At 42.1% G+C, this 144,179-nt stretch overlaps 6 protein-coding genes across 11 annotated transcripts; 2 read left to right on the top strand and 4 right to left on the bottom strand.

Moving 5' to 3' along the window:
* Positions 1–2,584: 2,584 nt before the first annotated feature.
* bhlha9 (basic helix-loop-helix family, member a9) lies at positions 2,585–3,457 on the bottom strand. Its single transcript, XM_034098507.1, has one exon. The coding sequence runs from the start codon at positions 3,455–3,457 to the stop codon at positions 2,585–2,587; it is 873 nt and encodes a 290-aa protein (XP_033954398.1).
* Positions 3,458–16,124: 12,667 nt separating this feature from the next.
* riox2 (ribosomal oxygenase 2) lies at positions 16,125–33,522 on the bottom strand. The gene is made up of 10 exons (XM_034098216.2): positions 33,435–33,522; positions 28,429–28,872; positions 28,048–28,167; positions 27,641–27,769; positions 27,173–27,276; positions 26,318–26,420; positions 22,919–23,084; positions 21,689–21,777; positions 21,332–21,442; positions 16,125–16,562 (listed from the first exon to the last, which is right to left on the bottom strand). The coding sequence occupies exons 2-10, from the start codon at positions 28,864–28,866 to the stop codon at positions 16,410–16,412; spliced, it is 1,413 nt and encodes a 470-aa protein (XP_033954107.1). The 5' UTR covers positions 28,867–28,872; positions 33,435–33,522; the 3' UTR covers positions 16,125–16,409.
* A 7,111-nt stretch (positions 33,523–40,633) lies between these two features.
* sim2 (SIM bHLH transcription factor 2) lies at positions 40,634–60,234 on the top strand. The gene is made up of 11 exons (XM_034099799.1): positions 40,634–40,823; positions 47,532–47,614; positions 49,668–49,757; positions 49,964–50,072; positions 51,255–51,340; positions 53,894–54,093; positions 54,353–54,459; positions 57,778–57,925; positions 58,474–58,627; positions 58,743–59,034; positions 59,669–60,234. The coding sequence occupies exons 1-11, from the start codon at positions 40,649–40,651 to the stop codon at positions 60,232–60,234; spliced, it is 2,010 nt and encodes a 669-aa protein (XP_033955690.1). The 5' UTR covers positions 40,634–40,648.
* Positions 60,235–64,399: 4,165 nt separating this feature from the next.
* On the bottom strand, positions 64,400–101,654 carry hlcs (holocarboxylase synthetase (biotin-(proprionyl-CoA-carboxylase (ATP-hydrolysing)) ligase)). 3 transcript variants are annotated; one of them, XM_034099137.2, is made up of 11 exons: positions 101,236–101,649; positions 99,909–100,049; positions 98,393–98,555; positions 96,701–97,695; positions 92,920–93,099; positions 84,036–84,316; positions 68,006–68,073; positions 67,685–67,845; positions 67,307–67,421; positions 65,549–65,762; positions 64,400–64,938 (listed from the first exon to the last, which is right to left on the bottom strand). In XM_034099137.2, exons 1-11 carry the CDS (start codon positions 101,467–101,469, stop codon positions 64,767–64,769), a joined length of 2,724 nt encoding a protein of 907 aa, XP_033955028.1. In that variant the 5' UTR covers positions 101,470–101,649; the 3' UTR covers positions 64,400–64,766. The 3 variants fall into 3 exon arrangements, with proteins under 3 accessions (XP_033955028.1, XP_033955029.1, XP_033955030.1); XM_034099138.2 differs by lacking the exon at positions 99,909–100,049 and having other exon boundaries at positions 101,236–101,650; XM_034099139.2 differs by lacking the exons at positions 64,400–64,938; positions 65,549–65,762; positions 67,307–67,421 and having other exon boundaries at positions 67,691–67,845; positions 67,947–68,073; positions 101,236–101,654.
* Positions 101,655–101,744: 90 nt separating this feature from the next.
* tex14 (testis expressed 14, intercellular bridge forming factor) lies at positions 101,745–138,081 on the top strand. Of its 2 annotated transcripts, none has more exons than XM_071205458.1 (25): positions 101,745–101,841; positions 102,272–102,401; positions 103,076–103,230; positions 103,416–103,530; positions 104,492–104,657; positions 113,399–113,544; positions 114,044–114,122; positions 114,316–114,449; positions 115,178–115,267; positions 122,319–122,442; positions 124,303–124,481; positions 124,760–124,911; positions 125,545–125,735; positions 126,500–126,605; positions 126,777–127,480; positions 128,116–128,206; positions 128,295–128,376; positions 131,277–131,410; positions 132,294–132,415; positions 132,529–132,718; positions 136,240–136,374; positions 136,488–136,581; positions 136,688–136,777; positions 137,334–137,429; positions 137,759–138,081. In XM_071205458.1, exons 3-24 carry the CDS (start codon positions 103,104–103,106, stop codon positions 137,377–137,379), a joined length of 3,297 nt encoding a protein of 1,098 aa, XP_071061559.1. In that variant the 5' UTR covers positions 101,745–101,841; positions 102,272–102,401; positions 103,076–103,103; the 3' UTR covers positions 137,380–137,429; positions 137,759–138,081. The 2 variants fall into 2 exon arrangements, with proteins under 2 accessions (XP_071061559.1, XP_033954193.2); XM_034098302.2 differs by having other exon boundaries at positions 103,071–103,230.
* On the bottom strand, positions 137,416–143,851 carry ska2 (spindle and kinetochore associated complex subunit 2). 3 transcript variants are annotated; one of them, XM_034099605.1, is made up of 7 exons: positions 143,770–143,851; positions 142,040–142,132; positions 141,460–141,636; positions 140,499–140,570; positions 139,886–139,928; positions 139,226–139,352; positions 137,416–138,425 (listed from the first exon to the last, which is right to left on the bottom strand). In XM_034099605.1, the coding sequence occupies exons 1-7, from the start codon at positions 143,836–143,838 to the stop codon at positions 138,299–138,301; spliced, it is 708 nt and encodes a 235-aa protein (XP_033955496.1). In that variant the 5' UTR covers positions 143,839–143,851; the 3' UTR covers positions 137,416–138,298. The 3 variants fall into 3 exon arrangements, with proteins under 3 accessions (XP_033955496.1, XP_033955497.1, XP_033955499.1); XM_034099606.1 differs by having other exon boundaries at positions 137,416–138,413; XM_034099608.1 differs by having other exon boundaries at positions 138,336–138,425; positions 139,168–139,352.
* Between the last annotated feature and the right edge of the window lie 328 nt (positions 143,852–144,179).

Genomic DNA, 144,179 nt, shown 5'->3' with positions numbered 1-144,179 from the left:
GTTAAGGTGTTGGATAATGTCATGACTCACAAACTGATTTTGGTAAACAACCAACACATGCACTGTCTTGATACATTTTACTGTATGGCTCCAACTAATTATTATTTTCATTACTGATTTATTTGTCAGTTATTTCCATTTTGTCTATAAAATATCAGAACATTTTAAAGAATCTTGCGCTTTGCCAAGTAAAGATGTCAAGTAAACGGTCCAAAAGCCATGATGTAAGAAAATAGGCATACAATCTTTATATTTTAAGATTTCTAAACCAAGAAGTGTTTGGTATTTTCTATGAATTGAGGAATTGTTTGTTCAACTAATTGTTTGTTCTTTGTTTCACCATCAAACTTTGACATTAAACATATCTTAGGCGACATTCACTACAAATGTAGGTGGTGATAAAACCTCTTATTTTAATGATCACATGTATTTTATTCAACAAATTGGACCTCAATCACAATCTTTATGATAAATACGTTTTAAAACGTATAAATCAAAAAATTATATTTTAGTCAAAGTCATGTAGGCTACAGGGGCCTAAATAATAAAACAAGGTAAAGAAAACACACACACATAAAATGTCATACGTACATGTACAGATCATAATATAATGTACCTATGTATTAGTATCAATGATTTATATAGTTTTTTGTAATCTGTTTCCTTAACTTTGGTTTGAATTGTTAATGCAAAAGAATACTTGGTTATTATTGATAACATTTGTGATGTAATGTTTGTTCTACAGAGCTAAATTAAGAGTTGGTTTGCCTAGTTGTGTACTTTGACTTTATTTAAAAGTTTTTCTACATTATCAGATTTAATTAAAAAAAATGTACGTCTATTTTATCTTAGCAAGTCCCCATTGAAAATCCTGTTTCTTTTCTTTTTCTAAGGAAACAAAGGTCCAGTCTGTTCTTCGCCTGTTGCGGAGTGGGAATCTATTTCTGTTTATTAAACCAGCGACTAGACACGTGTTCTCAGGAGGATTGCGGTACTATCAGACCACTTTCACTCTGGCGTGTCATGAGGACCCAGACACGATAACTGGCACTGCAGTGAGAGATGTGTGTGCCAGAAAGGGGTGGGGGGGCAGAGACATGCCGTCACTGAGCTGTCAGCCTCACTCGTCTCTCACAGGTGAGTCAAGGTTCTCTCGTGATTCACGTCTGTGAAGAACGAAGTCCCATCCCCTCCCCTTCCTATTATTTCACTCCTCCTCTCCATTCATCTCTTTGTCCGGATTCCCTTTCCTTCCTGCCTGCTAATTGTTGTCGTACCACACCATTTATTCCTCCCTGAGCCTGCAGTACTCCTCCCCAGGCTGACGGCGTCTCGGGGGCCCTGCTGGGAGACCTCCAGGAGGTTCAAAACACTCTCACACCCAGTTCCACCTGCGGGCCTGTGGATCCCGACTGGGGATTTCACCGCGCTGATGACGGGGCACACTCTTCCTTCCTGAGCCCACATAAATCTGTCGGTGGGCTCAGACCCACAGTCTAATATTAAAGCTGTTTCCATGACATAGTGCTCAGCAGGGGGAGGGCAGCTGTTGTTGACTAACATGAGCTGGAACAGGAGGGCGGGAGCCGTGGTTTGACTCTTACTGATCTGCCAACAAAACACTGACCTATTATTGGGGATGGTGTTGCTGTTGTTAGAAAGCAAAGGTTTTAACCCAATTAGGCCTATACAAGAGGCAGTGCATGCACTTTCCATACCCCTGCATCAGTTATTCGATTTTTTTTTAAGCTAATATATTACGTAGTCAGTGTTATGTTTTTGCCTGTCGGCCCATGTTTTTATTTCGCTGTGTGTAAATAGCACCTTTATTCTTCTCCCGGTAAAATGGCAAGAATGGACTTGTAAGGACATTTTTCAACAGAGTGAAGGACCTCTGTCATCTCAGACTCTGAGAGAGGCTACTGACCTTAGGCTATAATCAACACACACACACACACACACACACACACACACACACACACACACACACACACACACACACACACACACACACACACACACACACACACACACACACACACACACACACACACACACACACACACATATTTGTAAGGAAAATGTTGTATAAGTGTTGTTGTAAATCAATTACTAGCAAACAGTGTTGCTATAAAAAGAGACAGAACAGGAGTCATATAATTAAAACATTTAATTTTGGAGCTTAGAAAAGTATATACAAACTCTTTACAACTTTACGAACATCCATTCATTTTAAACGTATACAGAGTATAAGTTCTTCAGCCTCTGCAGAAGACTAAACAACAATTAACAATCAAACATCTCTAACATAATTCCGTAGGAGAATTATCTACAGTGACACATTCTTTTACATTTTGAAATGCTAGATCAAAACAATGCATACAACATTCTGCAGTCTCGATTGCCATTGCACTTTTCATACATCTGTTACTCACATTATGACCACTCTGCTCTCAAATAATATTGTCATTGTAATACTGAGCTGATGCAAGAGAAGCAACAGAAAACGTTTCTCCCTGAGGTCATTGGTCAGTCCGCTGTGTCATCAGCAGTGTTCAGGACTCATGGTTCTGTATAAAGCCCGTCATAGGATTTCAGAACCCAGAGGGAGGATGTGCTCCGGCTCCTGCATGTAGCTCACCTGCCAGGGAAGCCCCAGAGCTGGAGAGGGCTCCACAAAAGTGTCCATGTATTTCTGAGTGCAGGAGGCCCACATGCCCGGCTGGTACCCCAAACCCTCGCCCACCTGTGGGTATCGCATAGGGCTGGGCGGATGGTCGTGGGGGCTGCCGCAGTGTCCATATGAGGCATAAAGCTGTCCCTCAGGGGGGTAACAAGGGTAGTGTGGTGACGGGGGACATGATGACGCGGTGTTGTCCATGTACACATGAGGCTCCGCGGGCAGCCGGTGCAGGGGAGGCCCTTGTTGAGGGGGCATCTGGTGAGGGATGGTCGAGTGCCAGGGGACGTAACTCTGAGGCTCCAGGCGAGGAGCCGGGGCCCGGGTCTGCTCATGCCGAGATGCTCCATGCATGGCAGCGGGTCCTGCAGACGACCTGTTGCACTCCCGGTGGGCGCAGGGCTTGCTGGGGGGGTTGGAGCTCAGGAACACTGAGAGAGCGGAGATGCGGTTGATGGCCCTCTGCAGGGTGGCGATCTTTGACAGCCGCTTGCCGCTGAGGTCGTGGTTCAGAGTGACGCGCAGGGCATTGAACGCCTGGTTGTAGTCCATGATGCGTTTCCGCTCACGGACGTTGGCGGCCATCCTTCGAGCTTTTGAGCGAACCGGTCGATTACGCTTCTTGGTCTGACCTTCCTCCAGGTCACTAGGGCTGGCAGAGCTCTCGCTGTCTTCGAAAGATTCCTTGGGACTCCCTTCGTCCTCCCCCTCACCCAGCACGCCAAGCTCCAGCTCTTCTTCAGAGAACTCCGATCCTTCAACACTGCTGCAGCTCATTGTGTCAACAACCAGGGCAGATCTTCCTGCTTGTATCGTAGCGAGGCGTTTGCAGACGACTTGACGCTCTCCCTTGGTGCTCCCTGACTTGTTTTGTGGGGCTGCCGGTATTTGCTTCTGCGCCGACAGCCCAGGTATCCTCCTCCTCTGACTCCTCCGGTGCCTTGTGATTACTTGTACCTTGACAAGACAGGTTGGCCTGCGTTTTGAATGCTCTTGAAGTCACATGGTACAGTCACCTGTGAGGAATGGTGCACTCTCTCTCCCTCTCCAGGTTTATGGGCGCCCTCGAGGCAAATGGCACTGTCACCTCCTCCTCCTACTCTGACTCTCCCTCACATCCCTTACGGGATCATAGCCTACAGAAGAGTGTCAACACTTCACGTCACTTTTAAACATACGCAAAACATACTCATTATTTGGATAGCAATTTACATCACACTTTTAACACGTTGACTGAGGTTTGATTCCACGATTCCTCCTGTACTCCAGTTACCTGTTTGTACTTGAGACTTTCCATGAGAGTTTTCGAAAGTAGTCACCTCATTGAATTTCTGTCATTACAAAGAACTCTATCAGTAAACAATCGTTTATTTTTCCACACAGTACCATGTGTGCTTCTTTTGAACATCATTAGCCATGAAGAGACATTCATCTAAATAGGCGTTACACCAATATTAACTCAGGGGCATTCATGACAAATTGCACATTTATCCAAATCTGTTAGACACGTTTCCCCTTCTCTCAGGTCTGGGAAGAGCGGAACCCTCTTATCTAGCGCAGGTTCGATTTTTCCTAGCAATTAGTTGTCTCTGGCGTGGCGATTGTGCCTCTCTCTGCTCAGGTTTAAGGGCCATGTAATTTAGAGTACCTTCCCTTGGAACACGTCACCATAAATTAGGGCCGAGCAGCACCCGAGGACAAGAGCAGAGAAGGCCCTAGACTTCAAAGAGGGAAACAGCAAGGCCAAATATTTTACAATTAGACCCTGCAATTGCTCCTGGTTAGGCTATCGATCTTTCACAACCTTTGGCTAGTGAAGATGTGGTGGTGATTTTGACGAATGATCTTTGAATGAATATTTTAGAAATGGTTTCATATTGATTATAATAAGCGATGTGTTTAACACTACTGAGTGTCATTCGTGCTCTGACGTGATATTTTAATGGCCTACATGCCAGTGGAAGAACAAACCACTTAGCACTTTTTTAATGACTGCCACTTATTCACTTTTAGACTCTGAGAGGCAATTATCTTTGTGTATTTTGAGTGAAATGTGTGTTATTTGCGAGTGCCAAACAAACACAAATTTCCATTTTATGTAAATGTAATAGACCAGGGGTTCCCAAACTCTTTCAGCATGAGACGCAAAACAGAAATGTTGTGGTCCTACGGGACCCAAGCTCACAACATGTCATGATTTTCCATAATATCTACATTTATAAACAAAGAATACAACACACCATGAATTTAAAATGTGAATGAAAATATTTATTTAATTATAAAAGTGCATCGCAGCAATGGACTGCACAATTAGGTTTAACATAACATTACATTACATGTTGCTTGTTAGACGCTTTTATCCAAAGCGACTTACATACTCAATACTGTGGGCAATCCCCACAGGAGCCATTTGGGGTGAAGGGTCTCAGGGACACAACGACATGCTGACTGCAGTGGGGTTTGAACCTGTGACCCCCTGACCCCAACACCTAGTCTCTATCCACTGCGCCCACACCTAACAACCTTCCCTTAGAGCTTGCCCAGAAAAAATAAGGATCAAAGCAATGACAAAACATGGGAAGTGCAGTCAAGTATATACAGTACATCACAGGTGAAACCACATTTAAATGATCAAAAGTGCAACATTAAGTTTGTCACTATATTAAAAACGATGTACATGTTTTTAACACTTTTAAATGAACAAAGCTGTTGTAAAACACTCTGAGAGACAAAGAAACTCCAACACTTGGCAACTGATTAACTTTACTGACTTATTTAAAATATTTACAATATTTTCTGATCGGACATGCTAGAAGGGGTATTGTATCATATATTGAATTCATGATATAATAACAATGACATCTAAAAATGAATGTCCCGAAACATAAAATATGTTTGTTAAATCATCACCTGTTTTCTGGGACTCCTCTTTTATTGTAGTTTAAGTATCTTTATTAGCACTGATCGCTTTGCATGGCCGTCAGTATAAATCAGTCTAAAATGACATTGAATGATTTGTCGGCATCAGGGCCGGACTTAGACATTTTGGTGCCCTAGGCGAGATTATAATTTGGTGCCCACCCCTTTATATACATAAAGAAGGTTTCAAATGTATTCATTATTGTATGAACATGTTTTAATTGGGGGGAGGATGTCACATCCTTTAGGGGGGTATGCCTCCCCTGCAAATCTTGTTTTAACATTTAAAATGCTTCAATCTGGTGCACTTTGAGCAGAACTACTAGAGACTAGATCTAGGGGGTACAACTCGAAAACACCCATATGAAAAAGATCGGTTTACATTTTAATAACCAAATAAGTATGTGAACATAACCAATAACCCATAGTCAATAACAAATAAATGTAACGTATTTTATTTGTGTTGTTCATTTATATCTTATTCTACCTAGTTAACATTTATTTATTCATGCCTTTTTTTATATCTCCATTTTTAAACGATATATTTGGTTTACTATCCTATAGAATACATTGGAATGATTTCAAGCCTGTTTTTATTTATCCTAATGGAAATATTTGTTTACATACATTGTGACCAAACCGTTTGAGACCTTTACCTCACTGAGCTGTAGTTATCAGCCTCAACAACAATCCGCGGTACCGATGCGCTGTGTGTGTGTGTAGCAATGCTGGTGACCCAATTAAAACGGGATTTTTTTTTATTTGAATTTGGGAAAGGCTGTAATAGACAATAGAGAAATTTGAATCTGAATCCTAAATCATGGGTTGGATATCATTTTCTTAATTTAGGACTAAACTACTAGACACAGAAAATAAACAGATTATTTTGTTTTGTTCACTACTGATGTCATGACATGTCAAACAGCAGTTTTCCTCTGCTTATGGCCAAGTGCAACAGGTCCAGTAACTAAAGGGTAGGCCCTGAGACACTGAACTGTGGGTCGCTGAGAAGCATTGCTTCCTTCCTGCCCTCTTCTTTTTATGGTACGTCTATCAGCTCTGAGACACCAGCTTTACAGCCCAGAGCTGACGCTCTAAAAGCCTATCCCTAACCCTAACTGATCTGAGGTGGGAATGTTCTCCAGCCATTCTACTGATGTGTCCGAGAGATCAGCAAAGATTGGACTTGGATTACTCACCTTTTGCAAAAACATTAAGAGATAATAATAATTGATATATATATATATATATCCTTTATTTAACCAGGTAAAAAAACTCATTGAGATTAAAATCTCTTTTCCAAGAGTGACCTGGCCAAGAAGGGCAGCATGTACAAAGTTACAACATATAAAACACAGACATGAAAGGCAGACAAATACAGCTGTAAAACACAAATAAAATGGCACATTAGCCAGTCAATATGCGAAGTAAAACAAACTATTAAAATCATTCAAAAACTGGCAACATTTAAAACGATTTCAGGATATACGAGCACTCACATCGACCAATGGTGTCGTGTTCTCTGTCCTTTAAGATGGACCTGAATTCCCCCATAGTGACTAAATCTGAGAGTTTCAGCTCCTTCTGTACATTGTTCCAAGCTGTGGGGGCAGCATATCTAAAAGCTGTTTTCCCCAGTTTTGTTCTCACTGTAGGGACCAGCATCTGAATAAAATCTTGGGAGCGCAGGCCATATGGACTTTCTCTTTGACACATATATGTGCAAATGTAGGAGGGAACCAACCCAAGCAGAGATTTATAAATAAAACCCAACCAATGGGAAAGTCTGCGAGCAGACAAAGATGGCCAATTAGCAGCAGCATATAAAGTGCAATGGTGTACTCGATATCCACATCCAGTGATAAATCGTAAGGCACAATGGTACACAGTATCCAAGCTCTTTAGGCATTGGTCAGAGGCATTCATGTATAGCAGGTCACCATAATCTAATACAGGTAAAAACGTTGCAGATATCAGATGTTTCCTTGTCTGAAAAGAGAAACAGGATGTATTCCTGTAAAAGAAACCTAATTTTATTTTTAGCTTTGAAACAACATTTTCCGTGTGTAACTTGAAAGACAAGTTCTGTTCAATAAGAAATCCCAGATATTTGTAAGTAGTGACCCTCTCAATGTCAGTCCCTTGTGCAGTACAAATATTGGGTAGAATAGATGGTAACTTTTTGCCATTCGAAAATATCATCACTTTGGATTTTTCAGCATTTAATACCAACTTTAGTTGATATAAATGGGTTTGTATGACATCAAAGGCAGACTGGAGGAAATCTAGACTTTGCTCTATAGAAGCGGAGGAAGAATAAATAACAGTGTCATCTGCATAAAAATGGTGAGAAGCATTTGCTAAATTATTACATAGATTATTTACATATATGGTAAAAAGAATGGGTTCTAATATGGAACCTTGTGGCACACCCTTTGCTATCGGGAGGAAGGAAGAAAAGGACCCAGAAAATTGGACGCATTGGGTTCTCGCTGATAAATAATTTAAAAACCAACCTACAGTATGTCTAGATAAGCCGATACTGTACCTTCAATCAATCAATCAATCAATCAATCAATCAATCAATCAATCAATCAATCAATCAATCAATCAATCAATCAATCAATCAATCAATCAATGTTTATTTATATAGCCCAATATCACAAATGTTACATTTGTCTCAGTGGTCTTCACAGTTTGTACAGAATATCAGTATGACAATACGACACCCTCTGTCCTTAGACCCTCTGTCCTTAGACCCTCTGTCCTAGACCCTCACATCGTACAAGGAAAAACTTCCGGAGAAAACCCCCAGTTTAAAGGGGAACATGGGAGAAACCTCAGGGAGAGCAACAGAGGAGGGATCCCTCTCCCAGGACGGACAGACGTGCAATAGATGCCGTGTGTAAATTGAAAAGATAATACATTTGCAACATAGGTAGTCACATACATACAGTATTGACGATCACAGTGAAAATGTATTGGCTAAATGTTCTTTGTTGCAGAATTGTTGCATAATACAATATGTTCTATTGTTTTTGAGTTGTTTCTATTACATTTCTATTGCTTATTAAAAAGTGCATATTTTGTTTTTGTTTGAAACTTGAAGACCTACACCCTAAAGCCATTCAGGTTGACCTTGCATTCCACACTCATGTCTTCTACTGTAGATGCAAGTCCCATTTAAACAGTTAAACACTAAACACTAAAATTGGCCATTATTGGTAGAAAGAGAAGTCACTTTCACTTTAAATGGTAGAAATGTTCACACAAACCTGAATAAATGACATATCAACAGTACAAGGTACAAATGTTTCTCACTGACACAATCTAGCCCTAATGACAAAATACAATCTAAAATAAAATACTTGCTTAAAAAAAAACATTGTGTAGATTTTAGACAGAGCTCAAAATCATTTTGTGGCAAAACAAATTGTGCTCACTCAAACAGAGTGCCACTAAAGCCACACGACAATGTGTTAAGCATTACATTCATTTTTTGTCTTTGTTTTTGTTTCAAATCCGGGAATCTGACCCCGCCTCTTGAATAACCCTGCTGATCTTTTGCATACCTTTATAGCTAAAACTGTTTGAAATGTTCAGCCCCTGATGCTCCGAGGAGAGTGTAGGCTTTATCACAGGCCGTGATTTACGGCTTCACAAACATGTCAGATTTACTGCTGCGGTGTAAAGAGCATGAAGACTACAACCTCGGACTCTCCCCGTCCATTCATTTCTGACAGGTGACAAGACACCAGTAATTATCAGCCGCCGGGAATAAATCACTAGATTTTATCACGCAGCTCGCCATGCCCTTGGTGGAATAACCATTTTCAAGCAAAGGGAACCCGTCCACTGCCGCTGAACCTAGGATTTGTAAATCTCCTGCTCAAGCCCCCATAATGACTGGTTGTTAGCCGCTTGTTATTAGAGGTCTGTGTGCCAAACGTTATAGATGTATATTTCCAAAGAGGTAGTTAGGGGTAATAAGTGAGTAAGGTCCAGGTCTGCTAACCTTGGCTTTGCAGTGGTATGTTAATGCATGTTTTTGGTGTCTGCCATGGAATTTTCTCACCTCAATAAAAAGCCTGCAGTCAGAAAAAACAAACGGCTTGTGGTTATCCCTGCCGCTCCACTATGTGTCCCAGCACAATCCCTTAGAAAGTTAATGTCAGTATAAGTGTTATCAAGCACACTACCAATCTGTGGTCATTCATGGCGGTTATTTTATTTGCGATACTCAAATCTCTTTTATTGCAAATAAATAACTGTTGCTTTCTTCGTCAAAAAAGGAATTTTAACTAATGAAATTGAAATATGTGTATTTACAGTGGCAGAAATACCAGTATGACCCCATCCTTTAAATGTATTTGTTAAATAATTGCTACTAATGTTTACTTGCTAAAATATAATGATAATGATTAAAATGCAAAGAGAATTCAATAAATGTAAATGAAGAGAAGAACAACTCCTTAATTCAAATGTTTTCTGAATTAAAAGTCCATATTTATATCAGAAAAAGCACAACAGACATACCCACTATACTTTCAGAGTGTTGTCTTATATTCAATTATTGCAGACACATTAACACGTGAGCAGCATTTTAATGTCACAGCTTTAATTGCTCATTTGAATAATTGTAGTAAAAAGAAAAATATTTGTCTCTAGAACACTGAAACATTGACTTGAATTAAATGTATTATGTCAACAGATTTCACACAACTGTATTAAGTTAGTTGAAAGCAATACTATTACTTTTAAATAGGTCCAACTTAAAGGTCCCGTGTCATGGCCACTTCTACTGATCATGATTCCATTGTTGAGGTCGACTAGGATAGATTGATATTGTGCAATGTTCCAAACTCACATTGGTTTCTCACAGCATCTCTGTATAGTGTGTGTATTCACTCTCTGTCCTAAACGGCTTGTTGGAGCTCCTGACCCCCCCCCAGGTCTTCTCTGTGTGAGAGTGTTACTCCCTACAGGGCGTACGTTGAGGGTGTGTGACTCTGCAGACCGTTTACATGCAGCAACACCTTCATAGCACAGGGGGACGGGTGATAACCGGAAAACCATGACATGGGCCTTTGACAAACAATATGACAAATGATACAGATGAATAAATACAGAGATCACTGATCACTGTATCTTGGTGTCATTCACTGAATTTGCCTTGATCACAATATCATTTTTGTTGTGAGCAACCAACAACTTTACAAGTTGTTCCCCGAAATCAAACTCCTGGAAACATCTCTGCTGCAGAACAAACTTCAGCACGCCTCTATGATTAATGACCGTGGCCGTGACAGATAGTCTGTGAATAAAACTTTCGGTGCCGAGCAGTGCGTGCTCAAATACCTGGGGCACTGTTGCAACCCAACAACTGAGTTTTATAGCTCCGTGCACGCGGGAAGGGATTACAGCAGCCAACGACACGTAATTGCCAGTAATTTCAGACAGAATGATTCACAGCCTGGCTGTTTTGATTTGTTTCTAACCTGTTGGACAGAATCTGATATGTAGACACTCTCTCACTTGTCTCTACGGCACATGTTGACAGATGATAACAGCTCTTACTAAACATGAATACTCCTCAGATCAAACTGACACTTTTTGTGTGTGACAATGTTCAAATGATTGTTAAATGCTTCATGTCTTACTCACACACTGTACAACAAGCAGTAAAGATAAGAGTGTGGACAGATATCTGCTGGGCAGCGCACCAAAGAAAACAGTCACGTGTCAAGTGAGATTTGTAAAGGCCTCAGAAAGCATACAAATACAGAGAATACGTGCTGGTTCGAGGGGAAGAAAGTAAGAGCACTACATTATTTTCATTTTCTGTTACAGCTACTTTCTCTTCATTACCTTCACTGAAAAAACTAAAACGGTTGACTTTAATTAAATGTATAGTTTTATGTCCACAAATTCCACATAACTGTATCAGTTTAGTTGAAAGCAATGCTATTAAAGGTCCCATGTCATGCTTTTCCGGTGATTGCCCGTCACCTTGTGTGTTATGAAGGTTTTTCTGCATGTAAACGGTCTGCTGAGTCAAAACCCTCAAAGTACACCCTGTAGCGAGTACAACTCTAACACAGAGAAGACCTGTCTGTGCTGCCCCAGAACGCCTCATTGGACATTTCTCTTTTTCCATTGTTTTCTTCCGTTCGTTTTCTGTGACGTGTGAACCCCCAGATCAACAACAAATTACCGGATTGGCCCAAATGGACCAATCCGCGGAGCACCTCACACACCAGGACCCCTTGGCTAACTAACAGGGAGTCCCATTGACTTGCATAGAGCTCCCTGAACACTGGTAATAGACGAGTTGGGATGGCGGAGAAATGCTCTCCGCAGACCCATTCTCACAGCCTTTTTCTTACTCAATATCAAGCCACGCTTATTTTTTTTACTTCGGCTGTGAGTGTGTGTGTGCTCAGGATGAGTTTAGCTTGTTCTCGCTGTATCGCCGACCCGGAAACCTGTCCGCAGCGAGCAGCAGCCGCGAGCAGCAACGAGCCTCGCAACGAGCCTCGCAACGTCCCGACCAATCAGAGCACACTGGGCTCATGGGGGGGGGGGGGGTCAGGTGAAGTACAGTGTACCATACTTGAGTATTTCCAGTTGATACTACGTTGTACTTCTACTACAAAAAGCAATTTAAAAAGCAATTTGTATTATTTTGACTCCCCTTCATTCATTTCACAACATTAATTATAGTTACTTTGCAGGTTAATTATAGTAATACAACAATATAAATCATCAGTAATTGTACTTGTATCTTAAGTATCTTTTTTTAAATCTTTGTAACTCCACATCTCACTTAAACACATGATATGCTGATATGTTATGATGCAGTCAACACAGTATTTTGAGTATCAATGCTAAAATGCTCTTACATGTATTTGTTAGTAATGAAAACAGGATAATATAATAACCATAATAATAAAAAACTGTGAAAAAAAGATTCTGCATAACGAGTACATTTACTTTCATACTTGAAGTACATTTGGGTGATAATACTTCTATACTTTATATTATTCTGAAATGGGTCATTGTGCAGAATAAGTACTTTTACTTTGTGTACTTTAAGTATATTTTGATGCTGATACTTTTGCACTTTTACTCAAGTAAAACATTTTAAATCAGGACTTTCACTTGTAGTGGAGTATTTTCAAACCATAGTATTTGTACTTTTACATAAGTAAAGGTTCTGAGTATTTCTTCCAACACTGTGTTTTAGGGTGGATTTAAATACATGGCAGCACAAAAAGTCATTCAAGTCAAATGTACCTAGCTGCAAAATTAAAATGTTTGATAATTAATTAAATCACTGATAAAATATATATTATTCCAAAAATGGCCATTCTGCATAACTAGTTTTTGTACTTCAAGTATATTTTTGATGCTTATACTTTTGGACTGTTTTTATATTTACAAAAAATGCAGTACTTTATTAAAGGTATTTATACAATGCATTTTTTTACTAAGTAAAATATCTAAGTACCTCTTCCACCTCTGCAGATTGATTAATGAGACATTTTTATGTAAAGAAAAACATGTCTAAAGTTTGGGTCACTAAAAATCCTGCACTCTCTAATTTAGCCATTACCAAAACCTCCCTTCTTGGTGATTTATACCTTGTTCCAAAACCATGCAAATCTGTCAGGACTGATGTCATGACATGTCTAACAGTTTCCTCCACAGAGGAATGTCAGAATGCTTCCTCGCCTCCCTATACTCGCATTATGGTATGAATCACTTGTTTTTACAAGATAGTATTAAGAGTAGGACCTGCAGACTGAAGTCATTGCTAAATAGGAGTGAGTTTATTGCAGTGGTATTAAACTCTACAATAAACAATATGATCATGTTGAAGTTAATGTCACCAAAAAGTCTACCCCCTAAAACAACAACGACAGCGGCGTAAATCCATAGTGCATTCCTCTGAGAGGGAGTCAGTCATTACGCTGGGTTATCATTACAGGCTCCATTTGGAGTGTTGGAACATGTGGTCAAGGTTAACTGTCTGTGGGCTAGTTCCCACACAGCCCTCAGCAGTTACCGGCTGCCCTCTGACCGAGCGAGGGAGCATCACACTATACTCGGGAGAGAAATGAGCCCAATCGTTCAGGGACCTCTCTTAAAGGGACGGTGAGAAGTATCGGTCGACAGTTGTCAGTGGTTAGATGGATGAAGAATCGATTGGAAGAACAAATCAGGGTACCGGAGGAAAGAACCTGACCAAAAGAATGCTTGAATATGAGGTTTATCATCTTTTAAATTGACTGCCCATAATATAGCACTTTTACTAGTCTGCGTCCACAATAAACCCATTCATTACAGAGGCAGCCATACAACGCAAGTGGTGTAAGAGTAACTAAGTAGAGTTACTCACGCACTGTACTTAATACAGTTGAGGGACGTTACTTTTTAAGACTCAAAGTTTACTTATCCCAATTACTTAAACCAAAATTAAATATACCTCCTTTTTGAAAGCCTCGTTTTTAGTCTACGGCATCCGACCTGGAAAACTTTGCAGCCAATCGTATTTGTTACAGTGTATCGTGCACCAGGTCCTTATTCAGAATTCTTATCAGAATTCTCTAAGTTTTTATCAACTTTGGTTCTTAAAACAGATGCAGTAATTATCGTAGGTGACTTTAATATTCATGTTGACGATGATAAAAATAGCCTTACTGTTGCATTTAACTCTATATTAGATTCTGTTGGTTTCTGTCAGAGTGTAAATAAACCAACCCACTGTTATAATCACACTCTCGACCTTGTTCTGATTTATGGTATTGAAATTGAGCAACTATTAGTCGAACCGCATAATCCTGCTTTATCCGACCATTTCTTAGTAACTTTTGAAGTACTATTACGAGACTACAAAGCATTAGTCAAAAGCTCCTGCAGCAGAAACCTGTTAGTGCTATAGCCAAATTTAAGGAAGAGATTCCACCAATACTTAACTCGATAGCATGTCTGCATGTAAGGGAGGAAACTTATACAAAATGTACACCACCCCAAATTGATCATGTTGTTGATAGTGCTACAGATGCGCTGCGAATAAAATTAGACTCTGTTGCTCCTTTGAAAAAGAAGAATATAAAACAACATAGATTAGCTCCATGGCATAATGCCGAAACCCGCAAAATAAAGCAAAAGTCGAGACAACTTGAAAGGATATGGCGTTCCACTAAACTTGAAGAATCTCGTTTAATTTGGCATATTACTCTCAATGAATATAAGAAAGCACTGCGTTTAAAGCCGAGAGCAGCCTACTACTCTTCATTAATAGATGAGAATAAGAATAATGCAAGATGTCTTTTCAGCACTGTAGCCAGGCTGACAGAGAGCCACAGCTCCATTGAGCCTTCTATTCCCTTAGCACTCAGTAGCAATGATTTTATGTGCTTTTTTAACGATACAATTGTTACTCTTAGAAACAAAATTAATCAAATTAATAAAGTATAGTGTTATCAACAGCTCCCGGAAATGAGGTTTAGTATGTTGCCTAAGGACACTGAGACATGTCGACTGCAGGGGATCAAACCTCTGACCCCTTTTCTCAGTGCAGTCAGCTGAGGAAATGAAAGGCCTTGTTATAGTGGGCTACTACTATTGACTCATTTATCTCTATGAATACACATAAAGCTTACATCTAATATAATACGATGCAACACAACCCTTACCCTAATCCAATTGTCTTTATTTTGTAAGTGTGGGATTCTTTTATTTCCTCACAGCCACTCAAAACATGCTTTCACACAGTTGTTATTGAGTGTTAAAGTCACGTGTCTGTATCGAGACATTTTCTTAAAAAATACACTGCTGAGGAATGTTGGTAAAACGCGGAAAGAGAGGAGTGTGAATAATGACTCAATACAATTAACAGTGATGCCAACTGCGACACCATTTAACATTTAAGGCCCCAACAAAAACCCAGTTTTTGGACCGTCAACAACTTGTGATCTGGGTTTGAAGACTCAGTCGACCGTAACCCAGATCTACCAACTGGCTGCTCCTGTTAGAGAAGAGACGGTGTTTGGTATCACCTTGGAGGACATGAAAAGTCATTTATCATCGAACAGCCTAATACTTCAGGCTGAAAATGCACGCATCTAAATGTAGGAAAGTCATTAAAAGGTATCTCTTATAGTATTTAACTCTTGTCTGTTGTCTCTATGAGTTTATATTTCAGCTAACCGAGATTAGTTGACGTTTTACATGTCTTTGTTTATGTTACATTTTACCTGCCAAGGGACTAGCGGTGTATACATTTTTGCTAACTGGCATATTCACATTTTGCATTTTTAACACAGATTTTTTTACTCTGTGCCTATCCAATAAACAAATAGAGAATTCAATGAATACATGTTTCTGTTTATGTCAAGGGATGAACAGTTTTCAGTCAGAGATCACAATGTATATATTACACTTGATAGAAAGAGCTGTAGTAGATGCGGATACTTTTTCTAACCCAGGCACACAGTACATTATATTTAGGAATGCTGAACAAGAGTTTGTATCGAGTTACAAGATGTTGTGCAACGGAGGAAAAGAGACTAGAACGGACCTGACATCAAAACGTGTGCTCTCAATTGCAGAAACAAAGATGTACTGAAGATTTGGATCTAAATGGAGCAGCTGTTGAACTAATTGCTTAGTATTGCTATTAGGAATAAAAATGACTTTCCACTCCTGGAGGTGTGACATCTTTATTCAGGACGAGCCATTAATAAGACAAAGAGAAATATTTATTATTTATAAAGATCAACAGATGTGGATTTCATGTGGTTTGCTATAGCACCTCCAGCAGGCTCTCGCTCCACAGAGCCAGCACCAGACTGCACTTCTCCTCCTCTGTGGGCAGCTGCAGCTGATCCACAGTCAGCTGCTCCGCCTTCTGCAGCTGCAGCAGCGCCTGCAGGTGGGACAGGGGGAACTGCAGGCCCTGCACACACACAACACAAGAGTCACACTCATCAAGGACGGTGCATTGCCAGTACAGTACTATAGCTTAAAGACAGGGTGCTGCATCTATGAGCACAGAGTAAGACAGTGTAACCCCCCACCCCACCCCCCTTTACAAATGTCAGAGTCAACTTTATTGTCAATTCCTCTATTTCTGTAGTACAGACTGGGGGGGGTATATAATCCAGGGGGCGGTATTGCGCCTAAAAGCCAGCCGCCTGTAAATAACAAATGAAGAACAAGAACAAAACACAACAAAACGAACACAATACATGAAGAAGAACAGTTAGTAGCTACGGCGAGTTCACACAACACACAGGAGCTAGAAGACCTACCTGCTTCTTTTAAATCATTAGTGTAATAATAATAATAATAATCCTTATATTTATTATAGCGCTTTATCAAAGACTCTCAAAGCGCTTTACAAATACACATTACACATACAGATCATACATACATGTAATGGTCATCTACTGTGGATAATACCCACAGGAGCAAATTCGGGTGAAGTGTCTTGCCCAAGGACACAACGGCCTGACGCAGTGGGGCGGGAGCGGGTTTCAAACTGGAGTTCCCCAACACCCCCTTGATCTGATGATCAAACGCACAGACCACTGCGCCACCCGTCCCTAGTGTGGGAACATTTCGGGTTCCCTGTGGCAGTGGCGTAGCCACCATAGGCCATAGCCGCCCAGGCCCACCCAGTTTACTCATTGGCTCATCCTGAGAAAGCTTTGGTGTCATTTAAAAAAAAAAAAAAATCTTTAATTTTTAATCTTTTTTTATTATTATTATTAAAAAATGTATTCACCCATTGAGAATATCCAAGCATTCAAAGTGAAATTCAAGTAAACAAATATCGAATTTAATTAATGTTGTATCTGTTTTGTCCTCTGAACCGAACTCATTTACGGTAAAAACTGATTGTTGGTTCCGGCGCGCGCCATAGTAACGTGAGAGAGGCAGAGAGCTGCCTGCAAAATAAATGATGGCTCAAAGTTCACTAATGAACTTTGGTTTAAAAAAAAAGAAGAGCCCCCACTGCCCTCATCTAGCAGCGATCTATACGATCATTTTCTGATAACGATGAAATAGCCACGTCTCCCTCTCCCCACGCCTCCCTCTCCCCACGTCTCCCTCTCCCCACGTCTCCCTCTCCCCACGTCTCCCTCTCCCCACGCCTCCCCTCTCCCCACGTCTCCCTCTCCCCACGCCTCCCTCTCCCCACGTCTCCCTCTCCCCATGTCTCCCTCTCCCCACCTCTCCTGCTGCTGGGCTGTCAGAAGAAAGAAAATGTTAACGGAAACTCTGCCGCACTGTTCCCTCGACCCTTGGAAGAGGCGGAGAGGTGGGTGTTTCTCATCTGCTGGTGGACAGTCCGGAGAGATATACACAGGCTTGTTTGTAACGGAATACATGTAACGGCGTTACGTAATCAGAATACAATGTATTCAGCTGGCGTTACATTTGAAAAACGAGTAATCTATTACAGTTACTTTCGTAAACCTGAAGTGAGTACATTTTGGAATACTTATTGGAATTATTGGTGGAAAAGTTTCTTCACAAAATGTAATATTCATTACCGGCAGAACTGTGTGCACACTGCACTGCGCTGCAGCATGTCTGTGAGCGAGAGAGAGATGCAGCGTGTCTGTGAGGCCCCGCCCCCGCACGCAGATGAGAGAGAGAGATCTCTTTTAAAATATATTGAAAGTTAGAGATGGTTAGATAAAATGTGCAAGATAACGTTTATGTAGCATTTCTTTGTTGTCGAAATGATGACATTTATAACGGGATCAAATCAAAGTGAATGGCCTGCTGCTGCTGAATGCATGGGGCAAGTGACTGGAACAAGTTTTTAAAGTTATTACATCGTTTCAGAATAATAATAATAATAATAATAATAATAATACACAATAATGATAATTCATTCTATTTAGGGGCGCCTTTCAAAGCACCCAAGGACACCTTACAATTCTTAACATATTCTAAGGAAAGGTTTTAAGACAGTACAAAGAATGCAGTCCGGGTGATGTTTTTGATGTGGGTGCAGATGAGAGAGCTGTCAGAATGACACCAAGATGTTGTGTTTGAGCTCTTGATAAGCCATGAAAACAGTAACATACGTGTCTCCTGTTCACCAAAACATACCCATCTGTTATGGAAAAAGAAACTTTTCCAAAAGTATTCTAAAAGTAATCTGGCCCACCCTATTTTTTACAGGCCCACCCTAAAGTACATTTCTGCCTACGCTACTGCCCTGTGGATTACAACAATGATGGGGTGCGAGTTGTGGATCGGACGAGGGCAGTGTGTCGGCGTTGTTCGAGTCAGTCTCCGTCCCCAGCGAGAGGGTTTTCTCGACGGCAGGTGACATAGTTACCGCCAACAGATCTGCCCTCACTGCTGACAACGTCAGGGGCGGACTGGGACTACAAATCAACCCGGGCCTCTCGACCGGCCCACTTCGGTACCGCGGGCCCACCGCAAGTAAATACCGCTAGTAAATTGTCGACGGGGGGGGTGCTCGTGACTTACCGCAGAGGTAGACATTAAGGGTAAAATGCCACTGGCCCTCCGGGCCGGTGAACTTGTATTGTCACCGGACCCACCATTGTAACCACTGGCCCGGAGCATTCGTCCAAAGAAAAATCGACTAATAATGAAGAAAATGCACATTTGTTGCAATAGTAATTTATGCACTAACTACATTACTACTTGTACTACAACATTTGAATCATCAGTTCTTCCTCATTTTCCTCAATTGTTCATATTTGGTTTATTATAATAATGATATTGTGGTCATTGTTAAAAAATGTCTGCTATTATTATGAGTATAATTATTTGTATAATGCACTTTCTGCCTTCCTGTCATTAGGAGTTAGACATGTAATGGCTATGTAATTGATTTGATTAGAACCTTCATTCTCCTAAACTGCTGGGACATTCCGCCAATACCTTTATATTGTCTACTCTTCACTTACTTGTCAGCATAGGTCGGCATTGATGTACAGAGCCGACAGAAGACCTTATATTGGCATCATATTGAGAGGTGCAGTGACGCGTCCTAAAACCAGGAAGTAAGCTGCTGGTTCCCTCGACAGAAAGCAATGGGATTTCTCCACAGGGTTTTGTAAAATAGCTGGAAATAAGGTCTGTGGAAAACAAACCTGTTTGATAAATGCACGTTTTGTTCAGCCGGATAATCTCCACATGTCTACCCTACTTTTATAATTTTCTAATCATAAATCTAATGATAGATTATAAAAGGGTTTTAGGACGCGTCACTGCACCACTAGAAGCCAACTCCATCGATCAAGCTGGCTGAAACTTCCTCTCCCTCTTCTTCTCATGCTCCCCGTCACTCTCCTCTAACTCCTCCGGTGACTTTCTTTTATTTGAAGATTGTTTTTTGCCCGGCGCTTGGCCGGTTACCGCTGGTATTAAAAACATGTAGGCGAATGGTTAGGTGGCGCGATAGTCTGTAGTGAAGGAGCGCGCTCCCGCTCACGGGAGCCTGCTGCTCGTGCTGCGCTCCGCAGCAAACAGCTGTTTGCTTTCCACCCAACAACGACAACCGACTCACGGAACGCTATGTTGTAGCGTTGATAAACGAAACAATTTAACTAAATTGCTAGTCAAAATACCAATACCACAGGACATTTTCTTAAAGCAATATTTTTAGTGGCCCGAGCGGGAAGTGGAAAGTACGTTATGCTGGCCCGGGGTGTCTTAATAGTGCTTCCGGGCCATTTAATGTCGAGCCCTGCCGGTTACCGGCCGGCCCACATCGTCTGACCGGGCCACTTCAATACCGGCCCATCGGGATTCGTCCCGATGGCCAGTCCGCCCCTGGACAACGTAGACAAACTCATCTTTTTGAAGAAAAACTTGAAAATAGAGTAAAGCTTGAGTACCTGTATTTAGGCATAATGGCCTCACACAACTTAATTACACATGTAAGACATTGCTCCTAAAGGTACAGATTTTATTTTGTTTTATATTTATCATTGTATTTATTTTATATTTTGACATCAGGAGATGTTATACAGTTCTGTACTACCTTTTATTGAGTGTGATTGAAACACTTTATTATTTATTTTAATATGTTCAAGACATTCTTTTTAGTTGTTCAGCTTATTGAACCTTTGTGTTTGACATCAGCCATTATAAATAATATGGCCATCTGAGTGTGTGTCTTACTGTTTGTGGTTTGTTTTTAACTGTAATACAGTTAATGATTCCAAATGGTAGAGTTCCTTATTTTCATACCAAAACTTGCACTACTGCTAAAAATAAACAGCAAAAAAAATATGCTTTTCCTTGTTGTACCGAACCCGTACCGAACCGTGACCCCCAAACCGAGGTATGAACCGAACCGTGACTTCTGTGAACCGTTACACCCCTAAAATATATACAAAGAAAAATATACATATGCATACATACATGCCTTTACACCTTTAAAAATACACTGAAATGTGTTTTTGTTTTTACATAATATTAGCCTGTATCTAAGATAAGAGTAACCTTAGCAACAGGGATGCAGTCAAAGCGAACATTTAACTACAACAGTGACATTTATTTTAACACTTTTGGAGAGAAAGACTTACATCACAAGATTGCAACGGTAAAAGAGAAGCTGCAAGAAGTGAGCAGTCCCTCTGAAATGTTGTATCACATGAGAAGTACAGAGAGCATGCAGCCATCCTTTAAAGAAGTGAAGGACAGAACAGCTGAGTCACAGCTTACCCTGGAAATGTCCTCTTCCTCTTCTTCATCACCACTTTCACCCATCATGTGGTTCTCCCTCTGGTTCTTCAAAGAATGTAAGACAAAGACTACCATCTCTGAGGCCTCATCCTGAAACACACACACACACACACACACACACACACACACACACACCCCCACACACACACACACACACACACACACACACACACACACACACACACACACACACACACACACACACACACACACACACACACACACACACACACACACACACACACACACACACACACACACACACACACACAGCTGAGCATGTCACTGAATCCAATCTGTGGTGTTATCAGGATGTCAGACTGCTGGTGGACTTACCGTTCTCTCCTGGCTGGGCTCCACTGTTATCACCATGTGGTCTTTGTGCATCAGACATACTGTGTCCCCCAGGGCAGGAATCCTTCCAGCTATGACACACACACACACACACACACACACACACACACACACACACACACACACACACACACACACACACACACACACACACACACACACACACACACACACACACACACACACACACACACACACACACACACACACACACACACACACACACACACACACACACACACACACACACACACACACACACACACACACACACACACACACACACACACACACACACACACACAATTCTATAAAAGTGCACACAGTATACAGTCCACTGTCAGATGAATTACTTCATTGCAATTAATTAATGATTTACAAAATAACACTTTAAAATGTAACGCAAATCGCATAACACATCAGATAATGTTTATTTTATTAAATCAATTGACCTATGTTAGTGTTCCCTGGTATACTCCTAAGATCCACCAAATGTAATCTGGCACTGCCAGGGGCCCTATCCTGCTCATGCTCATGTTCAGTAGTGTCTCTACGGGACATGTCTCCGTGCTTTAATGTTCAAAAAGCTCTTTATTCTTCTCATACTGCCTGTGCTGCAAAATGTGTTTGAGCGCTAGCCAATAGAAGCCTGATTTGTACATACTGATGTCACTATGTTACAGAAGTAAACAAAGCAAAACCATTTCTTTGTATCTTTAATACTTGTGTATGCATGCTTTAGGTAACATCAAGCTGTCTTTGGCTCTTTTCTGCTGTAACAATGTAAGTGTCCCCTCTGTGGGACTAATAAAGGTATTCTGATTCTGAAAGGAGTCCAAGGGAGGCGTTTCAGGCAGAGAGGGGGTGGGGGGGAGTGGGAGAGAAACTGCATCGGGAAGGACATTTGGGATTGTAGCCTTTGCAGACCATTCACATGCAGGAAGAGGGAAACCCCCAAAAAGCATAAGGGCCTCTTTAAGGGTTGTCCAAGAACACTGCTTAAAGTTTGTAATAAAGTTATCTTCTAAATTGTCAATGTTAAGTGTCTTTTCATTATTGTGAAAAGCGCTGTATTAAAAAGGGTTATACATATTATAATAACTGTATGTTGCTGCATGTTAAACCATTGCTTTGATTCAGTATATGATGTAATTAATCTCATGCATTTCTAGAATAAATCCATTGACAACACTAGATTGAACATGAGCTCACATGGTGTCAGCAGGTCCTCCTGGCTGTGGGGGGGCAGTCTGTTGGTGATGAAGTCTCTCTTCATGTGGGTGGAGCGGACCTCCTGCTTCCCCGTTTCTATTTCCTCAGCCAGAGACCTGAGCAGAGAGGCCATCTGCCTGCTGGTGTCCTGTCCGGCCCCGTCACCCTGCAGACAGAAGATATCAATACATCTTCATATGTTGCAGTTTTAGACGGGTCTATCACCATCAGATGGTCTATCACCATCAGAAGGTCCATCACCATCAGAAGGTCTATCGCCATCAGAAGGTCCATCACCATCAGAAGGTCTATCGCCATCAGATGGTCTATCACCATCAGAAGGTCTATCACCATCAGAAGGTCCATCACCATCAGAAGGTCCATCGCCATCAGATGGTCTATCACCATCAGAAGGTCTATCGCCATCAGATGGTCTATCGCCATCAGATGGTCTATCGCCATCAGAAGGTCCATCACCATCAGAAGGTCTATCGCCATCAGATGGTCTATCGCCATCAGATGGTCTATCGCCATCAGAAGGTCTATCGCCATCAGAAGGTCCATCACCATCAGAAGGTCTATCGCCATCAGAAGGTCCATCACCATCAGAAGGTCTATCGCCATCAGAAGGTCCATCACCATCAGAAGGTCTATCGCCATCAGAAGGTCCATCACCATCAGAAGGTCTATCGCCATCAGATGGTCTATCGCCATCAGAAGGTCTATCGCCATCAGAAGCCATGAAGATGGCTGATGTTTGCAAAGAAGGCACTATTTCATGACGACACGACTCCCCCAATCACAACACGGCGCTGCCCTTATTTGCATACCAAGCTGCTCCGATCCGACGGCTAGAACTCCACGAGAGAGGGCTTGTTAGAGCCAGGATATCAACACACAGGGGAAGGCCCAACACATGGACAGGCGTCCCACTGTAAAATCACTGGGACTGTTATTTACGAGTGTATCATTGTATTTGCGTTGGCATGATAACACAGATAGTAAAAATACAAGCACCGCCTATCAGAACGTTACTCTGCAGTGCCAGCAGGTGTCAACACTCCCCTGAGTCATTACCAGGGGATTCATTGTATTCCACATCATAATGTATTCAAATAGGGCTGTGAACGCTAATGCTCGCATGTCACCTGGAAACACAGATCAATCACAGCACTACATTTGTCCCGAAGTTGCTCCCGTAATACTCGTGAGGATTTTGACCATGCGAAAAGGCAAAGATGTAGTTCTACATGTTCTGCACTGAGTGGAAGCTCAGTGTCACGGCACAGCTGATCCACGACAGGTGTGGAGGAAAGAGTGTGAGATAGCAGACAGGGTCTCCACTGCAGGAGCAGACCGAGCTGCAGTGACAGCAGCTCAGATAACACCATGCAGAGGGGAGTCCCAGCAGGGGCAGTGGCTTTGTCCATGCTTTAGCTCACCGCGTCGGACTTAACAAGCACTTTATCAGGTGCTCGAAGATGGCGCGATGATCCCGTACTCTGCCATTGTCCCCAAAGGATTCTCTATGTTTCTCCAGGACCGGACTGTCGACTCAAGGAGAGGTGAGGGAGGAGGTGCTTTATGGTGAACAGTAACTGGAGCTCGGACTGTTCTCCTCATGCAGCTCATGATCTGGTGATGTGTCGGTCGCGAACGAGCCGGCTCATCATGTTTTATGATTAGAGACGGTTGGATGCTGCCGTTTTAAACATTGCAATATATTTATTTTCACTATGTTATTTATGTATGATTATCTTTAGGCTCAGCAAAGATTTGATGTCAGCTGTTGCTGTCTTTTTTTCTATAGTTAATAGTTACTGAAATAGAGCCCTGCTGTTTGGTCAGGGCTTTTTCTTTAAATACAATTTTAAATGTCGATACAGTAGCCCCTTTTTTTAAATGTCTTTGCTTAAGTTATTATAGGTGTTGCTATCTGCTTTGTGTAGCGTGGTTCTACAAGCAAGGCAGTGCATTCATTGGGTGGTATCAGAGAGTTACACGGGTCTGTCAATGCAATGCAAACATTTGGCCACAGCAAATAATTTATATTAAACATGTCATTTTTACTTTTGAATACTTCAGTACAAAGGATGTATTGAATAAGTAATATATGTGTACACCAGGGTTTCCGTTAGCTGGTAATTACCGTGTTTTAGCTGGTAACATGTATTTAAACCCGGTAAATTCAAAACCTGCCGGTCAAAATGTCCGGTAAGAACTAGGGATGCTCCGATCGATCGGCCGATATTCACTCTTAATAGTTTGATCGGTGCTCTCTATAAAGGCCGATCAGGAGAGCTGGATCTGAGCGATATGGACATAAACGCGAGTGAAGTATAACCGGACGAGAGAGAGATCAGATCAGCTGCTGAGTCTGACCTGAAGCCCCGCCCACTGTTTAGGGCGCTGCATGAGAAACTGATGGGCTGTCAGGAGAGAGAGAGGGAGAGGGGAAAAGAGAGCATCCGTTTCTCCCGTGTTATTATCCAAAGTTAATGTAAACTTTTGAATAATGTACTTCATCTACTACAAGTAGTTTCTTTGAATGTAATAATTATGTTGTTTGTGGAATCATTTATTGAAAACTGAATCTGAACTTTTCGATCTGTAACGATTATAAACTGAAGCAATATAAAACTGAGCCCCGTGAACTGAGTTTTAAACATCAGCATATCCGGTCATAGTCCGGTGATTACCTGCCAACGGGAACTCTGCTACACAACTCTTATTATTATTATTGAAACATGACCGGTACGTTTCAAATGTGTCCGGTAAAAGAAATGATTTCCGGACATTTGACATGTAAATCATGAGTCAAAACAGGGTTACATTTGACTGAATTATAAAAGGTATATGTGGTCAAATGAAGAGCCGTTTGGGAGCCGAAAGAGCCGGCTCTTCTTGGTGAGCCGAGCCAAATGATCCGGCTCACCAAGAAGAGCAGGAATTCCCATCACTATCATGATCGGATGGCGGCCTTCCTATCTGCCGAGCGCTGTGACATTGGCTGTGCCGACGGCAGTGTATGTTCTCCTGCACTCTGACAACAGCACAGCGCTGGCCAAGCTGTACGGTGTTATCAACAGGATAGAAACTTCAGGCGCTTCATAATTCAGAATTGATGTTATAATAAAGTAAAAAACCCTCTGAATTCACCTAGCGTTTATCATGCATTTATTTACCACACCTGCGGCCCTAATTACAATAAAGAACAACAACAGGTGTGTTTTCCAGTGCTAGATCATACATAACATTATCTTTCAATCCATTTCAAATAATCTACAAGTCTTTGTTTTGAGTCCGTTAATCTGTGGCGAACTGACATTAGGTAGACCCTGTCAGCTTAAGAAATGATACTTAATTGTTGTGTCACAGTAATCCAAAGCATGAGTTTACCAGTAAGAACCTTCTGGGCATGCCTCCTCTCAGGCTGACTTCCCTCTTGCTGCGGGCCGACAGCACGCTGGGAAACACGTCCAGCAGCAGATCTCCCCACGACCTGAGGCGAGGACAGCGGGGGGGGAGGAAAGGTGAGAGACGGGGTTTTCAGCCACATCAAAGAGGGAGACATACACAGCTGAGATGCCAACATGTTTATGTTGACCGGTTGCACATGTGTACGCTTTCCGTGAGTAACTGCAGTAATGCGTGTTGCTTTCTAAACGCTGACAAACACACATCAACTGTGCCGACATCAGTGGTGGAATGTAAACCAAGGACCTTTACTCAAGTACTGTACTTGTGTAAAACTTTGAGGTACTTAAGTATTTTCACATAACTGTATGCTACTCAATGTTGTACTTTTACCTCCACTTCATTTATTTTACAGAATTAGTTACAGTATTAGTTACTAACTTCTATTCTTATTTATCGAATTAAACGGAATATGAATAAACTAACAAGTAATGAGATAGTATTTAACATTAAACTACCCGGCAGTACATGAAGTTTTTAATATGAGTTCTGACTTTACAAGCTGTATTAAATCATTAAAAGGACGTACACGTGAATCGTACACATTAATGAAGAGAAACAATAGTTAATATGGATTCAACTGAAATCGGCCAACTACATAATGAGTACTACAAGTATATTTTGATGCTAATCCTTTTGTACTTTTACTGGATTATGATTCTGAATGTTGGACCTTTACAAGTAATACCGTATTGTAACGCTGTAGTAAGTAATACTACTTTTAGTACTACTTCCGCCTCTGGTTGACCCGATGTAAAAGAGTAGGGGCGCTCATACATTCTCTGATAGGTGCTGAGGGTCAGGTGGGTGGAGTGCTGCCCCCCCGCGGGTGTGCTGGCCTGATGGATGGTTCCTCTGGGGAAGTACAGAAGATCTCCTGCCTGGGGAGGGAGGAGACGACTCAGTCACACATGTGGCTCTGTTTTACAGCAACACGTTATTTTGTGTTAGAATACATATATTGTAAATATAGAAGGAACGTAACCTCTTTCAACTCATTCATTGCTGTTATATCATTGCTTTTCTTAATGTCTGTATCTATTAGCTTTGTGTGTCTGGGTCTGTGTTGATTTGCTTCTATCGTGCATACGGTATATGCTTTCATGTGTGCTTATGTGCTCTTGTATGGATTATTTTGATGTCAGAAAGGGAACCAAGGGACTGCAGATGAACATCTAGTGCTCATGTTAGTAGATGTTCACCGTACCTTTTCAAATAAGAAAATATAGATGTATAGATCTTTACCTTCAGGGTAATTTCATGTGAGGGGCTGCCGATCCTCTCCTCTGACTCCACGCAGTACTCTGCTGCCAGAGGAACGGTGGGGTTGTAGAGGAGCCAGTTCTTCTGTCCCTCCAGCTGCAGGATGAACACCTGGACAAAGAGCAGCCCATCAGGGTGTGCAGAGGGAAATGTAGTTCCTGAGACGGTGCATTCTGTTCCTGTTCACACATTCAATCGTATCGTCAATGGCTTAGGTTAGTGTAGAGCAGGGGGGCCTCACCTCCTCATCTGAAGCACTATTATGCACTTAGTGTAAGTGTGCCACAGTTTATCCGCTAGCACCCTGCCCCCCCGCCCTCTATACTTTGGGGAATAAAGTTAGCTTTTTACACAAGCTGGCTTTCTGCTGCTGAATTCAGAGTGTGTACCTCGACGTCATCATAGTGAGCTGGGAGGCCCTGGGACTCCTGAGGTGTGATGTAGACGTTTGATCCCACCAAGCCTCCGAAGAAACACTCCAGCTTCTCCTGAATCTTCCACAGCTCGTCCTGACAACACACAGGAAAACAAGATGAGGGCCGCTGCTGGCTGACAGACCATCACTCAACTGTCTGATCTGACACCTCACATCTGGGATAAACCCCAAACACATCTCTAATGTTCCACGAGAAGTTGCTGCTGTGGTCGTCTCACTCCATCGGAAGTTATAACAGTTCATGCAGCTTTAAGAAATGGTTCCTTATTGATGGACTAACATTAGCAGTAGCATCATTAAAGTCATGCCTTCCTCTCTGCTGGAAGCTGCTCACCTTGAACCTCTGCGGCTGGTGGAACTGGATGGTGGCCTTATTCTGAGTAAAGCTCTTGTTGAGGACGCTGCTCTTAACTTTCCCCTGCTTGTTGAGATCTTTTTTCTTGCCGTTGATGCAGCGAACCACGTTGACGTCCGTGTAGTATTCGAGGTCGTGGGAACAGAGGCTCTGCAGGTCGGAGAGCTGGAACAGAGACTGGTAGTAGGAGGCTGTGGTGGGGTCAGACCTCTGCAGGTGGAGGGGCTTCTTCTCCCAGTACTCGCTGAAGAACTGCTCCGGCCCCATGGGCTGGATGAGGCTCTCAAACAGGCTGCTGGGGCTGAGGAAGCTCAGGGGGGAGGGGGGGGCGCCGTGCTCGACCCTGCTCTGCTTAGGGAGCAGCTCCTCCTCGCTGCTCCGTCTCTTCAGCGGCTTCTCTTTGCTCCTCTTTGGCATTTTAATCTGAAACACGATTCAAAGAATATCATCAGTGAGATAAGCTTACTGCCGCCACATTTTTTATTTCATTTAAACATTTTAGAAAACTGCAACCACTTGCACACTTTTTAAAATGTATATTGTATAAAATATTTAGTATTTTTTATATTCTGCCTTCTTTAGATACTCTATAGATATATGTAATTCTACTCTTGATATATACAGTAGTGATGTTACGTATTGCGCCGAGGCTTCGGAGCGTGTGTCGAGTAATCCCCGAAGCTTTTTGTGAAGCCTGTGTTGAGGCTTGTATCGTTTTGGGCCAGTGACGTCACCGATGACAAACGAAGCCTCGCTGCCTGTCGAATCGATACCACGTGACTGCTTCAGGAAGCGATTCAGATCGGTTGAACCGTTGAACCACAACGCTCATAATACCCATGGATGTATAATAAGAACCATATTACCCCTCCTGTACCCGGGCCCGGTGACACGATGGAATCAAGAGAGCTCAGACCCTCACTTATAGAGGTCGGAACATGTCATAAGTATGAATCAATGAAAGCATAAATAAATGTAGGAATAAAAACATGAATGAATAAATAAATGAATAAATACAGGAATAAATAGTATGCAGTGTTTTCAGGTAGATTCAGCGTGTGTGCTGCGGCTCAGCTGGAAAGCAGTCGACTCATAACCGCAGGGTCGCTGGTTCATCGACTGGTCAATACGTCTTTTTGTTTGTTTATAAAAGCTACAGCTAAATGAGATAATGTAGTTAATAAATGTATTCTTTGATATGGTTTAGCCTTTCTCCGGCTACAACATGGTTACGTTTACAAATCCCTCTTTGCGATGTTTACCAGCCTCCTTTTCAATCACAATCATTAAACTGGAATAAATACAATATTTTTAACATGAAAATATGATTTTATGTTCGTTATTCACCCTTAGCTATTTTAATTACCTCTCAAACTCCCTAGTTATAAATATGTTTATTTTACTGTCGGCCGGGCCACTCATTACTGGATCAGCTGCTGCATGAGACAGACACTGACGCTGTCCGAAGAGAGGGAGGAAAAAGAGAGGCTCCGTGTATTTTATCATTATATTATATAGAGTCGTTATTCATTTGTTTTAAAGCTCAATAAATAACAAAGAAGACCTTAAGAGAGGGAGGAAAAAGAGAGGCTCCGTGTATTTTATCATTATATTATATAGAGTCGTTATTCATTTGTTTTAAAGCTCAATAAATAACAAAGAAGACCTTTGACCGGCACTTTTATCATTTTGACCGGAAGATTTAAACTTTAATACACGCTGACTGGCGAAAAACTCTGCCCGGTTCCCTCGGCCCCCACCGCGGAGAATAAACAGAAGGGCAACCATGACAACCATGCTTCTTTGCTGCTTTTGTGGAGGAAGTTACAGCGCCACGTACAGGCTCCTGCATGTACTGCAGCTTCTCCTGCGGTTGGAGCTAAACGGAGCGGTCTCGTGTGGGCAGACACTATCCGGATAACTATTGCATGTGGACGGAAGCTTGTTTGCGATTGCGTTTGCGTTAATCTTATGCGTTTAGCCGTTTTCGTCCTCGTGTGGCCGGGGCCTTAGTTCATGAGAACTTTTCTCCCCTTTTCAGTCCCTGCTAGAGAGCAGGTACTTTCCTGGGGAGAAAAAAGTTCCAATTTCTGATTGGCTGGGCGAATTGCAAACCACGCCCCGTAAAACTCTGAAGTAAATTTGCATTTTACCACTTCTGGTTCCTTTGACAAAAACCAATGCTATTTCACGACGCTGAAGTTGGCTTCCGATTCAGAGCCTCCGATTCGGCAGTTAAGGGGAAAGTTAAGGGACATTTCATTTACAGCGCTGAGCGAACAATCCTCCGTGTTTGAACCTCTTAAATCGCTGCATAGCCGATTTATTTGGACTAGATGATCCCAAACATTCTTTATAACAGTTTGAGATTTGTGAAACCTTAATTCTATTTGTGAAAAAAAGGGATATGTCAGTGCTTTTTTCACATCTTTTTTCAGGGTCCAGGTCCTGATCTAAAACCACTATACCATGGCCCTTTCTCATTTCACCAAATCCCCCTCCTCGACTCCTCGGTTCTCCGGTAGTGACCCGGAAATGAATTTTAGCGCGCCATGTTGAAGGACATCTCATTTCTCTAAATGCACTTCGAGGACCGAGCATCGAGGAGCCTCTCTGGAAGAGCTATAACCGAGGATACGCTGATGGGTCCTCCACGGCTCCTTCGCGGATGCATTTCCGGGAACAGAGATGTTTCAAAGAGTCGTGACGCACGGCCGGACTTATCTCAGCCAATGACAGCTCTGCATGCATCCCCTGGATATTATTTTAGAAACTGCTTTCATCGCGGCGATGTTTACAGTGAGAACAGCTGTGAGGTCCATGCAGAAAGCAGAGCAGTGTGTATAATATATATCACTCAGTATAACAGGCCTACTCTCTTTATTTGCTTTAGTTTAGTAGATATCTACAAACAAAGAGTCCATATTTTTCTAAAACCATTCAGTGCTTCACATAATAAAATACACAACAGCTGTAGCCTGATTATGTGTAGGTGTGTGTGGTACAGTGTGTGTGTAGATGCAGCAGACAGACAGGTCTCAGTTGGTTTGGTGTCCTCTGCTTACTTGTAATACTTGTAAATAAAACTTTTGGCCCGTAATTTATTTTCCTCATTGTAGCGACCAGAGGTGAGAGGGGGGGGATATATCCAGTCTCTGATAGTGTTACATTATTATGAGTGCTCTGTTTGATTCTGAAATTGTATATATTTATATAGATATATATATATATATATATGTGTGTGTGTCCGCATCTGTAGCCTGTTATTGTCTCATTATACCGCACTGTGAATGAATCAAAGTAAATATATAAGTGGTCATGAACACATCTGTCCATCAGACAGAGGGCTGCTGTGCCTCCTGTCATCATTAATGGACGTCTCTTTAAAATGACCGCTCAGAGGAGAGGAGTTCTCATTTCTCTAACCGCCTGCTGCTTCCCCTCCTCTCTCCTTGGTTCCCCTCCTCGGCTCCTCCGCTCGCATCTCCTGTGGGCGGGACTAAGTCTCGAGGATAGGAGTCGAGGAGGGGAGTTCGAGAAATGAGAAAGGGCCGTAGACTCATCAAATCTGGACTGGATTATCCCAGAGAGGCTAAACGTTCTTTTTAACACAGTTTGAGATTTGTGAAACCTTAATTCTATTTGTGAAAAAAAGGGAGATTTCAGTGCTTTTTTGACTGCTGGGTCAGGTGAGGCTGCAGCAGCTCCGTGCCCTGATGTGAGCTACATCATCTGTCTTGTGGAGTATGTGGTGTTCTAAGGCTCTGTGCCTGTTAGCATGTTAGCCTAGCTCCTGCTGGGTGACAGACCCTGCAGTTTGTGATGGACTCTTACCGCTGACGCACTGACAGAAAGAACATAATTGTGAGGCCTGGTCTCCTGAAAAGCAGGTGCAAACAAGACAAGACAAACGGCAGGGAGGAGGAGACACGTGTTGGCACAGTCATGCATTACAACATAAAGCAGAACAACAAAAACAGTGAACACTGAGAACACGCTGTGGGGTCTCATAGCAACGCGGTGCAAATGATTTATGACTGGATCATTTATTAATTGCTGTTAAAGCATAAACAGTTAGAATGCTTTAGTAAGTTTTGATTTAACTTTAAAATGATCCTGTGAGGATACTAACTTAATTTGAAGAAGACTCAGTGTCAGGGTTGGGGAAAATAGGACCCAAATGCAGTAAAAGGACTAAAAGGTAATAAAAAGCGAGCTTTTGCCCTGAAATCTCCCTTTTTTGTATTTTCACAAATAGAATTAAGGTTTCACAAATTTCAAACTGTGTTATAAAGAATCTTTAGACTCTCTGGGATAATCTAGTCCAAATAAATCAGCTATGCAGCGATATAAGAGGTACAAACACGGAGGATTGTTCGCTCAGCGCTGTAATTAAATGTCCCTTAACTTTCCCCTTAACTGCCAAATCGGAGGCTCTGAATCGGAAACTAACTTCGTCCAAAATCCCATGTCGTATTTCACGACATGGGATTTTGGAAAGGTCTGTGGTTGACACAAATTGAAGAGACAGATCACGTTTTGTTCAGCCGGATAATATCCACATGTCTACCCTACTTTTATAATTTATAAATCTAATCTATAGATCGTACTTGGTGTGAAAGTGGCTACTGTGATGCTTGTTACGCATTTCCCTGCACTATGTAAAAACACTAACAATATTACAGTTGGATAACAACAATTAAAGAGTGCGGCATTATCAAGCGACAATACTCAGACCAATACGGGAACTTCATTTTCTAACGACACAAAATAAACTATAAAAGTAGGTTCCTAGCCAGACTAGAGAAAGTAATAACAGATAAACATCATGTAAGCTTTCGCTCGTCTGTCAGCTCTAATGAAGCCGAGAATGAAGGAGTTGTTGGTAATAATTGTGCGCTATAAACAAGTAAACATGTCGGACACTGTTACTCCATAAGCAGAAAGTGACAGAATAATGTGAGGTTAGTCTTAACAACACTCACCTCTTCTGCAGCACAGTGCCCACGTGAACTGAGCTGTGTTTCATTAAATATGTCCGACTGGAAACTGCTTCCAGCTCAGGATCAGTGGGCAGTGTGACGGCAGGGGGCGCTGCTGAGAGGATGGTGGTACTATCAATAAGTGGTAATATGACAATGTATACTATTACATATCATGGGCAGCCAGCTCTAGCAGGTTAGCTATCTAGGTGAGCCTTATGATGCATACACTATATACTATGTTTAAATGTAACTTCTGGCAGCTTATTCGTTTTGCAATACCCAACACCTGGAACAACAATGTTGTAACTGAGCAATATACGTTACACTAGGAAATATGGTATTTACTACTGTCATTCTGCAGCTACTTCATTACATTCTGCTTGTTTTACTTATTTATTATAATGCTGGTACTTACCTTTTTATACTTGACATGTATAATTATCTTAATGTATAATATGTGTGCTCACTTTACTAAACACTGTTCACTTTACTAAATACTGTTTTTATCTTTGTCTCTATCAGTACTGTCCCTTTGCTGTAACTGTATCCCCTCTTTAGGATTAATAAAGTGATTTCTGAGGCCTGTGGTAAATATTTGTGATTCACTGTATTATTTTGTTTTCGTTTTTTGTTTTATCTTTAAAGAAATATCATATAAAATATATTACTGTTTTCTGTAAAAGTAAGTTACTTTTAGCTACATTTTTAATCTTCTGTCTTTTTTTTCATTATTTTTATATTTAATATTGTGTTTTTTGTTATTGTGTTCCAACCTCAGTGGGTAACATTTCTACCTTGAGATTCATTTTGTTGTTTTTGTAGAGCCTATCATAAAGCCTGTAGCTATGCCCAGGGACCGTGTGATTGGATAACTCACAATGCTTTCTACCCTCACGCTGCACGAGGGGAGTTTTCTTATACCTTGTCTGTATACATTCTGTGTATTTATATTGAATGAGTTGACTAAACTAAATGTTCTTATGTTAATGTTTTTTGCCATTTTGGTACAGGTGAAGCGAAATTCAAGATAATAAATCACACTGTTTCAAATCAAATACCTTGATTTTGATGTTTGCAACAATAGGGTTCACTACGTGCTTTAGCAAAAACAACTAATTCTACTTTGTAGTTCCTTCTGTGTAATTTGTGTAATTCTTTTTTGTATGTCCAGTTGTATTGGGAAGAGAGTGCAGGTTAATATAAGTGTGGTTGCTGTACAAACTATGTTGTCCGGTGCCTTGCTCAAGGGCACCACGGCAGGGCAGGAGGTGAACTGGGAACTCTCCAAGTAGCAGTCCACACTCCATATTTAGGTCTGGTCGGGGACTTGAACCGGCGACCCTACGGCTCACAGCCCCTATGAGCCACTGCCGGACATATAACCTGTTAATTAAGTGCTTTGTTGAATTACACAATAATATGAATGAACTTGGACAGCTATCAGCCAGCTATCTTTCGTGGAAAAAAGTCATTTTAGAGCCAACTTATCAATCGTTTAACATGGTTAACATTTAGCCATTCCCTGTCAAGCAAAATTCCAAACACAACTGGATATTATTAAAGAAAATACTCAATGAATTATATTCGTCTCTCAACAGTGACATTATGGAAATCACTGAGTCCTATCATCACAGTTCCTCAGCAGGCCATGATGAGATATGTCTGTTTGTCAAGACATATGTTTGTTTACCTTTTCACACGTTTGCCTACAGCTGATATTTGAGTTCTCTTTTGGAAGTATTACTGCTCTGCTGCTAATAATATTAATACATTATATTATTATTTATATAGCGCTTTTCCTAGTGCTCAAAGCGCTTTACAAGCAAGTAAATAAGAAACAAAATAACAACAAAAGTAAAAAGTGCTAAACTATGGTGGAATAAGGGCGAGGGGTTGGATTAGGAGTTGAAGGCAAGAATGAATCGTGAGTTTTGAAGGATTGTTTGAATGATGTGAGTTATCATACCATGGTGTACTTATTTATTTTTTATAAATATGTGATAATAAAATACAAATCTGTATGATAACTGCATCAAAGCGATTTTGTTGCAAATAAAGAAGCAACATTTATAACATTGTCCAGTCAGTGTAAACTAAGGTAAACATGGGATTTGTGAGGAGGGAATATTTCTTCAGCAGGAAATGGTTCCAATCAAACCTGCAGAGAGAGGAGTACGGATATTTTAACTTGTTTCTATTCTCTTAATTTTTATATTCAGGATACTTCGTCTGTGTTAGCTTTGAAGTATGGGTTCAAAATTCATATACTTGACTTTAGAATCCATAGAATAATCTCACCTCAAAATCAGATTTAAAACTTTTAGGGACAAAAATGTTAATCCACAATAATGGTAATTTTCAGACTTTAATGGTGCGGCTTCTCAAACAATAATTCAATGATTATTTACTTCATTAGAGTTAATAACTGTTCTTTCAGCATTAAACTCCGGGAGAATATCCCTCTTTGTGAAGATGTAATGGTTTCACTTGCCCGCTAGATGGCGGTGTTTAGCTGAGTGTGCTTGACTAGTCTGAGCACCAACAGGTATTAGTGGTATAGAGAAAGGTGTCTTCTATAACAGCAGAGGACAAGGAGAATGTTTCAAATAACCAGACAGCCTACTAAATCTCTAACACTCTTTATTCACCATCACCAAAGGAAATGTTTTATATTGTTATAAAAGAAAGGCCAGTGTGTTGGGAGTACTGCGAGTGAAGCACCACACAGTTCTAGGCGAAAATCCCATATTAGTTAAGATGACAATGAACATGATACAGCAGTGTGGTTGTTGTACAATTTTCTAACAATGAACACACCGTTAAAACTCACAGCACAGCTCTGTGTTCTGCAGCATTCAACATCTGATTTGCAAAATGCACTATTCTTTCAGAAAGCTGCTTTTGTGTGAGGGGCTTGAGTATTATATTTAGCCATCATTAATTATTACAGAACTCATCTTATCCCTTTGGCAAAACTTAGAGGTTCAAAATGGAAAACTATGTTCCTAATGCAAAGCGGTGACGCCTACTGTATGCATTGCATGTTAGTTTCCCCTATTCATATTGAGTCACCAGTCTACATTTATCAACCGAGGTTTTATGGTGATATTTATTTGTATTTGTTTTATTCACCTGTAGCGTTGTTAGACATCTGTTGCAGTGAGTAAACAGCACATTCTGAAGTGCTTCCAGTTTTCATTGTGACATTTGTTCCAGTCCCTGATCTGTCAGTATACGTATGTTCGCAGTCATTTGTCATATTTGTATTGTTTTTGAATAATTATGTTTATTTTACCCTTTTTATGTTTTTATAATAGTTTCCTCATACACTTATTTTTAATAAAACGTATTTCTCTAAATGTTGCTCTTACTGTGTAATGTGTGCATCAATAAACCACTGCAAATTATGTGTATGGACTACAAGAAACCTAACTCTGACTCAGTTGAAACTTAAATCTGTCACATGATCTGATGTGAAAAGGCCCGAAGTTATCCAGAGCACTCAGACCTTTTGTGGAGAAAATGACTGGAAGCATTTGATTTGAGACCTTCAGTGGAATCAGTGTTTAAGAAGTTTCATGTTAACCCTGAGGGTACTGAGGGTACTGAGGGTACTGAGGGTGCTGAGGGTACTGAGGGTACTGAGAGTACTGAGGGTACTGAGGGTACTGAGGGTACTGAGAGTACTGAGGGTGCTGAGGGTACTGAGGGTACTGAGAGTACTCAGGGTACTGAGGGTACTGAGGGTACTGAGGGTGCTGAGGGTACTGAGGGTACTGAGAGTACTCAGGGTACTGAGGGTACTGAGGGTACTGAGAGTACTGAGGGTGCTGAGGGTCAAGTATCTGACAGATAACATGGATCAAGTTGCATTGAGTCCATTTGATTAAAGCCCCAAAGTACAGTTCACAATATCATGGTTTGTCAGGGTCTTTCTTGTCCGTCTTGATTTGTGCACGGAGATTCGTCGGGGTGTGTGAGGAGCTTCACAAACACACCAACACAAGAAGAACTTCCTCTGCACAGATGGGTTTAGGAAGCTCCTCATCATCGTCGTTGTTGTTGCAAATTAGCCAGTTGTTGACTACCAGTGCAAACAAAACAATGTTATTTCTGCAGAGCTTTACTTACTTTGTGGACCACCTTGTTCTGTCTTCAGTCTTCCTCCGATCAGTCACAGTCAGGTCTTCTTCTTCTGTCATCATGGAAACGTTGGGTGTCCTGCAGTATCAGTGAGTCTCATCATCCACGTTGTCCTGTGGGCCTGTTGCATATAACCCTAAAGAAATGATTACAGGCTCTTCTGTAAACCAATAGTGAAAGTGCACAACAATTTAAGTGTGAATTTGTGAAAACTCCTTGATAATAGATGTTAAAGGACATATTTGAGATGTATTAAGAAGTAAACTTGTATTATAGCCTGTATGAAAGGATGTTTGCTTTCACAAGTTGTTGAATATATGACCTTCTGTTGAATTGTAGCTGTGAAATGGGCTTTTTACCATGAATGCTGTAACAAATGCGCCAGCAGCCAAACATACTCTGTTTGCCTGCTATCCTGTGTGCCATGATGACATGGCACTTTTTAGGCTTCACTTTTCCCCAAACTTGTTGCTCCAAAACACACCAATCAATCAAACAGGAGACTTCTGTTGGAGTTCTAATTGTAACGTAATAATTAAATCCTCTTCAGGAGGAAGACCTGCTGGTATACAGGCAGTTAACAACTTCAGGACAATGGTATACAGGGGACGTTGATGCCGCCGCCGACATCCCATAACCAAATGAATAAAGACCCTCGATTGGACCTTACATTTCAGTGTAGCTCCATGAGTTTGTGTTGGCCTGCTTGGAGCAAATGGTAATTGTCAAAACAGACATGTGCAGGATCTCCACCAGAGGGCGCCATGACAATACAAATAAATGGTAATGTTATGTGCAAATGGTGATTTTTGAAATATGGAGTTAAAATGAAAGAAAATAATGGTGTGGTATTAATGTTCTGTTTACAGGACTCTTAACAAGCAGTAGCTGTATACTGAATATTACTGTATAGAAAACAACAATAATACCTAACTTCGAACTTCCCAATAAATAAAAATATCGAACTTTGGTGAACATGGTGGTGGGGTGCATTCAGTTCATTCTTCCAAATGTTTTTGTAATTATATTTAAAACAAGAAGAGAGAAGAAAGCACAAAAAGAAATGTGACATTCCACTTATCACTAACAGGACTTCTGAAAAAAACTGAACCGTTGACTTTAATTAAGTTGAAGTTCTTTAAAAAAGCACATAACTGTATTGAGTTAGTTGAAAGCAATACGTTAATAAGTCTAAAGCAAAAATATGTTCAAAATAGGTTCAACTTAATAATTGCTTTCAACTAACTTAATCAAGGTATGTGACATTTGTTGACGTAATACATTTAATTAATGTCAACATTTCAGTGTAGAGCATTGCTTATCTCACCTGTCTGACATTCATAATGTTCATAACCTCCATTGGCTCAACTCTGTGGTGCAGAGATACCCATTTTAGTGTCAGCAGGTCAGCAACATGAACGTTATGTGTTTTTGTACTTTTATTGTAAGGTATCAAAGTGCATACAATAATTGTCAAACAAATATTAAGATGCAAGGGGAAGAACACAGAAGGACCCCCGACAAACATCAAAATGTCTTCCTTTCATTTTGTGTGTGGTCCAGTTAAATTGAATTAAATTGAGAGGTGTTTTAATTGGTGGTTCCACTAAATTGCTCCCTCAGAATATATACAGTAGCAGGAATGTAGAGTCCTGACATCCAAAACAACAAGAAGAAACAGTTGTACTCCTCCTGATTGAGACTCAGGAGGTGTAGAAGTGCACAGTGTGTCCTGGGGAGAGTTTCCTCCACAGCTGGAGCAATGTTCATCCATCAACACTGACAGCCTGCAGAAAGTGATAGCCAGACTATTACAGCCAATGCAAATAAATGGACTGATTACTCTCTTATGAAAGCTGCCTTCAGGAGCGCGAGGAACATTTTCCCTCCGCTCCATAGGCGTGATTAACCAAGTTGTAAAGTGTAAGTTAGATATAGACAGACAGTGACTGATTGCAGAGTATAATTATTAAATAAACGTTTGCATCGTCATCAATGGGGCGACAAGATATATTTTATTCTTGCTGTACAGAATTAGGGCATTGTAGTACTGGGTTTTATATATAAGGATTAAATAGGATGTATAAAACACTTTGTGGTGTTGAATGTATTTAAGCAGTGATCATTTGTACTGCAGATTTCAAAACGTGATGTTCTTCATGGACATGTACAGAAGCAGAATAAAACATTAAACATTGAACTCGAAACCTGGATAGAGCAATCCACAGTGCTTTCATTTATTGTCTGATCTGTAAATACAGAGTGCCATAGCGTAAAGAAGAGTTGTTACACACCCAGAGGTTCACTTTCTGATAAAATCCCGTTAGGAGACCACAGAGATCTTCACCACATCAGACTACACACACACGCACACACACACACGCGCGCGCGCGCACACACACAGGCCTCAGAGCCAACCACCTGGTTCAAAGCACCAGATGAGGGCCAGAGCCTTCTCCATCGCTGTCTTCATTCAAATCACAAATCAAACCTCACCAGTAGAACTGCTTTTACTCATAATGTTGTGTTTTACATATTTTAAGTGTGTTGTTTTAATGTGCAATGTGTGAGAGAGAGAGAGAGAGAGAGAGAGAGAGAGAGAGAGAGAGAGAGAGAGAGAGAGAGAGAGAGAGAGAGAGAGAGAGAGAGAGAGAGAGAGCGAGAGAGAGAGAGAGAGGGGTCTGAGGGTGGTTCAGTGCATCTCGTCTTGTGTCAGCGGTGTTGGCGCATTGTCCGTAGAGCAGCGGATTGATCTGGTGGATGAACACACGGTGGAGAAGTGTCGGCACAGTGGACGTGGCGTTCAGCTTTCTGCACCTTGCTGTTAAAAGCAGGTGAGGCTGGGAACCGAGCTTTAATAATGGTTCCGACCCGTGCCCGCCTCATCTCTCTGATGTCCGGAGTGCGCTGAGCGGCGGCGCAAAGTCTCTGGATCCTGCTGAAGTTGTGTGTCTGGAGGAGCACTCTTCCCTCCGTCAGTAACACAACTGTGGCTGGTTTGTTATATGAGTTTAAACAGCTCCGCGGAGACTTACTTTTATGCAAGAATCTTTTATCTGAAACTTCCGGAGATGAAGGAAAAGTGCAAGAACGCGGCGAAGACGCGCAGAGAGAAGGAGAACGGAGAGTTCTACGAGCTGGCCAAGCTGCTGCCTCTGCCCGGAGCCATCACCTCCCAGCTGGACAAGGCCTCCATCATCCGGCTGACCAGCAGCTACCTCAAGATGCGGGCCGTGTTCCCCGACGGTAGGGACCACCGGAGGGATGGGGTTATTATTGTACTGATTATTATATCACTGTATCGGCAGGGCCCATTGACATTCAGACACCGAGAAGAAGCAACAACCATACAGCAATAAGATAAAACATGTTGCCCTATAATACACCCTCAATGCAGGCTATAAAGTAGTCGATTGAAATATCAAAAATGACGGACTTTATTGAATTAGTTGCGTTTTAATTGTGTATAGGATATAAGGCCTACACCACACTAAAATGCAAATATATAACTACATTTATGATTGTTCACTAGCCTATGTATAAAGCATATCACTTTTCATTATGGTTTATATGTGTAAGAAAATAAATAAGGAATTCAGTTTGACTTTTATCCTCTAATATCTAAGCTTTTATACGGTGTCTCACAATTGCTTGATTAATATAAAAATGAGGAGAAAAGGTATTTATACACAATTGCTATATCAATACATAATTTAATTGTTTTCTAATACAGCAAAGGGATTTTAGGAGCGTGGTAAACCTGATGTTTTTCATGTTAATAGATTCCAAAGTAAATGATTTAGTAACCATTTATATATCCAACAAGCCTTTTGTGACGGGTGCCTCATGTTATCACATTTAAATACAGTTTTAAATACAAGTTGAAAACGTTAAAACAAATCTCATATATAAACCCTTTGCAGACCGTTTTCACCGAGAGAGCTTGCTTAAAAAAAGGGGGAACCTTAAGAGTTTTGAGGGATGTAGATAAAAAGATAACATTTACTTTATTTATCCAATGTATTGTTTTGTTGCTACAGAAGCATATACATACAAGGTACATTCATTAGAAATAAACATTATAGCCTAAATGGAAACATTTGAAAAATAGAAATTAAACTGAAAAAGAGTAGAAAATATACAAGTTGACTGTGATGATGGCATATTAAATTAGATACGAATGTGCAGTATATGAAGTTGTGAAATAGGCTATCAACAAAATATAAACTGGAGCTGTCAGTTCTCTGCCAGCCATGGCGAGTTGTAAAGTGTTATTGCAGTTGGCAGGACACTTTTCCTCTGTCCTTGTGACTTAATTATCCATTAAATGTTTTTATTTGTAGCCCTTTTTTATTACTATTATTATTATGAGTCTGCTCTCCGTGTGCTCCTTCACTCCATCATAATCCGGGCTGTTCCAGCAGCTTTGGTAATGGAGGTGTCAGTGAAGTGGTGGTCTTATTTCCCCCTCTGATTAAAAGCATGGTGTCTACTTTAGCCACCTCACTCATTCATCAAGGTGAATTATTTCATTAGGCCGCAGAGAGCCGCAGTGGGGCAGGTTAGAGGGCAGGAAAACACTGCCCTTCCTCTCTGTCATCACTCATAAAGTCAGAGTGAACACACGGGCCCTGTGGCCGGGCCACCTCAGAGAGCGGCCGGCAGGAGGCCCTCCCGGGCCGCATATAGAGAGGGGCCGGCATGAGGACCTGCTCCCGGGCCGCCTATAGAGAGGGGCCTGCTGTGGGACCTGCTCCAGAGAGGGGCCGGCAGGAGGACCTGCTCCCGGGCCGCCTCAGAGAGGGGCCGGCAGGAGGACCTGTTCCCGGGCCGCCTATAGAGAGGGGCCGGCAGGAGGCCCCCCCGTCCGCATATAGAGAGGGGCCGGCATGAGGACCTGCTCCCGGGCCGCCTATAGAGAGGTGCCTGCTGTGGGACCTGCTCCAGAGAGGGGCCGGCAGGAGGACCTGCTCCCGGGCCGCCTATAGAGAGGGGCCGGCTCTAGGACCTGCTCCAGAGAGGGGCCGGCAGGAGGCCCTGCTCCCTGGGCCGCCTCAGAGAGGGGGCGGCAGGAGGACCTGTTCCCGGGCCGCCGCGGAGACACCGGCCGGCTCCGTGATCCGAACGGGAGATAGCCTATAAGGATCAGGAAGGCATGGATCCATTTGCGGTGGATTATTTTAGAGCCATGTAATCTTAATAAAGCCCCATAATGCAGAGCGCCGGGACAGGCTGTAACACACACAGACACGCACTTCATTTAGTGCGTTGTTAGGCCTACTTTGCCATCTGGTTTAAAGAAGAAGAACATGCCCACCCAAGTGTAGCCTGCAAATATTACATGGTAGCCATATCCTACCAGCTTCAACAATATGTAGCCTATTTAATGCTTTTTCATTTGTTGATCAAGGACCATTTCCATTGAGTTGGCCATTACCAGCCGAGGGACAGCACAGCAGTATCCCAAAGCCAGACATGTTGTTTCTTAAAAAGCAGGGGATAGGCTATTTATTATTTTGTATATTTGTAACCAAGCTAGAAGCGGACCCGCCGGAGCACAGAGGCTGCCTGGAGCTGTACTCTGCTGCTGGGACATGTCAGTGCTTTTGATAAACAGTGTTTCACAAATAAATAGAATAATAAATACCCCCACCCCCTGAAAAAAACGGGCAATATTAAGATAAGAACTATGGACTGAATGGCGACTTATTAAAGGGCCTTCTGTTGCTTAGTTTTGGCATATAATTGTATTGTATTGTATTATTGTTTTAATTAGCCTACATTCATAAATGTTGGTCATATTTTAGACTTTTGATATTTTGGTAAAGCTTTATTATGGTTGGACTAACATAAGGAATACACCTAACGTCATATACCAATTAGATTTAGAAAGCAAACATTAACATAATTATTTTTTTAGAATTAAGGCGACATAATTAATCTAATATTTTTAAAGCTACTCAGAAATGATCGTTGTTAAGGAAAAGCATAGCATTTTTTTTTGTTTTTTTCTTTTTCTGGATAAAAAACGTTTTTCAATGTAAGGTTTCAAAAAAGTGAATTTCTTACTGAAGACCAAAAAGAAGTAATATTTAATTAAGTCATAATTCCATAGACATAATTATGTAATTCGCAGATATCAAAGTATTTGCTAAAATCCTTTATTAGTACAATGTAGAGCTGTAGTAAATACTAGTTACTTTTGCAGTCAAAAACATATCAATATGTAAAACCTTAAAATATAAAATATATTTCGCGTTTTATGGTTTTACGTTTAATATACAAAAAAAAAACACATCAGTCAAATGAATCAGTGAGACGGTCAGACCTGCACCTGACACAACTTAACAAAACGGGAACACACTTAAAGCAGTTTCATAGGTCAAAGTATAAGTAGCCTTTTGCTAATTCTATTTTTCAATGCTATGACTTTAGAATTGTTGCTAAATTGTAAATTAATAAATTGGCCATTTTCCCCAAAATAGAAAATGAATGCATGTTTAGCTTTGGTGGTGTCATATCCTTTTTCTTTGCAACCTGAAATCAGTGTCAGTATTCCAGCAGCTCTCGTATGATCTTACCATTGATGTGAAGAGAATAGTTCGTTCAACAATCTGACCTTTAGCAGAAACATTCTGTCAGGCTTTCAGAACAACCTTCTGCAGGCAATGATTCAGTAAAAACACTTTATATCCACGTCGGCTTCTAAAATATTATTATTATTTGCTTTTCTCAACTCAAAGTTGGGCAATATTAAAAAGTGTGCACATATGTGTTTATTTAGCTTTTAAATTCACCCTTTGCCTATAGAATCTGATCATACGTGATGCATCACCGATTGTACAATATACCCCCAGTGTGGAGCACTCGGACTGCTATCAGTGCTTTGGTGTTTGGGTAAAGGACCGCTACGGGAAGCTGAGAGGTATTTGTGACTCAGAACAGAACAACTCAATGTTATTGACACTAAGAAGTAACACTTTTTACAGATCCTAAAATAATGATGACCTATACCGTATGCATTGTAAAGAATGAGCAAGAAATAGCTTGGCCGTCATCCGTCTCAATACTGACAAAAGAGTTCAGATGAACAGTGTCAAGCAGCAACCCTCAGCCCTTCCTGCTGACAGCACTGTTTTCTACAATATGTGCCTTTTTTAAAGCTCTTTATTTCTTTTGACCTCAGCCTAAAGCAAAAAGTGGGCTTGGTCGACTGAAAAGTCTCCCAACAAACGGAGAGGCCATTGTTTCACAAAGCATGTCTCAGTTCTGTGCCTCTCCTCAGAAGAGTTCTTCCCCAGGTAGAAGTATGTGATACTCATGGACATACCTAGCTTCAACCACACTTTATAGTGTTGTTCTTTAAATAATAACTTAACGCAAAATCATACTTCCAATGAGTGAGACATATACTCCTGCTTACTTATAGAATAATTGGGTCTCGTCGAGTCCTCCATCCCTCTGGGCCATGAGGAAACATTTGAGGAAACACTGTAAAACTGTGTGTGAGATTGATTGCTAATGGAAATGTGCCGCAGCCTGCACGACCTGGAATTATATGTATTGGATGATTTGCAAAAATCAGAACACCATCTTTATATTCAGTGCCAATATTCAGTTCCTATATGCTCAAAGTAATGCACTATACAGTATACATAGTACTGTATGTATACTAAGTACATACAGTATGTATACTGTATACTGTATGTACAGGGACTGGTCAGCTTTCTGTCCCCAGAGTCAGAACTAAACATGGTAAAGCAGCGTTCAGTTATTATGCTCCAAATATCTGGAACAAACTCCCAGAAACCTGCAGGTCCGCTGCAACTCTGACTACTTTTAAATCCAGGCTGAAGACTTTTCTTTTTGTCGCTGCTTTTAATTGAACTATTCATATCTTAGACTGCACTGTAACTTTTATCCATGCATTTTTTTCTTTTAATGTTTTAAATTTAAACTTAATTAATTTCTCCATGACATTTATGAGAGGGACTGCTCGAAAGTAGGATATTTGGGATATCCGTCGTAGCCAGGGTTTACGATCAGTTTTTGGGTGAGTTGTACTGAGGAACAAGTATCACAGCACCGACGGGTGAAACATAGTGTTTTGGTAACACGGGGTGTTCAGGTAACACTTAAAGACTTTGTTATGGAACGCAAAGCAGAGTAGGGGGCTAGTACACCCTCCTGAGGGTCCGATTGTGGATGTCATGCGAGCATAACATGGTGAAAACAATCAGTCTAAATGAACAATCAGGACGGAAATGTTGGGATTTCCAAAGGGAGGTTCTGTGAATAAATAAAAAATCAAGAACCGAAATAATTGAACTATTCATATCTTAGACTGCACTGTAACTTTTATCTTTTGATGTTTATTTTATTAGCTTTTCTTTTTAATGACTGATTTTAAATGCCATTTTCTTAATGTCTTTCATTTTTTGTTTTTGTTTTAATGTTTCTTTTATTATCTTTTACTGTTTTTAAATGCCTTTGTCTGAATGTCTTTCATTTTTGTAAAGCACCTTGAATTGCCTGGTGCTGAAAGGGGCTATATAAATACACTTGCCTTGCCTTGCCTCAAGAAGTGGAAATAAATGGTGTGGAGGGCTTTTCAAACCTATCTGTATATATCTGCATATTACCATGAACAGCTGTGGTTCTCTCAGCCGTGTTGTCAGATTAAGTTATAAAGAGCGGGCCCACCGTCTGAACAGGGAAAAAGACATCACTTGGGAATCATATAGTTGCCATGAATTCGTCCTTATCCGTCTGATCCTTCTTCACGCCAGCAGCGGACAGCAGGTTCACTGACTGGAAAGAGGCCGAATGGTTCACTGGTTTGTATTCGTTGTATTCATGGCCAGCTAACTGTAAGCCTGACAAGCCTGACCAGGTCAATATTGTTGTGGCTGATAAAGAGGTCAAATCAACCGAAATAGGTCCAAAACGGAATGACTTCTAGTGGTATCTCTGCATGCACATAGTTACATCCTCAGTCCAATACACTGGAGGTGAATTTAAATTCATTTGTGGAACTTGAACCGGTTTGAGATTCACATAGCTTGACCTCACGTAGCAGATGGCAGCCTTCAGTCTCTGCAGAGGCCATCCCAACAGGAACAGGAGAGGTGCTTGTTGGCCTGAGTCTCCACATGGAGCTGGGGAGAGCAAAGATAACATGACTCATCGTCACAATTGCAACATTTGTGGGAAATATAGCAGGTTAGATATGCAAGAATGTTCCTGTTTGAGTATTTCCACCAGTTAAATTTGACTTCTAAGAATAGTCAGCAGGCAGATTACTTTCCCTTCTGGCCTGCTGTCACATTGTTCTCATGTCTTCCTTTTCTCATGAATCAATGGTGTGGCTTGGATTGGACCTCATGCAGTTGCCCTGCATCTTTGTGTGGAGTTGCTGTGACCTGGGATTGATTGATTTGTATTATGATATCATTTAATGTGCAGCTGAAGCGTCTAGCAATCAGTGGGTCAGTGGTACTTCGATCCCCTGCAGTCAACATGTGTGCCTGGGCCAGATACTTAACCCCTAATGCTCCCGTAGGCATTCTACAGGACTGCATGTCAGTCGCTTTGGATAAAAGTGTCAGTTATTAACATGTCATTAAATATATGTAAAATATTACAATAACATTTGCAACCTGGTACCACATGCTCTTAAGTTATGTCTTGTTTTACTCACATATTTCACCGAGACGGTGGAAGTCTTATTGAGTAAGGGTATAGTGGAAGGCGGAATAATAAGGGTCAAAGTTCAATGTATTCCTGTTTTCCAATGACCTTGCAAAAGATGACAGCTGCTCTCTTTTACCCTAAATGTGCACAATGTCAAACGTGCATGTTGATTGTGTATCCCAGTGAGTGTGTGTTTGTCTCGTGCATGATATGTGTGTCTGTTTGTCTCCCTGACTGTCTCTCCTGTGTCTCTCTCTGTAGGTCTGGGTGAAGGATGGGGTCAGACCTCAAGGTGCAGTCCTCTGGACAGCATGGCTAAAGAGCTGGGCTCTCACCTTTTACAAGTCAGTACCTGAACACCACGCTGCACCGCTTCAGTACCCTGCTGAGGGATGCTGTGATATGCTGCATGCAACTGCTGCTATACTGTAGCTACCAGATGCTATGCATGTGTATGCTATGCTAATACAATGCTGCTTAACTGGGTGATGCCTTAGAGTGGGGGTCACAAACAGCAGCAAAGATGCTTAAATCTGGCCAAAACATTAGCTGCAATTACATTTGAAATTAAAAGAATTATCAAGATGGTGGGCTTCTTCATTCATCTAAAATAAATACAACAATTTAAACTTTCAGGTGATAAGAAAGTCTTCTATCGCAGTGTGAAAACCAACTTATTTCTACTGCACCTTGGCAAATAAAATACATTTAAAAAATCAACGTAGTCTGTAGCCCTTAGTATGGTTTCACTAATCTAAAGCCTGTGCAGTAGGATATAGATGGCCTGGCTTGCTATTGCTCAAACCAGCAGGAGTCTTGCCCCCTTTTTGAGATTGCATCGCCGTGGTTGATTGGTTTTGTTATAAGTGTGTGCGTGTGCGTGTGTGTGTGTGTGTTGTGTGTGAGTGTGTGTGTGTGTGTGTGTGTGAGTGAGTGAGTGTGTGTGTGTTGTGTGTGAGTGTGTGTGTGTGTGTGTGTGTGTGTGTGTGTGTGTGTGTGTGTGTGAGTGAGTGAGTGTGTGCGTGTGCGTGTGCGTGTGTGTGTGAGCGTGTGTGAGTGTGTGTGTGTGTGTGTGTGTGTGTGTGTGTGTGTGTGTCTGTGAGTGTGAGTGTGTGTGTGTGTGTGTGTGTGTGTGTGTGTGTGTGTGGTGTGTGTGTGTGTGTGAGTGAGTGAGTGAGTGAGTGAGTGAGTGAGTGAGTGAGTGTGTGGTGTGTGTGTGTGTGTGAGAGTGAGTGAGTGTGTGTGTGTGTGTGTGTGTGTGTGTGTGTGTGTGTGTGTGTGTGTGTGTGTGTGGTGTGTGTGTGTGTGTGTGTGTGTGTGTGTGTGTGTGTGTGTACTCAGAATGCATTCCGTGCTCCATCCAAATATCTTTTAAAATCACATAGCATGCTTTCAAGCCACCTGATCTGCTGTTTATTCCCATTCTTAGTGATTCTTAGCACTTCTTCATTTCTACTTCCATTGTATTCATGGCCTGGACGTGTTATTTAACTGCAGATGGTTATTCTAAGAATATTACAAATGCGAAGTAAAACGGCACACAGTACAATGATCACCATAGATATCTGCAGCATGTTCCGGCTTTAAAAGAGACATCAGCTTGAGTTGGGTTCTGTTACATATTACTCAGTGCTGTCACTTTCTAATACATATATTTATGGTGTAATGATAAGTGTCGAGCACAATAGGCCTGCTAAAGTGATGCAGAGGCTGAGGTACAGAATGTGCTCCTGGGAACAGAAAGTGCTGAATAAGGCTGCGGCCACACGAGGACGAACGGTCTATACGACACTAAACAGTAACGCAAACGACCAAATTCGTCCACGTGTGGCCGCAGCTTAAGAGTTTAGAGTTCAGCACACGTTCATTTTTGTACCCTCAAATAATGAATTCTCGCACACATTTCGTGCCCTTAAAAGCTGCATTTGGAACAATAATAATAACAATAATAATTACATAAGGTCAGCACCTTTAAAATAAAGTTACAAAGTGCTTAATTATAAATGAATGTATAATTTATCAAATATTAAATTACATTTCCCAAATCAAATATAAATTAAATAGTTCACCGCACATATTTTAAATGATGTTAATATACTTGAATATTTTGACAGAATTTATCTTGCAATTTCACCATGCAATAAAAACAGAACGCTTGTTTACGCAGTTCCAGTTCAGTGTGCAGAGAAGTGAGAAGAAATGAGCCGCTGATTATTTGCAATGTTCCCACCTTTTGTATTTGCGCTATGATTTGTGTAGCCTTTATTTATACCAGATATATTAACCCATTTTCAGACATGTATTTCGTCTCATACACTCCTAGATGTTAGTGTTTTTAAATAAAGATATAAGAAAATGTTTGCGTTTAACAGTACTGACTTGTTTGCGCTCCCTCAGACTCTGGATGGCTTCGTGTTTGTTGTGGCCTCTGATGGAAAGATCATGTACATCTCTGAGACGGCATCGGTCCACCTGGGCCTCTCCCAGGTAACTCTCCTCCTGACCTCCTTGTTTAAGAACAAGAGAATGTAACTTATAACGAGTACTGCTCACACACATTCATCACGTGACAGAAATGGAATTGACTATTATTTGTTCATGGACTCAATACTTTTCTGTCTTATGTCTTGATTTTGGAAAGTTAGTTATAAAGACATATCGGTGCTCACTTGCTGGAAATGTGTGTGTTGCAGGTGGAGCTGACCGGAAACAGTATATTTGAGTACATCCACCCATCGGACCATGATGAGATGACAGCAGTGCTGAGTCTCTGCCAGCCCCCCCACCATCACTTCTCTCCAGGTACTAAAACACCCTCCGGCTCCAGGCTCTTGTTCAGATGCTGTGGTCCAACCGGTCTGTCTGAAACTCTGACAGGACTCGCTGACCCTCCCTAACCCTAACCCTAACCCTAACCCTAACTATTCAAGGTCAATGTCTCACTTCTCGCCAATTGTTTCCAAATCTCAGGTTACCTTCTTGACAATACCACATCAACAACAGATAAAGACAGAAAGCCTGGGATTTACAGGTCATATTTCTAAGTCCTTTTTTTGGCAACCATTCATCCGATCACACTTTGCGGTGGTTCTGGGAATAGAAGTACCAGAGCCCGTTTAGAACAGGAACTGCAACAGTACTGTACATCTGGTTTTTTTCAAGAATGATATAGTATGAGCTTTACTGTGGCGCTGATCTTGTTTATAAGATATATCAATTCTGGCGAGAGCACGCCATCGTGCCCGTATACACGATGGCGCCGCGGACGTAAACAACAACGCGACGACGGAGCTCCATAAAAACTAAGCTGTCTATACCGTCTGACATGCTTTTCATATTGTTGGGGTAATTCTACAGTTTTTGACGTCTGGCATCACTTTAACATTTTGGTATGAGTGCGCACGCTGGAAGTAAGATGCGCCCCTGTTGCCTAAAACCCTGGTACACAAATGCATCTCAACAACACGGAGACCCATTATTTGAGACAGGCATATATTAGAGACAGACCTTGAAGTGATACCTGTCAGGTTTTTTCCATGCTGGAGAATTTTAGGAAATTATTATTTTGCTAAGGAGGAGCAATACAGACTTTATTCATCTGTCAGTAAGGGGAGTCATTTTCAAAAGCATCACATGTGTGCTTACAGTATGGCTTCCATTGTACCTCAATCACCAGTTATTTTGTTACTAATGCGACTGCAAAATAAATACATTTCCATGTGTCAGCATCACGAAATGTTTTCAGATTGTGTCTCGGAGGTGTTTATAGTTATTCATTTGGGTTAGGCTTGGGGTTACTGCCCTGGTAGAGCTAACTGCTGTTATGTAAGGGGCAGGGGCACACTTGATGTCAAAACAAATAGGTGAAGGTTTTGATCATTTAAGGAGAAAGAAATGACTGGGATAATGTTTTGTAAAAACACAATACACTTGTTGGTGGACATCATGTTGGTAATGCCTCTGTTTTGTGTGTTTGTGTGACAGAGTATGAATTAGAGCGCTCCTTCTTCTTGAGGATGAAGTGTGTACTTGCTAAACGGAATGCAGGACTGACCTGTGGGGGATACAAGGTAGGTGCAGCCACTGTATACACACACACACACACACACACACACACACACACACACACACACACACACACACACACACACACACACACACACACACACACACACACACACACACACACACACACACACACACACACACACACACACACACACACACACACACACACACACACACACACACACACACACACACACACACACACACACACACACACACACTATAAGCTCTTGGTTAACTGAGGGACTGCAAGAGATTTAATTTAAAATTGGTTCAGAAACAATGAATGTGTGATCAGCAGCCTGTTGGACTGAGCCCACGCTTTGGACGTTGAGGAATACTCAGACAGTAAAAGCTCTTCAATAGTCAGATGTTTGTCCAATCACCTCAATAAATAGAGCCTCTCGCAGAGGTGGGAAGTAACTAAGTACATTTACTCAAGTACTGTTCTTAAGTACCATTTTCAGATACTTAGGTACTTCACTTGAGTATTATCATTTTAAGCTACGTTGTACTTCTATTCCACTACAGTTCAGAGGTAAATGGTGTACTTTTCCTCCGCTACATGTATTTAATACCTTTTACTTTACAGATTTGGATAATGATGTGAAATCTAATCAAGTGTTGAATCAGACTTTAGTTCCACCTGGAGTAAATCCACCAGCTACCCTGCAGTCTACAAAGTCATTCAAACTAGCTGCACCTTCACCAGCTTTGAGAACACTTTCATGATCAATCATTATAAAACATATCATATATATTATTCTGAAATGGACCAGTCTGCACAACGACTACTTTTACTTTTGGTACTTTAAGTATATGTTGATGTTACTACTTTTAAATGAGGGACTTTTACTTGTAATAGATTAGTCCTACACTCTGGTACTTCTACTTTTAATTAAGTACAAGATTACTACTTCTCCCACCTCTGGCCTCTCGTGATTTACCGTGCAACAGGTGAAAGAGTAGGCAGAGACTAAACGAGAACGCAAACGGTTGTTGCTACTGACCATGCTACAGCAGTGAGCAGCAGAGGTGGGGAGAGGCGGGGCTATGGCTTCATCGTTATCAGGAAATGATCGTATAGAGCGTACACACTGAGCCGTTTGCCCCCCAGAGCGTTCCGTTTGCAGATCTATCCACCTTGGGATCGTTTGCGGGGTCCGTGTCCGTGGTTCCGTTACGGCCTCGTGTGAACGAACGGGCTATATGCGAGAAATACAACCCGTTTCATAAACAGCACATAAACAGACAGATACAGCACTGAAGAAAATAGTTTTTAATGTTGGCTTGTTTCAAATCCATATTTATGTCAAACTGGCAGAGAAGTGGATGCATGAAGGATGTGTTTGCTCATTGATTTATATATGCTGGTGTTTTGTTACGCTTTTAAACTTATCTTATCTCTGAACAGTTATGTTAACACTATATCGTAAACATGTGGCTGTAGCGGAGTTGCCCTGGCTCTCACATCAGAAACAAACATTTTAATAAAACATGTACAAATGTATAATTGGTATTTTGGAAGCTCTGCTTTAATCAGTCACATGACAACCTGCAGAACATGTCTATCATGTTCCATCTAAAAAAATATGAATTCTTTGCTGACACTTTCCAAAACGCTATTATCATCTCAAGCATCAGAAACACATCAATGCATTCACTACCAATTGGGTGGTAGCACACCCTCTAAAGGAGGTGTGTGCCTTGCTTTCAGGGGTGTCAAACTCAAGGCCCGGGGGCCACATTCGGCCCGCGACTTCATTTTATGTGGCCCCACAAGAGCTTGCAAAGAATATAATATGTTTCTTATACGGTTACATGCTACAGAAGCACGTTGCCCATTAACTACATGTCCCACAATGCATCTCAAATATGACATTTTCCTCAGAATTTGCCTTTTTTTCTTCAAAATATCCATTTTTTCATAGAATTCCTTTTTCTCAGAATTAGATTTTTATTTCAAAATGTCACTTCTATTTATTTTTTCTCCAGAATTTGGCTTTTCTTTTTAAATCATTTTGGGACATACACACTGAAAAGACTTGCAATTATTTGCCCTAGACTTCTGCTTTCAAACGTAGTTAATTATGAAGTTATTACCCTATCCGATGATAATCCAATGCAGAGGCAATTATGTAATATAATACATTATTTTATATATATGATATATTTATATATGTATTTTTATATAGTCTTAAAGTTACAACCGGCCCTTTGAGTGCAACCATAATGCTGATGTGGCCCGCGATGAAATTGAGTTTGACACCCTTGCTTTATATGAACACAACACAACACATGGAGCAGAAAGGGCCAGCTGGGTAAACGGAACGTGGCTGCAATAATGCCTCCATACATATGAGTTGCATTTTGGAATTTGAGTAACAAATGCTTGAATAAATAAATAATATGTTGAGTTTGTTCACTTAAATTCTGAACATTGTTAGATTATATTGTTTTAGTTTCAAACTCCTTGGTCAACTGGCAGCAGAAGATGCACTCTCTCTGTCCCTCTGAACCGTTGAATGACCCTGATGTCCTGCTGTGGTTCCCAGGTCATCCACTGCAGCGGCTACCTGAAAGTGCGTCAGTACATGATGGACATGGCCCTGTATGAATCCAGCTATCAGACTGTGGGTCTGGTGGCCGTCGGCCACTCCCTGCCCCCCAGTGGTATCACAGAGATCAAACTCCACAGCAACATGTTCATGTTCCGGGCCAGCCTGGACCTGAAACTCATTTTCTTGGACACAAGGTAGGAGAGAAGCTTTGCTGAGCAGTTGTAGAGAAAGATGAAAGCCATGATATGGTGATATCCTGCTGGTCTCTGTATTGATCATGAGAACCATCACATATAATCAGAATCTATGGTAACAACAAATCCCTCCTACAACACATGCATAATATAACATGTTCTAAGCATATCAAATGATCTGTTTTAAAATATTTGGACTGCTGGATTGTTAAGTTGAACTGACTGTGATTGTGTCCTCTCTCCTCTGTGCTGGAGCCAGGGTGGCAGAGCTGACAGGATATGAGCCTCAGGACCTGATAGAGAAGACCCTCTACCACCACATCCACGCCTGTGACGTCTTCCATCTGCGCTACGCTCACCATTTATGTGAGTCCTCCAACTTCCTTGGTCAGAATTTGGTGGGAGGGTAAGTCCAAGTTCAGTTACAAATCAACAATGAATGAATAAATAATGTAATGGCTCAGAAAAACAGCAAGCAAACCACATCACTGACAGGAAAAATATACAGTTCCATAGGTGGCTGTGGAGAGCAAGTTGTCGAGTAATAGCCTTAATCAATCAGGTCTCCTAAGATATCATTCAAAAATGGTGCTTAACCAGATGGTGCTTAACCAGATACATATAATGTCCACTGGGTGTGTTAAATGCAGTCTTACTTTTCATAACAATCCCACATTACACATAAGAAAAACTGAAAAATTGACTTTAATTAAATGTACTAATATTAAGTTTCACCTAATATTTGTAATTTAAACTTAATATTATTTATGTGAAATTTGTTGACAATACACTCACACCCGGTGCAGTGGGAGGGCCAGGGAGGACCAGGCCCTAATATAAGAGTAATACATATTATATATTTGTAAAATATCCATAAAGAAAAATAAATCTGCTTACAGTTGTGTTTCATCTGGGTGTTGAGAGATGTATCCATAGATCTCTTAATGTTGCTCTCAAAGTGCACCAGATTGATGCGTTTGACTTCAATCATTTAAAAAAAATCCGTCATTTTGACGGACAGGATCGTAAAATGTACGTCAAAATTCAGTATTACCCGTCGGTCTTTACACTCTTGGGGGGGGGTGGGAGAGAGAGAGAGAGAGAGAGAGAACTGTCAATCGGGTGGGGAGGGGGGGGGAGAGAGCACAGTCTTGAACTGTCAACAAGGGGCGGGGCGCACGCTCGTGAACTGTTAGCGCCGTGTTATGCATGCCCACTGCACCTCGCGGGAGTGCGCACAGCGTAAAGCCAAAACTCACAGACATTTCAATGATTTGTACGGAAAAGTTGGGTTTGGAAACGGTATCATTTCCTTTTTGGCAGGCATGCTAAACACCGGAGCCTCGCTGCGGGGAAACTTTGGCGCTGTTCCGAGCTTGTTCTAATCCGTCAAAATGACAGACTGCTTTCAGATTTTTCCGTCATTGTTAAAAAAGATCCGTCATAGACGGAAAATATTCGGTTAACGCGACCTCTGCCCCCTAGAGGAGGTTAGGTCCCCCCCCCCTTACAAAAAATAGCACTTTACCCCTGCTTACACCTATATGCCGTGAGCTGATTACCGAGCCTTCATTGTAACAGTCGCGGCTGTACTATGTGCGTGTGGGGAGTGTTGCAGTAGAACATTCCACTGGTACATTAATGGGAAAACCTACATGTTTGAGCAACCTCTATGAAACGTCAAGCTACCCCACAGCACCCCCAAAAGAAAATCTCTGGCGCCGCCACTGGCCGCGGCACATGACGGTTTTGTGTGCCCTCCCATGAAAATCATATGCCCTCTCTGTAGATGTGTTCTGGCGCCGGGTCTGAATACACTTAAAGTCAACGTTTCTGTTTTTTCAGTGCATCTATCTGAGATGAAATGCATTTCCGATGTCAAACATGGAAAGACAATACAGCCCCTTGAGAGCAGAAGAGATCAGTAGAAAAGGGAACGTGTTCTTGACTGTGATATCAGTAATGATTAATAAAGTGAAGTGGTAAACTTCAGGCCTGCAGACAGGGCTGATACTTTACTAGATGCGATCGAAGTGTCCATATCCAAGTGTGGTCGTCAGTGCTTTTGTAATGACATCAGTTACACGATTATAGAAGGTATTGTTTAGACAAAGAATCACATGTACTTTCAACCGCGATGATTCAGGACCCAATGGAATGGTCGGCGACCCTTCTCCCTCTTTGGACCAGGTCAAACAGACCTTGAGATGCCTCTCTTCCTGATTTAGAACGATTAAACCTTTCTTGAGTTCGGTGGTGAACAGCTTCTCCGAGGACAAGACCGGAGATTCTCTCTCTCATCTGCCAGTGGACGAGTCCCCGGCTCTATCAGTGAGCTGGGAGATGATGTAGGTGTAGATGTCTTGGATCACTTAGATTGGAAGGAGTAGAAAAAAGACTGACGAGTTCCTGGAGCTTCAGGGCTGCTTTGATCAAAACAGAGAGATGTGGTTAGGCTGTGTTAAAAGCTGTAAAAACAGTAGGCGGGCATAATCTTCCAGGTCTTTAGTGACCAGTTTGAAGGCCGGGTTTTGGCTCTACTAAAAAATGTGCAAGTTTGCAATGATGTGTTTGTAGAACTTGGCAGTGGTGAGCCGTCAGGGCCTTCTAGGCCCTCTCTGAGGGCCTAAGATATTCTACAAAATAATATTTAAAAACATTAAAAAAAAAAGAAAAATGTTTAAAATATTTTTTTACTTATATTTTTCATTAGTTTTACCAGAATAACTTGATTTAAATTGTATTTAAAATAACATTTCCAAAGAAATAAATCCTTCGAATCTGCCTATTCAGTTTCTGTTTGAATGTGAAGGGTTAAATGAAAGAAGCTCCTTTAGCCGTCTCTGCGAGTTCCTGTGAAGACAGGAGCTGATTGGTGGTCCTGCTGTTCACGGAGGGCTCACCAATAATATCTTCCCTCTAAATGGGTGGGTTTTATTATCGCGGACTTTATGACAAGTTCCGCCCGCTGTGAAGCTTTTCTTGTTTCCATAGCAACAATAACTTCCTGTCAACAGCGTAAACTCGCCTTTAAAATAAAAGCATGCCAAATTACACTTAAGACTTACAACTGCAACGAAAGTAACAAACACAATGCAATATCCTTTTCAATTTCAAAGAACACAAATTGGGTTATTTACAGGTGTTGTTTTGTGTGGTAGGGTGTCGCTGTCATTGATGCGTTTTGCACCCCGGGCCGATGTTTTGATATTCCGCTGAAGTATACCGTGTGACGTAATAACGTTTTGGTTTTTTTTGGTCGAGGGAAGGGGTGGGGGTCAGAGGGCCTAGGTATAAAAGTCACTGCTCGCCACTGGATATTGGTATACATAAACAGACCAGTCTATAGTATATTCTATTTTCTATATGTGTGAACCTACTGTTAATTTAAAAACTAAAAACTCAGATTTTGCAGGTCAGGTTTTTGTTTTAAATTGAAATCGTTGCATCTCTAGAGTTCCCCATGTAAACTAAACAAATAATATGTCAATGTTATGTCACAGCTTGTTTCTATTGTCCACAGGAGTCTAAAGTTACACTCTGTTGAACTTTTTCTCTATTCTTTTTTTGAATGAGCGTTGTGCAATGCTAGTTTATAAAGAGGCTCTTCCTGTATGATTCTAATGCCCTGATGTCAGATTTGACAATGTCTCTGTTTAATTCTGATCTCTGTGTTTCCTGTAGTGCTGGTTAAGGGTCAGGTCACCACCAAGTACTACCGCATGTTATCGAAGCATGGAGGCTGGGTGTGGGTGCAGAGCTACGCCACCATTGTGCACAACAGCCGCTCCTCCAGGCCTCACTGCATCGTCAGTGTGAACTACGTCCTCACGTGAGTAGATGTCCTCCACCTCCTATTTCTCCACCTCCTATTTCTCCAAATTAAACCTCCAGTTAAAACAGAACAAAGACATCAGAGGTGTAAGAAGTAATACTCAAGTGTGAATTATCCTTTGTTACAAGTAAAGGTCCTGCATTCAAATCGTAGTTAAAGTACAAAAGTATTGGCATCAAAATATACTTCAAGTACAAAAAGTAAAAGTGCAAATGTTTCAGTAGTATCAGATTTAAAATATGTTTTAATTGCATTAATGTCAATGTTGCATATGGTACTGGTGGGGATTATTTAAATGACTTGATATACTGCTGGGTAAATGAAACTATAATAATACATAATGATGTTTTTTTATTTTATTTTCTGTTTCCATACATACATTTGTTTGTTATGTAGTAGAGTAAGTTAAAGAAAATCCTCCAAAATGTAGTTAAGTAAAAGCATAAGGTATCATAACATGAAAAGTATCTCAACATCTTACTTAGTTCTTTGATACATGTATTTAGTTATATTCCACCATTGAAAGACTGCCTGTTTCCACACAGTGAAGTTGAAGGCAAGGAGCTGCTGTTATCTGAAGACCAGAGTCGAGCCAGTAAGCCCTGTGTCAGTCTGTCCTCCACTCAGGACCCCCGCAAACACCTCCGAACCAAAGCAGTCAAGATAAAGCCCAAAGTAAGAGCAGCTCCCTATCCTGAGGCGGGACTTCCTGCCGGCCTGCTGAGTAAACAAAAGGTAAGGGAAATGATTTGAGCCCCATCTTAAAAGAGAAATGTAATTCAGATCTTCAGTGTGTAACTGTGTTTGTGGGCATCAGGAGGCTGCTAGCCTCTTCCAGCCAGACCGCTCCACCTGCTCCTTACAGAGGGGGGTGTGGAAGGAGAGATCCCAGTACCCCCTGACCCCCTGCAGGGAGAAGAGCTCCAGCTTGAGCCCTGAGGCCGGCCAGGTGCCCTGCGGCCCCCCCTACAACCTGACCCTGCACTACCCCTACAGCCCTCAGAGCCCGTTGCCTCGCTCCTCCCCCCCCTCTCAGCTGACTCAGCACGTCAGAGGCTCTGTGGGGTGGAACATCAGCAGCCCCCCCGCACCTAACAAATACACAGGTACACTGTTTATCCAATGGTTGTCATCGTTACAACAATTAAACTTAATTTAAAGACAATCATAGATTCATAGACGTGTTTCCTTTATAAATGATATTTAACCCGGACTCTCTCATCTCAGCTCATGACCATTGATCACAACATCTGGTTAAATGACATCTACATCTATGTCAGATCATCAATATTTCTTATTGTAATATTTACTTGAGTTGCATCTCTTTTCAAATACAGTAAGGTATCATCAGATAGGGCAACAATGAGTATTCAACTAGAGATAGAAATCCTTTCTATATCACTATTTTTAAACATGGATACGAGGAGGTCATATTACAATGACTTTTGAATACATGAAGCCAATGGACTACAAAACAGTCACAAAAGAAAAATAGATATATCTATGGTATCAAAGGCTTTATTCAAACGAAGATAGAAGATTACATAGGTATTATACGTGATTCCTCATTCAACCCTAGGTTTTTATCAAACCTGATTGGTAAAAAATGTATCTCTCTTCTAACTCATAAACCCACTGCTGTTTTTTTAAATTAAAAGTATGTTCCTGAACACTGTCCGCTCCTGTTGCTGCAGCAGTTCAGGTGTAGTTTCTACTGCTGAGTTGTGTTTCCCTCCCCAGACCCCGGGGGGCTGGCAGCTGAGCGCAGGTTCTCTGATGACATCTATCCGGATTGTTCCAACACCTCACATTCCAGCAGCAGGCTGAAGGAAGAGCCCTACGAACATTACACACTGGTCCACAGAGAGGTGTCTGACGTTTGTTCCCACCCCCGTCTTCACGGCACCAGAGACAGTAAAGCTTCAAACCAGGCGCTCCACCATGAGGGGGCTTCAGGTGAGCGGGGCCCCCCCTGTCCCCTGCTCAGCGGCGTGGGGCTGGAGCAGAGGAGGAGGCTGTGTATGATGGAGGCCCCTTACTGCCCCCCAGCTGCAGGATACCCCCACCCTGCTGACGGGGCTGCTCCTCATCAGCACAGGTCTGCAGAGGAGGACAGGAGGACGTTGGGGGGTGGGGCCCAGGCTCCATACATGTCTATGAACTTCCATAAAGTGCTGGGTAAACACGGCTCTGGGACCACGCTGAGCCACCTGACGGACCCTCACAGCGTCGGCTCGTCTCCGGAGAGCCACAGAGAGATCCCACATTACATCGGCACATCGGTGATCATCACCAACGAGAGGTGACCCAGGACAGATCTCAGGACGGGGAGCCATAACTCTGACTGTTCACAGACTGCAGCCAGGGTCCGTCACCTTTCAGAAGCCATGTTGCACTCCTGAAGGATAGTTTGACACACCACAGGATATTACAGCTCTTTTTCTTCAATGTTGTCTGTCATATATAAGATCAACTTGAACATTTTCTATAGACTGAAAAAACTGAAACATTGACTTTAATTAAATGTATTATGTCAACAGATTTCACATAACTGTATTAGGTCAGTTGAAAGCAATAATATTAAGTTTAAATAAAAAAAACATTAGGTTCAACTTAATATCATTGCTTTCAACTAACCCAATACAGTTATGTGAAATCTGTTGACATAATACATTTAATTAAAGTCAATGTTTCAGTTTTCTCAGTATAGAATATATACAGTCAAAAAAAAAGTATTTAGTCAGCCACCAATTGTGCAAGTTCTCCCACTTAAAAATATGAGGCCTGTAGGTATACATCCTAGGTATACCTCAACTATGAGAGACAAAATGAGAAAAAAAAAAATCCAGAAAATCACATTGTCTGATTTTTAAAGAATTTATTTGCAAATGATGGTGGAAAATAAGTATTTGGTCAATAACAAAAGTTCATCTAAATACTTTGTTATATACCCTTTGTTGGCAATGACAGAGGTCAAACGTTTTCTGTAAGTCTTCACAAGGTTTTCACACACTGTTGCTGGTATGTTGGCCCATTCCTCCATGCAGATCTCCTCTAGAGCAGTGATGTTTTGGGGCTGTCGCTGGGCAACACGGACTTTCAACTCCCTCCAAAGATTTTCTATGGGGTTGAGATCTGGAGACTGGCTAGGCCACTCCAGGACCTTGAAATGCTTCTTACGAAGCCACTCCTTCGTTGCCCGGGCGGTGTGTTTGGGATCATTGTCATGTTGAAAGACCCAGCCACGTTTCATCTTCAATGCCCTTGCTGATGGAAGGAGGTTGCCACTCAAAATCTCACGATACATGGCCCCATTCATTCTTTCCTTTACACGGATCAGTCGTCCTGGTCCCTTTGCAGAAACACAGCCCCAAAGCATGATGTCTCCACCCCCATCTTTCACAGTAGGTATGGTGTTCTTTGGATGCAACTCAGCATTCTTTCTCCTCCAAACACGTCGAGTTGAGTTTTTACCAAAAAGTTCTATTTTGGTTTCATCTGACCATATGACATTCTCCCAATCCTCTTCTGGATCAACTAAATGCTCTCTAGCAAACTTCAGACGGGCCCGGACATGTACTGGCTTAAGCAGGGGGACACGTCTGGCACTGCAGGATTTGAGTCCCTGGCTGGCGTAGTGTGTTACTGATGGTAGCCTTTGTTACTTTGGTCCCAGCTCTCTGCAGGTCATTGACTAGGTCCCCCTGTGTGGTTCTGGGATCTTTGCTCACCGTTCTTGTGATCATTTTGACCCCACGGGGTGAGATCTTGCGTGGAGCCCCAGATCGAGGGAGAGTATCAGTGGTCTTGTATGTCTTCCATTTTCTAATAATTGCTCCCACAGTTGATTTCTTCACACCAAGCTGCTTACCTATTGCAGATGCAGTCTTCCCAGCCTGGTGCAGGTCTACCATTTTGTTTCTGGTGTCCTTTGACAGCTCTTTGGTCTTGGCCATAGTGGAGTTTGTAGGTGACCAAATACTTATTTTACCGAGGAATTTACCAATTAATTCATTAAAAATCCTACAATGTGATTTCCTGGATTCTTTCCTCCCATTCTGTCTCTCATAGTTGAAGTGTACCTAGGATGAAAGTTACAGGCCTCTCATCTTTTTAAGTGGGAGAACTTGCACAATTGGTGGCTGACTAAATACTTTTTTGCCCCACTGTATGCAAAACAGTTTGTTTCAAGATTTTTTATTTGATTATAAGTCAACTCAACCCAAACCAAACCTAGGGCCCAAACATTGTAAACGTTTTGTTCTTAAAAAGGAAAAAAAATATTTAATAAATAATCAGCGTGAAGAAGAAGACCTTTCACATACTTTGATTATCAGCACTGTTAATAAATCAGTTTGAATTAAAAGACGTTTCAAATTGATGCCAAGCATAAATCAATAAACGTAAAAGCTCTCAAACCTTGATATGTTCTTAAAAAAGTCATCTTCTTTCAGCAAACAGAAAAAGACTTGCATTTGTGGTGCATATGATAATGTGCAGCCACAGCAGAGCAGCAACAAGCCTCCATTACAGCTTTTATTGAACAGAAAAATAATAAAGGCACTATTTATTCAACATTAAATATTTATTGCATAACTTAAATTACCTATCAAGCATAAGCACATACAGTGCAATATATGGGCAGCCTAGTTTATGTAGTATAATGTGAGCCTGAAGGCATTACACATTGATGTCTGTCAACAATACAACATGGTTTACCAGTACTTCGGGTTGGCCAATGCACAACAGCTTGTTACAAAACTATTCAAATAAGCTCCTTAATATTGGTATCATTGAACAACTATTGAATAACAGAACAGTTTTGCTAAGAGAAGAACACTTGCAGATGGATTAAAGAAAGCTGATGAATCCTAATGTGCGTCTACTAAATACTGTTAACACATTTGTATACATTACACATATCATTTTTGTTTTCATGTGATAATTGTCAATCAATTTGAATTGTGTTATGACTTGGGAGCTGCTCAGTTTCTAATACAATATTTCCCCTTAACTCACAGACCTTCCCATTGTTACCAATCAACACACTTGGTCTTAATTTGATGATTCAGTGAAGAATGAAGATTTCAATTTGTGTCCAAATGAAATCATTGATTATTTAAAATCACCAATTGATAACAGAGAGAACAAAAACGGCTTTTTATTGTACTTTGACAAATCTTTCATAAACATGTTATCAAAATGACTTTAATTCTATGATTTGATTCTTCAAACTGTCTTTTTTATTCACAAACAAATAATCTGACTAGCAAGTGTAATAATGACGTGTTTCATCTTTAAATCTGGACTCACACGTGCCCACTTCCATTATACTGACTCAGTCACTGAGTGTGATGGTTATAAAACCAATAATCCAGATGGAGTAAACAGGCTTTCTTCTAGTATTTCATTCATGGCATGAAAACACTTACTTCAGAGCATCCTGTGGCCGTGATGACTTCCACATTGGCGTGCTGTTTCTGAGAGGAGGAGGAAGAGGAGGAAGAGGAGGACGACGGATGTTTCTGTGAAGCACCGCTGCATCCAGCTCCAGCAGTTTGAATGTTTCCTTTGACGTTTTCACTTCATCTGGGGAGGATGGTGCCGAGGACAAATGATGTGTCCTTAAGTGGCTGTGAGACGGACTTCAGACACACGCAAGCACACACACACACGCACACGTCAAATACTCAGGATGAATCTCTTTCCTCTGCAGTTAGTGCTGTCGGTAACACAGGCCTCTCCAGTCCAGTGGTAACGGTGCCCGCTTGGTAACTCAACCCCACACAACATTTACTGTTGAAATGATAAACGGACTGCTTTTCCAGTCTTCACAACCACTGAGAGCCGTTTGACATACAGGTCATTCATGCAGAAGCTGCCATATGGGGCCGTCAGCTCAGACTAACATGCACACACACCACGCCTATCTGGAGCAGTTTTGGGTTAGGAATCTTTCCCAAGGACACATCGACATGTTGTTTGCAGGAGTCAGGGATCCAACGATAGGTGGAGACCGCTCAACCTCCTTAGCCGCTCCCGATACACGCCAACACGCCAACACTCCAGTCAACACAACATTTACAAATGCAATGAATTTGTATAGAAACTCATCAATGAACTTCTGTTGTGCAGATACTGAGAGGATACTTTTTCTTCTGTCTATCTACTGCCATCCCACTGAACAGCTCAGCCTCAAAGGGTGCCATTACAAAGACCATTCACTGAAACTTGCCAGAATGTTACATTAAATGTTTTGCTAAAATCTTATATGAACTATTTTTATTTTCAGAACTTTGATTTAACTTTATTTAAGATAATATTACAGGTCAAAGCAGCTCTTTCCCTGCGAAACCATGAGGATATCGACAGTTATGGCTTCCTTCTGTCTTTATAACTTGTATAATCTGGACGCTGCAGAGCGCTGTGGCCCGGTGAGTGAAGTTATAGTATAAAGACGAGAACAACATGTTTCTGTGGAAATATTTATTTGGCGTGTGAAACCAAGTTAGTGTGAAACCAAGTTAGCTTTTCAGACGAGGGGTGCAAATTGAAAGACTGGTTTGAACTGGTGGTCCCAAAACAGAATCAAATCAAACTAATGTTTGTGCTCGTGAGCAATCACTGATGCAGATATTACTTTTGTTATTCATGTAGCTGCCATTAACCCTCTCACATCACCCTTTGTCTTCCAACAACTTATCCTTAAGCTAACCGATACCAGGAACATATTTAGTGCTTAACCAATTAGAAGACATGGATCCATGTATACTGCATACTGTAGTTGCATTAGAGTGGTTGAGTCTGTTGCCAGAAACCATGATATCCTGTAGTGGTCCTAACGCTGCTTGATGACCACCAGGTTCTTCAGCATGTCGAAGGAGTTCCCATCGGGCTCCACTGACACCACGCCCTGCTCCTTGCTGAGCACCTGCAGGAAGCCGTTGTGGTCCAGGCCGACCACCTCCGCCTCCACCCCGTCCTCGCTCCAGAGCCGCACCCGGGTCCCGCTGAAGGCGAGCACAGAGGGACAGTCAGTGCTCTGCTCAGGGTGTTTCATGAGGAAAACACACATCTCTGAGAGGGAGATAAGGCTGGGACTCCCTCCATGGCTTTCTGCACACCTTGCACATGTGACCATAGCATGGAATGCATTGCAAGGATATCTCAACAGGCCAGATGTCTAGGAAGGATTTCTTTGCATTTAAAGTGAAATACAATCTATGTGGTTCTTTTTGATTCATGCTGTAACTGTTTTAACACAATAAAGAATATTACAAGAGCAATCATTTCGTTTTTAGTTTGAAGTTAAATGTATGAATCAATTAAGATGAATGCATTTTCTATGCCAGATTAAACGACAACACCAACGTCTAAGTGAGAAAGTGTGATGCGTATCATTCATTACAAATGGTTGGGGGTTATGGGGCTCATGCAGGATGTCCCTTAGCAACCAGTCAGGATGCTTCCTAACCATTGGAGGTGTGCAGTATTTTAACATAACCCTATATCGGCTCAGCGTGCTCAGAACCATGGCTGAGCGGGAAACTAAAGGACACATGGGGCTAGTCCCTGGACACGGCAGGAATGAAACGTTAAACCACAGTCTGCAGCACTCACCTATGCAGCCATCTCTTGTAGTAGGTGGGCAGCACGGCGTCGGGGCCCCCCTGTTGGAAGCTGCAGATGAGGGCCTCCAGGAAGCTGACGCTGCGGGCGATGATCTGAGCGCAGCAGAGCGGGGGCAGGCTGCAGCCCTGCTGGGCGTTGTGCTGCTGGATCAGGTCGTTGATGCACACCGTGGGGTTACTGTTGGTCACGTTGAACCCACAGCCTGCAGAGGACATCAGGTCGACACGTATTATTATGGAGTTCTGTACTCACACGAGGCCTGTTGCCAAATACCATATGTTCACTATCGGTGACTATTTGTTCCAACTCTGGGTTGTATAGAAGAAGCAGGTTTCAGGTGATGGAACGCTGAATGTGACACAACATTTTCATGGGCATAACTACACTGTAGCGAGTTCGGAAAGAACCTTGAACCTTGACCGCAGCAAAAAGAAGATTTGTGATGCAGCTTTTGTTAATTATGCCGCAAAGCTATGGAACTAAATACCTATAGACGTGAGGGAGGCTGCTCGGTGAAGCTCATATCTCCTGCTCTCTGCTGCATTTCAACCCGTCACCTGATGTTGGGTTGTATTTGCACCATCTTCCTTTTAATGCACAATCTTATGGTCGTACCTTTAATCTAAATGTATTTCTTACATGCTATTTTAAGTTTGTTTTGATGTTTTCTACCGCTAAAGGCCCTGTCACACTGTCCCGAAATTGACACCCGATGGACACACGATAAAGGAAATGTTCAAATTCGGCTGTGATCGTAGCAACATCGGGCCATTCGTGAGGGCATCTAAGCCATCGTATGACCGCCGGTGGAGTTTCTCAGGCTCCGGCAGCAACTTCGTGAGCGGCAACTTCGTAAGGCACTCGTGAGGGCATCTTGTCAAGTCGTGTCATCTTCGTGTTATCATCGGTGCATTCACCCTCACTCTGATCGGGGCGAATGCCCGATGGCACCGAGGATAACAAGATGCCCTCACGATGGCCTTACGAAGGGCAAAATGGACACATGAATTCAACACGAAAATGAACCTTCGCAAGGTCCCTTCGGCAATTTTTTGGCATGCCAAAGATTTTGCCTCCGCTCACGAAGTTGCTGCCGGAGCCTGAGAAACTCCACCAGCGGTCAAACGATGGCTTACGATGCCCTCACGAATGGCCCGATGTTGCTACGATCACAGCCGAATTTGAACATTTCCTTTATCGTGTGTCCATCGGGTTGTTTTATTGCACAACAAAATCATGTAAATATATTATGTAAATAACCCAATTTGTGTTCTGTGAAACTAAAAAGGATATAATATATTATTTTGAAGGACAGTTGACAGGAAGTTGTTGTTGTTATGGAAACAACATTACGGAGAAAACGTAATATTTTCTACATATAAAGACGGATAAAGTAAAGAACAAAGTCTGAACATATCAGTACAGTATCATAGTACTGTAACATAATTGTTTTTGGTACTTTCATTGCAGTTGTATGTCTTACATGTAATGTAAATGTTGCCTTCGTGTGTGGTTCGGGGCCAATTTCGTGCGAAATTCACAATTCCATATTCGTGTGTCCATCGGGTGTCAATTTCGGGACAGTGTGACAGGGGCTTAACTGTATTCTATGTTCTGTGAGTATGTTAAGCGATGTCTACTGTGAAGCACTTTGATCTGCAAATAAAGAGTATTATAAGCGTGAAGAAGAGAAATGTCAGTTAAAGCCCGCTGACTCAGTCGTTAGCTGTGATTAAGCGCTGTTACCTATGAGCAGATGAAACGTTGATCCTATCACCGTGGAAGTCACCAGAACCCCCCCGAGCTTCATCAGGCTACCGTAGTAGATGTCATTGGGCCACTTCACCCTCAGGTCTAAATCCTGATGAAGGATAAAACATATTCCAACACCATCAATCATCAACATAACACATTGTCCTGGAACACCAATGCACTGATCTTAAAAGTACCACCACTTACTTTTACTACTCTGTAATACAACGCAATAGCTTTCTACAACAGACACCTTCTCTGATGTCTGAGATGTATGCAGACGTGCAGTAGTTGGTTCAAATCACAGAGACGTGCAGTCACATAATATGTTACTGTTGGTGGAGCTGCGGTCGTGACATGTGGATGTTATACCTGGTATCCAGGAAGTGAGCGAACAGCCTCCACCACCGCCAGAGCCACCAGATGCTGCAGGAAGGGGATCCTCTGCCCCAGCCTGGAGCTCAGCGCCACCTGCAGGGACAGGGTGAACATGGCGCACCCCGGGGGGCTGAGCCAGGCGTTCCCCCCCCGACCTGCAGCGGCAAACACAGGACAGAGACACTAAGGTACCAAACACCAATTCTGACAGATAACATGAAAGAATCCAAATCGAATGCAAGTGAATCTGCTTCACCTTAAAACCATAGAGGTGAATGTTGTGTGCGCATGTTTTCAGCGTGCAGCAGCACTGACCTCTGCCCTGGATCTGTCGACCAGCTATCGCTATCAAACCCACGTCCTTTGGTAAGTGCAGAGTCAGACTGAAGGGAGACAAGAAGGAACAACGCAGACACGTTCTTCTTCAAAACGACTTCAATGGACTCCTACTTTAGCCTTTACTGTAGCTCTATTAACAACATTCAAATAGTGACAGTTAATAACCTCCTGGTTTGGCTTTGTTGGTTTATATTTTGTCAAATCAAATCAGAGGTAGGGGTGGGCGATATGACGATATATATCGTCGTGACGATATTAGGTCTCCACGATATGCTTTTTCAGAGATATCGTATCTATCGTGATAAAAAAAATGTTAAAAAAATATTTGAAAAGAAAACTATAAAAAAAAAAACTTTTCCCTTCAGTTATGCTAAAGTCTTTTATTGCACTTCAAGTCTAAAGTTTACATTTGAATTGTTTGGCACTGACTTTTCCTCATTGATGTTTTATATTTTACTTAGTTATGTTTTACCCTCCTTTTTATGTTTATTGATGTTCACTGCTAGTGCTACCTCAGAAAGTTCATTTTTATACTGAGAAACTGTGCCTTTTAGTATATCAAAATGTTGAATTGTTCATTCAGGGATTCATTTCTGAAATAAAACCAGCTTGAAATGCTATGTTGGTCTGTTACTCCTTTTTGTTTTAGTTTCTGTCACCTTGTAGGTGCTTGAACTGTTAAGTAACTTGAAAAATAACCATAATAACCGACATGAAAAAATATCGTGATATATCGTCTATCGTGATACTGCTTGAAAAATATCGTGATAATATATTTTTCAATATCGCCCACCCCTAATCAGAGGTATTATATTACCCCTGTTTGCATGGAACAAAGCAAACATCCATACATTGTTCACACAAATCTGTGTTAAAAAAACGTATTATATGCACAATGGACAACAAGGGGTTTGGGAGTATGACATTGTTTACTTCTTCTGTGGTGCACATCCGACTGGTGGCGACTACCTAGGTCGCAACCAGGAAATGAGTATGTCATGGTTCACTGCTACACCAAAAAAAAGATTTGATCTGATGATATACGTGGTAACCATTGGGACCTCCCAGAGTATAGCTTTCGACAAAGAGAGATCCAGTTGATTTTGTTATGATTCCAGACATTTCATTTGCAGTTTCTCAATTTGGTTTCTACATTTTAAAGGATCTATCAAGACTTAAAGTACTACGACACCACTGACCCCTCCAAAGGTTAATGGTAGCTTTCCTAATGCTGCAGTCTTTTACGTTGACCCCCTTTTGGCTAATAGTTACTCCGCTCTGGTTCTGGTCCGGATACAGTACACAGAAGACATACACTAATCCTGTGTGACACTGTCCTCACTTTCAGCTATGACTCCACCATGAGCTCGGTGCAGTGCACCTTCCGACACACTCACACACAGCTATATAAACATGTTGCTGGAATGGTTCTTCTATTACTCCATTAGTTGATGGATAGGTTAATAGTAGCTTTTTTTTATCCTTTTTGAAAGGTGCAAAAAAGCTTGCTTGAGAATATTTACAATGTGCATGGAAGCATTTCACAGACCAGTCTAAGCATTAAGACATCTGCAGATGAATAGATAATAAAATAAGACTAAGTTGCAGCCATAAAAGGTTTAGCACTTTTTTCAAACCACAGAAAGACAGATTTAACATTTTTCCACCACCAACATTTTTCCACCACGAAGCCGTCTGAACTCGCCAGTTTCTTAATAACCATCACGTGAGTTACAGTTTAAAGTGAAGTTGTATTGCCATGACCACCTTGCAGTCTTATCAATCAGCATTCCATTAACGCTCATTGGAGAGTTGGGGGCAGTTAATACCAGAAAGCGAAGAGAACATGTTTGCACATTCTCTCATCTCCAAATGCAATTAAAGCTGATCCAGTGACCCGGTGCAGCCGCCCTCTGTTGGCCACTGAACAAAGATGGTGGAGCCGCTAAAGCAAGCGAGCAGGGCCTTTCTGCCATTGTCATGCAAAGTGGCCCACTGGTAAATCAGCTTAAGCACACAGGGAGCCCCGACCCAGATAGAGCTTTGTGACGGACTTCTCTAAGAAGTGTTTATCAAAGGGATGGATGGATAGCTCAATCTAGACTCTGAGCTCGGGGAATTCTGGTGAGACAGGCGTGTTACTGCGGACTAAATTAGCCACGAGCCTTCGTAAGCCTTTGTCCGGATGATAAGTACTGCTGATTATGAAAAGCATGACAGGACAGATCTTATGACAACAGTCCGGTGCCTTGTGTACTTTTCTTGTTGACGACATTGAAAGAGATGGGAGTCAAAAATAGGCTTCAGCCATCTGAACACACATAAAGGAAATATCTACCAAAGATGTTACTATCCTTTTTGCAGCTCAATAGGGAAACACTAAGTAACACAAAGACACATTTTCATACTAAAGATCTTCAGCTCGTGGAACCCATTAGCCCTACCATGGTAGAAAGCAGAGTTATTCGTGGGTCCAAGAGTCTCCACAAGTCCAACAGGAGCCTTCAGCGATCAAGCTCTTCTGTGGAAGCAACTTCTCCTTTGTCTTCTGGAGGCAGATATCCTCTGCACACTTAAGAGCAGGCTTAAGAGCAGCCCTAGTTTCCTAGACTGTCCTGTAGAACAGACCTTCAACTTACATCTTCAATCCTTCACCTCTCTTCTCCTACTTCTTTCTGTTCGTACCAATGTCCCATGAAGGCATGTGGCTAACTCAGAATGATCTGGGTCATTATCCCAGGGGTCTTTGTGTATCCCCTCGGGCCGTATTAAAGGTTACTTCTCGATCATGAGTGGTGGCTGTGCCTGTTGCCGTGGACCGGCCTGACTACCACGTTATCATTGTTTTGGCATCACCTGGAAGATTGTTGGCAACCTCCTGGATCCTTCATTTTCATATACATTCACATCAGGATATTTGGATTGGTTGTAAATAGGATGTATTTGTTTTGGAATACGACAGCTGTGGTAACACTGTCCATCCCAGGAGAAGGATCCTTCCTCCGATACTCTCCCAGAGCTTTCTTCTAGTTATTCCCCCCTGGGGTTTCTTTGGTGTGAGCAAGGGTCTGCAGACGGTGTGTATTACAGTATGGTGCAAAGCCCATTTATAATAGGCTCTATAAAAACATTTGATTGGTTGATTTCAAAGATAGCCTCTTTTGTATTGTATTAACTCAGCCTGCTGAAGCACACTGCAAAGGGATCTTTTAACAGCCAATGGGAACAGAAGGAATGACTAGAAGCACAATCTGTTTCTATGATCGTGAGCACCTGACTGTTGTTTCCAATCAGCCTCGATACACGTGAACCGTCCTTTAAGTTCACCTGTGGACTGTTCTTTTGTAACAACACTGTTTGCAAATCCTTTAATCTATGCAAATATGTCAGCCAGACGTGCATTGCTGCTAGCAAAGGAAAACAGATGGGGGGGAAGTTAAGAAAAAAGCCCACAGCTTGAGGAATTTGTTAGCTTTACTGAAGCTGATTACAGTGGACGTTTTGTATAGCGCTTCTGCAGCCAAGTAACTGCCAACATGTGCTCACTAATGAAAGAAAAAAAGATTTTAAAAACAAACCCCGGGTCTCTGCTGTCAGAAACACATCTTTAGTCTCAGGTGGAGGAAGTCGTTGTGAATAAAGCCTACATATGCAAGACAACAGGGGAAATGTATGTGAATGAATTATGTTGGGGTAGAAATCTTTTATCATATATTTCAATATGATTTGATAAACACACACTATAGGCGAACTAGTCGTTTCCTGTGAGATCTTAATGTAGGGCAGATCAGCTGGAGCATGACCCTGCTGAGGGTGAGGCTGTTAGGAGGGGCTCAGTCCCTGCTGAGGGTGTAACGGGGGGATGCTGCTGTTTGGCAGGACCACCGAGAAACAGCCTGATCCGTGACTGACAGCTCTCTGCCATCAATCAACCCCTGTGGAGACCAAGACCAGGGGCCCAGCTGGCTCTCCGGAGCCCTCAAGCCTCAGAGAGGAGCTCTAAATAGGAATAGACCTAACGAGACCAGTGAGTCCACCTCTGAACGCCTCTTCTGCTGGCTGACACAGAATAGAGCTGGGGCTACAAGTGAAAATGTACTCCATCCGATAGAATGGAAAAACCTAGATGTCATTTAAACGTCTATGGAGGAGAAAAAAGGGACAACCCCAAAAGTATAATTCAAAATATAAATTGTAACAATGGTCTGCATTTATAAAGTGCTTTTCCAGTCTTTGCGACCCCTCAAAGTGCCTTCCGATTGGAGGACTAGACTGCCTGAGATACAGCCGCCCCACCCATCACTAATGAGTAAACAATAATCACACATCTTGTGTCTTAATACTGTAATGATAACACACTAATGGCAGGTGTATAATAGGGAAGGAGGAGTGTGGTTATGTCTTAATGTGTTCCTGTGTACTTTAGTGATCTCGATGTTGGCCAGCTCAAGGCTGCAACACTGGGAGATATCTGCTTTCCTCGAAAGAATGCAAATGCACTGAGAAGACCACAAGCTTTAAAAAAAACTAAATGTATTCTAAAAATATATATAATATTTTATAAAAATATATATAAGAAAATAAATCAAAATAATGAAAAAAGTGAAACCACGATATTGCATATGTAGGGGGAATGATTAATAATAAACCTTTCAGATGATGGAGTGCTCGACTTATTGCACTATGGAGAGATCACTAGAGCAAGCAACTGTCAATTCAAACAGCAAATAAGTGGGGTATACAAAAGATGGAAACACTCAATACATGATGGCTTGAAGGGAACGATTGCCCATTTGGTGACACCCCATCAGTAGGCGAGACACTGGTGGAACGTTTAAGCCGTTAGGACATTGGAGGTGGCTTTTCAAAAGTGATGTGTTTGAATTCCTACAAAATCACTCCCAACACACAAATGAGACTCAAAATCACTCCCAACACACAAATGAGACTCACAATCACTCCCAACACACAAATGAGACTCACAATCACTCCCAACACACAAATGAGACTCACAATCCAGAGGGAAAATGTAAGATATTTCCTTATCCAATTTAAAGACCGATAACAAGAAAGAATGTACCTTTTAACAGGTATCTGTTCACTACAGCCACACATGTGGATTTATCGACTGTTGAAAATAGTCCCCAACAAATGCACCCTTTCCACTTTTTTGAGGAGCATGTGGTTCCGGTTTAGAACATTGCTTTACCTTTAGAAATTAAACTATATTTATGTTTTTGTTCTTTTTTAAGATTTAAAAAGTGGACTATAACCTGAGTGCAAAAGAAAGAGCAGGACAAAGCGAGGAAGACGAACACATTGCTGGTCTTTTTATGTTAATCAACAGATGTATAACCGATGTTAGCAAAGAAAGAAAGGGAATACATAAGCAACCATGGACCAGGGACCGGTTTGCACCCTATAGGAGAAGACGATCAAACGCCACGCAGGCAGAGACATCGGGACCTCTGTGGTGTTACTCTCACTACTAACATCTATTTCATCTCCTCAGATCACTCTGGGACCATTGTCATCTTCTCATTCCAACAAGACCAGAACAAAGACGTACAAAGTAGCATATTTGACGGATAGAGAGAGGAGGCATTGTCCCAAGAGGAAGAGCTTGGGCATCTAAATCCCCGCTCAGGACTCTTTGTTTTAGAGGGCAGCTAAGCCCCAGGGGTCACAGTCCAAGGTACAGCAGGTCAGGAGGATAAACGCCCCCCAGCAGAGTCATCGAGAGAGGTGGAGGAGGACCTGAGACCACAAGCTACAGGCATGTCAGCGTCTTTCTCACACACACACACAAGACTAATGACACCGACACAAAGAGAAAATAGGGCGCTCTGCAAATCATCCGTTCGGTGGATCTTCTCCAACAAACCTGGTAAAGATATTTCCCAGCAGCACCTGTTTCTTGGAGAGGGATATGTACAGACAGATTCCAGTCCAGTAAAGGTTCAATCAAACAGATTCTACTACAACGTGTTCAGCAAATCTAACTAATTAAATGGTTGGATTTTATGTGGTGGGTTAAGATATAATTTTTCTGAAAGCCATTTATCTCCGGAACCATTCCCCCCCAAAAAACCTCTCACTTGGCAGATTAAAATATCTCAGATTAAAAGATTATTTCTGCCATCGATGCTCATTTTTGAAACAGGATTTGCCGTGCATAAGCGTGTTTGCATTGATCATTCAGCGGCATCAAAGGGATGATCAATAAGAGAGGACAAACTAATCTGTAAATGTGATTAATTGAGCTAATCCTGTTTACTGAGGGACAGCAGAAATTATCATTTCCAAATAGCACTATTGGAAGTGATCAATGAGAGAGGGCTGCTCCATTACCACGGGGCAGCTGAGGCACCGACGGATGACCTTGCTCTGCTGACGGCCTGTCTGGGCTCGGCCGGCCTGGTCTGGCAGAGGTTCTGGGCAGCACAACACAATCATCCATTAGACTGAATATACAACTTAAAATGTCTTTGGCCAAAGCACTGGCTGAGATCAAAACTCTGTTGCAAAATAATGTGGTTTAATGAAAACTGGGATGATAACTTATTCTCCTTGGACATGTACATCGTTATATAATTTATAATTTCAATTTGCGGTCAACGGCCCTGTGTCACCCTCTCTTCCACACACACCTCACGCAGGTGAACAGGATTATGATGAGTGCCGCCCATATCCATGTGACCCAAGCCAACCAATCAATTGTGCTCAAACAAATATCTTATATTAAAACAAAACGCAATACTAAACATGTTTCATGGCTGCTACTGTATACATCAGCCTCTAATTATTAGGATAGTATCGGATAGTATACATAATAGTTACTAACATTATTCAAATGGGAGACATGTGACAATTATAGCTTGGTAATCAAGTCCATGCAGTTGCAGTTCATGCATGTGTAGTTTTCCTTCTTCTTCTCTGTGTACGAGTCACAAGTCACTTAGGCCAAAAGGTACCTTGGCTCAGTCAAAGATAATCCTTAGTGTCCTTTAAGTCTGTCAGTCGAAAAGAGTCAATACTGTGGAAAAGATGCCACTGATGTCGGATGTTCTTCCGTCTCTTCCTGCCGTTTCTGCATCTTCTCCACGATATTCTCGCTTTGATCGCCCCACTCCTTCTTTAACGAGGAGCGCGGCATGTCCTCGTCGTCTTTGATGTTGAGTCCTTCGGCCTTGTAGGTCCACTTCATCTTGTTCTCCATTTGTTTGTTTGCAGCGGGGGCCTTTCTGAGCAGCCGTTGAAGGAGAGGGCTTTTGTTGGGATTTGGGATGAGGCTTCTTCTCATCTTTAAAACGTTTCTTCTTCGACTCTTGCTGAGAAAACACTTTCTTTGCAAACTTCTTAAACTTGAGATCCTCTCTTGACATTCCAGCTTGTTCCTCCAATCTGCATTCAGGGAAGTCTGCGCTGAACTGCTGTTGCCAAGGTCCATCCAAATTCACAACTGAGATTCTGTTCACAGATACTTTGTCCAAATCCATTGCATTCCCACTCACTCCTTCTAGTGGTCCATTCACTGTCCAGCCTAGGATTGTCCTGCTTGCATAGGGTCCGTCATCCACACATATGCAGATGCCACTTTCTGCTCATTTCCAAACTGCTCCTGGATTAGAGCTTTAGCCTCGACGTATCCCCTCTCTGGATCCATGTGCTGGCAACTTCCAACAAGTCCTTTGGGACGACCCTGAGTGTACTTCTCCAGACAGTAGAGTCGCTCACTGTCGCTGTTTGTGTTTTTCTCAACACCATTCTCAAAAGCCTTCATAAATGTGTGATATTTTAACGGGTCGCCATCAAAAACTGGAATCTCTCTCTTTGGCAAGGATGAAAGGCTGTTGTATTAACAGTGTGGTCATTTCATTTGGTTTTCTCATAATGCCCAGTATGTTGTGTTGATCTTCACTTGCGTTCGAGCTATCTCCATAATTCATTGTTTCAAAGTGGATTTTTTAAGGGGTACTGGCTCTGAGGAATGGAACCCAGGTGAAATGTTCTCATTCGGCCGTGTTGTTGGATCCAATAAGTCATTGCTAGTCTCCCTTTGGTTTAGCAACATTTGTGGAGTATTTATATTGTCCTTGGCAGTGTAGAGGACTTGTGGTTTAAGGTTTCTTTGTTCAAAATAAGAGTTCATTCCATCCGAATGCCTTGTTTTTGAACTTTTCCCACTTAGGATGCTCCCTGTTTGCAACACGTCTAATTTAGCCATGTGCTGCAATGTCCTCTTCCATCTGCAGTTGCTCCTTTCTCCTCCTTATTCGCTCCTCCTCCATCTGAAGTTCATGTTTGTCCTTTAATAGTTTTTTTCTTGCCAATAAAACTGCCAAGTCATCCTCTGTGTTAAGGCATGCAGACGAAGCAGTAGAAGTTGCAGACTTTTTCCCATAGTCCATTTCAACACTTTCCATGTCAACATTTATTTGACTTATTTTCTCCGTTTAATTATCCAAAGTTCCTCCGTGTATTTGTTTGATTGTAAAACACCCTCACAGATCGGAAGGGAATTCATTATTTCACAAGCATCACATTTCCACTTCAACAGAGCAGCGCGACTTCAATGCGGCAGAGCGGAGATGTACAGCGGTGAATATACAAACTTCGTCCATTCCATGGAGCTTAATGTGCACATTCAGTGGCAAGGCTTACCTGGCTGTGATCCGCGTTGAAGACGGCTTCCAAAACGGCAGTCTTTATTAACAGCCAGTGCTTTTACCTCGCTCCGTGAATTAGTTCAAACAATTGCTTATCTCCGTTCTCCTTGATAGATCCTAGCGCTGTTTGATGATGGTTCTTCTTACGTCTTGTGTGCTTGTTGTTTTTTTGTTGACAAGTATAGCGACAGCAGGAAACAAACAAAGTCGCTGAGAGGCTGAGGCCGGGCCTAAGCACTGGCTGAGATCAAAAACTCTGTTGCAAAATAATGTGGTTTAATGAAAACTGGGATGATAAACGTATTCTCCTTGGACATGTGCATCGTTATATTAATCGAAGCAATCATTTCAACTCGCGGTCAACAAAAAAGTACAACGGCCCTGTGTCACCCTCTCTTCCACACACACACACCTCACGCAGGAGAACAGGATTATGATGAGTGCCGCCCATATCCATGTGACCCAAGCCAACCAATCAATTGTGCTCAAACAAATATCTTATATTAAAACAAAACGCAATACTAAACATGTTTCATGGCTGCTACAGTGGCGATGGACAGAAACATGCTATTCTCTGTGCTGATGGTATCTACATACTGTGTGTGTATACTGACTGCTGATGGCGCTAATGAGGCAGGCTTAACCTCTGCTAACAAAGGAAGTACCACATCGAGAGGTACATTTCATCATGTTTGGAGAAAAACTACAGAAGAAGAGGTCAACGTTAACGTGGGATCTGGTGAAGCTCAGGATAGGAAAGGGAGATATATGAGAACATGAATGGATGATTATGTTTTAAACCCCACAGAAGATGGTATTATAGGTGTGTATAACAGCACATGCACCTACTGACCAACAGTAACACATAACGGGGGCTACAGGGGGCTTCAAAAATCATAAAAGTGGTGTTAATAGGTAGAGATTTTGTTTTTTGCTGTTTGTTCCGTTGCGATGTTGACTTCTGGGTCGGCCTACACAAATAATTTCATTGATTTATTCTACTTTTTCAGGCATTATAACACCTGTATATCCTTCTTTTAACACCATCACTCTAACTGTAGAGGTCAGGAGAGATAACATTATTTTAGCGTTTATTATTTTAATATTTACAAAGACAACACAATGTAGTTATAAAAACTATTTAAGACAGTGTAAATTCACAAGAATAAGTGATTTCATCTAGGTAGAAATTGAAATAGGTTTTTGAAGAGGGTTTGTATTTGTAGAGTAGATGGTAGTTTCCATCATACTAATGCAGTCTCTGGATTGAAACACATTGAAGTGCTTTCTGGTAGGTCGCTGTGGTCTTGTGGCGCTGAAATGAAAACCTGCAGCTCTGGACCCTGTACGAGACTTCATGACCTTTCCCCATCACAGCTCCAGAGTATAACATACCTTCCACAGGACATACAACTTCAAGTCAAACACTGCACCATATGTTCCCCAGAATAAGAAATGGGGACGTTTAGGCATCTGCTTACAATCTTTTATAATTGCAGGTGGAGCATGCAAGGTCAATTGGGCCAATTTGATTTTTATGGTCAAACCTATTGCCATAGTTATGAGGAATCCATTTTCCCTGCACCAAACCCCCATGCATGTTCTGTGGTTTGTCTTTTTCACAGGAAACAGGACACTAATTCCATACAGTGTCAGTTTGGATATTGGATTGCCTGTCAAAACAAACAGAGCCTGCCAGGACTTTTGCCCTACAACTGGAACAGCTTTCAGTCGAAGAAAGGTGTATTTCTATTCCGTACGGAGGTGTTACACTGCAGTGACTGTATGCTGTTTACGTGAGTCTAAGACACAGCAAATGTGACATTATGACGGGTAAATGCGGGTAAAATGCCAAAAACATCTTCCGAATGTGCAGACGGCATGGAAAACAGAATCTGTTCGAGAAGAAGGAAAAATAATCAGAATCACATTTACATCCATCGGGCTTCTCTTCCATTATCCATCAGGGAAAAATAAAAGGGGGAAAAAGAATACAAAAGTAAAAGTGGGCCCTTGGGTTTTCATGTCTGAGCCTGAAGCTCTTACAAGAAAAAGTCAACAAGTAGGAAGTGTGTTGCTCCAGGCGCAGGGATCAAGTTCAGCAGAGCAGGAAAAGAATCATTATGCTCTCCGAGCAGCCAAGTGGTGTTAGAAAACCCCTAAAGTCTCTTATCCTGGCTTTTCACAAATAAACACTTCCACACTTAACCAAACACCAACAGCTTGCCAACAATCACACACACTCTCACAAATAGGGATGAAAGTAATAACTCATAAATCAATTCTTAGATTAGCAGAAAATCACTCACTAACATTTATGATGATCGATTAATTGTTTAGGTCAAAATGGCAAATATTCTTTTGATCCAGTGGGTATTTATCATCATTGTTAAGTGAGTATATTTATTCGGACTGGTGGTTGGAAAACATACTATCAGCTTCTTTAAGACACAATTATTGGACTCTAAGAAGTTGTGTGGTAATGTAATTTTTCTGGGAATCTATAAAATATGTAAATATAGCAGTAAGAGCGGTCTGACTGAAAACACAATTTTAATCTCTACTACATATGCATTTTAGTAAAACATAAATGTATCATTCTCTATTAATAAGAAAAGCAATAAAAACTGCCCTGTTGTTATTTCTTACATTTGGAATAAACAACAATTTATACTGCATGTGTGTTTTATGTACTTAAAGACGTTAACCATAATTCCGATGCCAAGTTTGGTTATCATTATTGTCGTTTTGCTTGCCTTGCTTAGAGAATCTTTTTTTTTATTGAATTGAAGAAGCAAAACATTTAACGTTTTGAATGTTGCCAAAATAAAAGCAGATCACTTTACCTACCCGAATCTAAGCAATCATTTGATCATGACTTTCATTATTCAACACTTTTTGATATGTGTTGTGTTGCAACTAAAGCATTTCATTTAGTACTAAAAAGTCATGTGGTTTGATACCTGACTGACTGATGTGTATGTCATTTGAGAAAAATTAGGAAAATAAGTTCAAACCTTTGGTGTAACAAAAGGCCTTCTCAGTACTGCATACATACATTACCAATATTAGTATAACAGGAAACAGAAAGAAACATGAATTAGACACACATTTAGTGGGCTTAAAGATTTTGTTCAACAGACTGTGTCCCTTTTTACGCTTCAGTTTCTTGAAAGATAAAAAACAAAAGAAGTGATAATAGGTCAGCTTGAATGGTGTTTGTAGGTGATATTTCGGGCTGTTGGACAGAGCGAAGCTAGCGTTTCTCCGTTTTTATGCTAAGCTAAGCTAGCTGTTAGCTGTAGCCTTGTCTCAAATGGAGAGGTTATATCAATCTTCTCATGTAACTACACTGATAACGAACAAGAGCACTGCCCAGAAAGGCAAACTATTCTCTAAAAAACATATGAAACATTTGACACTACACTGAAACACCCTCACTATAATGGATACCCTGCACTAGCTGTTTTCTGGTAACAGGGACATGTGCATCTGAAGGGCTGCAGAGTGTGAAGCTGCTCACTAAAAGCATTGAGATTTCAGCTGGGTGTGACCTTGTGAGAACACTGTCCTGTGTCTCAGGACTGGCTATTATTAGCCGCTCCCTGCCAAACAAAGCCTTAATACCCTGGACAAACACTCCGCCTGCCAGCCATTGAGCCTCAGCTTCAAGCCTCAGCACTCAAGTGACTGAACCTGAGTTTCATCAGCTCCTCCATCTCAGCCAGCACTGACCTGCAGGCACTTCGCTTCAAACCAATTCCCTCTCTGCCTATTAGCCCTCGCAATCCTTTATTTATACCCCAGATAGAAGAAAAGCCACAGTCATTGTCAATTCAAAGGACTCTAATAACAGACTCCTCTGAATTCATCATCTGTTTGACTATTTTCTTATTTGATTAACAATTTAATCTTTTTTTTTTAAATGAGATGCTATTCATTTTAAGCCAAGTGCCTCACCTGTGTAACCACTGACACCTTCATTGAACCGTATTTTACATTGTTCACAATTTTCTTTTAAGTTATCTATTTGATTCCGACATACATTTCTAGCGGAAAATGGTGTAGGCCTATGTGATGAGAGTTGTTTTGTGTATTTAGTATTATCTTTATATTTGAAATTGCAAACTGCAGATTAATTCATCCTCTTAATAATCATGATGACAGGCAACAAGGCCACCTTTTTAGACACAACCCGAATTTTTTCAAATTTGAAGTCAATTCAATTTGATCAAAAGGCTGCACATCTGGCCCTTTCTGAACAGCCATGTTCAATTTAAAATTGTTTTAACAACATTGTTATCACCATTAGTGGTATATAGGAACACTACCATTACCACAGAAAATGAGAAACATAGCGAAGGCATCTCAATCTGACAGAAAGATGATTATTCACGCGTTGAAGTCCTTCTGTTCAAATTCTTCACCACCCTTAACAAAACATCTCTCTCAAGTGGTTAAACAATTCTGCTCATCTTTCTGTTTTTGGGCCGGTCATAAAAAGGGTCTAATGCGACACCAATCTTCATTTCATTTCAATGTCTCTCTATCCAATTCGGAATTCATTTGATTGTTTTTGTGATAACATACAGAGCTCTGAATGGTCAGACACCTGCCTAAATGTGAGCTCACTGCAGCCCTGTGTCAGCAGCAGGTCGTCTGATCAGGGTTTGTTTGTTGTTCCTGGCCTCAGGCATAAATGTCAAAGGAAAGCTTTGGCTCCTAAACTTTGGAACCCTTTCCTTTTTCAATGAAGATCTTTGACACCTTGGACACTTTTAAAAAAGAAGCTCAGACCCCTTCAGACTTTCATTATTATTCGTTTACATGGTGTTTTTACTCTAGTCCAAGCTTTTTTTTGTGTCTGTTGCATATTTTCTGTTTAATTATGCACCTTTTGACACTCTTCTGTAGAAAGTAGCTCTACTAAAATACAACTTAACATTTAAGACTGACTCAAATGTAATCAAAATCAGGTGAGAAAAAATTACACTTTAAGGTATACACCAGCAAATTAAAATGATAAATCAAAAAAGTTGGGGGACTTGCAAGAGACCAAGAAGAAAATAATTGTCAAAATTGTAGCAGGGGAGGCCCAGACATTCTGACATTCTAATATTAGTCACACTTCCATAATACTAGATCAGGCAATGAAGCGTGTGTGCAAGTGATTCTTATTCAGCGTGCTTGAATATATCCAAGTTAATTTCAGACTGCCAAATGCTGTAAAAGCAAAGAATCAGTCGTCACCAAACAAAAAGTAAATGTTAATTCCCACTAGCATTCCTATAATACTGTTAGAAAGTGTCAATTCTACCAGAAAGATGGATTGTCTCCAACATATTGAGTATCAAACTGAATACTTACTTAGAAATGCTTGAAGAAATAAAACAGACATTCCTTAATAATAACATTAATCAAGGCCGCTCCAGAGGGACATCTGGAAACTCAAACATTAGCAGTGAAATCAAACTGTGGCAACAGGTTTGGGGTTGTATGGCCTGCTCATTCACCCAGCATTAGTTTTTGTATAACCTTAATGACAACACTGTCTGTTCCAATCAGCTCAGTGCTGCTCCACAATCCATTTTTCAAACTTTATGACAGTTTTAATTGCTCCCACCTGCTGCCAGATCGACCCGCTCAACAGCCACTTTTACTCACATGTGGGTGCAGACAAAGAAGTCTATTAGGTCCAAGTTGCCTTTGCTGCAGTGAGGTCACTTAGGCATTAAATTAGTTCCAGCCTGCCCAACCTCCCAGCACTCACACGCACGCATACGCACGCTGACTATGGCTGCTAGCAATTCAATAGCACCATCTCGACCCCAGCATCCACCTGTAGGATGTGAGACTACCTACACCGAGAAGGAAGTTTGTTTTGTCACCTTAATGTCAAACATTTGTTATAAAATGAAATAAAACATCATGCTATTTGAAAATGAGGCTGAAAAGGAATACAAATAGAGAAAACATGGTCCTAGAATGGAGCCCTGTGGCACCCCACACATGGATAATGCTAAAGGAAGTAACGCTATCAACAGACACATCAAATGTTCTGTTTAAACATTATGAAGATAACCACTCGAGAGCTGACCCTGAGATACCAACTAATTGTTTCAATCGTTCAATAATAATAATATTATGATCTACTATGTCACAAGCAACCCACTAAGGTAAAGCAGAACCAGCATCCGCCACTCACCTGCATCAGTGTTAACCAGGATCTAATTTGTAACTTGATTTTATGTCTTCAGGGTAATTTACTGAAATTATGAAACAAACTATTTCTATTCAAAGAGTAGTGGATGGTTTTAAACATGAGAAGCTTTTGACAACAGTAACTCAGCTGTGAAGATACACAGAGCAACCTGACCCATGCACATAAACTAAGAGAGAAATAATAATGCACTAGTCTAAAATTCACATGCCAGCCGCTGGCCCAGAGTGTCATGTGTAAAACAAGATATTATATCTCTAAGCTTTAGTCTTATTCTTTTATATTGCTTTTTTGTATACCTAACCTTGCTGTGTAGCTTCTGTTAAGAGGAACTGTTTTACATTGATGCATTGTTGGGAGATCCAAGCCACCCCTGTTGGCAGTCACACATTATGTGGAGTTAGATGCTAAGTTAGATCTCTTCAAGGTCATTTTCCTATCAAAGAAGATTTCTGGGTTTTAAAAGACATCAACACAAAGCAGATAATGCGTAGACGTGGAGATAGTATTAAAATAAAGGTAATTATGGAAGTGCAATTTACAAACTCTTAAAAACTGAAGGCATACGTTTTTTAAGTAATTGTGTGAAGTTATAAAACTAAATATGTCCCTTTAATCTTCCAGACAAAATGGTTACAGTATGGGGTCTTTCGTGAAAGAGGAGGCTAATGTTAAGGTCAAGGCATTGATTGTTATGATAGCCAGTCCTAGTGACAACCAATGATGTGATGTAAATACAGCTTACATTTACACACATCTTCATCTGGGTCACAATACGCCTGTAACTGTGACCCTTTGAAAACCTTTGGCATCCTGACCACACAACAGTGGGTGATATGTGTGCTCAAAGTCCATTAAGCATCTGTGAGCACATAATACCATCAAATATCATCTGAACGTTGGGGTCTCTGATTATAGGTAATACCGATTGCAAGTAGGCAGAAATAGCTGCAGGGTTTTGTGCTTTAAGGCGAAGTATAAAATTACAGCTGGGTAGCCTGTGCAAATGTTGTATGTCTTTAGGTCAGTAAGCTTCAATGTTGCGTGTGAGAAAATGCTGCTGCCAGCCTTAGAGTAAGTTTCAAACATTAAACAGGCTCAGAGGAACATGCGTTACCCTTGTAGCAGGTCCATGGTGGACGTGGCGACCTCGGCGTACAGCAGGGTGTGTCCCAGCACGCTGCTCTTCAGGTTCTTACTGTAGGTCTCCATACTGAACTGAGGCCAGCTCTGGGCCTCTGAAGAGTTGGTGACCAGGGCCAGAGAGCCATCAGGCAGCGAAGGAGCATCCTGGAGCTCAGAGCAGGACACCATCTTTAGGGAGGCGTTGGATGATTTAAGGAGACCCTTCTGGTCCGCACGTGTCTGCAGCCAATTCACAAAGCTGGCCTTGGCCTCCTGTAGGAAGAGACCAAAATAAAATCAGGTATTTCTTTTATTAAAAAATATTGAAGCTATTTCTTTACAAAGCCAGATCCAAACTTGACATTTCTGTTATGTAAATAGACATAGCTTGTCAGATTTGTTGAGCTATTGTTGGTTAGATCCCTGTAATAAAGTTTGTGGATAACACAAGTTTAAGAGATTTTCAAGTTTTGTTCTACGGCATAAAATCCGTCAGTAAATACCCCACTGCTGAATGTCCGAGCGTCTATGTGTTTTAAACGGAGGTTGCTAACAAGTGACTGAATGAGACTACTAAATGTCATTATGCCAAACATTAGCCGCAGTTAGTTAGCTTAGCGGTGGTGATGGGCAGCCATGTGACAGTGATGTGGTCTTTGTATACCCTAAAGTTAGCTTTTTAATTATGGATATTTCATAAAAGTGGTGTTAATATTTGTAGATCATTCTGCTAAACAAAACATGTGAGTATCATCAACTTGTGCCACAGATATAATTTTTAGCAACATTTTTAAATCTTTTCACCCTCTGTCTGAAACCAGAACCGAGTCTGCTCTGATTGGTTAGCTGGCCGGCTCTGTTGTGATTGGGCAACCGCTTAGAGATGTCCCGCCCCTTAGGCTATGATGTACAATGTGTTGGAGTGCATGCCAACTGAAGCGGGATTGTTACATAGTGATGTCACTAAAAATATAACGGTGAATATATATAAAAATATTAGGGCTGTCAAGTTAACGCATTAATAACGTGTTAACGCAAAAAGAATAACGCCACTAATTATTTTTAACGTGCGATTAACGCATGTGTATTTGTCCTCAGCCCGCCCCGTAGTTTCAGAGCCCAAAGGCTTGACATTGTTGTTGTTGGATGGTGGGAGATTCTAGCGAGAGATATGGATACAAAAAATTGCGTTTTAAACAGCAAGCCAAGCACACAGCTGATGCTGACAGCCCCGCTCCTGCCGCTCGCTTGCGGCAGACCACGCTTGAAAGTTTGCCGGGGAGACGCCTGGACAACAACAGCGATGGCTAAATGGGTGGCTACAGCTAAACATTGTGGAGGACGAGGGGCTGCGTTAGATCATTCGGATTGCATCCAACGTGTCGACTGCACTTCAAAGCGCATTATTTTGACCCACAGTAAACAAAGCGCTGGATGGAAATATTATTTTTGGATTTCGTCACCACAGCCAGTAGCATTATTGTAAATGCATGCTACCACTTAAATATGATTGTTACCGCCATTACTCGGCCAAATAATCATGTTGTAAAACCGCAGACATATATTGTATTTGTAATGTGCACCATTTCAGGCTGCGGCCACACGAGGACGACCGAATACGACACTAAACGACTGAGGAAACGACAACGGGTCCCAAGGTGGATAGAAATGCATACGCCACTCTCTGGGGGGTCAAACAGCTCCGTGTGTGCGCCCTATACGGACATTTTCAGATCACTGATAGTGATTGCGCAATAGCCCCGCCTCTCCCCACCTCTTCTGCTCACCTCCGCTTACCCCGCGCCAGTGCTGAAGTGTTTCGCCACCAACAACAACAACAATGGCGGATCGCAGAGTTGCTATCGTGCTCCGGACGCTATTGACCATGCTACAGTTGTTTGTGCAACATCTACAGCAATAATGATGAGGCAATAGCCCCGCCTCTCCCCACCTCTGCTGCTCACCCCCACGTCAAAGTAAACTGCACCCTGAATTCAGATTATTTATCTTTCTCTCGCGAGTGAAGTCTAATCTGACAGGACGGAGACACGCAGCTCTGCTCACCTGCAGCTCCTCCCGCTGCAGCAAAACACACACTTCAAGTCAGATCATCACCCTTAGCGATTTTAATTACCTCTCAAACTCCCTAAACTAGTTATAGATATGTTTATTTTTACAGTCGGCCGGGTCACTGATTACTGGATGAGCTGCTGTCTGAGACAGACGCTGACGCTGTCTGAAGAGAGGGAGGAAAAAGAGAGGCTCCGTGTATTTTATCATTATATTATATAGAGTCGTTATTCATTTGTTTTAAAGCTCAATAAATAACAAAGAAGACCTTTGACCGGCACTTTTATCATTTTGTCCGGAAGATTTCAACTTTAATACACGCTGACTGGCGAAAAACTCTGCCCGGTTCCCTCGGCCCCCATCGCGGAGAATAAACAGAAGGGCAACCATGACAACCATGCTTCTTCGCTGCTTTTGTGGAGGAAGTTACAGCGCCACGTAGAGGCTCCTGCATGTACTGCAGCTTCTCCAGCGGTTGGAGCTAAACGGAGCGGTCTCGTGTGGGCAGACACTATCCGGATAACTATTGCGTGTGGACGGAAGCTTGTTTGCGATTGCGTTTGCGTTAATCCTATGCGTTTAGCCGTTTTCGTCCTCGTGGGGCCGCAGCCTCAATCCAAGCTTTTAGAGACTTTTCTGATTGAGATTGCAAGATATGAGTTTGAATTTATTTGATGAAAGTTCTGTTTGAAATAAATGTGCAGGATGAGTTACAGAGCGTGTGTGGCTAATCAATGACATGGTATAATTAGGCAGCAGGCCCAGTGTGTTCCAGTCACTTCACATTTATCAGGTTTCTCTCCTGTGTCCTTACACACACTGCACATGTTGTCTTAATGTTTACGATCTTCTTTCTATGGTGAATATATTATATTGTTATGGACTACCTTCACTCTCTTATTAGACTTGACTCTACTGGTATGAACTCCCATGCATGTGAGGTAATAATGAAAAGCATTGTGAAATAGTGTAACATAAACACAAGTTGATTGAGTTAATTTAACATTAACGTGAAGTCCTGCTCCCAACAGGATATGGTTTGCACAGAGTATGATAGTTTAGATGAGCCATGGACTCTCATCAAACCCTGTCACATGATTGGCTGAGCATCACTGTCAAACATCTTGACATGGATTGTTTGACTTAACTTACTATATGTGTGACAGCAGAAGCAGCAAACCCGCGGACATCAACTCTACTAATGTAAAGTGTTCTAAATTCATGTTGGAGTAGAAGTGTCCCTGGGCAAGATACTGAACCTCAAACTGCTCCCCTCAGTGTGTGTGTGTGTGTGTGTGTGTGTGTGTGTGTGTGTGTGTGTGTGTGTGTGTGTGTGTGTGTGTGTGTGTGTGTGTGTGTGTGTGTGTGTGTGTGTGTGTGTGTGTGTGTGTGTGTGTGTGTGTGTGTGTGTGTAGTTTTGTCAGGGCGCGTGCCATGTCAGCACTACTTCGGAAGCACAAAGAGCTATCAGGTGGACTCTGAGTACAGACAGCTACAAGTCTGCAGAGAATCAAGATGATAATTGGTCTTGTTTATTTAAAAGACTAAAACGTCTTAAGAGTAAAGACAGTTTTCTTTGACTAAAAAACACTAAAATCTCTAGATTAACTCTTTACTAAATAAAAGGGATCAGGTAAATAAGATAGAACTAACAAGGACATTTGACCGAGGAGTCTACCCTTTCTTCTAAAATTAAACTTTTACGACTTGGTTTTCCTGACAGAGCAGTAGGTTATTCTCGGAGCACCCCTCTGCAAGGTTGCCTACCGATATAAATTCTTATCCTAAATTAAAGTCACATTAGGAAATCTCATCATTTTGGTTAATTTCATTCTAGTAAATATTAAAATGTAAGTAACACATGGAGACAAGAAATATTGTTGGATTAAATTCATTTGATATAAAACCAATGTCTCAAGTCTCACATCTGAGCCACTAATTCACAAAGCCAGTTGAATAGAACCACACACGGTACCATGATCTAAAGACAAAGGTTTTCACACACCTGCAGTTACACTGAAAGTCAAAGTGTAACTCAATGGAGACCTGAAGAAATTGAACGCAACTAAAAATACAATATTCCATTAAATATTCTTGCTCTTTGCTTTGTAAGGCAGCTGTTCTCACCCTGTGGGATGACCGTCTAGTGCAGGGGTGTCCAAAGTCAAACTACGGCCCGGGGGCCAAATGCGGCCCGCGGACCATTTTGAATCGGCCCTCAGCAAATTAAAAAAGTATAATGGAATATGGCCCACAAATGAAACTTGTGCTCGTCTTATATTGTACTCCGTAAATATAAATGTAAAAATATATTACACGGTAGCAATAGTATTCATGTGTTAATAAGACCACTTTTCAAACAAATTCAGTCAATTCAAGTTTCTAACATATCTTAGTTGATAAGAAAAAAGCCCAATTACTTATTTACACAACAAGTTTGAAATATACCCTTCCTATTTCTCCTTATTATAATCAATCTGAGGGATAAGCTGCCAACACTCACAAGCATCATTGACCTACATTTGACTGATTTTGCTAACTTATAACTGAACTTATGAGGCAATAAACCTCACCTCTCGTGAGTGGCCCATCCCTTCGTATATTTTTCTATATGTGGCACTCGGTGAAAAAAGTTTGGACCCCCCTGATCTAGTGGGATGCAGAGGAACTGCCAAATTGTATGATTAAAATCTGAATTAATACAAACAAAATTGGTATTCATACAAAAGCAAGTTATTATTATTATATCTAAAGTTGCTTAATAATGGACCAAAATAAAACATGTACAAAAATCAACCCTCCACCAATTCATTAATATCGAAGGAATTCTATTCGAAAAAATGTGATCGACTTTTTTTTTTTATCACGCCTAAGATTCTGAGTAAATACAAAATCTGGAGAGAATGTAGAGCATCGGATACAGAACACACACAAGAGCCACAACATTATAACGTTTTGGAAATTCAAAGATACAGCTGGCTTAATAAAAGGAACTGTTCTAACATATGAACTAATGAGAATGTTACTCTCAACTGAATTGTGCTTTTTATTTTAATTATTCATATTTATTTGTATGAATAGTGGTATTGCATTTTTTTTTCCTGCAAGTACACTAACATCTGCAAGGCTGCACATCACCACCGCTAAGCTAAAGATTTAGCAAACGTTAAGTACTCTCAAATAGCAACCCTTTTATCAACCGCTGTTTTTGATGACACGTATAAGCTCCGGAAGCTCTCCAGTGGGGTATTTACGGAGGTGTTTTAAGTAGTAGAACAGAACACATCTTTACAGCTTGTGTTAACAGATTTAAATGTAGGTCTCATGTCGGCACCACTCTCGGTGCTCTTTGCTTGGGTGGGGGTGGGGGTTGGACGCTTTAAAGAATGGTGGCGATTTTCATTGGTCCAATTACATTAATGACAGCCTGATAGTAGGCCCACACATTACATACACACTGGGTTTCAATAGGAAAGCTCCAACACATCTGACTGCCTGTAGATAACAGTGACTAAGGGAAATAACAGTCCATCAACTCCAACAAGCTTTGACACACATTAAGCCTCTGCACAAACTTGTGAATCCTATAATAGTCAAACTAAAAAATAAATGGGGGTCTTTGGCAAATCCATTTCAGTCCTGATTCTATTTAACTGGAGAAGCCACTTCATTTCCAGACAGAGGGAAACGGGGATTTACCAGCTCATGGCTGAGAACAGGAACACCCACTGAGCAGAGATGGAAGTCAGCCGCGCAGATCACCAGCACACTGAACACATTAGTGTGCGTTTGAGACGGCTTTCATCACCTGCAGAGAGTCCTGCTACTAGCAGAGTGTCAGCCCTACAGCTGCTGCGTGGTCCTGCGGGGGTGAGACCGGCAACACACGGCTGGAACACACACAACTGACCCACGTCTCTCTCCTTTAAATGACAGAGGTGACATGTATGCATATTATGTTAATGGTCCATTTGAATTATACATGGTATTGTATAGGATCTCATTCTTATCATCTGCCTGTTTTACATATTATTATGTGCAATTCATAATTAATATATATTTATTACAAATAAACCACTGTAAAGATTGTAATATACAAGTTCAATATTGTAGTGTGCTCATTTTTACAACAACTTATTATGGTAATAAAAATATATATATTTTATTGTATTTATCTTTTATTGGACATTTTACTTTGTCTTCTAGGGTTTATATAAATATCATTATTTTATTTGATCTAATTGCACATTTTTACTTTAACTGTATGTATATAGTTTCGTTCTACATTTTAAAATATTTATTTTAAAATGGAGCAACTGTCGAACCTCATTTCCTCCAGAATAAAAAAGTATTTTAAATCCGATGGTGATATATGTAGAAAGCTTAAATGATCCCATAATATTGCCCGTGAATGTAAGCATATGGGACACAGTCTGTCTGTGTGTGGAATCTAGTATATATATATATATATATAGTGTTATATTGTTGTATTATATTCTGTGGATTATTTGAAAATGTTTTGTCTACTAAGTGTTGAAAAAGTGATTCTCTTTTTTAGGTGCATTATTTCTTAGAGCCCAATTTAACATTCACATGTTTATCCACCTAACCTTTCAAACCCCACAGATATTAATTTGACAAATATATATATATTCAAACAAATCAAAACAGAACATATTATAGAGATTAGATTTCAGGTCTTCAGATACATTCATTTCAAAGTCGAGGTGAGAATATTACTTATTTTTCACACATGGATCGGAAGGAATCTGTCAAATCCGACTTATTCTGGTAGCCTGCTGAGACAAGTAGTAATTCCGGAGAACATCACTCCTGGAAACCTCCGGCTCCGTGCTTTAGCGACTCTACACTACAATATTGAGGGACAAATCAAGCCGCCAACTTTCGGTCTAGTCAAAGCGTTGTGCCGTGTAACTCACTCGGAGCAGAGACATGTTGAAGACACTGCTACCAGCTCCCCTCACAACAATCTGGAAACAATTCTGCAGGCCCAAATTACCATAAGCCTGCTTCTTGTTGGGACACGGCCGGGAAGTGGCTGGGGCAGCGGGGTCAAAGGTCACACAGCAATCCAAATATACAACAATGAAGAAAAAAGAAACTACAATACTACTTCGACCAAATCTAACGTTATACTATTTAGTTTTCTTAGGTTTTCTAAGGAGGAATGGGATCTCTCACTTCACTGATGCCAGCGGGGCCATGTGACCAGAGATGCTGGATTCTTGTTATAGCGACACCTGGAGCTCCAACTCCCCCTAGTGGTCATTCTGCGGTACATTCATCCTTAAAAAACAACCTTGATCAGAATCAGAAGACCTTTAATCGTCCCGCAGAGGGGACATTTAGACAGAACCATTCCTGATAAACTCTCAATCTTATAATCGTATCGAAATGAAACAGTATATGACACCAATTCAATTCAAATGACTTTTTTGTATCATTAGGACATATCTGTTGAGCTATTTATTAATGAGATGAGAGGCACTTTCTTTTCAATACAGGTATGGAAGTGTGAACAAAACCTAAGACCAGCCCCCGCAGAGTTCTTCTGGTCCCACCTGCCAACCTGCATCTCGGATAGGCTTTTTCCATCAAAATAGACCACCATTTAAAACTAAAATATCTGCCAAGTAGTCTCTGCCAAATCAGCTGTGTTAGAAAAGTTGGCTAAATCAAAGGTCTCTTGTGTCTTTTATCTTTACAGACACAGGAGATGTCTATAACATATCTCCATAGACATTGTCTTAAGATAAAGTGAACGTGTTTTCCGGTGCTCGTTGGGTCGTTCCCTGTGACAGCTGATCAAAGCCCGATCCACGGCCCTCTGGTTTGTGTTGGCCCTCTGAGCGCGGCCCTGATGTTAGCCTGCTGCATATATGCTCATATATTTGCATACATTTAGAAAGCAAAAGTGTTTCCACGTGTGAAGCATGCAGGGCAACGGTGGTGCCGCTCATACAATTAACTTTAATAAAAACAATCTGGTTCTCACTGTGTCCGTGTGTGTGTGCGTCCGTGTGTGTGTGTGGTACTTGCTACTCAGAATGTGTGTGTATATAAATAAATGGTTAGATGAAGGATGAATAGATATTTGTTCTCAGAGAGGGCAGATAATGTGAGCAAGAAGGTAAAGATAACAACACATTTTATGAATTGTATACATTCTTTTGAAAAATAATATACTGTGAACGAATCAGAAAAGCTCTCTCCATGCACTCCCACTCATGCCTGTATCCTGATGTGAAAATGATCCAGGAGAGACACAGACAAATGGATTACATTAATGATGCCAACAATTATTTATCAATCATTTAAATCAAAGTTAAGGAATATTTTAAGTAAAGGCTACACAAATGTATGTTAATCACCAATTCAAATATTGACCTTTGTTTCGTATTTAAATGTATTTCTAGAATAAAAAAAAAGACTTATGACTTGTTGCTAATCTTTAAAACTGATTATATAGGGTTATAGGTATTGTGATCTTGTTTTAAGAGTATAAGTGTGTACTTATTGCACCATAAGATTTGAGGTCTTTTCACAAAAACAATATCATTGGATAACTAACGGTCGAGCTTCTTTTTTATAAGCCATGATTTCTCCCGTCTGCTTCCACTAACTTAGTTTTCTTGTACCTTTGTATATTTGATATATTAGAATGGATATTGTATATTAGTTGGAATAAATCAAAGAAAGAAGGGTCATCCTCGCTGGTGTCACTTTGACCTCATGTTAACCCAGCGCCCTACAAAGCACAGACAGACGATCACGGTGGGTCTCACCTGAGAGGTGGCCAGCAGGTGGACTGGGCTTGGGGGGGGGGTCTGGCTGAGCTCACAGCTGAGGCCCAGAGAGGTGAGGATCTCTGTCAGGACTTCATAACGCAGCGCATTGCTGACCTTCAGCTCATCAAAACCTTCAGGTGGTACATTCTGGGAGTCAGGAGCAATTTCCAGATGTGCCTGCAGACAGGAAGTTAAAAATGGTTGCTATGGACAATGCAAGCATACATTTCATCTCTATGCACAAGTGCAGTTTAGACATGTCCTCACAATCTGTTTCAAAGTCAGAGCTAACAGCACTCCAAAAAAGTGTTACCCTTACAGCTTAATTCAACATTTCAAATGGAATACTGGACTGTTGCTCTGAGCAGCTTCAGAAGAAGTCAGACCCACATAAATATTCACCAACTGCTAACATGTAGTATGAGTATCACTAAAGTAAACTTAACTGCAGGCGCAGATCAGATGCATTCTGCCCCAACACATTTATCATCAGGTGCACTGAAACAGTTCTTACCTGCTGCAACCACTCCTCCTGTTTAAACTGGTCATTAAGAGGTCCCTTCTTAATGTGATGCTAAGGTTAGTGATGCCGGAAACATCTAAATGACAATATGGACTAGTGCAATATCCACATCGTGGTAATTACAATATTTGGTCAAAATATGTGAAAATATAACAGTTTTCCTTCTACTTAGTCAAAATAAAAAATGTGCTACACATCTTGAAATGTATTTTTCAAGGATTAGATGAATAATGTTTCAAAAATGATCCGTCAAAGTCAGTCAAAATAATCACAATTAGTTATCTTTTCCAAATTGTGCAGCCTTACATTCCACAGTTCTCATGTTGTGCTAATGTATTGCCAGTGTTTAACTGAAGCAAACTATGAGGCTTCAGCTCAGTCAGAAAGATTAAGTGTGTACCTTAGACTCTAGAGCACGTCAAACTCAAGGCCCGGGGGCCAAATACGGCCCGTGGTGGATTTAATTTCGGCCCGCAGGATAATGTTGAATTACTATTAGATCTGGCCCGCCGGTATATTGCACGCACACCTTCACTCCATCCTGAGGGTCTGCTCCGCTCAGAGCCTGAGCCCAAACATTGATGACCTTGCTCCCGAGATGAGACGCCAAGTATCTGAGCTAGCATCACAGAGCAACAACCTGAGTTTAATGGATGCTTCCTTCTGCACTTTCTCTCTCACGACAACAGGGCATGTTTGGTTTTCTCTTTGAGGGAAATAGTTTTTTTGAAGCTGTTGTTGGCCTGTGGGGAAATGTAATCATAAGAATTGACTGCAGCTGATTATTTAATGTTTAATGTTGTTTTTATAGGCAATCATTTAAGCTTTGTTAGTTCCAGGTTTAATATGTGCAATAAGTTCATTTCAATAAGTTTCGCAATAAACATTGAACCAGTCCGGCCCTCGACTAGTACCATTTTTTAATTTTGGCCCACTGTGTATTTGAGTTTGACTCCCCTGCTGTAGAGTCTTTAAAAGTGTGTTTAAAATGTGTAACATCCCTGAACTGCAGCTACGCAAGGAAAAGGAGATGAGTAAGTACATTTCACTCATGTGGGCACCTGACTATCGTCTTCTGTAACCTGACAGGAACCTGGAAGTGTCCTCGGAGGGACTGGAGATTTTGACAAAGACAGTTCTGCAAAACTTTTATCACACACTGTGGCCCAATTCCAAACTGACCCCTACACTCTAGATCAGGGATGGGCAACTTGGATGGTGGTGGGGGCCACATCATTTATGTACTGGCCACCACTAACCCAGACATGAGTTGTCTAACTACCTGTAGCATAACATGGTGAAAACAATCAGTCTAAATGAACAATCGGGACGGAAATGTTGGGATTTCCAAAGGGAGGTTCTGTGAATAAATAAAAAATCAAGAACCGAAATAATTGAACTATTCATATCTTAGACTGCACTGTAACTTTGATCTTTTAATGTTTATTTTATTAGCTTTTCTTTTTAATGACTGATTTTAAATGCCATTTTCTTAATGTCTTTCATTTTTTGTTTTTCTTTTAATGTTTCTTTTATTATCTTTTACTGATTTTAAATGCCTTTGTCTGAATGTCTTTCATTTGTGTAAAGCACCTTGAATTGCCTGGTGCTGAAAGGGGCTATATAAATAAACTTGCCTTGCCTTGTCTAACTTGAACCTAAAACACCATGTGTGTAGCCAGTCTCTGCATTCCCCTTGTTCCACAATAAGGGGAATGTCCACACAGGCACCTGTCAGCCCGCACTCTGCTGTTCCTCAGCGCCGCCCCCCTCCCTCCCGCTGAAATGATGAATGAAAAGCGTATAGTAATCATAGATAACACGGCAGGGTCCGTGACGGACCGGCCATCGGGACGGTCGGGACGAATCTCGATGGGCCGGTACTGAAGTGGGCCGGTCAGACGATGTGGGCCGGTCGGATAAGTCACTAGCCCGCTCCCCCCCGACAATTTAGTAGCAGTATTTACTGGCGGCACCGAGGTGGGCCGGTCGGAGAAGTCACTAGCACAAATGTTTTATTACGTTGTTTATAAATTAATCTGAGGGCCGCAAAAAGAGGAGGTGGGGGCCGCCATTTGCCCATCCCTGCTCTCGAGGCTGTCGTCCCACTCACAGCTGAATGAGGCCCTTCTTCCAGGTGGAGGGTAATACAGTGGTAATACAAACTCCCCTCTTTTCAGCAGAAACAGGAACTTGTCATAACCAGGGTTATGAAATATAGAAATGTGGTTCTAATGTTCTTCCACTTCCCTATACTGCGTGTGAATGGGCTGGTACACTTTAGAAACAGGCTTTGATATAATGCATTCATATTTAACATGTAGTTAAATCAATACCTCTCGGAAAGTGTCACACACAACCTTGATATCTTGGTTCAAGTAGAATGTATGACTTGGCTGTTGTATAAGATTGCATAAATGTTCAAAAGGGCAACTAACAGATAAGGAAACCGTAACATAAACATCCCTGTTGACTACTACAATCATCACTTTCAATAGTGTCCTATGTCCTACCAGGCTTTGGTAATACCGGAATATGTACTGGGATACGTAATTAGGGTAGAAGAAAAGCTGGATATGTAAAACATATCACAGTGACATAAAAAAGATATAGGCAAATGACTGGTACCTATTATAGAAATGATTATTAATAGGAAGATTACAGTGTTATTTGAGTTAAGAGCAATATATTACGAAGCTGTTGGTGATTTAAACCTAAATACTTTAGTTTTAGTTTGTTGTAAAGGATCAGATGTTATCTCTTCTCTTAGAGCTGTACTGTTCTGTCGGCCCCTGCATCCATACGCCCACTGCCTGAATCTGCTTTTCACTTTCTTTGGTTCATTTGTTCTGTTTTTCATTCAGTCGGGGAACCGATATGTTCATAAAATAGTGTGTGTGAGCTTAACTTATCCCATTTAATCACAAGTTTAAAATACTAGTATTACAACTTGTAATACTTGTATTTTGTAAGGGAGGTGTACTTGTAATAAACACATTCATGAAACTTGAGAGAGAAATAAGAGGTGTTTTACTTTTTTATAACATCTCACCTTAGTTTTTAGGATTTCTGAATTATTGGCATAAATTCAGATTTACTTTGACACTTAACTTGGTAACGGGATTCATTTGCATAATGTTCCTCTTTTTCTTTTCACACTAAGGTTTCCAACAACGTCAGCCCTATATATATTTGTACAACTCATTAGTATATTAATGCAATACATTTTAAAAGTACCCCTCCCCTGGTCCTCACCTGACAGAGGACAGCTTCTCCACCATCTCCTCCGTGGGTTACCCTGACAACAACCATATCCCTCTGATGGGGGCTGTCTCCTTTCAGCTCCCCCCACAGCTCCACCTCACCCCCTCCCTGAGTGTCCCTGATGTAGACCTTCTCGCTGGCCAGCACGCTGAGCTGCAGCTCCGTGCTGTCCTCCCGGGTGAAGCTCAGCCGGCTCACCTGCCCCCGCCGCCTCTCCCGGGCCTCCAGACACAGGCCTGCAGGGCACAGGGTGGAGGCCAGACCCAACACCCTGCCCCCCTGGCTCAGGTAGGTGAGAAAACGGGTCTGCAGCTGGGGGGTGAGAGCTTCCTCCTCGGCCAGAACCAGGAGCCTGGTGTTCTCCAGCCAGGGGTCGCTCAGAGCCTGCTGCGGTTGGAGGGGATATATTATGTAGTTTTCCATGTCTACACACTCCGATATCAGCTGGCGCACGGCTTCATAGCGCTTTGGGCAACCCCCCGTGTACAGCAGGAGATTCGGAGGTTTGCTTTTACAGTCACTCAGCCCAGAAAATCCTCCATCGGGCTCCACATCATCCAAAGTCTCACCTCCACTCCCGAGCCCGCCTGAGTCATCATCAGGAAGGTCTGGAATGTTCTCGGCTGAGGCGTATTTGACAGAGAGGATGGTGCTGTTCTCCAGCTCCAAACACTCGTGGCAGCTGGACAGGTGGAGGTGGTGCTTGTGGCCCTCCATGTGGAGATAATTCCCCAGGGAGCGGTCCTCCTGGTCACAGGCGACTCCCAGGTCCTTGCTCCCTCTGAGCGGCTCCGACCCGCGGCGCTCCTCCAGCCTCCTCTTCACCTCCGGGGGGAGGAGCAGGCTGCCTTTAGGGCACTGGAGGAGCTGGTGGTCTGACGGGGGACGGCGCTCAGCAGCACCCCCTCCAGTGTGGGGGAAAGTGTCAGTCTTTGGACACTGCTTCTCCCACAGTTCACTGAGAGTGGATTCTTGGAGCAGGACAGCTGTGGGAAGGTTACAGATATGTGGTGACTAGTATGGTGACTTTACACAACCTTTACATGCTACAAATAATAAATAATTAGGTATACATATTGTACACACACTCTACCTCAATGCATTACAATCTGAAACTACTTTGCATAATATTGAACGTATCTTTTAGTAGTAGTAGGTTACTCCATTATAGTGTGTTCTGACTTAAACTGTATATTTTATATTGTGTCATTACTGTACACTATATTATATTTCCTGTTTCTTTTAATCATGTGTACGCCTTGTTTACATGCTGCTGCTGCTGCAACAACAACACAAGTTCCCAACTGAGGATCAATAAAGTACATCTAATATAATATGTAATAGATGTGTTGGGCCAAATAGGTGCTCGACCCAAGAGTAAGTAACTGCAATATATCATTTGACCACATTTTCTAGCTTCTACCACAATCAATTCGACATGTTACACTTCATGTATTTAACACTGCTGCTGCTGCTACTACTTTTCTAACCGAATGAGTACTTTGTAAATTGTAATAACTGTTAATTTCACATTTTAAATATTATGGGCATTCCCTTTATTACATTTTCTTTCTGGTCTCTGTCCTTACTTTTGCTATGACAAAGTAAATGTCCCCTCTGGGACGAATAAAGGAATTCTGATTCCGATGAAGGTACATGTGAAATGGAACTGAGGCTACATACGGATTATCTTGGAAGGCTTAAGCCCGTTGTCCAGCTGAAGGCGGTCTTCAATGAAAGCCACTCCCAGACGACTGAAGTTATCCACGCTGGCCTGGGCCACCGCTCTGAAGGGCTGCCCAGGGCTGCAGGCCAGAGGGCGGCAGTAGTCAGACCACTTCAGCACCTACACACACACACACACACACACACACACACACACACACACACACACACAGACACACACATTCGTTTTGAGCTTACACTCATATTGATTGTTTCATTGGAATGGAAGTAGTATAATCATAAAGCAGCATCAAGGCGTAAACACAAATGTATCCACAGATTAAAGCAGCAGGCAGCCACCTAAAGGCTTGGACGGTTAAGCCTTTGTTAAAAATGCAATGTGACTGGGGTAAATCAAAGCAAACACAAACAACATTCAAGCAGTGTGTGGACGAGCAGTAAAAGCGGACAGACGAGGAGAAAGAGAGAAGGAAAGAAAGAGAAAGAATTAAGGCGATGTGGGGTGCATTACAAAGAGAAAAGCCTTGCAGGAAAGTGCAACAAAATGCTGCAAAATGTGTATGCTCACAAGCAAAGGACAGGGTCTATGGTTCATACAACATTTTAAAACAAAAGTGACATGCTAGAAGAACCACTCTCATCATGTCATAACAACACAGCTACCCCTCACTAGTTCAGTTGGTGGTCTAAAAGCTAATACATGACATCATGCGCTGTCGAAAGCAAAAACAGATATTCCACTTGCATAAAAAGGGAGGAGAAAGATGGCTGTCCTGTTGTACGAGTGAAGGTATGGATCATGTCTTGGACTAGATTCAGAGGCTTAATTATTATCCTAGTCCTGAACTGCCTTCTCTTTTAAATTGCATATTTGTCAGGTTTGACTGTAGATGCAAATATGGAGGCCATGTTCATATGTGGAGCTGCGGCAAGCGGTACCGCAGCATCAGGACAAAGACCACAAGGCTCACGGACAGCTTTATCTCACAGGCCATAGGACTGCTCAACTCCAGAGCTTGCACTATTTTGCAAAAGTATCTGTTTCATGTATTTTATGTATTTGTATTGCATTGTTGAGGAACCTGTGACCCAGGTTTTTCACGACATTGTTTACGACATTAAACCTTTGAAGTCTTGAAATCTTGGAATGTAAATGACTATGTTGGCTAACACAGTCACTGATAATGCTAAGCATATCATGTTGCGTTACTGTTGATTCTGAAATACTGTAAGAATGTTGGACGTTTTTAGCTACTGGAAGACACAACAAGCACTCGCAATAAATCTATCCCAGCGTTAGAGTCTGCAAGCATCAGCAGCTTCTGATTTTTTACATACGCAGTTCAACTATAGAAAGAACAAAACATTTATATAACAAATAAAATGAAACATTTACAATAATAAAATTGGGTGTTGGGAAAATCAGGGCATAAATATCTCTGCTTAAAGCCAGCTTTTCTGAATGTATGATTGTTTTGGGGAAATGACATGTTAAGCAAGGTGTGGTGCCTACTTTCTGATTGGATGTGTGAGGAGAACGGTAGCCCACTCTGTGTCCTGTCGCCTCTATGATGAATGAAATATTCTCTATGCGTGGACCACAAACCAGAGAGGAGCCCAACAGCACGGTCCATTTGCTGAGGTCATCACATGCCTGCGGACAATACAGACAGCACAGAAGAGAACAAAGAACAATACAAGGCTGTTACACATCCGTTAGTAGTTAGTGACACAAGTCATCAAAGTCATCAAGCAAGTTGTGAAGAAACTATAAGGCAGTTAGAGTGACACCATGGCAAACAAGCTGCAACGTTTTCAATAAGAAGACACAGGCTCAAAATATTAATAGTGTTTCAAGTGACTGAAGTCTCACACAAGTAGGTCAAGTCTCACACAAAAATGAAGGCCTCCCGAGCGACTCAACTGAACAAATTGATTCAGCTCCACTGTCACAAAGACAGATACAGGAAATCATTCCTAACAGCAATAACTACAACACCTCGCTTCAATTTAATTTAAATGTATTTAAAAAACTGCAACTTGCACACTTGGTTAATGTTTAATAGCCTTTGTTTAAATATTTTTGTTGTAAAGTAGGGCCTAGTGAAGGTGTATTTGCAGTCTATTTTAGTTAAATGCATCTTTCATTATCTTTCTAATAATTTCCAAAAGTGGGATCAATAAATATATAATCTAATCAAATCAAACCTGACTGAGATTGGAGCATACACCTCTAATGTCAATCTTTGATTATAGGCCTATAGGTACTGTATACAAATATGTTTGTTTTTACCAATCAAACACTGCTGATTTGTTTTTAGTTTGTAAGTGAATCAATCCTCTTAGTTTAAGATAAGATTAACTTTATTGATCCCAATTTGGGAAATATTTTCGTCACAGACAGCAGCATGTAAACAAGGAATTGCACATAATGTGAAAATGAACAAGAGTAGAACAATTAAATAAACTAACATAAAATAGAATATTACAATTAAATAATATTACTATATATTGACACTAATATATATTATATATATCTGTAGACCATCTGTCAAAATACACACTACAGGTATGAAGGGCCAATTTACAGCTACACTTGAGTGTATTAGGGGGATTTGTTTATGCCAATAGGTTTATGTAAAAGTCAAGTTTTTTATTCCAGGACTTTTATGAATATCATAACATTTATTTTGTATTTTACTGAATAAAAATATCTGAGTGCTTCCTGCTTCTGGTGCTAAATGAGAAATGTAAACAGACTGTGGCTCTGTGGCAGGCCCAGGATCAGTCACCACACACTGTTTACATCAGGTCATTCAGCGCTAGCTCTAGTATCCAACCTGAGGCTCCGTGACATAGACGGCCCTGTCCCCCAGCTGGAGGAAGACGTTGTCCTCGGGAGGAGGCGGGTTGGGTGCTCCGGTCGGAGAAGTTGCTGAGGCCGGGCTGGAACAAAGTCTGAAGCCGAAGCTGAAGCTGCTGCTGTTCAGTCTGCACAGGCTGTTGCGGATGAGCACCGAGTAGCACTTGTTAAAGCGCACCCACAGATAGACATAGCACAGCGTTATTAACATGTTATCCAGTGTTCACGAAAGGGGCCATGGTGGCCGTACTTCTCGCCATGGAACTTGACCTTGTTCACAGCAGAGTAGACCAAACACTACTGTTGAACCCGGCTGTCAAGCTAACTGCTAATGTATTCGTCCTCCTGTTTAAAGGCGGGTAGCAACAACAAGCGTTAAGGCTCGTTACCGCCCCCTATACTGGAGTGTGGGAAGTTCTGACGAAGAGATAAAAAGGAAGGCAGATAGCCTAAGTCTTCTTTTTACCTTTTTAGACCACAAGTACATTTAGTCAAGAACTGTACTACTTGAGTACAATTTTGAGGTATTAGGTTGTTTTCTATGTAATTCTATTTTGTAATTCTACTTCACTATAATCCAGAGGTAAATATTGTACTTTTACAACTACACTACATTTATTAAGTAGCCTATCTTTGGGTATTTTGCAGATTTGGATTAATGATGTGAAAATAATAAACACTTTAGTTACACCTGGAGTAAATTCACAAGCTGCACCTTTACCAGCTTTGATAACACTTGAATTCATCAATACGTTTAATTTTTACATGAAACATTTATTAAACGAAAAATCAAACTGACAAAACGTACACGGACCCAACTGTCATCTATTAACTGACGCACATTCATAACGGGCACACAGGTAGGAGATGGTGTAATTGATATGCACTATATCATGTTACATATCAATATGACCAACACCATAGACTACACACTCACATATTTGCTCTGTATTAACCGCAACCCACACTGTACACATGATCCACGACTGAACACATATTTATCCACATCATAGACTGATCCAGTTTGCAGTGGAGGCGCCTGCGCGTTGTCTATCCGGCATTGAGTAGCCAAAAGGCGGGAGAGAAGAGAGCAATCAGCAGGGAGGTACCAGACTACTAGCTAAACACAACTGTTAGCGCTGTGTAAGTGTTACTTTTTACTACTCAATATTGCTTATGAAGCTCTTGGTAAATAATACCTTTTGAGCATGGGTTAAAGGTATTGTGAATTCGTTTTTTCCCCAGAAACTACATAAAAAAAGTTAGCTAGCCTCTATTAGCAGTTTTGCTAACTTTTTGATTATTTGTTACAACACTTCATATAACCTGATGGACTGTGTGGTTGTCTTTGAGCTTGTACTTTACCGCCAATACTCAAATGTTGGCAAAATCCTGACTTTTAAAATTAAATTAAATTTGAGTAGAACCCTCAGTTAAGGCAAAGTCGCACATGTGTTGGGGAATGTATAACGTTTATATACTATAAACATTAATGTTCCGATAATCCTTGTGTTATTTAGTATTATATTTTATAAAATGACTATTATTATTACTGATTAATTAGCTGGCTAAGGTTAAGTTAATCCTCACAACACTGATATATTGCATAACAAGTAGCCTAAGTTTAGCTCATGTACTAAGAGGTAGAACATTTCTCTGGTGATATATAGTAGAGTTGGGTACAACATTAAATTATAATAGCACATACTCAAGTTAATATCAAGTACCTCAACATTTACTTAAGTACAGTAACTTTCTGTAGGACATATGAAAATATATGTGTTCCAACTGTAATGATCTTCCATACTGTAGTTCAGGTGTTCTGGGTGAAGCGGATGAGACAGGATGACTGGGCTGCCGTTCCCCTGTCCTGTTCATGTGGGGGTTGTTACCACTGGACGTGCACAAGCTCGACTGCACAAATACACTTTGGAGAGAAATCTGACCAAGTTGGAGAAATTGCTGAACGAGGGTATGTAACTTTGCTTTGTAATGATACCCCCTGGTTTGTGTCTAGACTGCCATCATGAAGATAGACACATTCTTTAATCTCTAAATTAAACTTCGACCCCAGAGCTTTCAATACAGGAATACTTATACTTGACAATGCAGACCTAAAACAAAAACCTGGTCTTATTGTTTTTGTATGTGTACCAGGTGTTGATGTGGACTGTGTGAATCATCTGGGTCAGACAGCACTCTTCTGTGCTGCTCTGTCGGGCCAAGTGAAGGTGACGGAGCTGCTTCTGCATTACGGAGCTGACCCCAACCAGTGAGTGTGCGCCTGCCCCCAATTCTAAGAAACCATATTCATTCTGATTAGGATTGCTTCTAAAGTCATCATGAGGGAATGGTTTTGTTTTAAAAGCAACTTTGAGTTGTAGTCAAAATAGTCAAGAGATGTCGCCTATGGTCACATGACTCGATCATTAATCAGATGACTTAAGACTAGGCCTGCAACTTCGACTTGTTGTTCATTTGGATTTAAGTTTTTATAACGTGTAATGACTACATTTCTCCTTAATCCCAAATTCAACAAAGTAGGTCATAAAAAATTGCAGAATAATAACTATTATATTCCTGAAAATAGATATATTCTGAATCAGCTCAGTATCACATTCAAATATTGAAACATTTCAGCGTGTAGACTCCTAATTTTATTTTTGCTGGTTTAAATGACTAACTTCTTGGACAGCACATTATATCAGCTGGAGCTGTGGATGTAATGCCATACTTAGTTGTCAAAGGCCTGCATTTTTTTTCTTTGCTGTCTGGTCCATGTTGTCTCTGTAAACCATTGTCCATACTCGGCCAAAGACCATTCCTAAGCCTCTCGTTGTAACATCACTCTAATATCCTGAGTAGATGCAATGTTTTTGTAACGATTAAGCATTATCGTACCTTAACCCTAGTCCCAAGAATACAATTATTTTAACTGTTTAAACAAAACAAAAAAAGTAGAAAGTTAAAATTCAAAATGTAATTTTGCTGGAAATGTATCAATTGTGTTTACATTTTATTTATTGACATCATATTTGGTGAAAGGCACATATTGTGACAAAGTCCAGGACTTGGCTTGAGATTTGTTGGTCTTTAATTGACCGATGACTTTCTAAGCCAGACTTGAGTTGAACTCGTGACCTGAAAAACAGTGACTTTGTCCCTCCCCTGCTGTTTGTATTCACTGTTTCACAACACAAAGATGGATATAAATACAATCAACTTTCTTGCAGTCGCTGTGAGGACTGGAGCACCCCAGTCCATGCAGGCGTTGTTTCCGGTAACTCTTTAGTGGTGAGTGGCCTGCTGGATGCAGGAGGAGATACCAGACTCCATGATAGAGAAGGCAGGACACCCTTTGACTGGCTGAGGTCTGTGAAGCCGGAAGTCAGAGCTAAGGTAAGCTGCTGAGTGGAAACAGTATCATTTTGCTTGTTGTGTTTTTGCAGTGATTTAGCATTGTAGTTCTGTTAGGGACAGAGAGAGATATAGAGAGGAGCCGTGGGTCAATGTGTAACGACGTCCTCTTCATCAACCAGAACATGCTTCCTCTCACACTTTGTATGAATAAGCTTCACTGGTCAGTCTGACAACTGTAGAGTGAGGAGGATGATACGCTCATGTAGATGAAAGCTAAACTCACCAGCAGCAACATTCAGGGTCAGCTCGGCCCAGCTACTCGAGGAAATTAGCTTAACATCATCAGTGTTTTTCTTGAAGCATAAAGTGTGGCCTCACGAAAACGTTGAAGCGCTCAGAAAAAGACGCTGGGTGCAGCACTTTGTCCTCAAGGTGGTTGCACCCTCATCAGAAACAATTTCAAAAGAACGCTTGCGCTCAGAAAAGGCATCATACAGGCCCTAATTGAACTCGTGCCTTTATCGGGCACACCCCTGACTGAAAAGGGCTCTAGTACAGTATGCATCAATGGACTGCTCAGTATCCTATCAAATTGGAATCTGTGTTTCTCTAAGGCAGGGGTTCCCAACCTTTATTGTGCCAAGGACCGGCAGACACATAAAAAAAAAAATCGCGGACCGGTTGTCAATTTTAACTGATTTTAATATTTAGTCACCAACAGGTAGCAACAGAGACTAATTGTATGTAACAGCCTGAACAAATACTAGAACAGGGTGTCCGCGGGGTCTTAAAAAGTATTAAAAGCTGATAAATCAATTTAGCGAAAATTAAGGCTATTCAAAAGTATTTAATAGTATTAAACAGCATTTTCCAAGGTATTAAGAAGGTCCACAGCAACGACAACATGAAACACCCTTTAATTTACTGCAACGACATGTCGGGAAACCCCATCAAGGCGGCCCCATCAAGGCGGCCCCATAGCGCGCCGTAAAATTCTGCTTCTTATTTTAAGTTTCGTTGCCTTGCTCCGCCTGGGGGGGGAAGAGTGTTAGCCGATAGCCAATCTGTGCCTCCCCTGACTGCAAGTCGCTGACACACACCGCTGCAGACTCTCTGCACGCAGGAGCAGCGGAGTTCGGCCGATGCTGCTCCTCCAAGGAAGAGACACACGGTCACTAAGCCGAACTATATCCGGTCACAGTGATCTGCTATTTAAAAGTAAAGTCAACACATATCGACCCTCGAGAAAAGTGTTAACATATATATCGTTTGTTTTATCTCTTGGGAACAATACCTAAATCAAATACTTTCTAATGGTTTCTTTTTCTAATAAACCTTGCATTGGGTTAGTCACACAATTAATTATCTTGTGCTTTGTTCTATCTGAATTATGATAAGGAGTTATCACAAGCTGTTTTGTTGTGCTATCTTACAATCCATACTGTTGTAAGAGTCGGTGAGGGCTGATAATTGAGTCCGGGAAAGGACTCAGACCTACTAATTGACCTGACCGAAGTTATTGAGTCAATGTAAGTTTACTGGTTGGCTCAGATCCACCAACGTCAGCAAGATCTCACCTCTACTAACTCCCCGAAGAACCAGGTTCAATTAACTGCTGTTTCAATTCAGACAACTCTCTTAAATTTGTTTAAGCGATCCCGAAGGATTTTGATATCAGTACATGAGATGTGGCCCTACATGTACCTAAGTGTGAGTGTGGCAGGGTGCAATCTTACCTTTGAAGTAGGAGAGGAGAGCGCAGATGTCTTTTAAGTTGTCCCAATCCAAAAGGTGGGATCAGTTTATTTGAAGAAAAATATGTCCAAACTAATACAGGGTTTTTACCTTCTCTCTTTACAACATTATAATCATACTAAACCTATCATGCTGTGATCATGTTCTAATATGAAACTTTAATTCAGTTGTACATTTACCATAATTTGTAACTTCAACTGCCCAATTCAGTTGTGACATTTATAATCTCCCAATAAAATGTAGAGGTATTTCCTCATAAAAAGACTGGTGATAATAAAAAGCACATTCAACCTTTCATTCACCAAAACAGTTCATTTTCTCATTTCGACATTCGTATACTTCAATTAGTCCCGCATGAATTCGGAGGGCCTTTCCTCACAGGTCGCAGGGTACTAACATTCAACAAACATCAATTCATTCAATGTTTATCAATCAATCAATATTTATTTATGTAGCCCAATATCATAAATGTTACATTTGTCTCAGTGGTCTTCACAGTTTGTACAGAATATCAGTATGACAATACGACACCCTCTGTCCTTAGTCCCTCTGTCCTTAGTCCCTCTGTCCTTAGACCCTCACATCGTACAAGGAAAAACTTCCAGAGAAAACCCACAGTTTAAAGGGAAAAATGGGAGAAACCTCAGGGAGAGCAGCAGAGGAGGGATCCCTCTCCCAGGACGGACAGACGTGCAATAGATGCCGTGTGTAAATTGAGAAGATAATACATTTGCAACATAGGTAGTCCAAATGTTTGGAAATGCATGTGTGTATAATAGGAAGATGAATCCACGAGGATATCCATCCAGGACCGATGATCCAGGACCACAGCCACGACTCAAGATCCAGGGCTCGCGATGCAGGACACAGGACCGCAGGATCATCCATGACTCCGGATCCCGGCGTATATAGACACCAAAAGAAAGACATTTGGGGAAGCTGGGTTAATCGGAACATGAGAGTACACAGGTATAGACAGAGAGAAGGAAGAAGTAAGATGTCCCCCGACAAACTAAGCCTATATCAGCAAAACTAGGGGCTGAATCTTATCAGCCCTAACTATAAGCTTTATCAAAAAGGAAGGTCTTAAAGAGCCTGTGACACGAGTTTCCCCCATCATCCAAACCCATCAATTTGAGTACATATTGTCCCCTTGAAAACCGTTACGGAACTGATTTTGGATATTTGTAATTTGATAACCATTAATCTGCCTTCAATGTTGACAATTTTCTGGATCTTCTCGCGGATTCTTCAAGTCCCGCCAAATGATGTGTGGCGTCATTGCGGGCACAGAGCTCCAGCTGCACCGTTCAGGATCCCAGCATCTGCATGTAAACGCACGACGGCGCACACAGCAGCAAGCTCAGACAGCGATGACAGTTTAATTTTCAACGTGTCTGAGAGCTCATAAGGCTGAAGGATCGGTTTATGTTGTATCTGTTAGAAGTTTAGGAATGAGGTGCGTCAATATGGGCGATCATACGGTCATGTAGCCAGTGGGACTGGGACTAAAAATCATCCTGGGACTCTCGACCGGCCCACTTCGGTACCGCTAGTAAATTGTCAACGGGGGGAGTGGGGGATGTCAGGGGCGGCGGGTGCTGTAGATAGTAAATGTAAATATTTGTGTCACTGCATCCTGGTAAAATACAAATATAATGTATAATGTCTGTGTCTTTGACATTAGCGCTGCTAGCCACCTGTGCCCTGTACTACGAAGCCAGTTCAACAGACCCTGGATATGTTTGAGTAACAAACAAACTAACAACAAACTAACAAACGAGATCTCGCTAAGCGGTCCTACGACGCTGGTTATCAACTCGGTAAATCAAGCCAGGGTTTCTCTCTCCAGCTGAGAGCGCGTTCACGTCTAAGACACGAGTGGATCTGACTTTAATTACATTTGTCTCGAGTGTTTCGTCAACATAATGTGTTAAATAATACTTCTGCATCCAGTCTGTGACACTGTGAGTGTTGCACGGCCAGATGAGGCTGGAGAAGCTGACTCAGATAAGGAAATATATGATATATTATGATCGATGATCTGATTGATGATGTAATATGAATGATAAGTGCGACACGTCGGCGTCTTCTCTGCATACGGCAGTTTAAACTGTATTTTCTTTATCCTGTAATATGACTTGAGAGATTTAAACTCCGCACACTGAGTTGATCTCTTTTCTATAGACGCCGGAGGCGGGCAGCGTCAGGTAAAAGAAGTTATTTAGCCTTCCCAAACCTGAGCCGCGCCGCCTATGGGGGATGTGCTAGTGACTTATCCGACCGGCCCACTTCGGTGCCGGCCCATCGGGATTCGTCCCGATGGCCAGTCCGCCACTGCACCCAGCCCACGTAAATTGTCAACGGGGGGAGCCTCTCTGCGGGGAAACGGTGGACCTAGTGTCCCGATCGGAGTGGGAATAATAATAATAATAATAATAATAATAATCCGTGCATTTTAGCCATTCATTTCCCCAACATTGTGGTAAAAAAAAAAAACACACGTTTAATCCATGTTGGTGTACTACAACTACAAAAAGCATCGATTTGTTTTCTCATCAGGAAATGCAGACCGGCTCAAACGATTTTTAATCATCACGATCATATGTTCGCCGAATTGACATGAAAGCACTAATAAATGTAGTTTCATCCACTTGAGTTTACAACTACAAAAATAATCGATTTGTTTTTATATCACATCTGACGGGAGGAAATTCAGCAGCTCTCACTACCGATTTTTAATCCTAATGTAATCATCATTTTCACCACGATCATTTGTGTTTATGTCGCCGAATTGACATGAAAGCACTGACAAATATGAATATACTGTAGTCAACTTCATTAAAACGTTATTAACGTGCCTAAACTCAGTAATTCACCATTTCTACGCATGACAACACACTTTGTCCGTGTTTGGCTCTCGAAGCGTTCCCGCATTGACGTCACTTCCGGCTTCCCCCAAAACGAGTCGAAGGAATTTCCCCGCGATGTTCGAAATTATTGATATTTAACGGAACGGTATCGCTTTTTCTTTTTTAAACTGACGGTTCGAGATTACTAGTAGCCCAATATTTCATTGCACAACAGTTGTTGGGATGCTGTCACAGGCTCTTTAAGCGCACTCTTAAAAACGGATAGGGTGTCTGCCGCCCGAACACAAACTGGAAGCTGATTCCACAAATGTGGAGCTTGATAAGAAAAGGCTCTGGCTCCCATTCTACTTTTAGAGACTCTAGGAACAACCAACAACCCTGCATTCTTGGAACGCAATGCCCTAGTAGGACAGTAGGGTATAATGAGTTCTTTAAGGTAAGATGGCGCCTGCCCATTAAGGGCTTTGTAGGCGAGAAGAAGAAATTCTATCCTGTGTTCTATAGGGAGCCAGTGTAAGGCAGCCAGAACAGGAGTAATGTGGTCCCTTCTCCTAACTCTGGTTAGTACACGAGCCGCAGCATTTTGAATTAGCTGAAGCGACTTGACTGACTTCTTGGTACTCCCTGATAATAAGGAGTTACAATAATCCAGCCTTGAAGTAACAAATGCATGGACTAGTTTCTTTCATTCCACTCCTTTCACAAAGAAATTCACTCAGCTTTCAACAAAGAAATTCGAGAGATATTTACCAAGTTTGAGAGAACCTTATCGAGAGCTATTAACCCAGCTCTGAGGGACAGAGCTTACCGGGAGAGAGTATACCAGGGGAACCCCCCCTCTCTCTCTCGCTCTCTCCCAAAAAGAAAGTTCCCGTTAGGAACCGTGACTCACTGATATGAGGACTCAATTGCACAACCCGGAGACGAAAAGGTTTGAAGAAAAATAAACTTGAATGGATCAAAAACAAAGAAACACTCTTTACAGAGGGAGTGACAAAACGGTCACAAAACAAAACGCTCTCATGGAGGATATCACAAAAGGTACTTGGTCTCTCTATGGCTGCTTGGATCTGACTTCTTGGCATGACGAGCAAGACGAACTGACAACAGACAAGGGTAGACAGGACCATATATAAGTGGTAAGTGGGAACAGGTGGAAACAATCAGGGGCGGGGCAGACGCTGACGATGGCAGGAAACAAGAACCAAGGAAGTAAAGGCACCTGGAATGAGACAAGGAGTACAAAATAAAACAGGAAGTGAAACAAACAAAACAAACATGAACGTGACAAATACATAACAAACTAACATAATTGACGGGACACAACAGCTCCTCCCCATCCGCCGGTGTCTTTATGCTCGAAAACAGGATAGAAAAACGTAAGACACCTCCTCCACACCCATATTTGTGGAAACTGGGTATGGCCTCTGATGTACAGGACTGGACATGACCGGACATATTCTATTGGCTATGGCATAAGACACACCTTCCCATGTTTGTGTAAAAAAGACATGCCCCTGCAGGACTTGCAAAATATTATTCTCGGCTATGACATAACCACCTTTTTGGGGCCTCTTAGTTTTTTCTCCTTAAGTCAGGAGCCCCCCTCCCTGTGTACTGCTGTGAGAGGGGAGAGTCCCTTATCAGTGACACCCATAAATCATTAGGCCTCACACTCAATTTAACAAACCACTTGTGTTTTGTTTATACTGTAAATATAGAAAAACCTAAAATATGAAGCATTTTCATTGTGGGTTATACAAGAATATAATTGATTATATTTGATTATAACTAACTTTCGTTTTAATTATTCAACCTGATATGGAGATCTCAACACCCTCTTTTCAAAACGCAAAGTTATCAAAAGGATGGAGGTGTGTGGCGCAGTGGATAGAGCCTTGGTGTTGGGATCAGGGGTCACAGGTTCAAACCCCACTGCAGTCAGCATGTCGTTGTGTCCCTGGGCAAGACACTTCACCCCAAAGTGCTCCTGTGGGGATTGTCCACAGTCCACAGTACTGAATATGTAAGTCGCTTTGGATAAAAGTAACATGTAATCAAAACAGCAACAGATACAATTGTAAACATACATACATATTCATTATGGGTTTATACAAGAATATGATTGATCATCTTTGATTATAATTAACTTTCGTTTTTAGTATTCACTTGATATGGAGATCTCAACACTGTAAATGTGAGGTAAAGTGTGACCGGTTAGAACTCGAAGTGGCGATGAGGTCTTAAAATGTATGGAAAGGGTCTTAAAAAAGGTCTTAAAAGGTATTAAATGTGACTTTAGGATTCTGGCATATACCCTGTAGAACAATATGCATCCAAAACATATTAACAACGTTTAAAAAAAAAAAAAAAAGAACCGGTGTTTTTTCGGAAAAACAGAAAACCAAAAAAACGACGTTATTCAGTTTTTAAACCAAAACGGGAAAACAGATAAATCAACGTTTTGGTTTTGTTTGTACGATTTACGGATAATCCAGTGATGGGAAAACAAGGAGAAGGCGCATTATGAAGGAGATGTCTGGTTGCCTGTGTGTGTGTGTGTGTGTGTGTGTGTGTGTGTGTGTGTGTGTGTGTGTGTGTGTGCGTGCGTGCGTGCGTGCGTGCGTGCGTGCGTGCGTGTGTGTGTGTGTGCGTGTGACACTGGCATTTGTTGCTGTGGATAGATTTTAAAAAAAATCTATCCACAGCAACAAACAAATATATCCAATGGGACTAAGAGTAAAACGAATTCAGCAGATTTATACCCGGAACGAACGACACTATCATAATATCTTCTGAAAACAAATGCCAGTGTCACATCATGCGCCTTAGTGCCCGAACATCTCCTTCATAAAACGAGTAATAGGGGGGATAATCGGGCAGTTCGATATGTGTAGAGGTGTGTTTGTGTGTAGAGGTGTGTGTGTGTGGTTAACACATAGCAGCCTGCAGTCACTCTTAAGCTGTTCTGATGAAGGTAAACACAGTGAAGGCGGTGCGTAAAAAGGTACAGCTCTTGGCGCGCTGGTGCTGCACTTCTCAGAGGCGGAGTTACACGTCCCGCTGCCTCCTGATGCTGCAGCCATTTCATGAAGTGAAGGAGGTTTTCCTTCTATAAAACAGCTGTGGCAGCAGATACCGTGAGAGTCCCGGACATGAATTCATAGATCAAGGCAGACTGGTTTACACTTTACAGACTCTCCTGTCTTGCTGTTTTTCCGGTGCTTAAACAAATAGCTCTACACCCCTGACCGACATGTCCTTAAATCGAAGTCCGAGTTTGAAATATATCTCCTGTGTCCTGGATCGCGAGCGCTGGATCGCGAGCGCTGGATCGCGAGTCGTGGCTGTGGTCCTGGATCATAGGTCCTGGATGGATATCCTCGTGGATTCATCTTCCTATTATACACACATGCATTTCCAAACATTTGGACTACCTATGTTGCAAATGTATTATCTTTTCAATTTACACACGGCATCTATTGCACGTCTGTCCGTCCTGGGAGAGGGATCCCTCCTCTGTTGCTCTCCCTGAGGTTTCTCCCATTTTTCCCTTTAAACTGGGTTTTCTTTGGAAGTTTTTCCTTGTACGATGTGAGGGTCTAAGGACAGAGGGTGTCGTATTGTCATACTGATATTCTGTACACACTGTGAAGACCACTGAGACAAATGTAACATTTGTGATATTGGGCTATATAAATAAACATTGATTGATTGATTGATCTCAAATAATGTATGCACTGCCATTTCCCCACATAAACATAACAGTCTGCAATGAAACGGTTGTCTCCTGTGCGCTCCTCTTCCTACTTGGCGCACCGGTAACTTTCTCGTGTGCACGAGAGGCTGAGACGAGGCTGAGCCGCCGAATCCCTCGGAACATCATAAAAAACATTTTCAACGATTTTCTGGTGAAAGTTGAACTAAGCTACTGGATTAAATAATATGACTGGTATAGGTGCGAAAATTAACATTAAAAAACATTATGATAAAATATTTGTATATATTTATAATTCTGCAAATATTACAATAAACTCACAGCTATTTCGCGGCCCGGCAGTAACACCTCCGCGGCCCGGTACCGGTCCACGGCCCGGGTGTTGGGAACACCTGCTCTAAGGCACGAAACTAAAACTGTTTTTTTCTGCTCAGATGCAGGACTTCCTGGAGAGCTGCATGTCCTCCATGCAGCAGCTGAGTCAGAGCCCACAACGGACCAGGCTCTCCTGGAGCCCATCCAAATCATCCACATCCATCATGTTACACCCTGTATCTCTCCTGGATCGCATAAAAACAATGTATAGTAGAAAATAAAACATGTTGATCATACATGTGTACCACATCATATTGTTACATTTTCAATGTTTTTTACTCTCTTTGAGGAGTTTTTTGTATCAAAACTTTATTTTAGAGGCCATTATTTAATTGTATAGAAAGCAGATGAGTGTAGTTTCACATCAGTCCTGAATAGACCGTGACAATTGATTGAAGAAAGCAAACATCATAGAAGCCTCCCTTTCGGCTAAGGAATTCTTAGTGGTCCTAAAAAAGACATTGTAGTGCAGAGCAAAATCTGTAATTCAAAAAATGAACAGGTAGTATAACAATTGTCTTAATCAGACAGGCCTTTGTATTCCACTTCAGAAATGGTGTACTTTGGGATGAATTGGTCTACTTAAATTATTTTTGCAAACTGTATGAAAGAATAACATTATAACATATAAATAACTTTGCATTCTGTTGTTTTTTGCTTAGTGTATAAAGCTGATATGTTGGTGTATGTTTTTCTTCTTTTAGTGGATGTGACATGCAGTTAAACAAGAGGACAAACAGCAGGTCTTCCTGTGTGTCAGCCTACTGTTTAGGCTTTGGAAAGGTAACCACTTCATACAGTATACAGCACATGTTGTTAGTGGTAGTAACACTAGTAGGGCTGTCACAATCATTTCAGCTGACGATTGTGATTGTGCCCTGCCTCTGTCCCAATGTCAGCTGTGACAGGCTCTGTTTAGAGGAGCAGCTGTGACATATGGATACTATAAAACAACTGGAGTATTCCTTGTGTCTAGGTTTGTGTCAACAAGCAGTGCCAGGCATTGGCTGTGCCAGCATCTATTCCTCTGATCAGAGATAGTGATCTGACCCCGGCTGATGATGAACCTGTACTGACCTTCACCTGTGGCTCTTTGGCCTCAATGTCCAAGTAAGAACATGAATGCGCCTATCCATAGAAGAATATCAGGATTCCATGTATGTTGACAAATATTCACACGTGGTGCAGAGAAACTAAAATGCAGCACCCCCTGCTGGCTAGAGGATCTTTCATCAAATAACGATTGAAAGATATATTCAAAGGATTCAAAGGTTTTATTGTCATATGCACAACAGTTAAAGCTTGTTGGCAATACAACACTTAAATCAGGCCCCTCCAACAGTGCACAAATAGTGGAATACAGGAATACGTACAAGTCAAATTAAATGAAGAAGAAGATATACTTTATTGATCCCCAATGGGGCAATTACTTCACTCACATCACATTCCAAGTTGATATACTGCCCAGAGCAGTTGGTAGTTCGCTGCCTTGCTCAAGGCACCTCGGCAGGGCCCAGGAGGTGAACTGGCACCATGTACCAGTCCACGCTGTGTATTTGGTCCGAACGGGAGACAACCACTGCCGCGAATGAGATCAGACAAAGTGTAATATTAATATTGTACCTTGGAATGGAATGAAAAAAACAAGTGAATATATCAGTCAAACTCAAGTCATTAAGACCCCTTTACTGATTTACATCACTGTAGGAAATATGATTAAGATTTACATTTATTATCTATTTAATCTCATAAGATAAGCAGCATGATGTTATTATTATAATGATATAAGCTATCACTGTACTGACCAAATTGTGAGCTCTTGTTTGTTTGGTTTACAGCTGGAGGGGCTCGAGGGTGACAGTAAAAACACTGAGGGACAGTCCCACAGCATATCTGGACCTGCTGCTCATAGAACAGGAGTACTGCAGGTGAGACAGACAGGAAGTACTGTATGTGGGAAAGTCATTTTTTGGTTGCTAGTTCGTGGCATTTCTAAATTAACAAAAGTGTGCACTCTGCCACAGAAGTTTTAATGAATTAATAACCATATTTCCAAAGTCTGGAGCACAGCAAGAAGTTGATTTATAAAAGCAAACCTTGGACATTAGATTTGTAAAATAGTGAGGCTCGCTGTCCGGCACTCTTTCCTGACCTTAACTATTTGAGGCCGATGCCTAACCTTAACCAGCCCGGCATCCACCTGCGATTGTACTGAGAAGTGAATCTACCGAAAGGATATTCTATGATTAACGGACGTCCTAATGTTAGTCCACTGGAACATGGACGGCACAGGTTGACATGGAAGTTGTAGTACCAACTTTCTCATTCATAACACTCCGTTCGATGTCTCACTATGGGATGCGCCTCATCGTGGAGCAAACAGAAGCATCAATCTCATTACGCCAATCCTGATTGGCTGGTGATCTTGACGTCAACGTCAGGGGAAATCACCCCCTATAAGTAGCCTGCGCCACGACGCATGCGTCATTCAAACACCTCTTCTCGCTTCAGAGCACATCTCTAATGGTAGCCGGGCTAGCTTAACAGTCCACAGACTGAACCAAAAGCTAATTTCGGTCGATGGGCATTAGCCGGCTACCCTATTCTGCCTCGCAGAAGAGTATAGTACTAACACACCAGTTAGTATTATAATCAACCTCGCCATTCTTCCTCAGGAATTAAGGTAAGGTTTTGATTGTTCAAGCTAGCAACACACCTGCTGCTAGCTTGTTTTTTCCCTCACTGCCGACACCACGGTAGCGAGGACGGATTTTTTACTTTTTTCTTCCACGAAGGAGAAAAAGGATTAAAAGGATATTACCACACCAGGTAATATTCTTTGAGAAAAAAGACCCACACCGTCCTTTTTCTACGGATTAAAGACAGGTTGGGAACCATTTTTTCTCTCGACGTACCTGTTACGAGCGGGTCCTCTTCACGCCACGCAGCGTATAAGATGGACGCCTCTCTCCCTCAAACCAGAGGAGTCAGGAACTCAGAGGCTCGGCTCTGCGGCTGCGGGTTGAAAGTGTCAGGCACAGACTCACACCAGATCTGTTCGTCCTGCCTCGGGCTGGAACACGCCCAGGAGGCCATTGACAACCCCGGCTCGTGCGGGCATTGTGCCCGCCTCACTATGAAGAGCCTCCGCCGAAGGTTAGCAAAACAAGCTAGCCTGTCGGGACAGGACCCCCTCATGTCCACTGGTTTGCCGGCTGGCAATCAAGACACGGGGGCGTCCGCCGCAGAGATGGAGCCCCTCACTGGGTCGGTCTGGGGCTCATCGACAGCGGCAGCCACAGCACCGGAATCCCGCGCCATATCAGGCCGAGAACCGGTGGCGGCAAGAGACGCGGGAACGTGCCCCCACGCTTTACCAAGCTGGGGCTCCCGGCTGGACCTCACCATGGTTTCACCCGCGGAAGATGTCCTAGAGTTAGACTACATGGAGGACGAAGAGGATACCTCTGAGTTCCTCCTGTCTGACTCGGATGAGCAGGAAGACGACATCTTCATGTCATCGGCTCAGGCTGCAAAGCCGGGAGCGATGGCTGCTCTCCCGGGCGATAGCACACCAGCTTCACCCTGTCTAAGCATGGACCTGCAGGCCGTGTGTCAGCGCGCTGCGGCCAGGCTAGACATCCCGTGGCCCGAAATGGCCAAGGAGACCTCCAGGTCCCGTTACAAGGGGAAACATTTTCCCCAAACAACGAGGACGAAGAGGCAGCTCCTTCCGGTCTTCCCGGAGATGTTGGATGAGGTGTCGGTCTCGTGGAGAGACCGGCCCTTTAGCAACAAGGCCCCAATCCAGGGTGCCTCCTCCCTTGACTGTGACGGTATGGAGAGGCTCTGCCTGCTCCGCATACCGCCTATGGAACCGCTGGTGGCAGCCCACCTCCTACCGAGGATGGGCCCGTCACCAAGCAGGAACCCCACGCTGCCAGCAAAAACGGACCGATTCCAGTCGACCATGACTGAACAGGCCTACAGAGCCGCAGCATTGTCCGCCAGGGCTCTGAACGTTTCCTCGATGCTAACCGCGTACCAAGCGGAGCTCTGTGAGGATCTGTCGAGCAATCCTGGACCGGCCACTCTGGACGAGATAGCCGCGGTCACAGACATTTGTCTCCGTGTCCAACGCTTCGCCGTCCAGGCAAGGTAATGGGGATCATGGTGGTGCAGGAAAGAGCTAGATGGCTCAACCTCACCAACCTCCCAGACCGGGAAAAGGAAGATGGGCTTGACATGCCCATCGTTCCCGAGGGGATTTTCGGCTCCGCTCTCGCTTCCATGCAGAGGAAGTGCGAGTCGAAAAAGAAGGAAGACGAGGCTTTTCACCTCTGTCTCCCTCGAAGGGTCCAGCCGCTTCGCCCAAGCAGCCCTTCGCCCAAGCTGCACCGAACCCTGCTAGGTTTAAAGTACCAGGACAGCAGAGGTCGCAGCCCACCCCGAGTCCCCAGCCCAGGCAGGAGACGAGGTTGAGTTGGCCTAGAAAATCTCCGGTTCCGGCTGCAGCCCAGGCGCAGCCAACCCAGAATTTCGGCCAGCAGTCGAGGAAGAAGAAGCGAGCGGCCTGACAGCCCCTCCTTCTCCCCTCTGTGACAGAGCTGGAAGTTCTTTCCCCGGCTCTAAACGTGTCCCCGCTGCCTCGAGAGATGCCTCAACGTCATCCTCAAGTCCGCATAAAACACATGTCACATCTTTGTTGTTTAAATAAACCATTTTCCGCTGACGCATCCAGGCTTCGGCCAAGGGCGCAGCTCAAAAAAAATGAAAAGAAACACAATAAATAGTCCGTTAACTATAAATCCCCTTCTGAGAGCAGCTACGGCCTCTCTCAAAAGGCGGATAATAAACGGGTCTGTGAAGGCACCACCGCCATGCGCAGTGCCGGTTGGGGCTTTAAGGGCACACCGTCACCACGGACGCAGGTCAGACAGGCTGATAGGGTATTTACGAAGGTCGCCCGGTGAGAGGTCCCTAGAGCAGAGACCTCCAGCGGGCACACGTAAACTACCCGGAGCTTTTAGCGGTGTTCCTCACCCTAAAACGCTTCCTGCCTTCTCTCAGAGGACACCATGTCCTCGTGAGGACAGACAACACGATATCGTGTATGAACCGCCAGGGGAGGTTGCGTTGTCTCCAGTCACACACACTGGCACACAAACTGATCCCTTGGAGCGGCAGACGTCTCCTCTCTCTGAGAGCGACACAGGTACCGGGAGTTATGCACCTCGGGACAGAATTACTGTCCAGAGGTGCACCACTCTATGCAGACTGGACTCCTCATCCAAGGATCAGGAGTCCGCTGTGGGTGCGTTACGGCGGAGCCGCGTTAAGTCTGTTCGCAAAAGGAGAAAATGCTCAATGACAGCTGTTCTCTTTAATGCACGATTTAAACGCACTGTTAGGCGGGGACGCACTCGTACACGATCGACCTCCGGCTCCTCTGTACACGTTCCCACCCCTGGCTCTGTTACCCCCAACTCTGGCCAGAGTGAAGGAGCAACGCCACACACTTACTCTGATGTTTCTGCCCTAGCCCGCAATGTACGGGCTGGCGGAGATATATCAGCTGTTGTGCTGGCAGCCCCCACCACGCAGGGACAGATTGTCTCAGGCGGGGGGGGGCGATCCTTTACCCACGCCCAGAGCGCGGGGCACTATGGGCCTGACCCGTGAGTGGTACAATCTGAATACAGTGGGACTCCCTCAGAAGGTGATAAACACTATTCAGAGTGCGAGAGCTTCCTCCACCAGGTCTCTTTACGACTGTAAGTGGAGGATGTTTGAAGAGTGGTGCCTTCAAGAAGGACACATCTCTTTTCAATGTCCTGTCGGGGTGATTTTATCATTTCTACAGGACTTGATCGATAAACACAGAGCTTTCTCCACGATCAAGGTGTACCTGGCTGCTATTGCTGCATGCCATGTGGGCTTTGAGGGTAAGGCGGCTAGCCAACATCCTTTGGTTTGCCGTTTTATGAAGGGAGCGCGCAGGCTCCTCCCTGTCTCCAGGTCGCTGGTGCCCTTATGGGACCTGGCAGTGGTTTTAAATGGGATCAAAATTAGGGGTGCACCGAATGGGAAATTCTTGGCCGAAACCGATACCGAAAATAGGAAACAGTTGGCCGAAAACCGAATGCCGAAAGGCCGAAAATGATTAATAGAAATATATATATATAATGTATACATTTTTTACCAATGTTGTTCAGCTACCTGATTATGGAAATAGACATGATTATGGCAAAACATAACTTAAATAATAATCACTATTATGGGTCCATAAAACATTTATTCAGCACTTTTGAACATTTGTACATTTATTTTCTCTGTAGGATAATAACTACAACAAAGTGCATTCAGAACAAAGCCAAGGGGCTTTAAAACAGCATAAACATCTAGGCCAGTAGGCCTACAACAAAATAGTGTCAACAACAACAACAAATGCACCTATAAGTGCATGCATACAAATGTGCAAACTGGATAAATCCACATGAATGTAACTATAGTATTTACAAATGAAAGCTTATGATAAGCCTATGATAAGCCAGCCTTGTCTACTTATTAAGGAAACGTGGGAGGTTCTTTTTAATGAACAGTAGCTTCTCTGCTTTATCAGCCATGAGTCTGTTCCTCTTCTCATCAAGCACATGAGAGGCAGCGCTGAACAGTCTCTCGCTGTCAGTGCTTGTGCACGGAGCACTCAAATACTTGCGTGCCACCTTGGCCAGGTCAGGAAAGCGGTCTTGTTTGTTTCTCCAGTATCCAAGAGGGTTCTCGCTTCTGGGGATGGGTACTTCTGAGAGATAATCATCTAACTGTTGAGCGGTTGAGCTTGTCACCAGCCTGGCATTTGAGAGGTTTGAGAGAATAAGATTGTATTTAAAATAGGGACAGTGCATAATGAACATTTAGTCAAATGTATATTACGCATGCCAGATCACTTGGCAGACAAATAAAATCATCTGACATGTCAAAAGAAATTACAACATTAAGAGCATATTACATAGCAGCACATACAGTACTAATAAATATCACATTCAGTAGCACATAGTACAGTAAGTAACCAAGTCAGAACAGAGTAGCCTACCTATTTGGGGTAGTATTCTCTTCCATGATCTCGTTGAACATATCAGACAACGAGGGTGGTTGCCCCCTCTCCTTCTCCTCCTCTGCTGTAGACAGACGAGCCCTTTTTTCTGTGGTCTGCGTCACGTCTCCTGTGCTGTGCGCAGCAGCCTCCTCTCGTGGGTTCTCCTTATCCAACACAGCCTGGATCATGTCTCGTGCGCTTTGCTTTTTCCCCGCATCAAAATAATTGATAAAATAAACTTTTTAATCTTTTCAAAAAGGTCCGCCACAGAAGGAGTCGGGGTGCTGGGAAGGACTTTTTTTTTCTGTGCGCTGGTGATTTCATCATACCCCGTATGTCCGTCCGGGTGTTTAGATTTCAGGTGATGGAGTAATCCCGAAGTGCTGAAAGTCTTTGAAGTTACACCCCCTCGAGAAATGTCAGCTGAACACGTTTTGCAAATCGCAATCCGCGACTCTTTATCTGATATTGTGAAGTATCTCCAAGCGGCAGACATGTTGACTGTGAGCCAGCCGTGAGCATGGTCCCTGCCTCGCCGCGTCTTTATTACGTCATCACAACAACACGTTAGGTTGCCTGTTCTGACATTTGGTGATATTTTTTCGGTGCTAAAACCCTTTCGGCCGAAAGGGCCTTTTTAACCATTTTCGGCCGATAATTTTCGGTGGCCGAATTTTCGGTGCATCCCTAATCAAAATGACCCCATTTGAACCCCTGGAAGGAGCTGACATGAAACATCTGTCACTCAAGACAGTGCTGTTGCTGACCCTGGCATCCGCCAAGCGGGTCAGCGATATCCATGCACTGTCTGTACATCCCTCATGCACTCAGTTCGCCCCAGGGCAAACAAGAGTGAAACCCAACCCTGCCTTTACACCAAAGGTGGTTGGTTCGTGTACCCCAATTGACATTGAGGCATTTCCTCCGCAGCTGGTTTCCTCCGGGGAGCAGCAGCAGGATCTGTTGTGTCCAGTCCGGGCTTTACACACATATATGGACAGATCAAAAGAGCTTCGTCTTAATGACCAACTCTTCGTGTCCTGGGCTAAACCTCACAAGGGTAAGCCTGTTACTAAGCAACGACTATCCCACTGGATTGTGGAGGCGATTGCTTTGGCCTATACGAGTCAGAATCTGCAAGTACCTTCGGGTCTGCGGGCTCACTCAACTCGGGGCCTGGCTACATCCTGGGCTTTGTTCAAGGGTGTTTCCATCCAAGACATCTGTGCAGCGGCAAGCTGGTCTTCGCCGCTCACTTTTGTCCGCTTTTACAGGCTAGACATCTCCGCTCCAAGCGTGGCCCGAGCAGTGCTGGGCACCCTGTTGAGTCGGGACTCCACCTGTTAAGTTCTGGTTGATCGGTGATCTTCGAGATAAGCTCGTCTGGCAATACGGGAGCTACAATATCCCATAGTGAGACATCGAACGGAGTGTTATGAATGAGAACTATAGGTTACTTACGTAACCCCAGGGCTCAGAGTAACATGAAGTGAGATGTCTCACCAGACGGCCCTTCTTGCTATGGTGAAGCGAGAAGAGGTGCTTATTTTGAATGACGCATGCGTCGTGGCGCAGGCTACTTATAGGGGGTGATTTCCCCTGACGTTGACGTCAAGATCACCAGCCAATCAGGATTGGCGTAATGAGATTGATGCTTCTGTTTGCTCCGCGATGAGGCGCATCCCATAGTGAGACATCTCACTTCATGTTACTCTGAGGACTGGGGTTACGTAAGTAACCTATAGTTTTGTATCTACGAACATTTGCTTTATTCACTTCCTGGGGGCTGGACTTTACTGTGCAAACATTTAGCAGAATATCAGCTCTCCCAAGCTAACATTCAATTCATGACTAACTTGACATTTTATTTATGTGTGTGTCAGCCAGCTGTTCCACCCGCAGCTGCTGCAGCTGATGGCAGTGAGTCTGTCTGATGACCTCATGAGAACCAGTTTGGTGTTTGAACCGGTAGAAATGGGCTCTCTGCACAACCTGCTGCACAACAGGGTAACAAGGACACTCAGACACGGGTTGAGACCACTTGTATGAGTTGCTCTTTATATTTATATTTGTGATTGGATGCTGTGTATTTGTGTGGACTATCATACTGGGTGGGACGATGCCAAACAAAACTAAAATATATAGGAAAATCCTTTGCTTGTTTCCCCACATTTCAACCTTTCCACCTTATTATTATTGAAAGCATTGTATTTAAAAATAAAGAAATAAGGCCTTAGCTAGTTTTACGATGTCTGAAATACATTTCATAGGCAGTAGGATTTTAACACCCTTTCTTACATTGCAATTTCAAAATACTTTAGTCAAACAGATCATTATACCACGATAACAGGACCAACAACATTTATGCTTGTCTGCAGGGATTTTCATTTTTTATTTGTCAAGTTATTATTCTAAATGGCATTTAAAAAGTCCTTAACGTCTAAGGGTGCGTTCACACCTGCCTTGTATAGTCCGGTTGAATCGAACCCTGGTGCGTTTAGCCGCTTGGTGCGGTTCATTTGGGTCGGTGTGAACGCAGTCCGAGACCTCTGAAGTGAACTAAACAACCGGACTCTGGTCCGCTAAAATAGGTGGTCTCGGAGCGCTTGCTTGCGAACTCTGGAGCGGTTCATCGCTGGTGTGAACGCAGTCCGCACCAAAACATAGGAAGCGCAGTATTTACGTGTCACAAGAACGCGGATATCTTAACAAATCTTTAGCGAAAGAGTCTTTCAAGACATCCGCGGTTGTTTAGTTAAAGAGTGAAGCAGAATTAAGTGTTGAACAGTGTCGTGTAAAGTAAAAATTCTCCGTCAGCTACATAAAAGTAAGAACACCTGTCGTCGGTGAAACGCCCCTCCTCTGCAGAACGTCTCTCGTGGATAAGCAGGAAAAGAACACCGACAGGCTGATCAGGAGCCCGACGCGAAGCGGAGGGATCTAGATCGGCATGAAGGTGTTCTTTTCCCCATAATGACCGCGCTGCTGCACATTATCCCGCTTATTACATGGCCATATTCTCAACAAAGTAACGACATGACTCCAAATAATAATTGAAATGCTTTTGTGGATTTAGAAAATTATTTTATTGATTTAAAAAATAGTTATATGTATTTACATTTACATGCATCCGCTAAGAAAAATAGTCCGTTGTTACTGTTTGAACTAACGTAGCAACGGCAGGAACTGCTTCGATAGCGTTTTTGAGGAGCTTCATGATTACAGATTTGAAAAAATCGTTGCTTGCTTTGAAAGTAGCACAATTCATTATGTCAAACCTTGGGAAGTATCTAGATATCCCTGCCCTAATGCCAAAGTAACTGGCAACTGAATATGTCTCGCCGTCTGACCTATGTCTGGACCGCTGCGTAAAAAGGAGGGTTTCTGCCCGTTACTTCTCCGCTGTTTTCTTGTCGCTCTTGTCTTGTCAGTTAGTTTCAGCCAAACTGTATACAGTCAACAAAGCCATGTAATAATGTTTTTTAATGGACGTTGTCTGATTATATAATCATGTCTGTCGATCTCCAGATTAACAGCAGCATGAGAATAACCTGCCGAAAGTGCCGATGCTCCATGGCGGAGGCTCCGCTAGAAATTGCAGGGATTTGCGTTTGTACCCCCTTAATGTCTGACCAATGGTTGAACAGCATTTCCGAGCACATGACTTGTGTTTAAAGTTTATAGTCCGTTTGAGTTTTGCCCGTGTGAACGCAAACCGAATCTTCTGAAAAATGAAACAATGTAACAAACTGTGGTCTGGTGCGCACCAGAGAGCGGACTATTAGGTGTGAACACACCCTTAAATCAAACTTTAATCAAGCTGTAGCAACAATGAGTAGAGTAGTGTGTGTGTTTGTGTGTGCGCAGTGTGCAGAGTTTCCCGTGCTGCAGGAGAGGTGGCTGCTGTCGGTGCTGCTGCAGGTGGTCGAGGGTCTGCAGTTCCTGCACAGGGCGGGTCTGGTGATGAGGAGCCTGTCGTCACACTCTGTGGTCCTCACAAAGCTCACTGTGGCCAAACTAACATGTTTAGGCTTCATGGTCCCCAGGTAGGCAGACCTACAATAGCTTGTTGTAAACAATCAAACTTTGTTTGTTTATACACATATGCACATTGCATGTTTTTCAGTGTATAACCGAGTACAAGAAGTATGACATATCGTAATGTTTAAACTGTTGTATATACAGTACATCTGTACATATTAATAACTGGGTGGATGAAATTGGATTGCATTTTCAATGAGACAGACAACAGCAAACCTGAGGAATACTTCCTAAAAGAATAGTATTAAGAGGTAGTAATTATATTGTGTGTGTATTTCTCCAGCAGCCAAAGGAAATGTGTCAAACCCCCCATGCACATAGTCCTGCCCCCCAGTCTCTACAGATGGGCGGCTCCCGAGGCCATCAAGCAGCGACCGTGCACAGCGCAGGCGGACATCTACAGTCTGTGTGCTCTAATCCAGGAACTCTACACAAGTAGCTCTCACATCCTTCGCACCCCATTTTAAACCGAAACATTGTATGTCAGGGAATCGAGCGGTGCAGTCGTGTCATTTAGCATCAAGGGCTCCCTCCAAAGACCTCCCTTTAAAAGGTTTTTAAAGCCTAAATGCAATGTCCAGAAGTAAAAAGCTAAGGTTGGTGGTAAAGTAATGTTTGGCGTGATAACATTTAGTTCTCTCATTTAAACATGAGTTATTAACCTCTGTTTTTACGATGCATAGAAGCTTTAGATATTTACTGACGGATTTAGAACTAAACATCTCTAAAGCTTGTGTTAACCACAGATTTCATTTCAGACATCGAACCAAAAACCTGTGAACTGGAATTAGTCAAATGCTAACTCATGTGCGGGTGACGCAACTCATTCCTTCACCACTAAGTTGTTGCTTTGTCTGGTTCAGAGGACTGGTATTGTGGTCTCAAAAACGTGAAAAAAGAATTTAACTTTGTAAGCTCCATGTTTTGTTTTTCCTTTCTCTATCAAATAAGAACTGTCCCTAATAACACCTGAGCGTGTGAATCTGGGTATAAAGATGCCTCGATGGACAGCAGGGAAGCCCCTCCTGTGGTTTTCAGATATAGATGAAGCGTTGTGCTTTGTGTCAGACAGTGAACCATGGGGCACAGCAGACCTGGACACCATCAAGAAGGAGATCGATGCAGGACGGGTTCTGCCAGCAGATAGCATGCTTCCACAGCCGTACTATGATGTGGTGCGGACAGGCCTGCAGCCCCCCCCACAGGACCGCAGCTGCAGCCTGCATAGTCTGAGCTGCACTCTGCAACAGGACATCCAGGTACTGGAGCGGTGCCCATTGGGAACGGGTCCATCTCTTGACCGGTTGTGCTTCTCAAAAGCTGCTCTTCCACGACGCCTGTCCACACTGCAATACGTAGCTGCATTACAAACCCAATTCCACTGGGGTCAGAAACACCTGTGGAAAACAGGCTGGTTCACTTAACTGTAAGGCAAGGCAGGCAACATCATAACGGGTGAAATCCTAAATATTTAATGATGTTATCATTTGAACTGATTGTTCACCCAAAGAACTTGGAGCAAGATGCTCAACTCGAACTGTTACTTACTTCTGGTGTTTTTGTACATCAAAGGAATGTAGGACCATAATGTGCGGTATTAAGAGTAAGCCTAATAGTTTCACTTTAGATTAAAAGCCTTGAGTACTTCTTCCAATGCCATTAACAAACAGACATATCATGCACATGCCCTGACATGTGCGACCACCACTATTATAATGTAAAGAATAGCAGACAGACAGACGTGTGGAAGATCAACTTAACACCCCGGGCAACACAATCCCTGTAATATGTTCAGTTATAATGTTGCAAATAATACATGCCCCGCGGAACAAATGCATTGTCATCCTGCATAATGCACTGTTCTGTGTGTGTGTGTGTGTGTGTGTGTGTGTGTGTGTGTGTGTGTGTGTGTGTGTGTGTGTGTGTGTGTGTGTGTGTGTGTGTGTGTGTGTGTGTGTGTGTGTGTGTGTGTGTGTGTGTGTGTGTGTGTGTGTGTGTGTGTGTGTGTGTGTGTCTGCTGCAGAGGTTTTCCCTGGAGGAAGAGATAAGCACGGACGCAGAAGAAGATCTGGAGCCTGAGGCCAAGACCCCGAGCTGGCATACCATCGTTGGGGAACCAGAAGAGAGCGGTACTGAGCACAACACAAACTTAAAGGGGAAAGATTTGCCTCACTGTGATTAGTGTGAGAAGATCCACGATCCATGTGTAAATATAAAACACCTAAGAGTTTAGAACTGTGTAAACGGCGTATGCTTCAGGCACATAATAATCACAAAAGGATGACCTCAACCCCTCTCAGTTGTCCACAGACCCACATATGTGCAGAGACAGGTTGTCCTGGACCAGCAGCTGCTCAGAGAGCCGGAGCTGCAGAGAGAAAGGGATGGATGTACGGAGGGACAACCAGTCCACCATCCGGTGTACCCTTACCCAGAGCCAGTTAGTGCTGAGGAAGAACCTGAAGCGGAGACAGACACAGACGGGGAAATGGCGGAGCAGCTGCACGACCTTCGGCTGTCAGAACGAGAAACGGATCATCAGCTCAGCACCATGGCTGTCAACCTCAGAGTGAGCTGGGAGCTGCTGCAGCAGGCCAGCAGGAGCCTGGACACCGTGGAGCAGCACATGGAGGAGGACCCACTGGACCAACTGCTCAGAGATGCTCCGTCTGATATCCAAACAGACTCCTCCAGCAACTGTTCAGGAGTCCATTCGGCTGTTGGACCGCCTTCAAAGAGGTACAGTGTGATACCTCAGGGAGGAGAGGTTTGGGGGAGGAACCTGGAGGCCCAGCTCCTGAGCAGAGAGTGGGAACTGCTGAGCCAGGAAGAGCTGGCTTCATGGCTCAGTTGCTACCCCCTTAAAGAGCATGAGGAAGAGGAGGGTGGGTCCTCAGACCACTACATGACAGTGGCTGCTGATCTCAGCACGGAGGAGCAGAGCCACTACGCGTCAGCTGTGGACGGAAGCCTTCCCTATATCATTTCTGGGAACGAGCAGCAGGTACAACAACACTGTGTTTTTTACACTGTTTTGAACACACTTTTCTATGTTGAGTATAATATGTCACAATATTGTGAGGTTGTTATTTTGATCAGCAACACTCATTTCCACTGTCAAAGAACGAGCACCACAGGAAACACATTTATTAATATCAACAAATTACAACAGAAATTAAAATCGTCCTTTTTAGATATAAGAGGTTAAAACTGATAACACAATTGGAAATGTGTGACAAGGTAAAAGTATTGTAGATTTAGGCAAAGCACTTGATAACAGACTTCAAAAAGCAATGCCAGAATTCAGACCTTTGTTAGTACTTAGAATAGTTTGAGGAGTGTTGTCCTTCATGTCGTAGAGGGGGTTTGTAATGGGCAAATCACACCATTAAAACCACGAGGCATAAATACAAAAACATGCAACGATAAATATAAAACCAAAATGGAATAGTTAAGATGCACATGTTGGGATTAAGCTTAAGAGAATGCCCATCTTGGCGTATACCCAGTGTATATTACAATCAGCACATCAGCTGTGTGCGTGGCCCAAACTGGAACACCTGTTGTTGCTTTGACTGAAATGCATCCCGTGACCTCAAATTCATTGTCTTTTATGCAAACATGATTTGTCCCCTCAAGACCTCCAGTTCAGAAGAAGATGCAGATGTTACTGTGGAAGTGTGCAAGCCTGCACCGAGGGAGAGTCGCCTGCAGGATACTCACAACACTCGTAAGATATTGATATTGTGACAAATGAGAGAAAGATGTTTGCAAAGTGGCAGAAATGTTTAACAAAGTTTCTCTGTTCTCCTCCTCAGACGATGAAAACAACTTTGAGGAAACAGACACTGATCCAGATGTCAGTGGAACTCTGGCTCAATGGACACCCAAAACTAACATGTAAGAACACTAACATGCTGGCTTTATATTGTGGGTGCATTGATGGCAAAGATACGTTGCTCCACAGGGACAATGTATGATACTTCAGAAATATATAATGTACATCATGTATTTGTGTAGGCGTCTCAGTGCTCTCTTTCTCCAGACAAGCTGAAATGTCTTAACGGCCCGTCTACACTACAGGCATCGAAAAATGCTTTCAACGCTTCGCCCATTCACTTGAATGGGGTGACGTAGAAGATTTAGAATCTTCGCCGAACTGCATTGTGGGGAGCGGAGCATGGCTTTGCAAGCATCGTGAGCATCAAAAGTTGAGCAATGTTCAACTTTTGATGCTCCCGATGCTTTCGAAGCTGGCATCAGCCAATCAAATCCCGTTTATGCAAATCCCGCCAGTACAAGCGCTAGCCAATCAAACCGCGTGCAAGCTGGGAGAGCCAGACCGCAGTTCATTTCCTCATATTCCAAACGAGAAATTACGGTAGCAAATCACCCGGTTCTTTACGACCAGAACTATTTACCGGGATACAAACCGGAGGAACCAGGCATGGAGGGAGGGGGCAGAGACAGTGGGGGAAACTGGTAGGTTTTCGCCTGTTTGGGGAGTTTATATCCAGCTTACTTCGTTTTAACATTGCTGTTGCTTTGTATGTCGGGGGCGGGAGATTCATGTGATTGGTTGTTGGTCGCGTTGCTCGCAAAAAATCGCCAAGCTTCAGACATGCCCAGCTTCAAGATTTGTTGATGCCTGTAGTGTAGACGGGCCGTTATCCTAGGCTTATTCGTCGATCGCGATCGCAAAGGTAGTGTGGGTAGATCGCATGGCATTACAAAAAATAAAGTTATCCTATCATCCATCCTGACTTTGGCATTTGCCACTTGATTGACGTACAGGTAAGCCAGTCTGAGACCTCATCTACTCTAACACGCAGTTAGAATAGAATGGGAGGGGTCACACATGCAGAGCACACAGCACACAGTGACATTTGCTCTCTGCATTTAACCCATGCTAGCACCAGGAGTCTAGCACTAGCATGCGCGGTCAACCATGCCAGCTGCAAATCACCGGCGAGCTGATTACCTGACAGCCTTCCAAAGTATTCCATTCTCCTAAAGAAAGGGTATCAAATTGACGTAATGACCAAAAAAGTACAGTACTTGTATTGTGCCACACGGGTTCATGCAGTTATGCAAAGTACACCAACATAATGTAGGCTATACTCAGCAGGCCCTATATAGATGAATAAGTATATGTTTAGCATGTTTAATGTAGGTAGACAGGCCCGCCCCTCCCTACAGGCAGATCACGCACACTGCGTGGGGCCTCACCTCGCGGAGGGAGCCTCATACCCCCCCCCTTGTCGACGCTCACAGCACAGAGGGCCTCATGACTTTGCGTGGGGGCACAGATTGGGCCCTGTAGGTAGATCATTTTGACTTGGACATTTTAAAAGTACTGAAAAAGTGTGGGCAACCCTGTCTTAGACACACCCGAGAACACGTCGGAAAAACTGACCCACAAACAAACATGTTCTTTTCCGTTTAAAGCCTCCCATCAGCACCACTCCAACACCGGCTGCAGGTGAAGCATAGTGTCATATACAACAAAGGAATAACTCATATTTTAAACAATAACTCAAAGAATAGATCTAAATGGCTCCAACACATGCCTCGGATGATCCATGCTAACAAGTGAGCCATGTCACTTGTTAGATGCTTTTCTCCAAAGCGACTCACATACGCAGTACTGTGGGCAATCCCCACAGGAGCCATTTGGGGTGAAGAGTCTCAGGGACACAACGACATGCTGACTGCAGTCAATTCAATTCAAATTCAAAACCTTTATTTATCCAGGTAAAATCCCATTGAGATCAATGATCTCTTTTTCAAGGGAGACCTGCAGCAGCAGGTTCCACAAGAAGACATAAACAACAGAACAACAAAAGGACATCATACAGCAACATGTACAGGGATTACAATTTACATATCTATCCACATGTACAGGTACCAACAGCATCTGATTGTGGAGCATCCAACCGAGCTTTAAAAACATGTAGTGGTACCAGCTTGGTAATTTTCCATTCTCTGTGCAGACTGTTCCGTGTTAGTGGAGCTGCACATCTAAAAGCTTTCTTCCCTAAGACAGTCCTAGCACTTGGCACATTTAATAAAACCACAGCATGCGATCTCAGGCAATAAGTACTTTCAATTCGCCGAGAGATCAGGGAGCTGATATAAGATGGTAGTTTATCCAACATGGCTTTGTAAATGAAAAAGTACCAGTGACTGAGCCTCCGTGCAGTAGGCTCAGTCACTGGTACTTTTTCATGTGCAGTGGGACTCGAACGTGCTACCCCCTGATTCCAAGTCCAGCACACTACCCACTGAGCCACAGCCTCCCCCAAGCTAGTCCTTTAAAGCACCCTCCTGATTTGTGTGGGAATTACTCAGAAATCATGTTCTGATGTGAAATTGCTTTTTTCACATCCTGACTCATCCTGTAACTGCTCATGCACACATTGAGCATGTATTGTTGGCCTCTTAGCCTAGTTTTGACCTGTGTAATAAATTAACAGACTTTAAATAATGTACATTAATAAATACTATATATTTGGTCGTAGCTAGTTTATACTGTAAAGTGTTATAAGGTCCATCCCACAGTAATGTTTCTCCTTAGAAGCTGATCTGTGTGTGTGTGTGTGTGTGTGTGTGTGTGTGTGTGTGTGTGTGTGTGTGTGTGTGTGTGTGTGTGTGTGTGTGGTGTGTGTGTGTGTGTGTGTGTGTGTGTGTGTGTGTGTGTGTGTGTGTGTGTGTGTGTGTGTGTGTGTGTGTGTGTGTGTGTGTGTGTGTGTGTGTGTGTGTGTGTGTGTGTGTGTGTGTGTGTGTGTGTGTGTGTACAGGGCTCAGTTAGACATGGCTCTGCTAGCTGAACTCTCCAGCATCACAGCCTCTCCGGCTCCGGCTCAGGAGAAGCTCCCCAGAGTCTCTGTCAGCGGACGCGCCCCCCCCTGTAACAGTACCCCACGTAGCCCGGGTAAAACCACACATAATGTTCTCTTTTATGAAAATACCTGTTTTTCACACAATTGGACTTAAGTGTTTTCACCATAAATGTTTGGGAAGTTCTCCCAAGTTTAAAGCTACTACTAACTAACTAACTAACTAACTAACTGTGGACGTGGAAATCTCTAGAACATTTTGAATCTACGTGAGAAATGCAAAGCAAACGTAACAGTGTTTGATCTACTGAGTGGTGGTGCAGTGATGATGATTTCATTCTAATGCCGACCCAGAAGATTTGGAAATATTTCACAAAATAATATCTTTAGCAACATTTATGATACTTACACATTTTGTTGAGCTAGCTAATCTCCACATATGAACCACTTTCTGATGTTGGAAGTGCAAATGCAATCTCCAGAAGCAAACAGCTAACATTAGGCTGTAAATGCATGACTGCTAAGCTAAAGGTGCTAATGTTTGTTGTGATGATGTTTAATAGTAATAATAATAATAACTTGGGATTGTTATAGCGCCTTTCATGAGACCCAAGGTCGCCCAAGTCTCCTTAAAGCTTCGGACGTTTATCAATTGGGTCATTTCTGACGTATTTCATGTTGTAGAACAAAATGTGAAAATCTCTTAAGCTTGTATCAACTTCAGATCTCACGCTGAAACGCTGACTTAATTCCTGCACCACTCTATGTGGATGGACAGGAGGGGAATACGGAAAAGATCCTGTTTGGAGAACCAGGTTTCTCGCTGTGACATAAAAACTATAATAATAAACGGCAGAAGGGCAACTGTAACCTGGACTTGGATCTGACGTGCATTGATAGATATTTGATAAACATTTCAAATAAAATGTCCAGTACAGGAGAACATAAGTGACATGAGGTACTTCCCTGTTTTGACAGACGTACGCCGACGTGTGATGACAGGTTTCATTGAGGCCAATCTCCAAGACTCCCCTGTGTGCGACCCCCCCACCCCTGTGTATCAGCAGTCTGAGAGCTTCACCACACCAAGAGACACCTCAGTAAAGCTCACTCATTTCATTGTCCTCCCTCGAGAAGGACCCAAACCAACATAGTGTTAGCGTGCCTCCTTTTCATTCACTCCGTACTTCACATTTACGTGTCCATTTTTCAGCCTCCACCTTTCAAGGTAGACTCTGACAGCAGTCTGCAGGGCTTCTTCACCACCTGCCAGGAGGAAGAGGTGTCAGAGACTGCCTCTACTGTGGAAGGAGAGGGGAAGGTAGACCAGGAGGAGGAAGGAGGAAGTAATGATGAAGAAGGTAGTGAGGAGGAAGAGCATGCCTGTTGTGACCCACAGAGAGGTGAGGACCAACAGCAGCATCGATGCTGATGATCAGTCAGTGTTCTGAAGCATTCAACACTCCCAGCCATACATTCATGTTAGTTAAATGACCATATTTTGTATAAGTATCTCCTGACATTTGGCAAAGTATTATTTTATAAGTATATACTAGGGATGCTCCGATCGCCAATGTTGGGGCCGATCACCGGAATCAGTATCGGCCGATACCGATCGAGTGGGCGGGGCCTATGGGGATCTTCCATTTAAAGTGATGTTTAAAACTCAGTTAATGCTCATTCACTGGAGCTTCCACAAACTACCAACATAATTATTACATTCAAATGAAGTACATTATTCAAGTTTACATTCACTTTGGATAATAGCACGGGATGAATGAGCGGAAGCACTCTTTTTTCCTCTCTCCCCCTCTCTCTCTCCCCCTCTCTCTCTCTCTCTCTCTCTCTCTCCTGACAGCCTGTCAGTATCTCATGCAGCTCACTGATCCAGTAATGAGTGACCCGACAGTGAAGAATAAATATATGTATAACTAGTTTAGCTTGTTCCAGAGGTAGATAAAATAGCTAAGTGTGTTAGGTCTAACTCTGAGTGTGTGTTGCTCCGCTCACCGGTCCGTCACAGCGGGCGGAGCTGCAGGGTTTCTGCTTCACACACGTTGCACACCGCTATTTTACTGTCTTTTTCGGACACCTTGAAATACTGCCAGACCGGTGAAGCCATTTTGGCGAGCTTGTTTTGCCGCACACAGAAAAGTGTCAGCGGCCGATCGATCGGAGCATCCCTAGTATATATATTGTTTCTTATTGAAGTCACTTGAACACAATACAGCGCTTCCTACTTACTGTCATGTATTCATTTGAGCAGATTTGATGGGGCATTACAGCCAGTGGCGGGCCGTGCATTTCACACCTAGGCCTTCAGTGATGTCCGACACAGTCCTACCTGAATTATTCCACCTCTTAATACCATCATTATGACGCCATGGCTCTAGAAACTAAACATTTAGACAGAAACGCAGTATAACCGGGCGTTGCATCACCTTAACACAGTCAAGTACAACAGAGTTATATTAATATTTTCGAAGCATTTATAATCAATATATCCGCATTTACAATTAAGAGTGTTAAACTACCAGCTTTAAGATCGCTTGGATACTGTCAAAACTTAAAAATAAAAGGGGCTTTTAAGGCATTAGTCTACAAAGTTTTATTAAGTCCACCAAAAGTATGTGAGCTTTAACAAGTTTGTTCACTAAACAGCGCAAGCAGTTTCATTTAAGAAACGTGACGATAAAGACACAAACTATTCACTGAAAATAAAAGAAAACAAACAATTAATTTGCATTTGTTCATGAGGATATATTTGCGACAGTGGTGAAAGTGTATTCCTAGCCCTGAATGTCCACTTTGATAAAGGTTAAACCAAAACAATTCAACAAGTCTCCTTGAGTACTTTTACTGCACAGCTGAGCCAGTGCGCCACACACATCTCTATATCTCTTGCAGAAGCATCAAACATTTATTTTTTATATATTTGTCATTTTAATTACATATATATTAATTCGTTATTAATATTGATTTAATATTAACGACATAAAATGACAAAAATATATTAAAATAAAAAATAAAATGCTTTGTACTCACCAAAACAACTGATTATTTGAACACAAAATCCATCCTCCTTTCTTTCCTCAAGAAGACTTCAATGACTGTTGTTCCTGTTTACCCAAAAACAGGACACAATCAATCAGTCTTTTCAATATTTCCCTATTTTTGTTCACCCTTTCGTTGTGGAGCTCCGTTTCCCGGCGCACTTGTTAGTTGAGCTGTAGATCCACTCGGGTGTCCCCAAAGGTTTTCAAAAGCACCATTGCTTGTAAGTGCCCAGCCGTGCTTTGGTGTCTCGTTGCTGCCTTGGTTAGACAACTCAAGTTTGCAAATCCAGTGAGGCTCCAAACACCAAATCGATCATTTGCAAATAGCAGGCATTCCCAGCAGTACCATTTGCAGTGCCTCTCGGAGGCCGTGAGCCAGGGGTACCGCTCGTAGTTAGTGATTTGAAAGTGGCGGACAAACCCTTTTCCCCGCTGTGATAGGCTCGCTAGCGTCGGGGTTGGCCGTTCTCTTCTCACAATGTGTAGCTTTTCTTGAAAAGTTCGTCTTGAAAATGGCGTTGTAATTATATCTGCGACCAAATCGATCTCTTCTCCTCCTTCAGCCATTGTGGGTTGAAAAAAAACAGCTTGTAGAAATCTACACACATTAGCTAGTTCAAATTCAAGTTCAGTTTGCTAGCTCTACATAGCTCTGCCTCTCAATAGTGCATATCCAATCAAAAGACGTGCACGTGCTGACGTCATCGTACGCCTGCTAGCTGGCCCGTTGTCGCCAACTCAAAATCTGATTGGTTAACGCCACAGTTTTGTTTCCGTTCACTTTAAGCTACAGGCGCCCGCTCTGTTGATGCTGAAGGCCTAAGGGCAGATTTCTTGGACCCTGGCAACACATTATGGCTGAAATATGATTGGATAAAAGCTCTAACATAAAGGCCAGCCCTCCAAATCTTGTTCTGAGGCTGGAAGCAGCGCAACCAAGAGGAAAGCTATGAAATGAAAAGAATAGACTATGGGGAATAATTTAATACATATTTGTGGAAAAAATATATCAAAATTAAATTTATATTCTGATGATGTTTAGGCCAGCAGAGAAGGCCTTGCTGGCCCTGACGGCCCACCACTGATTACAGCCACCTACTGGGCTTACTGGATTAACACATAGGTTGTAAATAAATAAAATACATTATTGGGAAATTATTAGAAACTAATAAATATTTGAATAAATATATAAATTAAATTAGTGTATAATTTATCTGAAGTCTTCCCAAGCAAATAGCTTGTATTACTTTCCTAAGCACGCCATGGTGAGTAGCAAACATCTAAAGTGATCAGTGTCATGAACAGTAAAGTAGAGCAATCAAATGACTGATACAGTCCTGTGAATGTTGTGCGGGGGGGGGGACTCCATCATTAACACCGAATATAATATACAGACAGCTTTCTGAAAATACCTTGGGCTTCAAAAACTTTAATGGATCCTTATCAATTTACTTTGTTTTGAAATATCTGTTGACATGTATTCTTTGTTATCTTTTTTAAGTTCTTAAATATAAATAATACATTTATCTACAACTAGTTCAAAATTTACGGAAGAGGATTAGGGCCACATGAAAAATATATTTGGGGGATGTGAAAACATTTTAAGATTTTTTGGAATTCTGACTTTAATCTCAGAATCGCACCGGTAACTTTCTCAAACAAAATAAATAAAAGTTAAAAATACATTTGTTTTTGTTCTGAGAGAAAAGTCAGAATTCTGAATTTAATCTCAGAACAAAAAAATAAGTAAATGTTTCATGTAAAAACTTGAATTCAAATGTATTAAAAATATCAAGTATGATTTGATGTACCACCCCTCACCACTGCCCAGATGTTAAAAGCTTTATGCATTTGGCTTTGTTTTCCAGCTGTGGGGTCAGAAGTGGAGGAGGAGGAGGAGGAGGAGGAGGAGGAGGAGGATGAAGAAGAAGAAGACATTGATGACAGGAAGGAAAATGCAGGCAATGTTGAAGAAGGAGGAGACAACGTGTTGATGAAGATCCGTAAGCAAGCAGACATGACAATGAAGCAAATAATCCAATGTCTGGCCTCAAAGTGGAAAAGCAGTGTGTGTTTACTGCCACTAACTCTAAAAGTCTTGGATGTGTGTGTTCAGGTGAGCTGGCTGCTGACCCAGGGGCTGCCCATCAGACAGAGCTCAGGGTGTCTCCAGGCTCACAGAGTCCCAGCGTCTTTGATGACACCAACAGGTGTGTTTTTTTAGACTTGTTTAGTCATTCATGTCATCTGCTTCACTTTTGACCTTCAAAATACAGGATGTCAGATTTTGTGTGAGTGTGTGTGTTCTCTTTCCAGAGCCCATTCAACACTAGATGACGTGCTGCAGGGCTATTTAGAGGAGGGCACCACAAATAGCCCAGTTGCAAGTGAAAGTGTCACCAAATTGTGAGTGTCACGTACAGACCGGCTGCACAATTATTGTAAATCTAAGAAATCACATTATGGAATAGTGTAATATTCAAACTGGAGGAAACAATACTTGTCAAAGGGTAAATATGTGTTAAAATACCAGTTTGAATGAATGGGGAGATGAAGATATCCTGATGCATATTTGTTTCGTACTGATAAAAAAAAAAACTTACATATTATATTATATATATTATTATAATTATTATGTTTTAATGAGAATTATCATTCAAAATGAATAAATCCCCTTATAGTGTCAATCATATCGCAATTGCATTATAGGTCCAAATAATTGCAATTCATTTATTTGTCCAGAAATCGCGCAGCCCTACAGCTGAGCATGGTTTCAGTGCCACTAAGTCATTTCTCTAATTCCATTTCTGTTCATATACTTATTGTTTTCTAATGTGCAGGGTAGAGACGGCTCAGTTAGCGTGCAGCATGGATGGCAGCATGGCAGCACGGCAGCTGTTCATCTGTCTAACAAACTGCTACAATAGAAAACATGAACTAATGCAGTGCCTCCCTTCTTTAGGATTCAGCTATTTGAAGGACAGGCTGAGGAGGATGAGAACCTGTAGGAGACCATTCACACACTCACAGCTCAACAACCTGAAGAATGTCCCAACTGGTAAACTTTATTAAGAGTCATACATAGTGTGCTTAAGAAACACCTGGGCTAGACTAAAAAATACACACGGCAAGTCAAAGAATAGGAAAGAAGTATTTCACAAACAGTAGTTTCCTTATATACAGCACCTGTAATACAATTAGGTTATCACATGTATCCGTTAGCTACCATCAGCAGTTATATTACCATTATCAAGCGTATTTACAGTTTAATTTGAAATAGACTTTATATCCAAAGTGCAAGAATGCAAAATCTTCTTTTCCAGAACTGAATAAGAAATGTGTTTCATCAAACAACTTAAACAAAATGTACCTTTTGTATCAGTACAGGAGGAGTGTGTGAGGACCAGGCTCAGTGTTCATCAGTCAAACTAAGGAAGGGTTCTTTGAGGTGTGTTTCTTTGAGTTATTTACAAGAGCATTTGGCTTGTTGGTTACGAGTCCTAAAGACAGAGCTGTATTCATTGACATTTTCAAAAATGTGTTCAGAAATTCTGTAAACTAATCAGTTTGTATGTAGCAGGTAAAAAGATTCTGCCGTCTTCAACGTTGCTTCAACGAAAGAGCCATTTTGTTTTCTTACTTTGTGCTGTCTAAGAATGTTTGATCAATAATTGACCCTATTTATCTCGACTTAAAATCCTTTGACAAAGTTCTTGAGTGATGTGTTAGCTGTAGAGTCTCTTAATAAAAACCAGCTGCAGCTTGAGCATCTGAATACCCATCATGCTTCAAACCCGTTGAAACTGCAACAGGAGATATATGGCCAATGTACCCACAAACATGTAGGGCCCTCAGTATCTTTACTACTCCAGATGGAGCAAATCCATAGACACCCCCCCACCCCTCACTCAACAGTCTCCGGGGGCCTCACATGACGAGGGAGACGTGGCCCTTCCTGTCCAGCTCCACCAGAGAGAGCTGCTGCAGGGCCTTCAGCTTGGCATCGCTCACCTTCATCTTCATCTGCTTCATCTTCTGCACACTGAGGGGGGCACTGCGGGGGGGGGCATATACAGTGATCACATGTTTCCTACTTAAGGCTCAGTTGGATTTCATAACATTGCAGGAAATAAGATCTCATCCAATCACACGTTTAGGATACATAATGTTCAGCAGGATAATCTCCACATACTAACACTACATCGTTGTCTTTGAATACAAAAGTTAACAATAGCTTATAAACAAGCTACATCACGGTCACATAACTTCACAACCGCTAAACTAAAGGCGGCTGATGTTCGGCGTTAGTCACGTCCACTTGTTAGCAAGTGCTGTATCTTTGACACATAGAAGCTTCAGACATTCAGCAGCGGACTATTTGCTCTGGTGTCATTTTGGTCAGAGAACACAAAGTGCAATCCCCTTCAGCTTGTGTGCCCAATGCCCATGTTCGTACTAGTGTGTGTTTGTTTGTTTGTTATCTTTATTTTAGATGTGATGGAGCAGGGTATACCTTTATTAGAGATGCGTCTGTTGTTTTTAGAATGTGCGTAAGGCAGGGTGGACACCTTGTCTTTATCTGCAACCTAAATCCACCAATGGATAACCTGAACCTTAACTAAAGACCTTAGTTCAGACATCTAACCAAAAACATGTTAAAAAAAAACGTAAAGACGCGAGAACTGAAAGTGGTCCAATGCTAACTCAGTCAGGACTCATTCCTGTACTACTCTGAAACATTAGTGTTGCCAACAGATATACATCTTCATACAAAGGCATCATTCAATGCTACCCACGTAGATATTAAGATGCTATTGTGCTGAAAACAGAAAAGAGTCGGTGTCGTGTCTCGACCTGTCGGTGCTGCTGTGCTGCTGCAGCTGCTGGTAGAAGGTGTTGAGGTCGGAGAGCTTGATGTTGGCGCGGACGCTGAGAGGGAGCGACTCAAACATGGCTTCACTCAGATCCTCATTCTCACAGCCTGTGGACACACACACATATCAGCCACAGTTTGACTTCCCACTCGTACCAAGTGACATCCTAAACCAAGTAGTGGTGACAGGAAGTGGGTTATAAAACCATCCAACAGCTGGTGTAATAGACACTGACTCTACTGACCAGTGTAACACTGATTGAGTCTGGGTTCCATGACACTACCCACACAAGATAAACATGTCATTGTGTCCTACAGACGTTACCAATATACAGTATACCCTTCTTTAGACGGGTGGCTCTGATTGTTAAGTGTTGTATATCGGGGACTGTTGCACAAGCCAAAAGAAAAGAGACCAAAAAGGTCATGCAGGGAAGAGGATTAGGGCCACGTGGAAAATGTTTTGAGTTCTGAGATTAAAGTCAGAATACTATATTTTTTAAAGTCATAGGATCACCAACACTTTTCCAGCTCCTCCTGAGGGGAACAGGACTGCCTGTGCAACATTCCTGAGCATCCTATTCAACAGTTCAGGCTGGACTGACCGCTGGACGGACCGTGTCAGAGAGTGGGGGACTCACTCGGTGGCTGCGGGGGTTCAGAGGCTGCAGCAGCACGAGGCGTCTGAGAGAAAAGCAGACATCTTTAGTGTGACAATGGCCAGGGGAAGATGAGGTGTGTGAAGAAGAGTCCCACGATGTGTTAAAGGGACGACAGCACATTCATCTGAATCCACATGGCATGGATACAACGGGTTCTGGGAAGGGCTGCAGTCGCTCCACTGGGTTGTGGACGTCGTTGCACACGAATACAAAGCAGGTGGTCTTGTGCTTGATTGTTATATGAACAGGGACAGTGTAGTTATGGCAGGGAACAACTTAAGTCCCAGGCTCCTCCCACAATGCAACAGAAATATAAACAAGACAAGTGCAATATACAAATAGAATAAAATGAGCTATAGTCAGAATGTAAAATGAAATGCTGCTTATTGTAATAATAGATACATATGTGAGATGCAAACAAATGGATGGTATGAAGTTGTGTTGCTCTACCAGCTGGGGTCAAGTGGCAGTGGGGTCGAGGTCCCAAGTACATTTGTCGATATTAATATTTGACGTGCGGAGCGCGAGACGGAACAATCATCACATCTGTAGCTGGTGTGTTCTAATGCAGAGGTTATTCATCATGTCTTACCTCTGTGGGCTCGCTGACAGCTGCACCCAGCAGCTCTGCTGACTCCTGCTCTGACTCCGTCGCTGGATCAACCTGCAGCATGGTCACACACACACACACACACACACACACACACACACACACACACACACACACACACACACACACACACACACACACACACACACACACACACACACACACACACACACACACACACACACACACACACACACACACACACACACACACACACACACACACACACACACACACACACACACACACACACACACACACACACACACACACACACACACACACACACACACACACACACACACACACTTTGATATGATCATATGTACATGTTAAGGATAATAACTTGCTTGGGTAAGAGGAGTTCCAGATCAATCTTTTAAAGTATTTGTTGAAGGTTTGCTGGTTGATGGATCATATGCAGACCAAGATGTCTTAGCTCCGCCCCTCCAAGAATAAGGAGAAAGCAGGTATAGGTAGGTTGGAGTCGGGGGGATTTTTCCACACTATGCTATATTTGTTTTTCTAGATCACATTAAAAAACAGTATCTGTCGTGTTGCTTTGTCAGTCTGTTAAAACGAGCCAAAAACATATATTTTTTTAAAGCCAAAAATGTACAAGGCCTCGTTTAATGAAATGTCATAACCCCTTAATTCAAACATTACAAAGCTTCTATTATAAATTAAACTGCATTGGTTTTACAATTTGAAACTTTTTAGACGCAAACTGCAGGATGAGTTTATGTTGTCTCATGTTTAGCAAATGCATCTGCGACTCGCATAACTTTGTATAACATGAATCTGCTGGCTCGCAGATGGCTTTTGCAAAACAGGCCAGACGACAGGAAGCATGTCCACAAAGTAGAAGAACATCGTCCACTGTGTGACATTCACAAAGGCTTAGGGATATGAAACACTGCAGTGTAAGTACACAGTGTGGTACCTGCTCATCAGTGGTCTGCTGGAAGTGTTGGACCAGCTCCATGGCCGTGCTCAGGTTGTTTCTGATGGAGTCCATGGATTCTTTCTGAGCCGCTGTGATCTCCTTCACCTGCGAGCTCAGCGCTGCGTGTTTGGCCTTGATGGCCCTCAGGTTCTCCAGCATCACTGCCGGGTTCTCCTGCAGGAACACAGTGCAGATAGACACACCCATCTTGTGTATGGCTTCTCATGTATACCGTCAGAAAGAGTCTGAAGGCCTGAACTGAATTTGAAGTAAAAATACACTGATGCTCTAAGGTACATTGTGTACATTGTGTACATTGTGTAAGGTACACAATTATACACAGGTATGATTAAACAACAGTTAAAAAGTTGTTATTCATCTTTGGAAGAGTCAGACAGAGCTCGACTTACAGAACGGTTCCTCAATGAACCGTGTTTATATTGGAGGTTGTACAATGACATTGCGTAAACAGTGTAGTTACATGTTGAAACTTCAGTAGTTGACAGTTTGATGTCCTGCAGACCCATATCGAGTTGTGTAAAAAAGTTAGAAGAAATGGCTGCTGTTATTCCATTACCTTAGCTGGACATCCATTCTCTGAAGCGTTGTTGATGAAGTCCAGCTTCAGACGCTTCTCGATGTACTCCAGGTCTGCCTCCGACTTCAGGAACTGCAAGGACACTCAGCTTTATGTTTTGGTACTACATGCTGTACACACGTTCACCCTGCCTTTCTGATCACAAGTAGGCCTGGGTTTTTCTAGATATATTAAAAAGAGCCACGGAGAATTTAAAATCTGATAAGGATGGTGCCTTCAGGGTCAGTGGAGCTTTAAAGTAAAGGTGATAGGACCAACAAAAGCCATAGAGTTGTGTAGTGATGACTATAACGTAGGCCAACCCGGTCAAGTTAGCATCACAAAGGCTCTCCACTAAGAGCAATATGTTTTAACAATGGATTTTGGAATATTGCAACAAGATCTTTGGCAAAAACACATGATACTTTACTAACCACGTTATGCTGTTTGAAACCTTAATGCAAATGTTATGGTGCAGCTGCTCTCTGCAGTTTTCAGATGCTTTGACAATACTATTGCACTGCTAGCTGTCTGATACAGTAGTGCAATGAAGTCAGAGCACCTGCCAACAGCTCAAGTGTGTAGAACGCTCCCTCGATTGGAACCATTTCTGGCCGGAGCCCTTCTAATGTTGCACTGCTTTTCTAGCAGGGCCAGCAGCCGTACAGTAAAAGAGGCCCTGGACAGACAGAAGATTACCCTCAGTGAGTTGTGAGTGTGTCATGTATGTGAGAGGCCCAAACAGACCCCTACAACCTCAACCAAACACCAAGTCCCAGAGTCATTACAAAGGAGTAACTTACAAGCAGAGGTGGACGGAGTACTCAGATTATTTACTAGTAAGTAAAAGTAGAAATACAGTGAAAAAACACTCCGACATCTAAAATGTACTTACTGTAAAAGTAAAAATAGTATTAGTAACAGAATATAGTACCAAAAGTAAGAATACTTGTCATATTTGTAATTGTTTAATTAAAGAGGGGTTTATTTGAATTACTTTATATACTATTGTGTAGCTTAACAACTTAAATAATAATAAATGATCATGTATAAGCTGATTTTTATTTTTTATTAATAATTAAAATCTGTAAAATAAATGTAATCGAGTAGAAAGTACAGTATTTGCCTACCTAGTGTAGTAAAATAATGAAGTAGCATAGTGTGAAAATACTGAAGTAAAGTACCTACATTTTTTTATTTAAGTACAGCATGAGTAGATGTACTTAGTAACATTTCACCACTGCTTACAAGTATTATCGTAGAAACATGAAATACATAGTATATGTATAAGCTGTAGTGAAATGAGTGTACCTGAACGCGCCCTGTTTCAGTCTGTCTGCGGCCAGTTGTGTTCACTGACCGCTGCTTTAATGGTGGCCATGTTATTACATGTTGAAAACAGCAGAGCTGGGAAACGATTTCCCAAAGCATCTTTTTTGGCTTACGCCCGACGCAATAACGGCAACAGTTAGCTAGTGAAATGGAGATTTTAATAAACAAGATTGTGAAATGTACTGCACTTAGACAGGCAGCTGAATGGCGCAAATGTGTTTGAATTGTTTTTTTAATACAAAGAGAAAATCATGACCCGCCTGCTCTTACTGTGGGAGGAGTACTAACTCCTCAGATATAACGAGCTGCTAAACGTCTCTGAGATCGTTAACAAGGATTAAAAGCAATTTCACAAGATGAATACAAGGGAAAATATAATAGTTTTACACTGAGCTTACCATCGCCTCTAGTTTATCAACTGTGGTCTCCATGTTGAATAGTTTCCAGCCTGAGGTGGGCTCTGTCATTGGCCAGCTGTTATGAATGGAGGAAGCTGATTGGACGGCTCTGCTGCCCGTCTCTTTTTGTGGAATTGTTAACATTTTTTCAAAACAACTTTATTAACAAAGTGTATTTCATCAATTGAACACTTTAAAACGCGGTATGCGGATTGTTTTAATTCAACTAAACAGCATACAAAACAATTTGTTTAGGATTACTGTATATAACAGCCGATTCCATTTTTATGTTTTGAATGAATGTGGTAATGCTCTTTTCTAAAGCTAAAAATACTACAGACACTGCTTTGGATATTGTTACTATGCAAGGACTCGAAGTGGTTACCTGTTATAAATACCTAGGTATCTGA

The sequence above is a fragment of the Pseudochaenichthys georgianus genome, chromosome 14 (genome assembly GCF_902827115.2).
Source record: "Pseudochaenichthys georgianus chromosome 14, fPseGeo1.2, whole genome shotgun sequence".
Classification (NCBI taxonomy): domain Eukaryota; kingdom Metazoa; phylum Chordata; class Actinopteri; order Perciformes; family Channichthyidae; genus Pseudochaenichthys; species Pseudochaenichthys georgianus.
The sequence above is the reverse complement of the archived record's forward strand: the minus strand, read 5'-3'. Positions and strand labels throughout refer to the sequence as shown.

Excerpts from the sequence above, each read along its gene's own strand:
- riox2 (XM_034098216.2), bottom strand. The coding sequence starts at position 28,866 with ATGCCAAAGAGGAGCAAAGAGAAGCCGCTGAAGAGACGGAGCAGCGAG. Across the intron at positions 28,168-28,428 it reads ACCAGCCGCAGAGGTTCAAG|GACGAGCTGTGGAAGATTCA; the intron begins GTGAGCAGCTTC and ends GTGTGTTGTCAG. Across the intron at positions 27,770-28,047 it reads CTCACTATGATGACGTCGAG|GTGTTCATCCTGCAGCTGGA; the intron begins GTACACACTCTG and ends CTCTTTGTCCAG.
- sim2 (XM_034099799.1), top strand. The coding sequence starts at position 40,649 with ATGAAGGAAAAGTGCAAGAACGCGGCGAAGACGCGCAGAGAGAAGGAG. Across the intron at positions 49,758-49,963 it reads TCCACCTGGGCCTCTCCCAG|GTGGAGCTGACCGGAAACAG; the intron begins GTAACTCTCCTC and ends TGTGTGTTGCAG. Across the intron at positions 54,460-57,777 it reads GCGCTACGCTCACCATTTAT|TGCTGGTTAAGGGTCAGGTC; the intron begins GTGAGTCCTCCA and ends TGTTTCCTGTAG.
- ska2 (XM_034099605.1), bottom strand. The coding sequence starts at position 143,838 with ATGACAGAGCCCACCTCAGGCTGGAAACTATTCAACATGGAGACCACA. Across the intron at positions 140,571-141,459 it reads AGCAGACCACTGATGAGCAG|GTTGATCCAGCGACGGAGTC; the intron begins GTACCACACTGT and ends ACCATGCTGCAG. Across the intron at positions 139,353-139,885 it reads TGAACCCCCGCAGCCACCGA|GCTGTGAGAATGAGGATCTG; the intron begins GTGAGTCCCCCA and ends GTGTGTCCACAG.
- tex14 (XM_071205458.1), top strand. The coding sequence starts at position 103,104 with ATGACTGGGCTGCCGTTCCCCTGTCCTGTTCATGTGGGGGTTGTTACC. Across the intron at positions 114,450-115,177 it reads TCTTTGGCCTCAATGTCCAA|CTGGAGGGGCTCGAGGGTGA; the intron begins GTAAGAACATGA and ends TTTGGTTTACAG. Across the intron at positions 136,375-136,487 it reads CAACGTGTTGATGAAGATCC|GTGAGCTGGCTGCTGACCCA; the intron begins GTAAGCAAGCAG and ends GTGTGTGTTCAG.
- bhlha9 (XM_034098507.1), bottom strand. The coding sequence starts at position 3,457 with ATGAGCTGCAGCAGTGTTGAAGGATCGGAGTTCTCTGAAGAAGAGCTG.
- hlcs (XM_034099137.2), bottom strand. The coding sequence starts at position 101,469 with ATGTTAATAACGCTGTGCTATGTCTATCTGTGGGTGCGCTTTAACAAG. Across the intron at positions 100,050-101,235 it reads TCTATGTCACGGAGCCTCAG|GCATGTGATGACCTCAGCAA; the intron begins GTTGGATACTAG and ends TATTGTCCGCAG. Across the intron at positions 84,317-92,919 it reads ACCTGCTGGCCACCTCTCAG|GAGGCCAAGGCCAGCTTTGT; the intron begins GTGAGACCCACC and ends CTCTTCCTACAG.